The sequence below is a fragment of the Euprymna scolopes genome, chromosome 30 (genome assembly GCF_053919585.1).
Source record: "Euprymna scolopes isolate OS-2025 chromosome 30, ASM5391958v1, whole genome shotgun sequence".
In the NCBI taxonomy this organism is placed as follows: domain Eukaryota; kingdom Metazoa; phylum Mollusca; class Cephalopoda; order Sepiida; family Sepiolidae; genus Euprymna; species Euprymna scolopes.
In genome coordinates, this window is record NC_136511.1 from 85,633,767 (window position 1) to 85,776,265 (window position 142,499).

The 142,499-nt window shown below is 33.7% G+C and overlaps 1 protein-coding gene and 2 long non-coding RNA genes across 13 annotated transcripts in view; 2 read left to right on the top strand and 1 right to left on the bottom strand.

The window, feature by feature from the left end:
* Positions 1-340: 340 nt before the first annotated feature.
* On the bottom strand, positions 341-20,496 carry LOC145254877 (uncharacterized). The gene is made up of 2 exons (XR_013863822.1): positions 20,038-20,496; positions 341-1,127 (listed from the first exon to the last, which is right to left on the bottom strand). It is a non-coding gene; the product is annotated as an uncharacterized LOC145254877 (long non-coding RNA).
* Positions 20,497-29,054: 8,558 nt separating this feature from the next.
* Positions 29,055-90,873, top strand: LOC145254878 (uncharacterized). The gene is made up of 3 exons (XR_013863823.1): positions 29,055-29,264; positions 83,987-84,056; positions 89,114-90,873. It is a non-coding gene; the product is annotated as an uncharacterized LOC145254878 (long non-coding RNA).
* A 31,910-nt stretch (positions 90,874-122,783) lies between these two features.
* The window catches only part of LOC145254879 (uncharacterized), a 182,963-nt gene continuing 163,247 nt past the window's right edge, over positions 122,784-142,499 (top strand). For all 11 annotated transcript variants that reach the window (XM_080113754.1, XM_080113756.1, XM_080113758.1 and 8 more), the window contains exon 1: positions 122,784-124,097. The gene's annotated coding sequence lies outside the window, so the exon portion shown is untranslated. The remainder of the gene's footprint in view (positions 124,098-142,499) is intronic.

Sequence of the window (142,499 nt, forward strand, 5' to 3'; positions counted from 1 at the left end):
ACGAGAATTTGAAAGAAAACCGCAAACGAAAAGGAAGTTGTGACTACATGTTTTATTTAATGGGTTCATCAGTTGATTTTGTATAATTTGAATTTGGGAGAAATATTTTAATTATTTTTTATTTGTAGTTTTTCTAAGAATAGCATTTATTTAAAAAAAAAGAAACAAAAAAAATAGTAGTTGCAACTTCCTTTCCTTTTCTTTTATGGCCTCAAGGTTTTTATGAAAGAGGATGGGAGGTGGGAAAGGATACCATAGAGGCCACAACAAAGAATCTATGAAATGAATAACGTTGGAAGTGTGTAGATTCTGACTCCATATAATTAAAGACAGACGAATGTTGAAGGTTGAGAACCGACTTTATTTACTACCAACAATTTGTATTAGGAGAGGCAAAGTGTTCATAGGATGGAATGTGATTTAACAAAGGAGATGAATGTTCGTAAAATGTTTGTAGGTATGTATGAATTGACACGGAATGAATGTTCATAAACTGTTTGTAGGTATGTATAAATTGACAAGGAATGAATGTTCGTAAAATGTAACTTATCTTTTGGACGATGGTTAGGGTAGGCCAGTCATCCTGCTTTCGGTGATGCGTGTCCTGGCTTGTAACTGGAAAGCAAGTGATTTCTTTCATCAGCGCTAGCAGCCCGGCATCTTCGTCTTCTTTCTCCTCCTCTCTTCTTTGGTTTGTGTGAATTAGGCATTGTTTAGAATTGAGGGCGTTTGGCCCATAACATGAGAGCGTAGTCGGCTTCAGTTCACTGGTGCCTTATTTCTTTTTCTTCTTCATCTCTTTAGGTCGGATGGGAGAATCCGTCCGTGCGTTCACTGACGCAGCAGGGCGAATCTCCTCCTCCCTCTTTTTGGTCCCCTCATTTTATAGTGGCAAACCGGACGATTTTTCATTTTGTCTCTCATCGTGGATGCGTTAACATCCGGTTGGCTGACAATTCTCATCATGTTCCCACACTTTAACTGCAGAAATTAGATGATATAAAATGATATAACAAACGCAAGTATAATTATTTCAAAATAACTATTTTATTTACAATTCAGAATTACTGACGCAGCATAGCATTTCGACAAATTTATTAGTCCCGATTCTGTATCTCTCTCCACATCTGCAGATATAAGAAAAAAAGACTTAGACATACTAAAGTGGCGACACAATTTTCGTTTTGTCCTTGTGTTCGTTTTCGTATTTCACGATACATGAAATAAAGTATATGAAATGTAATTAAAAATGATTAAAATTTAAATAATATTTAAATGAATGGATCTATTTTGAAAGATTTAGTTAATAAATTGTCGGAAAAAGAAAAGATGCGAAAAAAAGATTTAGGTAATAAATTGGGTAATGTTGGTAAATAGGGTTTGCCGATGATACGAGAAAAATAAGGCATTAAAACTGTTTCTTATCTTAAACATTATTACATGAGGAGTCATTTTGTGTAAAAAGTTAATGTATTTTACCCATATAAACAAGAGAAATGCATGATTAAAATGTGTAAACATTCAATAAGCAAAAAATCAACATGTCTGTCAGTTGTCATTTTATTGATTAAAAAGCAACCTTGACCTTGCGATCAAAACCCAAGATCGAGTCAAAATGGAACGAATCAATGGGGCTTCGGTGAATCTGTTTAGCTCGTATCTTTATGAATTTATTATGGAGAGAGTGAGTGGCACAAATGAATTCAGCAAAGTCCTTTGCTGTGTGAACGGGCATTAAAAAGAGTCAAATTCACTTAAAACTGATTTTCTTTATGAAGATAAAACTACTTAATCAAATTATGTCATTTTTGGTGTACATTATTTTCTTTCTGTCACAGCTATACACATCATACATATTTTTCTAAAGTGTAGTTTGTTAGGGGAGCGAGTATTCTAGAACAGTGCCATCTTTTTTATGAACAACACTGAAAAAGTACTTATTAAAATTACTTATGCCATTTGGTTGGTGAATTTAGAAGTGTCTAAGTGGAGAAAAGAATTAAGTCAGAAAGTTTTTTTTTATTTGGTTGCTGAAAGCTTACAAGCAGTTTATATTTAAATGGAGATAGCCAGTAGATAAAGACAAGAGAAGAGAGGAGGAGGGCCTTTTCTCATTGCTTCTAGGAAACTCTGATAACTGCTACAATTCCCAAAGTTGTCCTCCATAGGATGGATGAAATTAATTTGTTCTAGAAGCCGATTAGTCAGTATATGAATAAATCACTGAGCAGGGACAGCTTTCTGTAATAAGTATTAAAATATTAATGTTTGTGACTTCTATATCATCATCTGTTTAGGTGGAAAGCCGTCAGAGAAAAAGGTCTTTGGTAACCATAGCAGTTAGACAGAAAGAAATGACAAAATGTGAATTTACTTTTTTGTTGTTTTTTCGTTCTTTCTAACTGCCACACTGACCAAAAGACTACATTTTTCTCTATCAGCTTCCCATTTAAGTAGGGAGTAATGTAGCAATTATAGATAATGACAATTGTGTGGTAATTGGGTCGCACACTGATCAGTCAGCTTCCAGAGTGTATCAATTTCATCTGTCCTCTGAAGGACTACTTCAGTCTCTTTGGAATTTGAAGATCAGTGAGCAGAGACAGGTCCAGAAGCTTATAAAAGATGGTGCTTACCACATTCTTTCTCTTTTAGTCACAAGACTTATTCAACCATGTTGCTCACATTAACCGCAAAATTTTCTCTGGGCTTACTAACTTCCTTCTGACCTTCAGCGTTGCAAGAAAGTTTTTAGCATTTAACATGGTGACACATCCTACAAATCACGGAGAGCTGTAGAAACAGCTTTAACAAATCAATATGAATTTGCTTATTTCAAATCTTAAAAATACCAAATAAGGCACCTCTAAATCTATACACAAAATCGGTGACATTATTGTGTGCATTCATTAAACATCAAAGAGTTATGAATAATGGAAGTAACATGTTTTTGCTATTATTTTGCTTCATTAGATTTTAATATTTATACAAATTTTTTTCAATAAGTATAAATCTATTACAAAATACAAATTTATTATTGTCAAATATGTATGTATTTTTTCTCCATTGGACTAATATTTTTCTTATACTATAAATATGGGAATATATGTGAACGGCTAACATATTAATAAGTTATCTGTTATGAGTTTCCATATTTTGGAGGTTAAAAAGCTGCTAAAAAACGTAGACACTAGTGGCAAATAAATCATATTTTTACAATAATATATTTTTAAATTGCTGTTGATTTTGATATTTTACAGATAGTAATAGTCATTTTTATATTATATTAAAATATTTTTAAACATTAGAACACCATTACTCCAAATTTTATGTTTAAAACTGAATATTATGGAAGAATAAAGTCACCACTTATCAAGGCCCGAAGTCTACTCGAGGATAAGAGTTAATGAATGTAAGGTGATAGTGCAATGGTGTAAATTGGGCAGAATTTGATTATTTATGGGGATGGCTCAACAAGAACTGGTTTACATTGGATTTTGCATGTCGCATTCAACCGGGAAGAGGCCAGCAGAACAGTGTTCCATAGGCAGGCAATTCTGGGAAAGAAGCTTTGTTCATGGAATCTGTGTTTAGATAGTTTTAATTTAATCTTTTAAAAATTTATTTTTGAAAATGTCGTTGTTCTCTGCAATTCGATTGATTATATATTAATGAAAAAAAAAACGTTATTTTTTTATAAAAAGCAATAATATTGAATTTATTTTCTTTTTTATTTACAAATTCAAAGAAGTGACAAAAAATAGGTTGATTAAATATAAAAAATATTTTTAACTCTTCAGCTTTATATAATATTGAAATTTTTATCAATTCTGATATACTTTGTTCAGATTTTGTAAAATCAAATATGGGAGGAGTTATCATGGATGTAATCTATAATATAAAGACAAACCTGTGTACGTATCTTGCTAAAACTTGAAAAATACTCACTAAACACTGATAAAGTTGTTGTTTTTTTTGTTTTAATTAAATCAGGATAACCTTAGAAATATAATGTCTAAAATTTAGAAAAAAAGATTAATTCTTTGAGGGTCAAATGGCCATCTATATCATTTATTGGTACTTGTGCATATTGTGAACCGATTTATCTAAGTGTCCGTTTGGGTTTGTCTGGAACCTGATATAAAACGTTAATCAGCCAATCAGAATGCAACAATAAGCAGATGACTTTTGGATAAATATTGGAAGAAAAAAAATTGTTACATGTAAATCATGAATCATAACAGTACAATCAATTTAGCAATGTTGGACAAACTATTGCAGATGCCAGAACAAGTAGTGGAATATTGTCAAAGAAAGAAATTAATTGCAATATAAAATGAATTGTTTGATCTGTGGCGTTAAATGCATCATTGGAAAGAGAGTCTCCATAAGTGATAGTTTTGGCTGGAGGTATACACACTCACTGAGTCAAAAGTGAAACTTGATATGAACTGGGACCTTTTTCCAACAAGCGCAAATGAAAATCACAACAATAATAAAGATTGTATACCTGTAGGCACATGAGATGGCCACGAAGAAAAACCTGATGTGAGAATATAGGGTGGGTTCTGGCATGGCTACAGAGAGAGGCGGCCAGTGAACATGACAGCGTAATGTAATTGCCAGATTAACATGTAGGTAAAGGGTGCCTTGCCTAACGAGAAAAGCTGTCTAAAGTTTTCCGTGTTTAACCATGTGGCCATGTTAATAGGTATAAAAAATATTTTTCATTGCATTAGAGAATGGCTGTGGTAATTTAATGAAGGTAGTCCAAATGTACATGTATTTTCTTCTCCTAAAGAGAAAGAACAATTCTCCATTTGTATAATTATATAATTGCAATTATTATAATTGCACATTGGGATAATTTTAATCCAACAAAATATAGCAGTAAGTGAACTTGTTTTTTAACTTTTCTTATATGTCTATCAAAGATAGTCGAATATTTCATTTTATTTATTTTTTGAAATTGCAAAACAAACAATTTTTATATAATATTTTTCAGTCCGTTCTTTTAATAATGAATAAAACTTTTAATTGAGTATTTTCAAATATTTTAAAGTTAGAAGCATTTTTCATGACAGTTTTTTTTTTTTTGTTAACTAAAACAATTGATGAATTCTATATTTTAGCACTGGGCATAATTTATTTCTTTGAAATATATTTAAAACTGCTAAAGTTTTTGTTTGTTTGTTTTATAACACTTTAACTGTAAATAATTTACATGACTGAAATGGGAAATGAAATAGCTATTCACTCCCGAAACATACGAACACAAATGCATCTTAAAAATTCAGTTATCAATTTTAATTAAAGTTTTATATGAACTAAAAATAAAGAGTACATTAAATTTTAATTAACATATTTTTTGTTTTATCTTATAAATAAATGTTGTTGGTACTTGTGCCATGTGCTGAAATAATAACATTATTTAGAAAGCTATTCTTATTCTATTCTGCACTTTCACCTAACAATTTAATGAAACAAAAAATCATACCATAAAAATTTAATTTAACTTGGGAATACTATCTAAAATATATCACGTCTTGTACACTGCACAAGCACCATTATTATTATTATTATTATTATTATTATAATAATAATAACAACAATAATAATAAAATCCTGGTGTAGATGACATCGACTGGTGCCACACCAACTAGTTGTGAAGGGTCAGGAAGATGGAAAGACTGAGGTGGGAGAGTACTAACCACTGGAAGTGTGCAGTTCAAATCTGGTACCTTGGGAAGGCATTTTTTCACCCAAACCCCAGGAAACACCAATGGCCGATGCCAACGAGAAATCAATGGAAAATGGCTGTTGCAATAACATGCAATCATCTGCACGAGTGGTCATGGAAATGTGGGGAAATTTGTTGTCACTCAATCTCCAGGAAACACCACAGGTTGCTACTAGTAAGCGATCGCTGATGATGGCCTATGAGACAACACCTAATGAGTGAAATAATAATAATAATAACGTCCCCTTCCAAATTCACCACCACCCTAATTTAATATTGTAGATGTTTACTATATTTTCTTAGTTTTTAACCAATGTTCACATCATGGTATGATTGTCTTTTAGATTATTTCTTAAGTTATGTGAACTTCATTTAATATTTTTTGTGTTCTGCACTGATAAGAAAATGTAGCGGAGTAAAGGATTCCTAACCATGTAACAGATGAAAATACGCTACACATTTTGATGAAAAACATGCGATAAAATGGACATAGAAGAATAGAAAAACAAAACTTTAAATGTGATTTCTGTATTTAAAGTAATAGTTATTTAAATATTTCAGCATATAATCTTGTGGGGAAAATCCAATAAGAGGCACTCTAGATAGGAACAAAAATAAAAATTGTCTCATTCATGAAGAATTTCTCCTCCATCGACCGAGGACAGAAAAGGTGAAGTGTAGCATCAGAACAGATACTACACTGTGATCTTGTCCGGAAGGCCAAGAATTCTTTGTGTTTAATGTTTCTTTAATTGTTTGTTTCCTAAATTCATAATTCAGTTTTATCAGTATTAGATTGTATATTGCTTTAAGATCATGTAATTTTACAGAGATAATATTTATATTTTATATTGAATAAAGTTCAGTTTTATTATTAATTGAATTTGTTTTATGTTTTTTTTTCTATCATTTTAACACTCTTTTTAAAAATGTCCTCATATAGTATCGACAGTGACAGTTTGACGAATCTTACCTACATTGCTTGCAGGCATTTTTCAGTTAACAGGCCTTCTATATCTTGGTGGCTATGGTTCTGGACACACTGTTGCATATTGGAGGAACTTTTTAGAGAAATTTACTGGGATTATTTCCTTAGGTATACCCAGCAGATAGGAGGCCCAGGGCATATGGTTGAGATAGATGAGTCTGTCAGATAGAAATATAATGTCGGCAGACTTCTAACATAGCTCTGGATTTTCGGTGGAGATGATCCTGTTAGGAAGGAGGGTTTCTTGGTCTGTATCTAATCGCAATGTCAAAACTCTTCTTCCTATAATAAAAAATATGTTCTGCCAGGGACCATGGTCATATCAGGTTATTTGAAAGTATACGACAGAGTTGAAGGAAAGGGGTTTCATCACCTAATGGTGAACCACAGCCTACATTTCGTAGATCCAGACACGAAGACTACTATTGATCACGTGGAACAGATGTAGAAGGAAGCTAAACAACACAACAAAAAAGAATGTGGAACCATCTTCTTGACAGCTACTTTTTTTTAGTGTATGTGGAGACAAAAATTTGGAAATAATCTATTTGTCTCCATATTAAATGACATCGCAGAAAGCTACCCAGTTGGGGAGCTTCCTTTTGTTTCTGCTACCTCTTTTACGCCACCTTTGCTATCATCTGCTACCCTACTAAAATCTACAGAAAATATTCCTCAGGCAGCAGTAACACTAACAGTTTCCTCCCCAATGCTTTTATCATCCCCCAAAAAACACAGCCCACTTGGGAATGCTGATCATGCAGTGATAATAGTTGAAATTGCCCTAAACTCTAGAGCCAAAATGGAAAAGTCATTGCTCAAAACAACGAGATATTATAAAAAGGCTGACTGGGAAGCCATCAGGGATCTCATCAGAGACGCCCATGGCGAAATATCTTTTCACTTCCTGCTGAACAGTGTGCAAATGAGACCACTGAATGGTTCAAAACAGCAATTGAAGCACATGTTCCACGCGGAAATTTTATAGCAAGCCGCACTCTCCCCAATGGTTTATTTCCACATGTGCAGCTGCCATCATGCAAAGGCAGCAGACGTACTGCAGATTTAACCAACATAAATCAAATCAAACAGACAGAAGTATATGGAAGCCAGAAGTAACTGTAAGAAAGAAATAGCAACAGCTAAGAGAGAATTTACTGAAACCACCAAAAACGCATCAAAGCACAGAAATTAGGAACCTGTGACTTCTGGAAAATCTACAACAGCATAGTAAATAATGGGCAATCAACAATTCCCCCACTATCCAACAATCATGAAGTTATTTGCTCAGCAATTGAGAAGGCTAACATGCTTGCCAGTCGGTTTGCCTCCAACTCCACACTGGACCCTGCTAACCACCCTTTCCCGGACTTCCCTTTGCAGACAGACACCATACTTGATGATCTGAAAATCACCCCTTCTCAGGTGCATGCTATCATAAAACATCTTGACACTTCAAAAGCATGTGGACCTGATCTCATCCCGGCTATGCTCTGCCAATCCTCTCCAAACTTTACAACAAATGCCTTAATGAATCTTGCTTTCCTGCCTGCTTGAAAACTGCTTCTGTGGTACCAGTTTTCAAGAATTATGGCGAAAGAACTGACTCAGTAAATTACCACCCCATTAGCCTCCTCCCACTTTTCACCAAAATATTTGAGTCCATAATTAACCAAGCTCTAGTCCATCACCTTACAGATGCTAAACTTCTCACCGACCAACAATATGGATTTAGGCAGCCAGTTCCTCAGCAGACATTCAAACTGTATCCTCCGAGCGTATATACCATTCACTTAACAAAGCAGGGGAGGGTAGAGGGGTAGCTCTAGATATATCTAAGGCTTTTGACAGGGTATGGCATGAAGGTCTTTTCAGGAAAATCAGATCATACGGTATCACTGGAAGAATACTTAACATAATTAAATCCTTCTTAGATAAGAGAAAAATCCAGGTTGTCCTTGATGGTCGTACATCTAAACAATATGATATAAATGCGGGAGTGCCTCAGGGATCTATCCTTGGACCTCTATTATTCCTAATATTCATAAATGACCTCCCTGACAAAATTGTCTGTGAGATGGGTATATATGCTGATGACACCACACTCTATAACAGACACGAAAGAAAAACAAATGAACACACATGGCAGAAACACTAGAGAATGACCTGTTGTGGAATGGGGACAAAAATGGATTGTCACATTCAATGCTGCCAAGACTAAACTTGTTTCCTTCAATAACTACAAGAAACCTTCTCTACCACCAATAGCAATGGCCAAAGACTCTTTATCTGAAAGCACATCTTTTAAACTCCTCGGCCTAACGTTCACAGGAAACACGAGTTGGAACAATTACATTGAGAGCATTGCCAGGACCGCTGCGAAAAAGGTAGGTTCTCTCTACCATGCTAGAAAGCTACTAATGCCCAAAAGTATTCTGTACCTCTATAAGGCCACCATTCGCCCATGTATGGAGTATTGTTGTCATATTTGGGCCAGTGCATCTGCTACTAGTATCTCACTCCTAGACAAGGTTCAAAAGAGAGTCGCCAGCCTAATAGGTCCTGAACTGTCATCCAAGCTTCAGCCTCTGTCCCATCGATGTAATGTAGCATCTCTCTGCCTGTTCTACAAGTACTTTAACGGTGAATTTTCCGACAAACTGCAAGCACTTGTACCCCTTCTACGTAAATACCCCCGACAAACTCAACACACAGTAAAATCCCACCCCTTCACAGTAGAGATCCCTAGATGTAAGAGAGCCTTCTATTCCAGTAGTTTCTTCCCCAGAACCACTAGATTTTGGAATTCCCATCCAGATTCCTGCTTCCCCAACTGTACTGACATGCAGAAGTTCAAGTGTAACGTGAACCAACATCTTACTGCCCAACTTCCCACCTAGTACCCCTGTAGCCTGTGTCCCTAATAGTAGCCCCCTACATTAAAGTGGCAATGTGCCTTGTTTGGGGTGAAAATGTAATAAAAAAATTTTTTTTTAATTCTTGAACAAAAAAAGATTATTATATATTATGCCCTCACTCCCCGCCAAAAAAAAAAAAAAATTTTACATTCCTCAAACTTGTTTGAGAATCCCCACACAGAAAAAAAAATACTTGAAAACAAGAATATTTTTTTGTTTTTTAACCTATTTTTAAAACGTTTTTGTTACGATTTTCTTTGAAAAAAAAAATTCTGCTATATTTTCCCTTTCAAAAAATGTTTTACATTCTTAAAACTTGTTATAAATTTCTGTTTCCTTTGTTACAATTTTCTTTGAAAACGAAAAAAAAAATTGTTTGCTAGACATTATTTTGAAAAATGGACAAAAAACACAAAAGAACAATGGCTATATTAAATTTGCACCTCCCTGCATAAAAAAGAAAATTTTGAAAGGTTTCCTTGCAAAAAAATTATCAAATAAAACAATATTACCGTAGATCATTTATTTTTTTTTATTTCTACATTTTCTACATTCATCTTTATTTATTTTTTATATTGTAATTTGTGTGTGATGAATTTTGCTATTTTCTGTTTTGTAACATTCGTAATCCAGCGGTTTACGTCAGATTCCAGGCAAACCTGAGCGGAAGCTTAGATACATCCTATTCACAATATGCACTAGCACCCATTTTATGTTATCAAGAAGTAAACACAATATTTAATGTTATCTTGTAATGGGAAATAACTGTTTTTTCCACAGAGTTATTTCCCTTGTGCTAACTTCAGTTTTATGTGTGTCTATATCCAGAGAGAGAGGAATGGGCAGGGCAAAAAAGAAATGGAGAGAACAGGGTAAGCAGAAAGAGGGAGGGATAGAAGTTATGCTACATTTTTGCCCTGGGTAATGCTGGGTAATTTTCTAACCTTACATAAAGAAGAAATATGTGAGCAATGTTTTATAAAAACAGCTGCAAAATAAAGTGTTATTTTAAAAAAATAAACTATTCAACTCTATCTTTCTTTCTCCTGAATCTGTAAATAAAGCCTCTTTTCTCATAGATTAATTCCTATCGCAAAAAATATAAAGAACAAGGAATATTTTTGTGTCTATTAAAAATGGAAGAAATTCTTTTATTTTTTGATTTAATATGAATTAAAACTTGCTGCTATAGTTTCAAATGATCTGAAATAACGGCAAAGGGAGAATTGATTCCAAATATTTCTCATATCTCCCCTTTTTTAGAAATAGGGCACGATTATGAATATCTCCAGTATCAAATAATCCTTATACACTGAAATTTATTTTATGTATAAAAACTAAAGAAGGGAGATATAACATATGAGAAATATTTGGAATCAAGTCTCCCTTGCTGTTATTTCAGATCATTTGAAACCATAGCAGCAAGTTTTAATCTCCCCTCGATCAAGGCCAGATGTTTTGGGGAAATATCAGATATTTTATAATTCATATACAAAACTAGGAAAACCAATGACTATGATTTAAATATTTTATGGCTGTAAAAAAGTACCAAAAACAGTTTCTGGATGATCCCCTTAATGTGCAACCTTAAGGCAAATGTTTGGAATCAAGTCTCCCTTTGCTGTTATAATATGGAATTATACACACATATTTAATTGAGTAGATCAGTGGTAACACTGTAGTGAACTACTACTATGATGCTGCTACGGTATGCTTCCCTTATTTCTCTCTTTCTCCCTAGTCTTCTACTTTTCCCTTCCTTTCTTCTCTCAACGTCACCAGAGGTTTCAGCCAATCAAAATAGAGGACTGTGTTGGAGGGAGATACAAAGAAGAATTCTACCTCAGACATGCGGGAATGATAGAAGTGTCAACATGCGACTGACCAGTTTCCCTGGGTAAAGACTTTTATCAAAGAAAATGTACCATCCTCTTTGTATCCCTATATCTTGGAAACCTTCATAAAACATCATCAATCCTAAAGTCTCGTTGCACTTAATTATAACCCGATATTTTTTTCCCCCAACCGTTCTTTTCAGCACTCTTGTTCTCTCTCTAATGTCAGAGGTGCCCCAAAAAGGGGACCGACCGAAATGGTGACCCTTTTTCAAACGTTAAAATTACACTATTTCTGAGGTATAAGGTTTAATCCTCAGTTCAAAAATACAATTATGAATTATTTAGGATTGCTACCTTGTCATAGCTGACAGAACCCTCGTAGATTAAATAAGGGGTTCTATTTGAATTTTTGTGTAATTCCGAGTCCAACAAAAAGATTCCTGAGTTCAACAAGATACACCTGAAAAAGGTTGGAAGTTACATCGACCAAAATATCGTAAAAATAACACTCAAGATGAAAATGGTATCTAATAATCTAAATAATCACATAAATGAGGTTTAAAGATAGGATTTATTGTCATAGATTATCATGCAGACATGAGGGATATGAGAAATATATGTCACAATACTTATATTTCTGGGAAATAATCAGGGACAAAAAACAATAATTAAATGGGAAAGCCAAAACCTGTGGATTCCTTAACTGATCTTGTTTTTTTTACATCTTGATGAGAAACTTGAGATTATAAAATTTAGAGACAAAGACAAAATCAAAATGACAACTACTTCAAATAATGTACACTGAGCAAATTTTGAGCAATTAGTATTGGTTGCACACAAACAGCTCTACATGCATGCATCCTTTCTCTCTATACTTATTTGATTTTATTACAGCGGCTGTGCTGCGTCGGCACACACAACACCGAGTGAAACACAAATACGAGTACACTCAACATCAAGTACACTCAACATCGTCTTACCATCAATACTTACCCTGTGAACTCAGAGTATGGGAAATTCCCATATTTTGGGCTTTTTGTGTGACTCGGCATTGTTCGTTACAAACCATATATAGATAAGGACAATCTAGGGACCCACACTTTTTAGAGAAAAAAATAATTTTTCAATTCGGTGCATCCGTTCGAAAATTTTATTGGTATATAGGCACACACACATAAATAAACATTTAGAATTTTATTAATAGTATAGATTTTTAAATTATTTTTTGATTATGATTAAATGTGCTCTGCTAAACTTACTGCATTTTTATCCACCTCAAAACCAACTATCAGCAAAATCCCACCTCTTCAGTGTAAAAGTCCTCAGATGCAGGAAAACTTTCTACTTCTTTTCTTGGACATCTTGCTATTGGAATTTCCTGTCTGCTCTCTATTTCTCCAACTGTACCAACATGCAAAAAATTTAAATGTAATGTGAACCTGTAAACTGCACAGCTTACTCATTCTACTTAGGATGCCTGCTATAAATCTGCTTTCAAATCACTGTAGTCCTTAACATTTCAGTGGCAAAATATTTCCTTGTTTTGGGTGCATAAAAGTAAAGAAAAACAAAATTTGGAACATCAATGGCATAACTTAACCTCTGCAATGAAGGTTAAGTTTATAATTGTCACCAAACTTGTTCAAAATATTGATCACTTAGAATAACTGATCAGATGAATAGTTTTTGAGTTATCAGCGTTTCCATAGCATTATCTCAGAAATACTTCATACAATAATGACAAGTAAATCCCAGATAAGACTTTGGTCCATGCTTACATTTTCAAACACTGGTTATGCAGTTTCACGACTCACTTATGCTGTTGTTGTAAATATTTCACACATGCAATATGTGTGAAAGTACACTGTTATTTCTATATAAGGTTCAAATAAATGATGACAGGATCACAGGAAAAATAAACCTCAGCCTGATATTGCCACATACACCTACAAAACCATACACAAAAACTGACACAAAACAAATATAAAAGCTGTGGGGACCAGAGGAAAAATCTGAGCATCATGATCGACAGGGGTTACTTTGATAGACGACATGAGTGCACTAAATGATCACCATAATATCTAACAATTAGTAGCTGAATCTATGTAATTCGTGCAGTGTAAATTGCACAGTGATGCATGTTTAGTGGAGTTACAAAGTCTGTCGATGACAAGTCATTAATGGAGAGTATATCTGGCTCAGGGTTTTGAACACCTAGAATTTGAGTTCTGCACTAGGAAAAATTGTTGTCTCTCTAAACAGGATTTTATGCTGAGAGATAGAACCAAAGTCCTTGAGAGATTGATGTCCAATCTAGATATGGGAGTCCCCGAGAAGTAAGTTCTTTCTGTTCATAAACTGTCTATGATTTTTTAGTAGTCTCATTGGGTTGTTTATCTCAAATGATATCAAATTATGTATATCTTCTAGCAGAGGGACAAGAGAGGTTGAGTTGGGACCTCTGTGATTGTGAGATATGTTTGCGTTGATTTGCAGGTTTGTTATTCAAAGGAAGAAAGCAGCATTGTAACATCTCTCAAAATAAAAGATGTTTTAAACTTGAGTTGTGGTCTTGTTTGGATGGAGGATGGGATCCTTTTGTCGCAGCACTGAGATCACATAATTGATACTGTGACCCATGTTGGAATCGAGCACCGTCTTTGGATGAAACCAATAAGTGGATGATCAGAGTTTGTGTAGTGAACACACACAGATGCATGTTCCCAGCGATATTATTAAGGATTTTTTTTATATATATACATGGGAGTCACCACTTATCAAGGCCTGAAAGCCATTTGAGGATAAGGGTGAATGAGTGCATGGTAGTCACTGAGACAACAGCATATTAATAGTTTGGGGTAGAAATAGATTATTTAGAGTGGTAACTGAACAACAACTTATTTACATTGGACTTGAAGATAATCATATTATAGTCAGCCATAAAGCAGGCCAACGGAACAGATTTCCACAGGCAGGCAATTCAAGGAAAGAAGCTTTGTTCATAGAATTTTCATTTAAATTTAGGCACAGATAGAGAGTGGGGGAAATTGTTAATGGTTTTTGTTGGTAGATGAGTTTCTTTTGTGAAAGTTTAGCAAAAGGAGGGACTATAGATTAAAGCTCAGACTAGCATTTGCCGTGAAAATAATCCATAGAGCAGACACAGGCTCACAATATTTCTTCTGTGGGAAAAACGCTACAGGGAAGAAAAAAAGGCATACTAGGTTTTGAAGCTGGTTTTGAACTGTTTATGTCTCTGCATTTTATCAATTGCATGAATGCATCATAAAAACCTCATTCAGTAGAATTAAATCAATTCTATGAAATAAATGTCATTTAGTGATTTTTCAAATAAATAAACAAATATTAACATTTTTATAGTTTTTGTGTTTCTTTGATTTTTATGTAGTGTAGTTCACTATATACAGTGTTTGAAAAATTGATGGCGTAACTTTGGGATTATGTTCTATATGTGGATATATATAAGGGATCTTTTTATGTGGGGGTTGATTTTGTAAAAGCACTCCATTACTAGTCTAATTTCTGTTGTGGTCCATTTCTCCTGTGTGGTCTTCAATTTGATTTATTTACCTGTATTTGGTTGTATTTTGTTATCTGAAATAAGAAATGTCAATATTCACAGGATATCGACAAGGGTCCTCCCCATCTTATACAGTTTCTATCACTTTCAACTCTCTCTCTCTCTCTCTCTATATATATATATATATATATATATATATATATATATATATATATATAAATGTTTAGAGGTACAAAATTTATATAAGGATTTAAATACAATGTACAGAAATTTCACGAGATATGTCAGCATTTGATTTCAACGCTTTGATAGTTTTGTCAAAACAGATTGTTAGAAGTGTTTATAAGTGCTTCTACTCTGTTTCCTTGTGTTTGGTATACACTACGAGACCTGCTTTTCCTTCTTTTCGCAAAGATAGTTTGCCTTACACCCAAATTAGTAATATTGTTTATCAATTTAAATGCCAGTGCGATGCTGGTTATGTTGAGTGAACATCTTTGCATTTGCTAACTCGTATAAACCAGCATGTTCCATCTAAAATCAGACAGGTGAGGGTAGGATCTGGTATTCTTCCTCCTTCCGTAGCCTTGGACTCTGCTATTGGCCAGCATTTGGTTGACAATCCATGCTGTGCTGAAAAATATAAAATAGAGTGGTTCGAGGTGCTACACAGAGCAGACTCCAAAAATCATTTAAAGATTTTGGAGTTTGTCTCTATTGCGGTTCAAAAACCTTTATACCGGAGACAATGAAAACGTTATTTCTCTTTGGGGAACTTTGACCCGTTTTTGCCCCATTTTTCTTTTGGTTTCGCTTTCCCCTCGTTGTGCCAAGGTTTAGTTTTAGTCGCTTTTGAAGGCAATTTCAGATTAAATCTTTCTTTTAATCGTTTTTTGTTTTATTTCTGGCACATTCAAATTCTCCCATAGTGCTTTTTAATTTCGCCAGTAATATTGTTTTTGTATGCTATCGATTTCTCCTGAGGAGATGATAGCTGAAAGAGCTCTCGAAAAATTTCCATACATTGTATTTACATCCTTTTATATATATATACATATATATATATATATATATATATATATATATATATATATATATATATATATATATATATATATGAGAGAGAATGTGTGCGTGTGTGAGGACACTTCTTAACCTATATACTCAACAAATTTTTGATGTACAGACTTGAAATTTGATATATTAATTTGATATATATTCAGACATGTGGAGGACTTTTTAATATTTTTTCATCCGGAAAAAAGGGGTAAAAATTAAAAAAATTGGTATGTGGGAGTCTTCAGATTTTTATTTGTTTGCTGTTTCACGAATGCACATGCGTGAATCGTTCACATTACAGATTGCTTATGTTAAAAGTAAGTAGTTTGAAAACACTGTTTAAAGATCACGTCATGCTGGTCTAATGGTTATTGTACTTGACTCACTGTCTTTAGGTTTTAGTTTCGATCTCAGCTCGAGTATTTTTATTCTATTCACTTGCAAGACGTGAACGGTTTAGAAAAAACATAATACTTGCATGCACATCTCAGTTTTTGTATTAATTAAAATATAATATTTATGCACATTTTACGACCGGGCAATGTTAGTATATGTGTGTGTGTGTGTGTGTGTGTGTGTTTATTAACAGTGAAAGGTAATACAACAAACAATAAAACAGAAGATTGAAATTGACTATTATAAACAATAGAGAATGACACCACAAATATTGATACTATTTAACCCATAATTAGTGTGGTGTGTGTGTGTGTGTGTGTGTGTGAGAGAGAGAGAGGAGGGTGGCAAACGGAAATACTACTTTCTTGTAATTAAAAAAAAATTTGCATGGCTTTACAAACTAACTTCTTCCTGATTCAGTCTTATCTGAGCTCATTAAGATTAAAGGAAAATATTAGTCCCCTAAATGGCTTCCTGTGTATGACAAACAAATATGTAACATTGTTTTATCCGAGTAACTTTATTTTTGTGTTCTGCTGTTTTTTTTTATACAATTCTACAAATTTTGATTAATAACTTTTTAAATTAAAACTATCATCAAATGAAGTTGAAAAAATTAGTTATCGTCTGCTTTTTTATATATATATATAAAGTTGTTGTAATACTACTACTTGGAAACGATGGGTGGAAAGGGCAGGATTTAGTTACTTAAGAGGACTGTTTGATAAGTTCCTGTCGACATTAGATTCGAATATGACCATGTTGTAGTCAGCAAGGAAGCAGTCCCATGGTAACGAAGAGGCTTTTAAAAGAAACTGTTCATGGAAATTATGCTTGAACTTAGTCTCACAAGGGAAGGAAAGAAAGTTTTTTTTTACTTGTGGTAGAAGCGAGGTCTTGCTGTGAATGTCTTAAAAGGACGAACCAGAGATCAGTCGAGCATTTTCTATGGAAATATTGATAGAATAACAAAAAACTAATAACATTTCTTCTGTGAGAAAAAAGCTGTAGAGAAAGTCGATTTTGTAATCTGTCAAGGTGAGAAAGATTGTTCTTAATGACACCTCTCTAAATGTGAACCCATCTTAAAATGTATCTGACTCTTACATAGTGTTGTGGCCCTGAAAGGGTCACTAAGGAAAACATGGGCATGGAGATGAGTTGGAAAAGGTAAAATATATTGAAACAAAAAACAGCACATACAAAGAGCAACCATTGTAGTAAGTACGGCCAAGATCGCGACTACAGAAGTACACTGACCGCACCAAGAGTCGTACCTCTCTGTCGATTTCTGCAGTTTGGAAGAGTTTATTTTATTGTATGGATGAATCCCCACAACACATAGGTAGAGGATTGCATCAAAAATTGAGTATTATTTAGAACGATAGAATGATCCAAGCAATTTTTCCAGCAACCTTAGCAACAAATTGGATATAATTCTTCCATTTTACTTTACATTTTGTTCGGCTGTTGAGTTATTAAATCCATAAACTGTTAAGTTAGTGTTAAGTTAAGTTAGTGTTAAGTAAAGTTAGTGAGGTTGTGTCAATAATCTGCTGATCCATTCTTCACAGAATGATATGGTGGGAAATGAAATACAAGTTTGAAATTAGGTGAAGTAAACAGTGTGAAACTTTCAGATTTTTTTTATTTAGCAAATATATATATATTTGTGTAAAGGCAGTAACAACAAGCTCAGTATATAGCTGCTGCTATTTTTTTCTTGCTCGTAATAAACAACAGCTCACACACATTTATATGTACATACACACATCAATATATGTTAACACCGTCTTTCAGCCTAGGATTAAGTTGTAGAAGTTAGAAGAGGTGAAATTATGGTGCTTTTTCAACATTAGAATGAAAATCGAAAATCAAAATATCAAATTTCAATTAAAACCAATGGTATCTATTTAATTGTAATGTCGAAAGTAGTAACATATCCAAAAATGACGAAAAGAATAAAGTAGAAAATTAATTTTTAATGAAAATAGATGTCCAAACTATGAATTATATCAGGCTTGCCAGAGTGGCCATTTTAAAGCTAAATTTCACGAATTTAGCATTTTTTTCTTCCGTTTAGCCTTTAAAAATTATATTTAATCTTTTTTCTTTTTAAATTTGGCTTTATGTTAAATTTATTGTTTGGAAGGAGTGTAATTTAGTTGAGGGTACTCGTCTTCAAGTTTATCAACAATATTCTTTAAAGTTCTCTGGTATGCTTTAAAAAGCTATGAAACCGGTAGAATGTATTATTAATATTTCTTAACACAGGTATTTGTATCTAAAAAAATTTAATTTCCTCCAAAAACATAAAAAGCCTATGATTTAAACTTTATAGAAAACGATTTTATTTCATTACTGTGAAGAAAACAATACGAAACTAAAAAAGAAATGACACCAATGCTTGGGAGCTAACATCTATAGCCATTTTTTTTTTTTTTATAGCATTAATAAAATGTCAGAAATTGCATGACTTGAATCGTGTCACTTTATTGGTTGATTGTTTTAATTACAGCCTTCCTCATTGGTTGATTTGAATTTCTAACTCATATGCGCAGGCATGTTTAAACTGAAAACGTCAGTCCGACCAAATCTTTCATGCATAATGGACTCAGTTTTAATATTCTTATTAATTTAAGGGTTTTGGCACCCTTTATTCTCATGATGCATTTAAGACAATTTAACCTACTAAGTTAAGTGTTCTTTTCTTGACGTAATATCGTCTTTATGATCAGCAAAGAATGATGAGTTTGGTTTTACCTCTTCGATGGAATTATCCGCCTTTTTCCATTGGAACATTGTTTAAATGGACCTAAAGCCATGAACTAATAAAAATCTTCTCAGAATATTTTTTTCCTTACTACTTCTTACAAAGTCTTAACTACCAGGCTCGGCTGAGCAGTAAAATGACGCAACATACTTTTGCAAGCGAGAAGATGAGACGATTTGTCTTAATCAACCAGTTAAGTGCACTTTTCGCTGTCATGTCTATTTTTTGCTCTGCCAGAGTTCTAAACTATGTGAGAATTTTATTCTTACAATAAAGAACATTTTCTATTTGGCCTTTCTTGGCCCCATTTTCCTGCAAAAATTTAGCTTTAAATATTTTTATAATCTGGCAACCCTGAGTTACTTCCCTTGTGTTTACGTGTCCAAAACAAATACTGCCTACTCAGTTGTCGCGTATCATGAAATTACATGTTTTATGTAATGCAGTAATATTTAGCTAATAGCAACGTGACAATTAAGAAGACAACATTGCTTTTAGTTGAAATTGATATAAAAATCAAGTAGATAATATTGATTTTTAATCCAAATTCTTTTTTTCGATTTTCGCTCTAATAACGAAAAAGCACTGAAATCTTTCTAGACCAAGCCAATTAATTTTTCCTTTCTAATCCAGAATGACTCTTTCAGAGGAAGCTGGATTTTCTCTATGTTAAAAGCCGAACTTATTGTTTAACTTTGCACTCGTGTGGGAGGGGCAAGTAAATACGGACAGACGGACGTCTCTCTTATTACCAGGAATGCAAAAACGGGTATTAACTACTTACCTGTTACTAAATTTAATAGCAAGAAGAAATAGATGACTTAAATTCATAGCAGGTGCGGATTAGAAACAACGATAATTGAGAGAGAGAGAGAGAGAGAGAGAGAGAGAGAGAGAGAGAGAGAGAGAGAGAGAGAGAGAGAGAGAGAGATTGCATATTTATAATTGAACTTCCCTCTCCTAGTCGTTGATATCTTTGCAGTATTTTTCTTTCCGCAGGGTGTGTATGGTGGGGGAGGGTGATCTGACGTTTTGCTTTGTCTACTGCTGACTTTAGGCTTTGTTTGTACATCTGCTGAAAGAACAGCCGTACCTAGTCCAGCCAGCAAATAACACGTTCCCCTTCGCACTATCATTTTCCCACCTTTTTATTCACTTGCCCATTCTCTTCTCTGTCTTTCTACTTCTTCTCATACTCTCTCTGTCTCTGTCTGTCTGTCTGTCTATCTGTCTGTCTGTCTCTCTGTCTGTCTGTCTGTCTGTCTGTCTGTCTCTCTCTCTCTCTCTCTCTCTCTCTCTCTCTCTCTCTCTCTCTCTCTCTCTCTCTCTCTCCTTCCACTCTGTGTCCAGGGTTGCCAGATTGACCTTTTTAAGGCCAAATTTTGCTAATTTGGCGTTTTTTTGTTTTGTTTTTTTCAAAGTAGTTTTGCTTTCAATAATTGTATATGGCCTTTTTAAAAATGTGTTTTCAATTTTGGCTCTTTTTCTGATTATTTTTCAGAAGTATTTATTTTATAGTAATTATTAAAAAAAAAACAAAAAAAAAAAACGTTATAAACTAAAAATCACATTTTTATTTAATACTAGATTACCCGTAACCCGTTGGGTCAGTATATGTTATGGCTAGTTATAGAATAGTGAGTATATTAAATTTGTGGAAAATCTAAATGCGCTAGTCGTTTTCAGCATACCCGAAAATCTTTAAAATTCGTCATTTTAAAGGAAAATATAAAGGTAGAAACCAAGTAAAAATTTACCAAAGCTTCTATTTTTATATTTGCTTAAAAAAGAAAAAAAAAAAAAAAAAAAAAAACTGCATGATATGCAGTGTTGGTCATCCGAACCATAAAATTTGTCTAACGTCACTTCCGCCAAATGGCTTTGTAAACAAAGAAGTGCGACGCTTAACGAAAGCACTTATCACAAGTCAACAACTATAACTTTTGGCGGCGCTGTTGGATATATAGTCACTGATCTCAGGAAGATAACTCTATTTTACTAAGACATTAGTGAGCACCCACTTTTTGGCCACTTTAGCTTCCTATTTCGTATGTTTTTTAATTAGTTCTTGTGAAAAAAAATATTTTAATTAATTTTTTTACAAGAAATTGCAGATTTGTAATATTTAGTTCGACGAAAGTTTTCAACACGATTCTTAAAAAAAAAAAAAATCTCTTACTTATGTTTTTTCATTGAATTATTTAGTTTTTCTTTCATTTTCATTTTTTAGGACAGTTTTAAACTTTGTCATTTATTTATATTTATAATCATTTTAATTTTTATTTAAAAGAAACAAAAACAAAGAAGCTGATATATTAACGGTTTTCCATGTAAACAGTTTAATTTATTTGTTCACAAATATCAGTTTCTTTTTTGTTATTAATGTTTTTGTAATGTTAAATGCTTTGCGTTTGTTTTAGCGTTTCAAATCGTAGTATGAAAACATGAATTAAATAAGTATTATGAAAATGAAAGATTTTTTTTTTTTTAATTAAAGAATCGTACTAAAACTTTTGTGGCATTTCCTGAAGAATCTTGGATTGGATTCGAATTATTGTTTCTTTTAAATAAAAAGTAATTGTTTGAAAATGATTCCAACTTGCAATGAAAGTTTAGGTAGAAGTCAAGTTTTAAAACACAAGTCTTTAGTTGGTCCTCTGGAACAATTTTACTTAATGTAAACTTTGTTGTTTTGTTTTTTTTCTTTTAAAAATTAATTGTTTGAAAACGATTTCAACTTGCAATGAAAAGTACAAATAAAATTCGTAAAGTGCCGATGAAAAAAAAAAGCAAAGGGGATTTAGTTTTGTTTTATTTGCATATTTTTAATGTGAAAAAATTCTTGATTAAAAAAAACTTTCATCACTTTATTTTTATGTAATTATGCATTAAGAGTGTCAGAAATCGCCATTTAAAATTGCGTGATAAAAACTTGAATAATTAGACTTACTATCTTTCGAAGCTTATAACTACTTGAAAAAATGTAATTTAGACCCTGCCTTTTTTCAATAAAAGGAGCAAAGACCAAATTTTAAAATAATAACACGTTTAATAGCAAAATATGCAATATATCGGGTTTCTTTAAAAAAGATTTAAAGAAAATCAACGAATTTTAACTTACTTCGAATATAATAAATATATATAAATTCCAAAAAATCACTTACCTATAAAAAATACTAATCAATGGGTACTTCCATTCTTCATTGTTAAGAATTTATCCATATTTATATTTTATATTCCATGTACTTTTTAAATAAAATCATTTTTTAAGCAAGGATTCAAAAATACAGCGATATCAGATGGTCACAACTGGAAGAAAGGGAGACAAACGTCTCCCTTTCTTCCAGTTGAGAACTTCAGTTACCTAAAAGCGCCAGAATTAATCTCCCCTTTCTATTTCTGACATGTGTTGGCTGTAAACAAAATTAGTTAAATATGGGTCACCGTACTTGGAAAATTATCACGTTCACTCATAAGTAAGTTTACTTTTATAAACAACCCCTTTGACAAATTTTCCATTTTTTTTTTATTCTCTTAAAGAAATACATGAGTTTTTGATTTAAAATATTTTATTTTTTCTTTATCGAATGAATTTTTTTTCAATATCTAAAATAAAACAACATTGAATGAAATAGAAAAAATTATAGTAAGTCCTTAATATTTACTTGACAATATTTAAAAAATGTGAGGTTCCACTTAAAAAAAAATCAACGTGGTTTTTAAAAATAAAGGTTGTAAGCTTTTGACTTTACAGGTAAATTTACACAAAACTCTTCTTTTTTTGTTGTTTTAAATTAGATTATTTTATTTATTGATCTTTTATCTTCAATTTGTGATATATAAATCTGAGGTGAAAGAATTAATTATTTTTCATTTTAATAGACATTTCAAAATGGGGGGGATTAAAAAAAACGTTTGTCTAGTATATATTATATTCAGTTTATTGGAAAGAGCATAAAATTTAACATTAAACCTGAAAATATCTTAAAAATTGAACCAATAGAAAAATTTTGATAGATTTTTAAATTGAAAAAAATGAAAAAATTTAACTCGTAAAATTCAATTCGTTTCATTACGTAGAAAAAATAGCTGCATGAGTGTGCGCAGGCACTTTGTAAACACTGTTTTTTAAAAAAATAAAAAATAATATTTCTATTATTTTTCAAAAAAACTTTCAGAGTTTATTTTGGAAGTATATTCCATAAAGAAATTAAACAAACCACTTTAAAAGGAGAAATTACGAGTTTTGTATATTTTATTCGAAGTTTTGTGTTAAGAGTGTCAAAAATTCCCCCAAAATTCTGACACACCTAATTATGCATGCACAGAATTTTTCAAACCAGAAGCTGTAAACCGGAAACAAAGTTTCAATGCCCAAGCAAGACGATTTGACTTTTATAATATAATAGATTAACAGATTGTAAAACATGCCGTGCACAAAGAATTGAAACAAGTAATGCTATGATTTTTTTCAGCAAAGTGGGAACAGAGAAAAATTTATCCACGTTCGATTTTTTAATATATTTTTTAATTATTCACTATTCAAAAATAGTATCGATTAAAGAAAATTTTTTTAATTTAATAAGATAGTTTATTTATAAGTTTAAGAGTAAATCTTTAACATTAATTTTTTTTCAATCACTAATAAAATAAGAAATAATTTTGGAAATCTTTCGAATTACGCAGGTAAAAACTTAAATAATTTTAATATATTTCCCAACTTTTTTAATGAAAAATCGATAAAAATCGTATAATTCGGCAATGTTTATGATTCAAAATTAAATATATTTTATTTCATCATTTCAGTATATTTTTAACGAAAACGAAGATGTAGCCCCCCCCCCTAAAAAAAAAAAAAAATTCTGATAAGATCTCGTTTGGGGAGGGAGACAAAATATGAATTTTTTTTTGTATATTAATTTATTTCAGTTTATACATATTTTATTTTAAATAAGTATCTAAAAAAAAAAAAGTTAACAAAATTGATCAATTATTTGTTTTTTGAGAGAATTTTAAAAAGCGCACCGTTTTCATTGTTTACATCAAAATATGTAGAAATAACATTCGGTTCCATTTTTCACATTTTTAGTTTTTTCCGGAATTTAAAAAAAATTCACTTAAACTAAAACGGAGAATAAAAAAAAATATTAGATATTTTTAGAATCTTTCTTCTTCAGAATACTGAAAAATTACAATGAATCGGATTTATTTTACGAGTTTTTACTGTTATTATTTGTTATGAGGGTCGAAAATTCCGTGATTTTTTTATATATAGTATGATATCACATTCTACTTATTCTAATTTTATTTACACAACTTAATTTAGGGTATGTTTTTCATAAGGTCTAATTTTAATTATGAAAAATGGTGTTACTCAAATGTCCACGATTTTCATTTTCACACTCTTGTGCTCTCTGCAGGGCATTGTCCAGCACATGTTTCAGGGCTTATAGCCCTAATTTCTTTATTGTTTTTAAGGGCATTTATTGTGGCTGGTTTGTTTATGTATACCCGCTCTTTGATGTAATCCTCAAAGGAAGAAATCTGCACATGTAAGATCTGGCAAGCGGGGTGGCCAATTTATCTCACAGCCATGAGAAATTATTCAGTTGCCGAATATGTCCTGGAGAAGAGTTAATGTTTCTCGTGCTGTATGCGCTGTTTCACTGTCCTGCTGGAACCACATTGATCGGAGACCCCAAATTTGACTTGATCTCCTTCTTACCGATGTGGATAGATCCTCGGCCACACTCTCTGCTAATCTCTGACGATTCTCATCACTTCTTGCCGTACGGGGTCTACCAGATTTAGGGAGGTCACATACAGACCCTTGCTCATGAAATCGAGCCACCATAGTTTTTATTGCATTAGGAGTAGGGGAATTTCTTGTGTTGAAGTTTCGTCAAAATTCTCTTTGAGTTTCTGATATTGACTCATTAACCGAAAATACGACTCTACAATAAATATCCCTCCTCAGCAGTATAACAACTCATGATGACTTTGGAAGGGTTACTCTAGATGATCTGAAAAAATACAAGAAAAATATAAAAAATTAAGAAAATTATGAATTTTTTTTTAACCATCAGCTTCTTTTGGGACACCCTGTATTATTAACTCATAAAGATATGACGTAAAAGATATTATTGTCAAAGGAGTTTGATTTTTTTTTTTTTTAAATAACAAATAATTGGGAATTAACTGTAAATTACACATTTATAGAGTAATTATTTCAAAGTTAATTCCTAATTAAATGTTACTAACTTTTCAGTCGAGATTGTCTCAGTTTGATTTCAATTTCCATATATTTCAAATGGTCTCATAAATTTAATTCAAATAGTGTGTACTTAAAATGTCAACAAAATTTGACAATAATAACAAGGTCAAAATTGTTTGATGGATTGAGGGAGGGGTCGATAATGATATCAAATTTTGTCTTACAATTTTTCTAAGCTTACTATAAACTAATTAATCAATTGAATACCGCATTCACTTTCAGTGCCTAATCCTACTTAAAATATGTTAAATGATTTAAAATTAATTTTATATTAAAAATAACATGTAAGACAAATTACGAACCACTAAAAAGAGAGAAACAAATAAAATGAGAGAAGAGGCAAGTTAGTAAAGACCTTTCAGCCTGCTCACTGCTTTCAGGATTGTTTTAAAACCTGAAAATAAACAGGTTAATCTCTAAGTGGGAGTGGAAACTAGTGGAAGATAAAAGAAAAATAAGGATGGAGAATGAGCAACGATTGTGATCTCAAAATTAAAGTTTTTTTCTTAGTAAAGTACTGTAACTTACATATTATCCAGTTTTTGTACTTAAGTGCTGTGATTACACTAGTATTGTGTGGAGTGGTGTTAGGCACTAAAATGAAAATACTAAGTGTTTTTCTTTCACTGAAGATGAAAAAAATCGGCCAGGACAGTTTAGGAGATAAATTAGTTCCTTGCATCAGACATTAATCATAACGCATCCAGCAACTCCTACATCACCATTTACTCTTTAAGTTGTTAAATAAATCTTATATTTTTGTAAACATACAAAATGCACTCATATATTACATGCGTAAATTATTCTAAATATTTTTTCTCAAATATTTTCCTCATAATTTATTGAAAATTGTGAAATAACTAGAGATTTTTTTTTTTTAAAAACAAAGTTGATTTATATTAACATGAAAAAAAAACGTGATGTCTTTGCTGTTGTGCCCATCACCAAACCGGAAGTGGCGAAGGTTTAAATTAAGGCTAGTCAATCGAAAAGAAGAGATGACTTTCAAAAATATCGGCGAAAAAAAAAAAGCGACCCTTCTCTGTAGAAAAGTGCCCAGCTGAGAGTGAAGAATTAATGTTTTTAGTTAATTTTTTGATATTTGTTGTTCGAAGAGCTGAGCTTCAAAATGATACCGATCTCATGAAAATCTGTCGCCCCTGTCGAAACTTTCAGGCAGACAGACATACATACACACACACATACATACATACATACATACATACATACATACATTTAAACAGACAGATGAGATTTATATCATAGACTAGTGGGGGTGCCCGGTGTTGCCCGGGTGTTTGTAGGTATAAAAGGGAAAAAAAAAGTTTTGGTAGGGAGGTGGGCTCGAACCCGAAGCTTTGAGGTGAATAGCCTGATAACTTACCATGGTGCTACAAGGGCAGAGAAGTGATAATGGTTGAAATTAAACGTTTAAAACAGCAGGTGGTTAAACGAACGTCAACGTGTGGTTTTCTAGGTCAAACATCACGCCATAATAGTAGAGAAATGAAATCACAGTGCAAATTTTCTAACATAACAGTCGCTGAAATAAAAGATAGATACGACCTTGTTTTGTAAATCTAAGATATTATAATCTAGGAAGTATATAAAAAGTTCTAAGAAACAATGACCCCCCCCCTCGAGCCCCCCCTCATCCAAAAGCCTTTGGCAGATATTAAAAAAAATGCACACACACACACACACAAACACACACACAGTCTTGCTTTTATATTATAGACTAGCATGGGTGCCTGGCGTTGCCCAGGTGTTTGGAAGGATAAAAGAAAAAAAAAAGTTTTGGTAGGCAGGTAGGCTCAAACCCAAAGGAAAAAGAAGTGGTAGCCTAATAACTTACTGCGACACTACGGGGGCAGCAGAAACGAGAATGGTTGAAATTAAACGATTAAAAAGTAAAGTGACATGTGTGTAAATTTAATGAGGTCAAACATCATGCGATAGGGGAATGAAATCAACTTAACTTTGGTTGCAAGCTAGTTTCTGCATATTTATTTGTTTTCCCCCAAGATGTTGGGGAAAACCTGCTCCCTATAAAAAGAGGAGTGTCCAACTGAATAGCAATTGTCTAATATGATGGGTTTTGCCTGCATTGATCAAAACTTATTTCTTTTCTGGACGTCTCTGGCACGAGTACCAGAGAGAGACATTTACCCCGGATTCAGTTTTGCTTTTTTATACGGAAAGGCCAAACAAACATACGGAGACCAGGAAATACAACAAAAATAGCATGTAAAAGTCACTCAAATAAAAAACAGATGTGACCTCCTTTCGTAAATCGTAGATATAATCTAGCGAGCATATAAAAGTTCTAAGAAACAGTAACTGCCCTGAGTGCCCCCCCCCCCCCAAAGCCTTTGCCGAACATACAAAAATGCGCACACACTAACACACATTTTGCCTTTTATATATATAGATTAGACTAGTGGGGGGGGGTACAGTAGCGGGGGGGGGGTAGGTGGTGTAGTAAGGAACCCTGGAAGGTGTAAAAAAAATGTTGTAGTAGCGGGGGTGGAGGGAATCAAAACAACAGTAGGCAGAGATGTTGAAAAAAAAGTGGTAGCAAGTAGGAAGGCTCGAACCCGCAACGCGAAGAAGAAAAGAAATGGTTAAAAAAAAAACGTCTTAGCTGATGTCTCTATCCCCAACCAGATGTTCGGAACGCTGAAATTAAGCCTAGACAATCCAACCGATATGATAACTTGCGAAAATGGTGACGCAAAAACCAATCCCCTCCTTGTAAAAAACTCCCCAGTTAAGAGTGAAGAAATTAATGTTTTTGGCCAATTTACGATATTTGTCATTTGAGATGTCGAGCTTCAAAATGATACTGATATCATCAGAATTCGTTGTGTCTATCGAAAGATTTTGGCAAACATACATACATACATACATACATATCCATACATTCACACAAACCGACAATTGTGATTAATATTCTAGATTAAGATTATTAATGTTCCTTAGCACAAATGTGTCTGTTTAAAAAAAAAAATTAATTTCCCCAACAGCATATGTAAAAATCCCATGATTTCAATTTCATAGGGAACGTCTTTACTTCACTATGCAAATAATACAAAATTAATTAAAAGAACCCCACAAATATTTGAAAGCTAAAATCTTCTAGATAATCGCTTTTTTGTTTATCTAGCATTTATAAAGAAATTTCTCCATTTCGCATTTTTTTTGGCTTTTTTTTTAAAAAGTGTGGCTCCAGGTTTCAATTTAGCCTTTTTTTGATCTTTTTCCCTGAAAAAATTGACTTTAAACATTTATTATAGTCTGGCATCCCTGTTTGCGTCCATTTACACACACGTGTAAATGCATTTTAATAATACAAATATTAAGATGTTCTCTGTGAACACAGTAGGAGAAACATATGAATGTAAATAAGGACATAAGTATATTAAAAAAAAAACTTTGTAACAAGAAGAAAATTGGGGGAAAATATATATTTTTTTAATTAATTTCAATTTCAATAATCAGTTGTTAGAACATTACAAAGTGATGTTGCCATAGTAACAGCAATAAGCTAGGTTTTCCACCAGACTAAAATGATGACCAAGAGATCACAAAAAAGATATGACATAGTTAATTGGTCAATTGGGGAGAGGACAATTAATGCTCTCCACTTATTTATTAACTCAACATTTGAGAAGGTTAAAAAAATATTCGCTCAAGACAAGACATGAAGACACTTCACGTAAGGAGCTAACAAGAAGGTAAGATGATTATCACAAATATTGACCTTAGTCTTGAAAAGACCAAGGCTCTAGGTTGAAGGAAAACAGGTAAAAGAGAATTTAATGGAACACTCGGATATTTAGGTATCTATTATATAAAGGAGAGTTGTCTGTGTGTTAGTGTGTGTGTTTGTGTGTGTATGTGTGTGTGTTTGTATAGCTGCTAAAAACTTTTGTCATCCTCATCCATCAGGTCGAAACCGGTACCATCTGAAAGGACAATGCCCCAGATGCATGATATGTGAAAATTATAAAAAAAAAAATTTGTTCTTTCTATATCAACTGGACCACTTCTTGAAGGGGGGTCCTTTTTCGCGTTGCTTTTTTCGTAAGTCACGCATTCATATCAAACTAAAACTATATTTAAAACGCTTGTTTTGCAACGTCATGACATCATAAACACTCCTGGCTGTGTGGCCAAAAGTGTTTCCCCATAAGCTCTCTTCCCCTCTTTCACATTTCACATTCGAGCCTGGACACTGCGACTTTTTTTTTTTTTTTTTTTGTGGTTGCACTCTCTGCTATTTTGATTGAAAGAAAAGTTGTTTTTATTTATCTTTTTTATTTTATTTTTTTTGAGAGGGGGAGTTTTTTTCGAGTGCACGGGCAATAAAAATTGTTTAATATTCAGAGAATAGCTTCTTCTCTTCATATCCCTTTATCTTGAAATATCTGGTGGAGAGGTTGTCACATACTTCTTCCTTTTTGGGGCGATTACATTTTTGTTTTTATCTGTTCTTTTATTTTTGAAATTGTTGTGGGGGTAATTATGGATTTGATATATAATACTGAAAACTGCTCAATATCCTTAGTATAGCAGGTATGTCTAAATGGAACTTCATGCGCACCTGGGCAACGTCTTGTATCCATGCTAGTCTATTATATAAAGGGCAAATGTTTGTGAGTTAGTGTGTGTGTGTGTGTGTGTGTGTGTGTGTGTGTGTGTGTGTGTGTGTGTGTGTGTGTGTCTTCTAAAAACTTTTTTCATGCACATCATGCATGCACAAACACGACATTGTTAGAAAGAAAGATCTCTCGGACAAATAATATCAAACAATTGGAAAAAAATAGTCTGTTATTTTGTGTAGAAATATCATTTTCTTTGGAAAGAAGGGTCAGATAAAAACCTTGCTTTTGACATGATGCATACGTGAATTTCATTACTTTTTTTGTTTAAGTAGCTAACGTTGAGATGTTATCACATCTGTGTCCTCGTTAGCCCATCACTAAGGCATCTGGTTACTAAGTTATGCGTTTTTTTTTTTTGCTTACAAAATTTTGCTTTCGGTTGATGTCACCCAAGTCCCGTTTTTTTTTATGACGTGCAACGCCGGGCGCCCCCACCCTCCTGCTAGTCTCATATAAGGATCAAATTTTAGCCTCAGCAGCCCCAGAAGTCCCTCTTCCCAAATATTTCTGAGAACTTACACAGAAGTAAAATAAAAAAAAAGGGGAAAAAAAGAAAAAAGTTAAATATTTTAAATATGATTTTAAAAACTTCCCCTACTCATGAAACTTAACCTTTTTTTAGGCAAATACTTGTGAACATCCTGAAAAACTTAATAGAAAGGAGAAAAAAAATCGCGATTATTTTAGACTATTAGTGGGAAAAGGCTCTGCTCGGTCATAAAATATGCTTAAATATGATATTTTAATCTGTCCAGATTTCGTATATATGATTATAGAGTCGTGATTTCAAAAGGTAAAAAAGGAAGTATTTGGGTGCAATCAGGTCAAATCAAAACCAAAAACAAAACTGTAGCATTCAAGACTGGTGACATTACCACTGTACCAACGTGATACGCATATGAACTGTTTAAAAAATAAATTAAGATGAATGTACAAAATGTATAACGATTTTTTTTCAATTTTAACCCCCTTTTGAGCCCCTTAAAAAATATTTTAACCGGTTAAAGAACTATAAAAGAATGGTCCATAAAAAGTCCAATCATTTGAGGCCCCTAGCACCGCTCTACGACTTTAAGTTTTGGAAGAGATAGAGTTTGAAAATATGGAGACAGACATACAGATAGACATAATGAGTTTTATAAATTAGATTTTAGAATGGGAGGCCAGGTTCGTATACAAATTTAATATAAAATGAGCTCTCACCATTTCCCAATTCTAACTTTTTAGGATATTTAATCAAATTTAACCTCTCTCCCTCTTCTCCTTTCTCCTCCACTCCCAAAAATGTACAGGATTTCACATAGAAATAAAATTATAATAAAATAAAATTGGTTAACTGGCCTAAAACGCTAGATTGTCTCGGAAATACAACTATTATGAAGCATATTGAATAAGATTCTAGTAGAGAAACTCAACTATTGGTGCATTCGTTTAAAAGCTTAGACCTATTAATTAAATTAATCATGTCTATCATTAGGAAAAGCTTGCCAAGTACAACTTTAAGGGCAGAAGCCATTAATTATAATCTCGTCATAAAAAGAGTCCATTTTTGTTCATAGAGAAAGGACTGTCTGTCTCCCACCCACGGTTGGTAGGTGGACAATTGTGATAAGTGGACGTTTTGACCAACAGACAAAATGATCAAATTCACAATTAAAATTACAATATTTGATATTTTAGTTTATGTTTTTGTAGCAGTCACGTGTTTGGGTTTCTTTCTAAGACGTACAGGCGCCATTTTGTGTGCTATGTTTTCTTGAGTAACCATAAAGATTATAATAAAGAAAGGGATTGGAAACAGCAATAGCAGTAAATGATGTTTTTACACATCAACTCCCAATTGGACAAAAGCTCAAATCAACATTTTTTTTCAACCAATCACAGTTCAAAACATATTAATGCCTGTAAATTTATGCATACTACAAAAACCCAAACACATCGTTTTTTTTTTAGTTTTTTCCTGTTTTCTTTAAAATCCAACATGTATGCATAACAATATAATGCTTAGACCTTTTGGGGCCCAAATCCCTCAACACGTGCAATGAGGCATATATGAATGACTAAACATAGCAACAGCATATATATATATATATATATAGATATATATACACTGTTAACAAAATTTATGTATATAGTTCATACACACACTATCTTACTAATAAAAAAGGCATGCTAATATACATATACATCTACCATATCTGTCCCATTTATACATATATACATATACCCATGTGGTATCAGCCAAAACAAACATTGTGACTTGATTTTTTTCTAAAATGCAAAACAGCTTTTATTGCCTTTATTTTTGATTGCCTTAACAAGTTGTCAATAAAATTTAATTATCTTGTATAGATAAACTTTGTATATTCTTTCATTTGAATCTTGTATAGATAAACTTTGTATATTCATTCATTTTGATATAACAAAAGAAAATACAAGAGGTACATAATAAACATGATATATAAAATGGGGTCAAAATCACAGACATAATTACTAACAAAAGCGTCTATCCTAGTAGTCCTTTAAACACAATTAAAATATGCATGAATTGCCGGGGCAAACAAATTATAGAGAATGCATTGATGATAAATCACTTATTTTGATATTACTTCGGAAATACTCTTGGGCAAATCCTGTGATCAGTAGATAAGAGTCATGCTGAGATGGCTAAAAGAACCATGGCTGAATATCTGTGATGATAGTTGTAATTCATAAATAAGATATCTAACGTGTAAACTATGTAAAATGCACAACTATGTGGAAACATGTCCAGCCTGGATCCGATTGGTAGAAAGAGGACAGGCCTTGTCTTACACATTTGAGGTGCAAATCTTTTTGTACTCATTTTCACTAAAGTATCACCACTTATCAAGGCCCAAAGGTCACTCGAAGATTAAGGTCAATTGAGTGTTAGGTGGATGTTGAGACAACATCATGATGATTGGCAATGATGGTGGTAATTGGGCAGAATTTGAATATTTAAGATGGTGGCTCAATAAGTATTTATTTAAATTGCACTTGAAAACGATCATGTTGTAGTTAGCTGGGAAGCAGTTCTACAGTATTGTGTTTTACAGATGTGCAATTCTAGGAAAGAAACTTTGCTTGTGAAAATTTTGTTTAGTTTTAGGGAGAGAGAGATAGGAGTAAACTATTGACAGTGGCTGTAGCTAGACGAGTCTTTGTCATGAATGCTTTACAGGGGGAACCATAGATTGAAACTCGGCTGAGCACCTGTCATGAAAATATCCATACACTAGAGAAAGACTAGCAATGTTTCTTTTGTGAGAAAGAGGTAGTAGACAAAAGAAAACGGCATTGCCCACTAGATTTTAAAGTCAGTTTTGTACCTTATTGAGGCAGAAAAGGGTGCTCTAAGCAGCACCACTCCATATGTGGCAACGATGCTCCATCTTAGGATGTATTTGGCTTTTTATAAAGGTAGAGGATTGCATCAAGAGTGAGATACCTTCTAAAGTGGTCAAGTGATCTTAACATTTTTTTTTTGTGATCTTGGCAACAGATTTAATGTCTTCCATTTCAGCTCTGGAGTGAAGGGTAGTTTCAGAAGCTTGCCAAAGTAGGGGGCTTCATCAAGACGTGAGCTATTCATTTCAATTGGTGGGGATCAGATTGTTGGGGATCAGTGTTGATGGTGAAAAGAAAGGTTTTGGAAGCATTAAAAGTAACCAGCCACATTTTTCCCCATTGTACCACGTGCTTAAGGTTGGGAGAGAAGAGTTAATTATCTTGTTGGCCAGTATAACACAGAAGAGATAAGGACTTTACAAAAAGATTGTAATCTTGGTTGATAATAACTAGGGCTAGGACAGCAGCATATTCTTTTCATTCTTTTGACTCTTTAGTGTGCATCCGTTGATATCTTATATGCTTTTATATAGAGTGATGTGGTTCTCGATTGATTAACTGTGTCTAGCTGTGTCGGACATATGCTCGAGTCAAAACAATGAAAAGAATATGCTGTTGTCATAGCCCTAATAAAAACTTTAACAGAATACTACAAAAAATACCACTCAACGCCATTTCAAAATAACTTAAAATCGCATAAAACTACTATATTTAATATTTTTTAAATTTAATTTAAAAAAATGTACTGTGACTGTTTCTCTATTCTAACTTGATGGGAACTCCAAAATAAGTTTATTAGTTTACATTGGTTTATACGCTGTTGTAAATATTTCCTAGATGTATGTTATATGCTGAGTGATACATTATGGTTGTGAAGAAATTTTTCAAAAATTTTATAAACTTTTTACTCTTCCAAAATTGGTAATGTTAATCTTTCATAAATTTATTTATTCCCAACCTCCAAAAAAATAATTAAAAAGAAATTCTTTTTAACCAAATTACACCACTCAGCATAGAATAACCAAGACAGATGATCAGGGTAGGTTCTGTTATGATTTCTCCATTGCTTATGAACTAACTCAGATTGTTCACGAATCCACCTGTGTGTCCAACGCTGATGGCCAGTATGCAAGTCTCCTAGACCTTTTTCTCACAACTTGCCCTGAGCTATGTTCATCCTCCATTTTGTCTCCATTGGGATTTTTCGACCACTCGGTTGTCTCAATTAAGATTAAAAAAAATGTAATGTCCACTGACGTACCTCTCCATCATACAGTATATCAATACTTTATGGCTGACTGGGATAGCTTCCATACATTTATATCAGATCCACCTTTGTGTTCCATGTTTAAAAAGGTGTCCACTATAGTATCAGACTTGACAAAATGGTTAATTGTAGGTTTTGACTGCTTCATATCTGACTAAAATTTCCAGCAAAAATCTAACAGCCAACTGTGGTTCTCTTCAGAATGAGCTGCTGCAATTGCGCACAGAAATCACTATTTCCATTACTTCTAATGCAATAGATGTACTAAGACTAAAGCCACCTTCAGGACTGCCAGCAAGGAGAGAGTTGTATACTCAGTCCATCAAATCCAAAGAAGCTGAGCAGCAGCTTGGTTCCCACCAGTTTTGGCTAATAACAGACAGGGTCCTGAATAGAAGCATGCACTCTATTCCAACCATCATTAATAGACCTGAGGTAATCTCATCAGCATCAGACAAAGCCAAACTCTTTGCCAAGAACTGTGCAGTTAATTCTACCTTATGCGATCAGGGCTGCCAATTCCCCATATTTCCTCCTGTGTCTGAAAACCTGCTATGGTACATACAAATATCTGTGCGTCATGTTACCAAGCTAATCAAAAACATTGATTCCAGTAAAGCAACTGGCCCTGACGGCATTCAAAGTATAGTGCAGAAAAGCTTCAACTAGAACTAGCACCCATACTTACAAAACTGTTTAAGCGTTGTCTTAAAGAGAAGTGCTTTCCAACATCCTGGAAAATCTCATCAGAATGTCCCGTATTTAAAAATTCAGGTGATCGGTCATCTCCTTCTCAATCAGTCTCCTATGCATCATGAGTAAGTTGCTAGAATCTGTGTTAAATAGAGAAGTAGTCAATAGCCTCCTCAGTGATATGCAATATGGTTTCCGTTCTGCTAGATCTACAGCAAAGTGCTAACAGTTATATCCTGTAGGATTAGTGAATCTCTAGATGAAGGCTGCCTTTCTAGGACAATTGCTCTTGACATATCAAAAGCTTTTGATAGGGTATGGCACAAAGGTCTACTCTACAAAACATTTCCAGCTATGGTATAGCTGGAAATGTTTTTTCAATTATTAAATCATTTCTCTCTGATAGGTTTATAAGAGGAGCGGTTGATGGGCAGAAATCAGAAGCTCACAGTATTAATGCTGGGATCTATCTGGGCCCAACTCTCTTCCTGATCTACATCAATGATCTCCCAAATCACTAAGATCATTCATAGACATTTATGCTAACAACACTACCATCTATGGCAACACTTTAATGACCATAAACAACCAAGATCTCTCTAATTCTCTCTCCTCTGATCTTGAGCACGTGGTGCAATGGCGAAAGAGGTGGCTGGTTAACTTTAATGCATCTAAAACCAAGCTTCTATCTTTACATCATCAACACTCTGATCCCTGTCTGGCATCAATGAATGGAAATGAATGGCTCTCGCCGTGGTGAGGTTCCATATTTTGATAAGCTTCTCAGTCTGACCTTTACTGCTGATCTGAAATGGAGCATGTACATCAAATCCGTAACCAAGGCTGTTGGAAAAATGGTTGGATCATTCTACTACTCCAGTAGATATCTCACTGGTGATGCAATTCTCTACCTGTATGAGAGCCAAGTACATCCAAGGATAGAGTACTGTTGCCACATCTGGGCAGGAACTGCTAGAAGCATTTTATCTTGCCTTGACAGAGTTCAAAATAGACTTTGTAGCTTAGTGGAGGATGTCCTCTTCTTTTCCCTACAACCTCTTTCCTACAGAAGAGACGTCATTAGCCTGTCTCTGCTTTATTGTAATTTCCATGGCAAGTGTTTGTCTGAACTCCAATCTAGTGTCCCCCTTGCCTGACTTTCATGAAAATCACTTGTCTAGCTGAAACCACTATCAATAATTTTCCCCACCCTTTATCTGTGCCTCAACCTAAATATAGATTCCATGAACAAAGCTACTTTTTTAGAACTCCACGCCTGTAGAACTCTATTCTGTTTTCCTGGTTTCCAACTGACTACAATATGTCTTCAAGTCCAACGTAAACAAGTTCTTGATAAGCCGTGCCCTATTGTAATCCAATTTACCAAATTTCCACTATTAATACTTTTTACTATTGTCCCATTGACTATCATACACTCATTAACCCCTATCATCGAGTGGCCTCCAGGCCTTCTAAGTGGTGACTCCTTTGTAGAAAAAGAATATATATATATAGCAGACTTGTTTAACAGGTCAATATAACATTTAACAGCAAGGCAAAAATCAGAACGTACGATTTGGAATGTTATATATCTAACATAAAATTATCTTGTTGGATTTTCAAAAGTAGACCCAAATAGCATTTGGTCCCCATTTCCCCTTCACTCCTCACTTTAAAAATCGGCCTTGTGCCTAATTTGCTCGGTGGGGGGAGCAAATAAATACCCTAAACCTTTACATCTACATGCAGTCTGAATGTTGGTCCATTGGATCTAGAGATGTTAAGCAGTGTCATAAATTCTCTAACAGGCTGTTCCATAAAGCTGAAACATAGGCACCATAAATTCATTTTAGTAATGTTAATTTTGTAACAAAATCATTTTATAAAAATTAGTGATGGGACGATTCCAAAATTTTTCCCGATTCCGATCCAATTACAGATTCCGTTCTAAATTTCTGATTCCGATTCTTTTAATATTTATAAATATTTAATTAGAGATTTGTTGTTGTTTATTTTTTGTAAATTTTCAAACTATTACATAAATCCCCAGGTAATTTCCAGGTATATTTTTTCTTAAATGTTTTCCTTGTAATGAATTGTAAATTAAAAGACAAAAAAAGGTTTATTTTGATTTTAAACAAAGCCAAATTGTATCAGTTCGTCGTTAGTGTACAACATACTACTTGAAAGTTTTCATAAACAGTTGAAAATAGTCGACAATTTGTATGTAAAATGATAAAACGAGGTAAGAACAAAATATTAACAATGCCCTTCTGCTATTGTTATGAACGAATTTCTAAATAATAATGTTACTATTTAGAAAATCATTTTTAACTTGGAAAGGGTGTTGGGATTCATTAACTATTATGTGTCTTCCTTCTATTAATGTTTACATTTTATTTTAATTATATAAATTTGGTGGGTTATTAAATTGATTTGCTTTGCAAAAAAAAAAAAAATACAAAAACGAGATGCAAATAATAATAAAACTAGCAGGACCTGTGGAAATTCTACAGGGAACTCATTCATATGTAATATACTGATATTGGTACTCATCGTGTAAATAGAGATATTATTGTAACTCTTGTTAAAACTGCAAAAGTATTTATCTAAGCTAGCAGGGATGCTCGGCATAGCCAGGTCGTAAAGTATGCTTAAATATGATATTTCAATTCTTGCAGATTTCATATATATTATTATATTATATATTATTATAGAGTTAATGTGCTTAAAAAGTTATAATGTACCGAAATGGGATCAGTTTACATCATATTTATGTGCACAAATGAACCCCCATTCTAAATTCTAAAATAACGTTTCAGTATGCTCACACATAATCGCCTAAAACAGTAGAGTCTCATATGTTTTGGCTATTTTAAATGTAAATGAAAGTTTTTTTTTTTTAAGTTAACAAACTTCTCAATGCTTGCTCTCTGATAAACTTGTGAGATTTTCATTTATATTTTCACTTGTGCCAAAACCAAGCAAAATATAAGGAAACATGAAATATTTCAAAGGATGTGGTGATTAGACAAAACCAGCACCAGAAAAAAAAAATTCCAAGCATGTTAAATCTTTCATATTAAAGTGTGAAGTCTTTAATAGACACCATGTGTTTATTCATCAAATAGGTGCAAAAAGCTTTTTAAAATCTGTGATATTGAATAGACAAGTAAACTACAAGTAAATTACTTTGCTTACAATTAAAACTAATAAAAACAAATTAAATTAGGTTTGGAGAATCTACATCTGGGAATGGGTTTTCAAATATGCCTGGATTAACAACTGCCACAGCCCAAGGATTTCCTTGTGTCCAAAGAGGTGCCATAAAACTTTAATTATGTCAGAAGAAGCCGATGTCAGACACCAGAATGTACAGCTGGCGCCAACGAAATTACCCCCCCCCCCACACGCCCAAAGCATTTAAAACTTTTTAATAATCATATGAACTCTCTGGATGAGGGCACATAGGTAGAGTCTCATATGTTTTGGCTTCTTGTGAGATTTTCATCTATATATATAGGCAATAGGCAAGTTATCTCTCAATAAATGACTAATAAATAAAATAAATTAAACTCTTCTAACCAATGTTGAATCTGTAAATAAAATTTATAATCCATTCTCATTCTTATGTTGTAAAGGAACAACTTCTACTAATAAAAAAAAACAATTTGTGCTGGTTTCATTTTTTATTTAAAAATTTTAAAGAATCGACTGGAATAAGAAATTAGACTATAATTTTTCCAATTCCGATACCGATTCTGATATCCCAAAAAAGTTCCAATCTTTCTGATTCTCGATTCCGATTCAAATTAATCATCTCAATACTAAAAAAGTAGGTATTTTTAAAATGTTTATTTTAGTGTCAACATCTCACGACTGACATCTTATTTTTAATTAATAAATACATTATGAGAATGGTGGGAGATATTGCTAATTTTGTTGAGTTATAAGATTCTGCACAAGGGACTTCCCTTGAATCAAGTTCTCCCAGGTTGTATCGTTATACAGGACGCTCATGCGGGACATACCCTAATATATGGAACTCTTGTTTGGCTTGTATCGTTACACTAGTCTAAATGGAATATTGCTATATCAGATAGAATATAGTTAAATTTATTTAGCACTGCTACATAGGATAAAAACTATTTGTGATTCAAATGTAATGCGGTTTTATTAACAGTTTATGATTATAGGATTAACCATACCAATAATTTCCACTAAAGACTTAGTGAGTAAGGATGTAATAATTTAAGGTTCTCAACAGAAATTACCTCAACTTCTGTGGGAATGATCGAGCCAGAAGCAACTTCTAGTTAAAGCAGATATCCAAAGTAATATTTTAAGATAAAATAGTTGTTTTTAAATCCATGAGTTCTGACTACCTGCCTGAAAGAAAAATCCAAAGAGTATTATCAATCCTAACTCCCAAGAGACGAACATCTGTAACCCTACTTAATTGATGATTAAAGGGCTATGCAATGCTAGCTCTGTTGTTTTCATCAATTTCACTAACAAATTTCCCAATATAGAACAGCATATCAGATTATGGATCAATTGATAATTGATCGATCCTTCGATCAGATATTGCTTGGCAACAGGATTGGATTAACCATTAAGCAAAATAAGCATGAGCAAGGGCCATCAAGAAAACATCACTGAGATTATTGATTGTCGGATTTACCACAAGCATATAGTACACTTGAACCAAGGACTACAAAAGGCCAAAGCCGGCTGCATTATCTCTATCGTTATAAAGTTAGGTATGTTTATATACTTGTATGTTTTTATGAACAGGATTCACTCCTAATCTCTTGGTTGGAGACATTTTCTAGAATAAAAATCCTGAAATGGATTTGGATCAAAATTCAAATAATGTTTCTAGATATAAGGTTTAGTGTCATTATATGTTGAATTTAATCTTCATAAAAAGTGGTGCAATCCTGTTCTCTTCAGGGAATTAATTTTATTTTTCCATGGATGGGTATTATTCTAGTTTTGTATAAAGTTATTTTTGAATCCATAGGTATATTATGACTTTTAAAACACAAAAAAGGGATCCAAATATGGCTGTATTTAGTTTAATTTAGTTTTAATGCAAGGGGACAAAAAGCCCTCCATGAAAATTCAGATACCTCCATTTTTTTTGTGAATTTTTAACAATAGATATTAGATATCAATTAATAATTATTTCTCAAATTTCAGTTTCTTTAGAGTATTTTAAAGTGTTTTTAAAGAGTATAATATGGGAACAACCTTCCATTTGAATATTCAAATAATTCAGATGTGCATTGAATTTGATCCATAGTCATTAGACACCAATTAAGTAAGATTCTCTGAATTTTAATTTCTTCCAAATTTAGAATCAAAATCACGGAATGGGTTTTGATCAAAATTAGAATAATGCTTTCAACATAATATTGATTATCATTATATTTTGATTTTAATCTTCATAAAGAGTGGTGTGCACCTAATTTTATCTCCCTTGGGATGGGTATTCTAGTTTGGTCTAAAAACAGATGTGTTAGTTGGAAGATTAGTAATCGGGTTTGACGGCATGTCAACTCTTGTTCAAGCATTTTATGCTGGAATTGCACATAGTTTTGCATAGCAATGTTTTTTATGCACATACTTCATAAACAAATTATCAGGGTTACTCCACATCGCCCAGGTTCAGCAAGAGACAATGGCTTATAACACCATAGGAAACAGTATAGTAAAAACCAAGAAGTACCGTTTATGAGTACGTTTACTTTTTAAAAGGCAGGGTTTGCCTTATTTGCTCCTTTCAAAAATAAATCAAACATAGCTCATTACATTCCCTAGAACTAAATTAAAATATACATGTCATTACATTCCCTAGAACTAAATGAAAATTTATGTAGTAATTTTTGAATCCTATACATTTATAAGTAAGAGATTGATTTTTAATTTATGACTATTTAGGGAAGATTTGTTAGGATCGACAGAAGCAAAATATTAAATAGAAGGTTAACGATTCAGTATTTTTTCTTTATTGTTACATTTACTTTGGGTTTTGGAGAATTTTTTTCCTTTCAGCATTCCTTACAATCCACTGCCTCTTTATATATCATTCTAATGTATGTAAGTTGAAAGTGTTTGTTTCTTTTTAGATCATACTAGGTGGACGACCATCATGCATTCCACGGTCCTTTAGAAGGTCTATAAGTGTGATATTTGCCCCAGGCAGTATCTAGCTTCCACAAAATGAGTAAGTTTCTAGGGAATTTTAGGGAATATCAATATGTTGCAGTCAAAGGAGATAACATAAAACACCTAGTAATATTAAATGATTACCCATCTGGTACCAACCAGGCTCAACATTGCTTAACTTTGGTGTGTTAATATGATTATGCTCTATATCTATAATATTACCAATTCTTATTGTTTTAAAAGTAAACTTTTTGGTTAGTTTTCTTCTTTGAAGATATGGGAGTACATCTGTTTTTTTATTTGTTTGTTTTTTTAACGGCATATCAACCACTTTGATTTTATTTAATGCTTAAAGGTTTTGTATTATTTGGGTTATTGAACTACTGTTCTCATCTTAAATGTTATTCATGCAACATTTTAGTCAATGTAACCCCCAACCTTCCTTGGCATATCTTATCAAACTCAAGAATCTTTCTGTCAAACTCAGGAATCTACACAGAATTTCGAATGGAACTCTTTGTTTAATCCATGGGAGTAACATACTCTTGTTCCACCAGCCATGATTGGATAGAAGTACTAAGTAATTCTGCAATTGTATTCTTAGTATCGCCCACACTCAGGATTAAACCTTCAATCCCCCAGAAGAGTGTCGACAAGATACACCTGATGAGGGTTGGCGGTTACATTGACCAAAATGTTTGAAAAATAATACTCTTTACAATTCAAGTGCTTCACATCTTTAAATTCAAGTTCAAATTCATGGTGGTTGTTATTCATGATACCAATGCATGCATATACAAAATACAGTTTAATGAATTAAAGAATATTAAACAAGTCTCCATTAATAACAAACCTCTAACTATATTGTTAACACACAAATTAGATAAATAGTTTGGAACTTGCACAATATCAACTTCATTAACTCATTTTATTGTAATCAAATGCAACCAAATTTTTAATTAAATGAAAAAGCCCTAAAAAGTATATTACACCAATGCATGTGTCTTACGAACAACAATAATAAAGTAAATTTGTAAAATAAGAATGGTGTTTAGGATGAAATGAATGCATGAAATAAACCAGATTTTGATTAATACGATCAACTTTGATACTAAGAGTATCCTGCCAGTGAAATTAAGTAAAATAAATATTGTTTTTGTTTGCGCCTTCATTCTATTCTGATCCACAGGAGAAGAAATACTGCTTGAATTTTATGTGATGTGGCATCTTGACAAGTTACAAGCGAGTCCCCTCAACAACGATATTGGCTTCATAACAGATAAAAATAAGAGGAAACATCATGCATAAAATTTTGAACAATATCACAGACTTTCATATTTGGAGCATTTAAAGTCGATAGGGGCCTACAACATACACTGAGTTTGTATTTTTGCCAAGAAAAAAAGAAAAGTGAATAATGAATCTATAGAATAGGAAGACAAAGTTTCATTGAAACTTTTAAAACAATTTTATTAAGTCATCTTTGTAAATCTCTATATATAAAGTAGTGACATTCGTGTGTGTACAACTCTCCTACAGCCCACACCAGTAGACCGATCATGACCAAACCTAGTATGATGATTGTCCCTTACCTAGGGGTGGTACACACTATTTTTACAGGGTTAAGGTCATAACCTATGTATATATATTCTCATATAGCCCACACTACTGGACTGATCATGACCAAACCTAACATGGTGATGGTGCACGCTATTTTTCAAGATTCAGGTCAAAGGTTAAGGTCGAGACTTAGCCAGTGTGAAAATAAAAGAGGAGTGAAATATGGACAAAAAGTTAGTCTTGTTTGGAAAGAAGAGAAAAGAGTTTATATATGAAGAATGTATACTGTACATAAGTATTGAAGTTAGGCTCGTGTGTGTGTGTGTGTGTGTGTGTGTGTGTGTGTGTGTGTGTGTGCGTGTGTGTGCGTGTGATAGTAAGTTCATGTGAGTGCTGCTGTAGTAACCATGTTGAGTCTATGGAGCATCTTGTTGAACCTGAGGACTAGATGACATACCTTAAATGAATTTGAATCATGTTTCAGAATTTTTGAGATGAGGATTGATAATTTGGATTATTTAAACTACTGTTCTCATCTTGGATATTACTTTCATGTTTCGGTTGATATAATCTCCTTCTTCAGGTGCATCATCTTGAACTTGGGAATCTTTATGTCGAGCTCGAGAATACCTTTCATTAATGAATGAACCTGTGAAACGGATGAAAGTACTGAGTAACAAGCAGTTCTAAATGACAATTCTGAACACTAAACGTTCACATGAAATATAATAACAGATAAAAAAGAAAGAAAACAGAAATTCCAAGAATTGGAGATTTTTCAAAAAAGACTTTGCTTAGTGCCAGTTTCTTTTCAAGTAAAAAAAAGTGGATAAATAATTTTGTCCTTATTTGGTCTACCATTATTTTATGCCAAACACATGTGTTCAGTTGCATAAATTACAAAAGAAAACAATGTTTCACAACTCGTTGGCACCAGATTTACCAAAATGTCTAAAAAAATCCATTGGAAGTCTGTCAAATTGTTTTGTGCTTTGTGACTCTGGGATTCTTCTTGGTTTTGTCCAAGTCATTCCTGGATGCAGAGTTCACACATGCTCAGGAACCCACACACATATATGCATATGCACACATACAGACACATAAAAATGTAAACATTATGGTCTCTGTTCAGTCTTCAGAGACAATAGTTATCTCTTATAAGGGTAGTTGTGCACGTAATTATGAAGCAAGGGTTGCACAATATCTAACAACACCTTTTCTAAATCGGCACTGTTTGATTCCAATAGCAAGGAGAAGTCCAAAACAACTCGAAACAATGCTAAGATAAGCAGAGAGGACATATTCCCAAAATGGTCACTTCATTTAACATCAATCATTTAATGGGAATTGGTATGCCAGCGTGATTATGCCATACAGATACATATATATGTATGCATCACATACATACAGAAACACATACACGTAGACACACATGCACAGCATAATTATACTGGCACACTCATTCTCATTTGTTCACCAAAGTTAAGCAATGTTCAGTCTGATCAGTACCAGAAAAGTGACCATTTAGGAATACTAGGTGCTGTATGTGGGAGGACGATAACACCTGCTTACAAATATGTTGCAAAAACAAACATTGTAACAATTATCTCGTCTGGGGATCACTTATGAATTTGATATTCCCTAGAAATTTCCTCTTTCGGAGAAAGTTAGCTGGACTAACACAAGGTATGTGCTGTATCAGAACAGGAGAACATAACTGTGACTGATATTTGGTTCAGGAGATAATGAATATTCTCTAGAAAAGTGTCAGCACAATCAAAAATTTATAGTGAATGTGACATAATCCTTGGATTATGTGTTTTAATAAAATTTCATAATTTAGTATTAAGCCGACAAAAAATGTATCGTTTGTTTTGTTGTTTTTTTTGTTTTTGTTTTTGTTTTTGTTTTTGTTTTTGTCGCTGAGGCAAAATGAACAAAGGAGAGAAAGAGAGAGAGAGTGTAGGAAAATATAGAGAGGAGGAAAGAGTTCAATGAAACGTTCAACAGATATTAGCACCTTAACACCAAACAAAGAGAGAAACAGACAAAATATCAAGGTCTCATATATGATATGAAAAGAAACTGGAATCTTAGTGAGATATCAATCATACCAGTGTTACAGGGCTTATGAAAAAGAACCTGAAGTCTTACTTAACTAATACTTCTGGTGAACCAAGTGCAAAAGAGATTCGAACAATTGCACTTAAGAGGACAGTGAGGATACTAAAAAGAGCTCTCGGCTAGTTTCAATAAAAAGCAGAGTAATGTTGGCAGCTGGTTTGGCTGCCCCATACCCAGCATTACAATCTTCAAAGGAAGAAAATTTAAAAAAAAAAATAGATAAAGTGGAGCAAGCTGATATATCCAAAGCCTTTGACAAAGTGTGGCACAAAGATCTCATAATGAAAATTAAATCATATGGTATTACATGATGAATACTAAGTATAATTAGGTCCTTCTTAGATAAGAGAACAATCCAGGTTATCTTTGATGGACCTATATCCAGACATTATTTTAATGCGGGAATGCACCAGAAGTTGATCTTTAGACCTTCATAAACGACCTCCCTAATTACATTGTGTCTGAGATGGGTATATTTGCTGAATGATACAACACTCTATAGTAGGCACAAAGGAAAAGCGGATGTAAACATATCTAAGGCCATGGCAGAATCCTTAGAAAATGACCTCTAGTCTGTAGTGGACAGGACCATAAATGGATGGTAACATTTAATGCTACTAAGACTGTTTTCCTTTAACAATTACAAGAAGTCTTTTCAACCACCAATAGCCATAATTAATAACACCCTACCTACTTTCTTCAAACTCTTCAGCTTAACATTTACAAGCAACATGAGCTGGAACAAATATATTGAGGACATTGCAAAAGCTGCTGCAAGAAAGTTCCTTCTATTGTGCTAGAAGATTACTCACACCTGAGAGTATCCTGTACCTCTACAAAGCCATCATTCGCCCATGCATGGAATATTATTGCCATATCTACATACAACTAGTCTCTCCCTCTTGAATAGGGTTCAAAGAAGAGTCTCAAAGGTCTTGCACTGTCAACTAAGCTCCAACCTCTGTCCCATCGCCGCAATGTTGCGTCCCTGTACCTGTATTGGAACATGCTCTGATGAACTCATTGTACTTGTGCCACATCAATGTACATACCTTTGACAAATCCGTTTAGCAACAAAATCACACCACTTCACTGTAAAGGTCCCTAGATGTCAAAAAACCTTTTACACTAATAGTTTCTTCCCTCGGACTGCTAGACTTTGGAATTTCCTTCCTGTTATCTGCTTCCCGTACTGCACTGACATGCAGAAGTTTAAATGTAATATAAACTCACATTTTGCTCAACTCCGCTAAACTCCATGTAATCAGCAGGCTAGTAGGTTTGTTTCTTCAAGTGATTCATCAGCTTACACGCTCCAAATGGGGTAGACTAAATTTCACCATATTTTACTGGAAAATGTATCTTTTGATAAAGCAAAAAGACATATTCGAATACACACACTGGATTTTTTGGTCCCAAATATTCCTAGCAAGTAAGGAGAGAAAGAAAGAGGAAAGTTTATTTTTAAATATCTTTTTTTTTCTTTATCTATTTACTAGTTTTTCTGTTTGTCTTATCTTTCAAATGTTTAATTAAAAAAAGTCCAAAACGCTAACTTGCATGCTCATGTTATCAGTTTATTTATTAATTCTATTTATCCTGCTGTAAAATAAGATTACTATTAAATTTGGAAAAATCCTATCGAAATTTTTAGCACTTAAATGTAGCCCTCTCCCTCTTCAGTGAATCTGGTAAATGTGTCCACCTGCGACATACTCTCAGTAGAAATCTCTTACTCGGCAGGCTAGTAGGTCTGTTTTCTCGATTGATTGATTTTGTCCATTTTTGTAAATATACATATTTATGGTAAACAAAATTTACCAGACATTCACAAAAAAGCTTCATCAATGCATGACACGCCATAATGGTTTGATGAAACTTTTTTGTGAATGTAAATATAAATAACTATAATATCTAATTATTATAAGCCCCTTTAATAATTGATTGGAAGAAAACAATTGTATCACCCTGCAGCTCTCTCCCCTGGTTGGTTGAACACTGTACATGTACAGTACAAGTTTGTATTAAAACCATATTTACATATCTCTATGACGCAGCTGATACCCAGGCCAAGGGTTAAATTATGTTTGTTTATAAGATCCAAACTTGTAAGTTCGAAATCATCAATAAGTAGACCAGTTGTATCATCCATACTGATGAGTCTTCAAAAGATGTAACAAGCTGGTCTATAGATGAAAATAATATTTACAAGAAATGAGATGAGGATTGATAATGCATATTATTTGGATTGTTCAAACTAATGTTCTCGTCTTGAAGGTTATCTGCACAATATTTCGCTTATATAATCTCCACCCTTCTCCAAGTGTATTTTGGTCCTGAATATGACCTTAAACTATATCCGACGGTGAGGTCCTAGCTTGCGGGCTTTGGGGAGTGTGGAGCCACCCTTTAATTGCTATTGCTCCCAGATCCACTCTGACCCAGAGTGGTAGTACCTGTAAGGGTCCCTACTATGGGTTAAATAGAAACCGACATAAAAAAAAACAAAACAAACAAAACAAAACAAACATATTCTATTAAAAACTTTTTATTCAAAATCACTGGATTCGGCATTAAATAACCTGAAAAGGGTTGATATGCCGTAAAACAAAAACAACCAACCAAGTGTATTTTGTCAATTTCGGGAATCTTTCTGTGGAAATCGGGAATGTACACAGATTTTCAAACACAAATAACTTGTAGCATAACATTAAAACATTTGGTAAAATTCAGTTTTAAGTGACATTTTTAAATCGCTTATAAAAGTTCTTCTCTTTCTTCTTCTTATTATTAAGAAAAAATCCAAACGATTTAGTTGTATATATTAGATAAAAATGTTAATTTCTTCAATAAATTTTATCGGCAGTGAATAATGATTTAAGAACTGGATAATTTGTTGTTTTTTGATTTCGGCGTAAATTTCATTTTGAATGAGTATTTGGTAATTAAATCGCTTCAGTTAATAATACTGATGCTACTAGATCAGACTGTCTGAAAATATTGGCTTCCTGACTTAAATGCCCCAAACACTAATGTTGTTTTTCCTTCCCCTTTGCAAAACTCAATCATGTTCTGCAAAGCCAAAAACAAACCAACATTTTCTCTACAAAACAAACTAAACATCATGAATCTGAAGATATAAAGAACTTGAAGCATAAAAACTTTTGATGAAATGATTGAACTTGAAAAAGGGTTGATGTGCCATAAAACAAAACAATTAAACTAAATACTATAAATAAATATTTGAAGATATAAAGAACTTGAAGCATAAAACATTTTCCCAAAATTATTGGATTTGGCATGAAATAGTTCCAAAGGGTTGATATGCCGTGAAACAAAACAACCAATCAAACACCGTAAATCAACTTTGTAGGGTATGGGGAGAATAAAATGAGAGATGGGATCAGTAGGTCACACTGATCTCTTCGTGGCGGTTACCATGACTCAGCTTCATTTGGGAAGAGGTGATTACTAAACTGTGCAGGGTGAGAGATACTCAGTTCTGCTCAAACCTAAAAGACAATCAACTATCAGGCAGTCACGCAGCAGGAATTTCTGTTTTATTATTGAGTATCAGATGAGTAACGGCTTGTGAATTTTGGTTTCAGAAAATCTGAATTTTGTAGGAATTTAACATTTTTTTTTTGTTTATCAGTGTGTTAAAATTATCAAATAAAGAAAAACAAAACAAAATACATGTTTCAATGAAATATTTAAAAAAATATATCGATTTTTATAACAAAAATATCAATGAATGTTAAAAACAATCATCATCATCATCATTTGCTTAACTTCTGTTTTACATGTTGGCATGTATTGAATGGCTTTTAGAAAATGATTTCCAAACTAACCTATCTCTGGCTAGCTCTTTATTTATCCCTCTTTCTTTAAAATCCTTCCTTATCAATTTTTTCCATGCTTTCTTTGACCTGATCCTACCAACAAACCCTGCTACCTCAACTATTCTGTGACAAAACAAACAAAGTCTCCTGTTCTACACACATCTCCATATACTTTCTGGGTTGATTCTTCTGCTAAGGTAATCAGATCTAAGCCTGTCTTTAAGACTCACATTATACATTCCACATATCATTCTCATTTCTCTCCATGCAACACACGTCCTCAATCCTCACTAGTCAGATTTCACTTCCATACATCATTGCACTATACACAGATACTTAATAGACAGTGGTAATATTCTGTAGTTAATAATGGAAAACTTTACCTGAACTTACTCCAACCACTCCTACTTCTTTTTATCACACAAGCACTAGCTTCTTCCGAGACTCCAATGATATCAACAATATCAAAACTCCTGAACAGCCTCAATAGCCTTCCCATCCAAATTTATTTTCTGTACATTGGAGTTCTCATCAGTATTCTTTGTAGTTACCCTCTCTCAATTTACCTCTATTTGCACTGTATTTCTTGAAGTAGTTAAATTTTATTCTATTGTAAATACAAGGGGCGTTTAACAATAAAGCAGTAGACCAATTGAACTTGGTACAGCTATTTGTCTTTTTTTTTACATAGGAACCACTCAGAATTACGCATTTCTCCCATTGTTTAATGCAGCTTTGGAAACCGTTTTTGTAGAATACTCCAGGTTGGTACTCCAATCACAATGTGGTTTTGGAAATTAAAGCTGCATCATCTGGGAAACGTTTTCCTTTCAAAACCAACTTTATGGATAGGAAGAGGTGAAAATCAGAAAATGCAAGGTCAGGAGACTAGGGGGAATGGAGAAGGATTTCATAGCCAAACGCCCATGCTTCTGATCTAACGACATGTGTGTTGTGGGACAGTGTGTTGTTTTGCAAGAGAAGGATACCTTTGCTGATCTTGCCTCGCCTCTTGGTCTTGAAAGCTTTTCTTAATTTTCTCAAAGGTGAAGCATAATAAGCTCCCGTAATTATGGTACCTTTTGTCAGGAAATCTGTCATCACTTCTCCGTCCTGTTCCCAGAACACTGTGAGCATGACTTTCCCAACAGAGAACTGCACCCTTGTTTCCAATGTTATCAAAGCTTCCGAACAGCCTCAATAACCTTCCCATTGAAATATACTTTTTCCATATGTGAGTTCTCATCAATATCTATTGTGGTTACATTCTTTCAACCTACTTATACGTACACTGTACTTCTTTGTATTTCTGAAAGTAATTAAATTTTATTCTACTGTAAATAAATATCCATTTCTTTTTAGACGTTTCAGTCAAAAATAATCTTGAAGGAATATTTATTGAATGCTCAAAATATACAATTTTAATAATCAATTAATAAATAATTTTTTTCTATGTTTTTGGATTTTTTAGATTAGGATTGATAATAGTAGTGATAAACAGCTATAAATAGTAAGATTGTACATCTAAAAACAAAAACAGTTTCCAAAATTCATACTATAATCATCTGCAAGGACATGTGACATATTGAATAAAGTACTTGTAAGTTACACTCTTCTGGGGGATGAGTACAGCAGTCCAATTAATACAAATTAACTTTTTATTTTGTCACAAACTTTGTAGCCCGATGCTATGAGAATGGGTTATTCTGTCAATCATTTTATGCCCATATTATGTTTGAAAGATTCACAGAATTTTTGAGTGTTGATGCAACTTAATTGAGAACTTCAGTAAATGGTCGGTTTTAATAGACACCCTAAAACAAGAAAAGATTGCTGTGAACAATAACAAATATTTATTGACATGTACTTATATGATGATGATGATGGTGATGATGATGATGATGATGATGATGATGATGATGACGACAACAACAACAACAACAACAACAACACACAGGAGCAACAAGCGCGGGTCAGACAAACTGCTGCAAAGGCAAAACATGAAACACTACATGGAACCTAGATCACTGACGCCACGTATCTATAAGTTCTCTATACCCAACCGCCCCATTCCTCCCATTGCCACATCACTGCCTCTCCCTCCCCCCCAAAAAAAGAGTGAGACCAAATAACCAAGTAGAGTCAAGGAGGAAGGAAAGACCGATGAACTGACCAGACCTCAGCCTGATAAGTGTGAAGAGAACTACGATCTTGGGGAGGCTTAGTGGCACTCAAATTCCAGTGAAGACCAATAGTCACTGCCAACAAGAAATCAATGGAAAGTAGCTGTTATGATAATGCAAATTTATTTGCAAATGTTATCGACAAAGGTGGAGAGTACTGGAAACCTGGGGAGACTTGTCACTCAGCTTCCAGGGAACACCACAAGCTGTTTTCAGGGAGAGATCTTTGAAGACCTGTGTGAAAGCTCCTTGTGAGCCAATAATAATAAAAACGGAAAGTTATGTTGCTTTTGTTGTAGAAAAAAAAAGTTAAGAATTTGATTGATGCTAAGTCTTAGGTGATTTTAAAATTTATTATCTTTTTTGTCTCTTAGAGGAAGTTGAATTTAGAAATAATTTTTCTTAGTGTTTTTTATTCTTGGTTTCGATTGATTGCCAATTTCTGTCTCTCTTTCAGTTCGCCTCTCTGCCTTTTGTCCTGACCAACTATATTCTACTTAGTCCTCCAAGCATAGATTCTTTTATTGAAAAATTTGACTTGAACCAATTACAAACCATGTTGCATTTTTGCTCTCTTGTGATTGGTCAATCAATGAGAGCCTTTTTGTTTCACTCAAAATGTTAGATCCTAAAGCAAGCTATACAATATGTAAGCCTAGCTTTATTTCAAGAATAATATCTTACTATTTGTTGTCACGTAAGTATATTTATCAGATATGGTTAGTGCACCCTTTAACCTTTCAAATCATAAACACAATTTGATTGTCAGTTAAATACTTTTTTATCTTTTTAATTTGTGATGGAAATAAATAACAATTATTTTAAAAAGTACTTGAAAACCATTCTCATTAACAGAAAAGTAATTTCTATAAGAAATGTGAAGAAGGTCCAAAGGGCCATGCATAAATAGGTTAGTGATTAAAAAAATAAACAAATATGAAACTGTTTGATAATATCTTTTGAAATTTAAGTACTTATTTAATATCAATCATGTTGTTATTCCAATAAATAATGAGTGTATTAAGTTTGTTTTCAATTGTATTTATTAAAAAAAGGTTTTTGAAAATGATACAAATTAACAATTCTTTTTGCTTTTTTTATATTTGAACATTTTATTTTATTATTTCGAGCAATTATTTATTTAATATTTATTTTACTGTTGGATTGGATAGTGGTGAGATGATTTATGGGGCTACTTTGGTTTATATTAGTCATTCAAATTCAGCTTATATTTTCCACTAGAAACTGTGTCACACAATGACATCTCAACTAGTATGGACACGTCATCTGTCGTCAGTCGGTCCAAAGTATGTGTCAATTAGATGTAACCGAATCTTGGTGTATATAGACTTGCTATGTCTAACTAAATTGATTGATTGTAAACACCTAAATAGCTGTCTGTGGGTGACTATGTTTTACATGTATCTTATATATATATATATATATATATATATATATATATATATATATGCATCTATATATTGTCATATGACTATAAGATCACGTATGTAATAGCAGTAACGATTACAGACGGCCACAGCAGTAACAGCTTGCAGTTTACAATTTTGAATCAGTGTTTAGTTCTGATACACGTATATCTGCCAAGTGGAAAATCTTCAGGCAGCTGTTAATAGTTTTACAAAATGCAGGGAGCCATATAGGATATGTCAGTTCATGACCATCTGATGGGTGGCACAAGCGAAATGGCAACAGATAGAAGAAGCTAAAAGAGTTAGGGCTGGCCACTTAAGATGTGAATGAGATCAATTGCTAACGACCTTATCCTGGCAGTTAGCACAAGCTAAATTGCGACAGATTGGAAACGCTGAAAGTCATTCACGAAACGTTTAACTTGAGCATGAGACAAGAAGACGAAAAAATGAAAATAATAATTATAATAATTTTAGTAAAAAATAAAATATCAAAACACAAAGCATAATCTATTATTATACTAAATGTGAGTTATCAATGTTTTGTTTTTCGTATATATATATATATATATATATATATTCTATTTGGAAGGTCACCACTTATCAAGGCCTGGAGGTCACTCAAGGATAAGAGTTACGTGTTAGGTAGGTGGTGCGACAAAAGCAGATACAATGGAGCATGGATAGGGCTAGATTATCTAAATAGACAACTCAATAGAAATTTATTCACATTAGACTTGAAGACGATTATATTATAGTCACCCAGGAAGTATACAAACGCTATTGCATTCCACAGACGGGACAAAGAAACTGTTCATGGAATTTTCGTTTAGTTTTTGGTACAGATAGGGAGTGGGTAAAGTTGTTGTTTGCAGTTGTTGTAGCTAGGAGAGTGTTGTGAAGGAACATAACTGGCTATACACCGGTTACAAACTGTATATATATATTGGACTGTTTGGCAGACAGCGGCAGACAGCGGCAGACAGCGGCAGACAAGCAGTCGCAGTAAGACGGATAGTCTTACGTGTTGATTATCAGACTTTCTTCCCCATACTTGTTACTATGTACTTCTATTTACCTTAGGCGAGCAGCCTTACGTTTCTGTATTATAAATAAACCCCATTACACATACCACTCGGTGTAACTCACGTTTGTCTTTATTTCCTAAGTATTTAGGAATATAACAATGGCGACGAAAGGATGTTCTTTCTCTTAACAGAGATAAATTACCGTACCAAGGACTGTGTACAATGCAAGGATTTTTTGTTTTACGAAAAAAACAAACTACACAAGGATTTTTGACCACGTGCGTCAATGAATTTAAAAATTTTTCCTACCTAAAGTAGCGAAAAGTACGGATTTTTCTTCGTAAAGAACTCACAAGAAATTATAGAAACATGTTCAAGGTAAAGTGGAATTTATATTTATTTTGACAAGTAAAAAAAAAAAAAAAAAAAAAAAAAAATGGTCGCAAGTTGAATTCGAAACTACACTAAAGGATTACGAGTTTCGAAAGAAAAAATATAAATACAACGACTATTGTACCATTTTATGCCACGTGGGAACGGCAGCCATATATTTTTTTTTTTTTTGGAAAATTAATTGTTTGTTATTGCCTTTATATAAATAATTGGAACTATTTGTCGTGGGAAGTAAGAAATATTTTGTGTATGAACTTACGTTGTTGGAAAAAAAAAAAAAAAAAAAAAAAGAATTATTTTACAAAGCCTGTTGAATTACTATGGATGAACTTTGTTGAAACGTGTTGTGTCTGCATATTGCTACTAATTTACGATATACGTAAATTTACGATTTTTCTTTGGAATTATTGTGTAGAATTCGAAAAGACATTTTTGTACTAGAAGCTAACATGGAACAATTAGCAGAGTTAACTAAGGCTCTAGCCCTTAGCATCCAGGAACAGACAAAAATGACTCAACAATTTTTAGCGCAACAACAACAACAACAACAAATTCAACAACAACAGCTACAGCAACAGCTGCAACAACAACAAGAAAGAACACAAAAAACTTTAGAGGCACAACAAGAACAAACAAACATACTACAACGACAAATGTCGACACAGCAAAAGAATTTAGAAAAGCTAATTCTAACGTCGACCGGGAAGAAGACTAATTTTTCTGCCGAGGGTATTTCAAATTCACTAACGGAATTTCGTTACTCCCCGGATACTGGTGTTACTTTCCCTGCATACTACAGAAGATACGAAACAATTTTTACGAAAAGATGTTTAGACTGGACCGATGAGGAAAAAGTTACCCTGCTACTACAAAAACTGGGTACTGATGAAAACACCAAGTATGCAAATCTAATTCTACCAAAAAAAACGGAGGAGGTTTCGTTCGAGGAAACAATTAGTACCTTGTCGAAAATATTTGATAAAAGGGATAGCCTATTTCACTCTAGATACAAATGTTTGAACATTCAGAAGGCAGAAGCTGAAGACTATCTAGAATATGCTTGCACTGTGAACTGTTTATGCGAATCATTTAAATTGAATGAAATTTCCGCAGACCAATTTAAATGTTTAATCTTTGTACAAGGTCTCACAGCACCAAGGGACAAAGATATACGTTCACGGATCCTAACAATTATGGAAGCGGATCCTAACATAACATTGCAAAAAGTCACTGAAGAGTGTCAACGTCTGATTAACATAAAGAAAGACAACACTCGCATTGAAGAGAAAAATATTTTTAAGGTGCAGCAAGTAAAAAGGCAAGGGACCACAAGAAAGTCCAGGTTCCAAGAACACAGGATCCTTAAAGGATACAAAGACCCAAAGCTAAAGTGTAAATGTTGTGGTAGTTTAAGACACAACAATAAGACCTGCTGGTTTAGGAACAAAATATGTTATGAATGTGGTCTCAGAGGTCACAAGGGAACATACTGTGCCCAGAAGAAAAGACAAGGGACCGATAATGTAAATACGCTTCGCATGAATAAAGAAAAAAGCTGCGAAAGACGGAAATATGTTGATGTTCGGATAAATGGACATCTGGTTACATTGCTTCTGGATAGCGGTGCAGATATTAGTATTATAAATGAAGATATATGGAAAAGGATAGGTCGACCTGAATTAACGAAAACCAGAAAGACGGCGAGAAGTGTGTGCGGCAAAAGATTAGAGTTCAAGGGAGAATTAAAATGCAAAGTGACATTCGCTAACCAGACTCATAAATCCAAAGTGTACGTCGTACCAGGAAAGAATACATGCCTGTTTGGGGTAGATTGGATTGTCTTGTTTAATTTATGGGAGAAACCCATAAATTCGTTTTGTAATGTTTTAACTGCAGAAAAAGCAAACCAAAGGGAAGACTTCCTGAAGGATTTGAAAACTGAATTTCCCAATGTTTTTGCCGAAGGACTAGGATTCTGTATTAAGACAGAGGCAAAATTTGAATTAAAGAAAAATGCCACTCCAGTATTCAAACCTAAAAGGAATGTGCCTTTTTCAGCGATGGACGCAATCGAAAAAGAGTTGGATAGACTTCAACAACTGGAAGTCATTGAAAAAGTTAACCACACAGATTGGGCAAGTCCAACCGTGTATGTAAAGAAAAAAAATAACAGAATAAGGGTCTGTGGAGATTTTTCAACGGGTTTAAATGACTGTCTATTGGACCATAATTATCCCCTTCCGTCCGCAGAAGATCTGTTCTCTAAGCTTAACGGAGGAAAAATTTTTTCTAAGATAGACCTCTCAGATGCTTACTTGCAAATTAAGATCAGCGATGAATGCTCCAAATACTTAGGCATAAATACTCATAAGGGCATTTTTAAGCTAAAGAGGCTTCCTTTTGGATTAAAGGTTGCTCCTGCTATTTTCCAGCAAATTATGGACACGATGCTGGCAGGGTTGGAATTTTCAATGGCCTACCTTGACGATATCCTAATTAAAAGTGAAAATTTGCAAGATCATAAGAAGCATGTAAAAGAAGTATTCAAAAGAATACAGGAATTTGGTTTTAAATTGAGCCCAGAAAAATGCGATTTTTTTATGAAAAAAATTAAATATCTAGGTCAAATAATCGACAAAGAGGGTCGAAGACCGGATCCACAAAGGACTGAAGCAATTGAAAAGATGCCTGCTCCAGATTCAGTGACAAAATTAAAATCGTTTTTGGGATTAGTTCAATACTATGCAATTTACATCCCTAACATACATAATTTAAGAGCTCCTCTTAACGAGTTACTGAAAAAGGGTGTTAAATGGAACTGGAATAAGGAATGTGAATCTGCTTTCCAAAATATCAAAAGATGTCTACTGTCAGACTTAGCATTGGCACATTTCAATCCAGAAAAGGAACTAATACTAGCAACGGACGCCAGTGATTACGGTGTTGGCGCTGTATTACTTCACAAGTATGAGGATGGTAGGACAAAAGCTATCGCCCATGCTTCAAGAACGTTGGTTGCAGCGGAGAAAAATTACAGCCAAATTGAAAAAGAGGCGCTGTCGATAATATTTGGAATTACAAAGTACAATCGATTTCTCCATGGACGATCTTTTATTTTGCAAACCGACCATAAACCCCTACTTACCATATTTGGATCAAAGAAAGGCATTCCCACACATACTGCAAATCGATTACAGCGATGGGCTGTAACCCTCTTAAACTATCAGTTTAAGATGGAACATGTATCCTCAAAAAAAGTTAGGACACGCAGATGCATTATCACGGTTGATCCCTAAAAGAAGCGAAAGTTTCGAAGAAACGGTAATTGCTGCGCTTAAAGACGAAAGTGAATGTACAAGTTCAATGTGTAATATGATACGTGAACTTCCGGTAACTTTCGAAAAAATAAAAAAAGAGGCAGTAAATGACATTTTCATTAAGAAAATGAAAAATCAATTGGGATGGATAAAAAAAAATAAAAAGGTAGATCAAACAACGCCTTTTTCCATCTGTGAAGATGTGCTCATGTATGGTGAGAGGATCGTAATTCCACTAACGTTACAGAGGAAAATTCTGAAGGAATTTCATACAGGTCATCCGGGCATTTCGAGAATGAAATCCCTTATGAGAGGATATGTGTACTGGCCTGGTATGGACAAGGAAGTTGAAAAATGTGTCAAGACATGCAGAGGATGTCAATTAGCAGCTCGAGATCCTCCAGTAAAAACGACGCCATGGCCAAAGACGGACCTACCCTGGTCACGTCTGCATATTGATTATGCGGGACCTATAAATGGTTATTTTTACTTGATTATTGTAGATTCTTTTTCAAAATGGCCAGAAATATTTAAGTTTAGACATCCAACAGCAAAAAACACTGTGAGTGCGCTTAATGAAATTTTTAGCCGTTTTGGAGTGCCAAAAACCTTAGTGAGCGATAATGGAACAGCATTTACTGCTCATGAATTCAAAGAATTCTGTGACTCACTAAATATTCTACATATGACAACACCTGTGTACCATCCATGATCGAATGGGTTGGCCGAAAAATTTGTAGATACGTTTAAAAGGGCACTTAAGAAAAATCTTACTACGGACACAGACGAACAATGTATTCAAACATTTTTAGCAATTTACAGGGTGACACCAAATCCTAATAATAATGTCAATTCTTCCCCGGCTGAGCTAATGTTTGCAAGAAAGATAAGATCTGTCTTCGATAGGCTGCTACCAGAGAAAAAGAAAGTTTTCAAAAAAGAAAACCTTAATACCAAGTGCTTCTCCCCAGGTGAAAATGTATATTTCAAAAATTTTCAAAATGGACGAAATCAGTGGGTTGAAGGTATTATCAAAAAAAGGATTGGGAGCATGGTCTATACCATCCAAGGATTAAGTTTTGTCTGCAAAAGACACAGAAATCAAATACGTCCCAGACTGTCTCCAAATGTGGAAGAGACACCAATGGAAACATTGTGCGATATTTTTGATATACCAAAACCAGCGTGTGTACCGCAAACAATGAATATTTCGCCTGAACCGACCATACGGGCTGGACAGAAACCTTTACCCCGGGTAACGCTGACCAGAAGGAAAAGCGCAAGAAAGAGAAAAGTTACCAGGAGATTAAGCCCTGACCCTAAAAGGAAGAGGTATTTAAGCTAAAATCAGGAAGATTTCAGCTTCAGGGGGAGGTGTTGTGAAGGAACATAACTGGCTATACACCGGTTACAAACTGTATATATATATTGGACTGTTTGGCAGACAGCGGCAGACAGCGGCAGACAAGCAGTCGCAGTAAGACGGATAGTCTTACGTGTTGATTATCAGACTTTCTTCCCCATACTTGTTACTATGTACTTCTATTTACCTTAGGCGAGCAGCCTTACGTTTCTGTATTATAAATAAACCCCATTACACATACCACTCGGTGTAACTCACGTTTGTCTTTATTTCCTAAGTATTTAGGAATATAACAGAGAGTATTGTTGTGAACATTTTATGAGGAATGACCATATATTGGAGCTCAGTCGAGCACCTACAATAAAAGTATCAATAAAGCAGAGATAGACTTGTAATGTCTCTTCTGTGAGAAAGAGGAGTAGTGAGACGAAAAGGTCATCACCCACTAAATTTTCAAGTCGGGTTTATACTCAGTCAAGGCAGGAAAGAATACTTTTGTGAGCTCCATCCCAAATGTGGCAACAGGACTCGATTTTAGGCCGTATTTGACTCTTGTACAGGTATAGGATTGCGTTGGGTGTGATATACTTTCTGGAGAAGTAGAACAATCCCACCATTTCTCCAGTGAATTTTGATAACAGATGTAAATCTTCCATTTCAGGTCAGGAGTAAAGGTTAGTCTCAGAAATTTGTTGAAGCTGGGTGCTTCATCAAGGCAATAGCCATTCATTTCTACAGGAGCAAAATGGGCATCTGAGCGTTGGTGGTGAAAAGACAGAAGTTTGGTTTGGGATGTATTAAAGGTAACTAGCCATTTTTTACCAAATTGTATCCAAGTCAGAAGAGATTGAATCTGCAAGATCCTCATCTTTATCAGCCATTGAAGTGTTGTCATAGATGGTAATATCGTCTGCATAGATGTCAATGAATGAACGAAGATTGTGACTTAAGAGGTCATTGAGGAAGATCAGGAAGAAAGTTAAGCCCAGGATGGATCCCTGTGAGCTTCAGATTTTTGCCCATCAGCGACTACTTAAATAGACTTAGAGACTCATGACGCACAGGAGGCTATATATATATATATATATATAAAACATAAAGTATGTGCTAAAATATACTTTAGTTTTGGAATTGAGTTTTGTATGAAAAAATTGTTTTAATTAGCCATAAGTTATATTTAACTAAACAAGTCAGACATCTTTCTCCTGTAGCTATCTATGTATTTATCTCACCACTTACACTCTATGTTGATTCAACCACTAATTTTCTTAATGTATCTTTGAGTATTTAGAGAATTTTTCTTTCTCTAGCGTCACTATCTAGTTTGTATGTCTGTGTCTGATAATAAAACAATAAAATGAATTTGACCATATTTATTAAAAATGGAAATGTGGATGACCTAAAAACTTAATGTTTCGCCCACTGTTGCTCGGGCTTTATCAAGAAATAAACAATTAAAAATGACACACGACGTCATGTGCCTGTGCAACAGTGGTGAAACGTTGAATTTTCCACATTTCCATTTTTTATTCATACATGTGTCTGTACACACCACAAATGTGTATGTAAATTAGATAGAAAATAAATCTTTTTACTTCTATATAAGAATAATAAAGTGGATGACTAAAGAAAAAATCACATTAGTACAAAAAGCATGCAGTGAGCATGGGTTGACTCAAAAAATATATAGACCAATAACTTGCTTACCAAAGTAGAAAATTTTAACAGCATAACCAAGAAAACAGATGTATCACTTTTTTATGAAAATGCTAAAGCAATAGAAACATGGATACTGGAACTGTGAACTGACAGCTGGAGGACAACACCTGACTATACAAAGGCATTTTTCTGAGAGAGTCTCTATCACTATTACTGTTTATTACCAGTATCCTGTATCTATAAGGCCACCATTCGCCCATGTGTGGAGTATTGTTGTCACATCTGGGCTGGTGCGTCTACTACTAGTCTCTCGCTCCTAGACAAGGTTCAAAAAAGAGTTGCCAATCTGATAGGCCCTGAACTGGCATCTAAGCTTCAGCCTCTGTCCCATCGACGAAACGTTGCATCCCTCTGCTTGTTCTACAAGTATTTTAATGGTGAATGCTCTGACGAACTGCAGACACGTGTGCCCCCAGGACGCAGACACCCTCGACAAACCCGACAGGCAGCTAAATCCCACCCCAACACAGTAGAGATCCCTAGATGTAAAAGATCTTTCTACTCCAGTAGTTTCTTCCCCAGAACCGCTAGACTCTGGAATTCCATCCCAGGATCCTGCTTCCCTAACTGTACTGACATGCAGAAGTTCAAGTGCAACGTGAACCGACATCTTTGCTGCCCAAATCCCTACATAGTGCCCCAGTAGTTGCTGCCCCTGATAGTAGCCCCCTTACACCAAAGTGGCAATGTGCCTTGTTTTGGGGTGAAAATGTAATAAAAAAAATAAATGAATAACTATGATGTTATTCAACAGCAAGTAATGCAATGTTAAATACACGTTCACATACACAGAAGCAAAATAAACCACCTCACGTATATGAATTATTTGGAGCTATTTTTACAAAACAAAAAGGAACTGCAATAGCTGATAAATACAACCAGAATCATCAGCCATGACATTCAAATAGAATTCGAAATGGAAAAGTGTCTACTCTTATAGATGTATAGTGAAAAACTGAAGAAAATAGAGGACATGGAAAAACCCAACTAAGAGGAAATGAGGGTATTTAGTGAACATGATACCTTTAAATATCTGAGAGTTCTGAAAGCATATGCCAACAAATCAACAAAATGTAAGAAAAGATTGGAAAAGAATACTCGGAAAGAACAGGAAACTCTTAGAAAATAAATTATATAGGAGATACCTGATAAAAGTAATAAGCAGTATATTTAGCAAGATATTTTGAACTCTTTATAAGCTGAAAAAAAGAGAACTCAGATACCTAGACCAGAAGACAAGGAAACTAATGACTATGCACAATGCACTACACCTGAAAGGATGATACTGACTCACTCTATGTAAAAAGAAGAGTAGGTAAGAGAAGACCAGTAAGAATAAAAGACTGTGTGGATGTTACAAAACAAGAACTAAAAAATATGTAACTAAAAACACTGAAAAGCTGATCATTGATGCAGGAGGCACCATACAGGAAATAGTGTAACTGGACACAAAATAGTAAAAGAATAAAAATGGGAAGTGAAATAGCTACATGAACCATTGTCTGCCTAGAGAAAAGACACACAAAAACAGATGAACATGTCTATGAAAAGGACATTTGAATTGCAAAATAGAGTCACAAATGAGAGTCACACAGAACAATGCAATCGAAACAAATTAAAAAATAAACAAAACACAGGAAAGCAGTAAATGTAGACACTGTGAACAAAGAGCTGAAATGCTAAATCACATAATAAATGAATGCACCAAGCTAACCCAAAAAGAATACATGGCTGCAGTTTGCATATTGTCTGATGATGAATACTTATGTATAAAAATACAATGGTCTAGTTTTACTGTTCAGTTATGGTGAACAAGCTGAGGCAGTGGGAGGGTGAGGGTGCATAGAAGCTGACGAAAGTTTATCTCTTGAATTTGGTGAACCTGTAAATATAACATTTTTGAACAACTGTGACACCCATCTCAGGATTTCACCTATGCACTCAATATAGCCACACCCCCTATGGGTAGTGACTTCCATCCATTTCATTGTTTATTTAGCAACAGATGTATTTTAGTCTGTTGTCTTTGCATGTAACCTTTACACATGTTTCTGCATCAAATAACCGGATAGTGTCTGTGTCTATCAGTGAAGTTTTATTTCTTTTGGCCAAGTTTAATATCTGGTACCTCAGACACAATATTCAACAGTATTTCAAACAGGGTTATCTCCATTTAATTCCTTTGCTTTTATAAGGATATGTGCCTTTATTATTTTTTTGTGTTTGAAAGTGGTTAATATACAACTCATTCCTAATGTACACCTTACGTGCTATAAATTGTGGAACATGAATGTCTTGTTGGGTTCAATTGTCTTGCCTGGAATATGAAGATGAATACCTGTAGATACTATATTGTTATTTAGTGAAGGATTCTGCTTCAGACCTGTTTGTGTAGTAGTTGAGATGAATCATGAAGAAGTCTGTTCTCAATGGCACCAAGTTTGAAAATATATCCGAATATATTTTGAATATTTTCTGACTTAGCAATCTAGAGCACATTATCTTTCAATGATATAGTTTCAGTTCAAGTGTCCCTAAAAATATCTTATTGCCAACATTGCAACTGAGTTGAGGAAGAAACGGATGAGCACTTTTTCTTCAAGTGTAGCAAACTTCAGTTTTTAAAGAGATATCTCAATAAGATGATGGCTTCTATCAATCATGAACTGTTGGTACTGTTGGATATTGTGTATTTAATTAACACTGCAATTCGCTAGGGAGAACCAAATGATGTTTCTTGTGATCCTAACCATAGCTAAAATTGTGATCAGCTCAAGGTTAAAACTAGATGCAACAGGAAAAGATTATATTCCATAGAATTCAACAAAAGGTGGGTAAAAGTTGCAAACTTGTGTATAAAAAAGGAGTCAGGTATCAGTATGTGTCTCTGTTTGACTATAATACATGCGATTCTTGGTCCTTTTGAATTCTAATAAGTTAACCCCTTAGCTAGTGCAGTGAATGAGTCCTGTTCCCTTTTTTATCCTCTCATATGCTCATTTCTCACTTTCATTTTAACCATGATCACTCCAAATACTTTATATCTTGGAAGAACACCATCTGTTCAAAAGTTCCACCTCTATTTAATCTACTTACACTTACGTCTCACTCCCATATAGAGAGTAATCTGCATATTTTCAGTTCTAAACAAACCAGCAAACAATAGATGGTCTACATTAAAAAGGGTTTGAAGGACCTTATTAACCTACCACTGGTTTATTTGGTTTCTTTGTTTTGCTCTGTTCTGGATTTTAAAAAAGATTTTCATACTCTATCATTTTTCGATGAAATTGCACATGTACACATATATTAATTGCGCATATACACATATATTAATTGCACATGTACATATATATCAATTGCACATGTACACATATATTAATTGCGCATATACACATATATTAATTGTGCATGTACACATATATTAATTGCACATGTACATATATATCAATTGCACATGTACTCATATATTAATTGCACATGTACTCAAATATTAATTGCGCATGTACACATATATTAATTGCACATGTACATATATATCAATTGCACATGTACTCATATATTAATTGCACATGTACTCAAATATTAATTGCGCATATACACATATATTAATTGCACATGTACATATATATCAATTGCACATGTACTCATATATTAATTGCACATGTACTCAAATATTAATTGCGCATGTACACATATATTAATTGCGCAGGTACACATATATTAATTGTGCATGTACACATATATTAATTCCGCATGTACACATATATTAATTGCGCAGGTACACATATATTAATTGTGCATGTACACATATATTAATTGCGCAGGTACACATATATTAATTGCGCATGTACACATATATTAATTGCGCATATACACATATATTAATTGCACATGTACATATATATCAATTGCACATGTACTCATATATTAATTGCACATGTACTCAAATATTAATTGCGCATGTACACATATATTAATTGCACATGTACATATATATCAATTGCACATGTACTCATATATTAATTGCACATGTACTCAAATATTAATTGCGCATATACACATATATTAATTGCACATGTACATATATATCAATTGCACATGTACTCATATATTAATTGCACATGTACTCAAATATTAATTGCGCATGTACACATATATTAATTGCGCAGGTACACATATATTAATTGTGCATGTACACATATATTAATTGCGCATGTACACATATATTAATTGCGCAGGTACACATATATTAATTGTGTATGTACACATATATTAATTCAGCATGTACACATACATTAATTGTGCATGCACACATATATCAATTGTGCATGTACACATATATTAATTGCGCATGTACACATATATCAATTGTGCATGTACATATATATTAATTGTGCATGTACACATATATTAATTGCGCATGTACATATATATTAATTGTGCATGTACATATATATTAATTGCACATGTACACATATATTAATTGTACATGTACACATATATTAATTGCGCATGTACACATATATTAATTGTGCATGTACACATATATTAATTGTGCATGTACACATATATTAATTGCGCATGTACATATATATTAATTGTGCATGTACACATATATTAATTGCGCGTCTACATATATATTAATTGCACATGTACACATATATTAATTGCGCATGTACACATATATTAATTGTGCATGTATACATATATTAATTGTGCATGTACACATACATTAATTGCACATGTACACATATATTAATTGTGCATGAACATATATATTAATTGCACATGTACACATATATTAATTGCACATGTACACATATATTAATTGCGCATGTACACATATATTAATTGTGCATGTATACATATATTAATTGTGCATGTACACATACATTAATTGCACATGTACACATATATTAATTGTGCATGAACATATATATTAATTGCACATGTACACATATATTAATTGCGCATGTACACATATATTAATTGTGCATGTACACATATATTAATTGTGCATTTACACATATATTAATTGTGCATGTACACATATATTAATTGTGCATGTACACATATATTAATTCAGCATGTACACATATATTAATTGCACATGTGCACATATATAAATTGTGCATGTATACATACATTAATTGTGCATGTACACATATATTAATTGTGCATGTACACATATATTAATTGCACATGTACACATATATTAATTGCGCATGTACACATATATTAATTGTGTATGTACACATATATTAATTGTGTATGTACACATATATTAATTGTGCATGTATACATATATTAATTGTGCATGTACACATATAATAATTGTGCATGCATACATATATTAATTGTGCATGTACACATATATTAATTGCGCATGTACACATATATTAATTGTGCATGTATACATATATTAATTGTGCATGTACACATATATTAATTGTGTATGTACACATATATTAATTGTGCATGTACACATATATTAATTGCGCATGTACACATATATTAATTGTGCATGTACACATATATTAATTGTGCATGTACACATATATTAATTGCACATGTACACATATATTAATTGTGCATGTACATATATATTAATTGCGCATGTACACATATATAAATTGTGCATGTACACATATATTAATTGTGCATGTACATATATATTAATTGCACATGTACATATATGTTAATTGTGCATGTATACATATATTAATTGTGCATGTACACATATATTAATTGTGCATGTACACATATATTAATTGCACATGTACACATATATTAATTGCGCATGTACATATATATTAATTGCACATGTACATATATATTAATTGTGCATGTATACATATATAAATTGTGCATGTACACATATATTAATTGCGCATGTACATATATATTAATCGAGCATGTACTTATATATTAATTGTGTACGTACTCATATATTAATTTAATTTTATTTGCAAATAAATAATACAAAGGTATGACTTTATTTCATAAATCGCCAACACTGTTTTTAAAAAAATATTTACTTACGAGTCACAAGGAAAAACACTACTCGAGGATAAAGATTAAATGAGATGGATGGATTGTCAGTTGAATGATGAAAATATCATGAGAGGGTTGAAAATGATGAATAAAATTTGATTACTTATGAGAACGATTTATAACAAATATTTATTGATGTTGGATTTGAAGACGACCATGTTGTAGCCTGCAGAGAATTACTCTTGTAGTAATGTGTCCAAAGCTAAGAAGTTCTTGGAAAGAAACTTTGTCCATGGAAATTTTGTTTGATGGCAGGCATTATAGATCAGAGTCCAGTCGAGCATCTTCCATGGAAATAAAAATAAAGTAGAGAAAGATTAGCAATTTCTCTTCTGTGAGAAACAGGCTGTATACAATAGAAGAGATCATCTCTCACTAGATTGCTATGGCAATTTTTTACTCTGCCAAAACAAGAAACAATACTTTGAGTGGCACCTCCCCAAGTATGACAGCAGTATTGCATCTTAGGAATTATCTGGCTCTTATACAGGCAGAGGATTGCATGAGGAGTCAGGTGGAACGATAAAAGTGTTGGCCTAAAGAAAACAATACTACAGCTATATCTTAAAACTTTTATTGAAAAAATCAATTCAGGTAACTTGATTATGTAGTAGAGCTGACATCTATTCAATGGAGCCACTTTCAGCCTCAATCACTGACTCGATACTTGGCCTGGAACTGGGAACATGCCTTTTCCACAAGTGCCGGTAGGAGCTCGGCGAATACCCGGTGATGATGATCAGACTGGCTTTGGTGTTGTGGGAGGTCCTGTTGGTGATGTTCTCAACGCATGATGAAACAAAGTAGTCTAGAGGGTTCAGGTCAGGGAAGAAAGGTGGCCAGTGAGAGAAGGGTACAAAGTCGTAGCACTTTGAAGCCAAGCCTTGGTTTCTTTGGATTTGTGGGTTGAGTTTGCCAGCGGACCCTGATTGCACCAAGGGATCACCACACTCTTCAACACATCCAGGTACACTTTGGTATTGACTTTCAAACCGAATTTGAAGATGTGAGGTGGTATGATATGATCCTCACTTGAAACCACACCAAAGACCATAACCGTGGCTGGAATCTTTGTTGAGCTGTGCGCTCAAGCTTTGAACCATCTGGATTTGCATTTTGAGGGTGCTTGCAGCGGTCTGGTTGTTATAACTTGAATCCATAGAGAGCAACACATTTCGAATTTTGTTCATTGAACATTGTGTCACTTTTAGACATAGCAGGCTCCTATCACTTTTGAGATTTGTACACAACTGGCTAACTAGTAGATGGTCTACAACAAAAAAAAGAAAATCGGTTTCCATCCAACGGAAATGGAATCCTGTCATCTTTTCTATGGCGATAATTTTATCATTCAACCCTATACTTTCTGGAGTAGTAGAATGATTCAACTATTGTTCCAGCAACCTTGGCAATATGATTGCATTTAAGTAGTTGATGACCTATAAAACTTATAAAAGGATCCTTGAGGAAGCATGGGGCATCTAGTGAATTATTTTTTACCTCTTAATTAAATGAGACTGGAACTATAATAAACAAAAGAAACATTAATTCTGGAAAATTGGGTTCATTCGATGTCCCCTCTTTAGGTGCTTGTTAAGATAGAATCAACAGATCGATGCTTTTTTAAATTTGGTTTTAAGCAAAAAGTAAGTACTTACTTAATTTTCATGTCGAAAATAGTAATATATTCCAAAATTATGAAAGTTTATGTCAGCCATTAAATTTGCGAAAAGGGAGATAAGTCAATTTAGCAAAAGAAAAATATTAAAACAGCAAAACAGTAAGTTATTTAAATTAAATTAAATTTATTTTCTTAAATATTAAATGTTTTTTAACAACAGAAATAGTAATTTACGTTCTGTTTTCGTAAACGTATAGAAAAAAATAATTGTTTCTTTAAACTTATAGAAAAAAATAATTGTTTCTTAAAGGTGGTCACATCTAGGGAAAATGCAATTCCCCCCAATTTTCCATTAAAATTACTTTTAACTATAAATAATTTTCTTCTCAATGAATTTTCGTGATTTTGGGATATATTACTATTTTCGACATGACAATTAAGTAAGTTTATGCTCTAAACTACATATTTAAAAGAAATCGATTTGTTGTTGACTCTATTTTAACAAGCACCAAACTTAACTCCACAACTTTTATCGAAATCCATAACGTTAGTCATGTTATCTCTATTTTTGAACACATTTTTATGATATACATTACTATCTTTCAGCCACTGATTCTCTATTCACCCAAATCAGCATTCTTTCATGGGTTTAGAAGTATTGGCATCAAACCTTTATGTTCGCATACATTGTGAGACCTTTGCCTCAATCAAACAAGTCCTGATATGTTTGACAATCATTTATCAGGCTGTTGGCTTAATACGTTTTTGAATATTAACAGCCGGATTATCCTTTGTTCTTTTACATTAATACTAGCTGGACGCCTGGTGTTGCCCAGTCGTACAATATGCTTAAACATATTGTAATTTATGCAGATTGCATATGTATTATTATACAATCAATTCTCTATTGAATATTATATATTACGAGAAATAATTTGCTCGGTGAATTAATTCACAAAAAAATAAAAACATAATCATGATAATTTCGTTCATTAAATTCTGTCTGTGTTTGTTTACAATATCATGTCAGCTGATATTTAGGCTTGACGATGAATGCTCTGAAAAAGTAACTTCTGATTAATGTTTAGTTTTAAAATATTCAAAGGAAAAAATGATTTGCTGCTATTTTAAATGGTACCTCTTTTTTTTATTATTATTGTAAATTAAACTCATTAAGAAGAAAAAATGAAAATAATATGATGAGGTATATCCGGGCTCATTCGATCTATAATAGCCAAATGCTCTACCACTGAGCTATATCTCCAGATGTTTAATACTTCCGTTTTTTTGTTGTTTTTTTTTAAGAATAAATAATTTGCTAAGATTTTATTATCTCCCTTTTCTATAAGAAAAAATCTATTTTTAGGAGTAGACTTTTGTTTTGATTTTCAATACTTAGCGGATGGATTTCTGTATAAAACATATCTAAGAACACTACCAGACATATAAATTACCTTTGTGTGAAATTTACAAAATATAAACTCAGCTGTTTGGTGAACTATAAGGATCTCTCTCTCTCTCTCTCTCTCTCTCTCTCTCTCTCTCTCTCTCTCTCTCACACACACACACACACACACACACATATATATTTTTATATAATAGTAGAGATCTGTTGTTATCAACATGGCTGGATGCAAGATAATTTGCTATTTAAAATCTGGCTGCTTCGTTACAAAAAAAAGTACCTTTATTATTTTTACAAAAATAGTCTAATGTTTTGTATGGGTACTGCAATACTGCAATATTCATAAACCCTTAGAGTTTCTGTGCATTTCGATTGCATGCAGATAGTTTTCATTTGAGAAATGTGGAAACTTCGAATAGGATTTTATACCTTTGAAATATCAGTGAAACCTTAAACTGTTTAACACACTATTGATCGAAGATGCAACAGTAAAAAGGAAAAAGGAAATTGGTACTTGTACAGTTTAATGAAGACATTAAAAAATGAAAATATCGAGAAAAAAATGTTATATTATACATATTCGTTTTGGACTGAAGATCTTCGGAAAAAAATTTCATTTAATTTGATCGAGTATTTTTTTTTTTTTTTTTTTTTACAGCGGAAAAACACGTTCTTATGAGAGCGCGTTGAAGTCAGTCATTATGGAATTTGTTAAACACTCCACGGGGAGATAACTCCAGTTAAAGCGCCGACACTCCCTCCTTTAATACTAGCTTTTCTTGCTAAACATCAAACCTTTTGCTCAGTATCATAACAAATTGTTTGTTCGCTGTAAAAAAAAAAAAAAAACTACTTGATGAAATTAAGGGAATTTTTTTTTTCGGAGAACTTCGTTGCATAACGGATATGTGCAATATAACCTTTTTTTTTTTTTTTTTTCGATATTTTCATTTTTTAATGTCTTGATTGAACTGTACAAGTACCAGAAAATTAAATAGGAATTTGGTTACATTTTTTTTTTAATATTCCGTAAGGTTAATGTGAAAATGTTAGAAAACAAAAAAATGTTATTAAATATTTTATTAATTTTTTTTCTAAGACTTTTTATGGAATACCACAAAAAAAGCAAAACAACAACAACAACAAACAAAAAACAAACGAACAAAAAAAGAAAACAGTCGATTTTTTTTAAAGGTGTATTATATCGAAAGCTTCAGAAAACAATACCAAAAAAACAAAAAAAAAACAAATTATTTTAATCATTTAATAATCATTGGATCGACGTCCGTCAAGAAAAGCAGAAGCAAGTTTTAGTGACTCATACAAAAATATTTCTTTTAAATTAAAAATAAAAAATATTTAAATTATGATATTTCTAAAAAATATTTTTTGTAAAACATAATTTTTGTATTTTCGCAACATAAGTGTGTTCAAAAGGCAATGATTGAGCCAATGCATTAGGCACGGACAAAAAATGGGAGAAAAACCAAGTTGCTGTTTTATTTAAAACGAATTAAAATCCATTATTCTTAAGCAACTTTTTTTTTATTTCCAGAAAAATAAAAGCCTGAATTTTATCATATGAAAAGCAGAATGATATGAAACTTTTTCTATTGTTTTTAATAGAATTTAAAATTTTTAATTTTCCAAAAAAAAAAAAAAACATTTCACCGTCATTTTTGTCTGGATGGATAACACATTTATATATTTTTTAAAGGTTTTAGAATCAATTCATTTTTTAAAATTTTTTTTTAAATAAGATTTAGGATGATTTGCTATAAGAATATGTAAAAATATTATAACATAAGTACCCGAATTTCAAATAATTCTAGCTTTTATCGCAGTCTATAAAAAAATCCAAAGTTTAATGATAGTTTTGAAGAGACTACGGTAGCCATTTAGTAAATGACCCATTTACACGAATAAAGGAAGTCATTTAGTCTTGTAAATTTCCTTGTATTTTTAACGTTTGTTTTGATGATTAAATAAAGAATCAACTTTATAAATGTTTAATTCTTTTTTTCATAAACGATACATATTTGTTGCCTACATAACCTCCACCCCCGAAGTTAAGCAACGATGAGGCTGGCCAGTACCAAAAAATGGGTGACCAATTGCTAGACGTCATATGTGTTGGAGACAATTCTTGCATCTAATATCACACTTGGTCGTCTTGACCTTGTCTTGCCATCAGGACCAAGTGTTTCTGGACGAGAGAGTATGCTAGATGCAAAAGTCCCCCACACTTTAAACTAACTCAAGCCAAGTCACAGCAAAAAGGAAGGAGATAACAACTATTTGTAAATACGAATAACTGCTTGTAGACCTTTATGGTCTACCATATGTGAGGAAATATCACGTCACAACAAATTGCTGAAAGAAATTATTGTATTTTTAGCAAAATATGCATTTATTGATTTTTTTCTTTTTGATATCGATTCTTCAAAGCATTTCATATTTAATGGCATATTCGCAATATTGGGCTCACAATAAGAAAATTATTAATTTATTTTTCAAAGATTTAAAAGTAGTGAACATATTCAACGAATTTCAGACTTAAAATGAAAAATTAAAATTCAGATTTTCAAACTTAAAATCTGATATGTACGCAGTTGTTATTTTTTGTTTTGTCTACAATCCTCACCCTCCCACAATACAATATATTTTGTTCAGTTTCCACTGATTATTTCAAGCATATTTATAACCACAAATAAAGAAGCAAGGTTTTGTAGGCAAAATATATATATATATATATATATATATATATCGATTATGAAAAAATGTACACTGTTATATAGTTCATTCTTCAGTTAATAATTGGTGAAAATTTCGTATTCATTGAATAATTACTTGATTTTGGTAGATTTCCGCCCAAAAATACTTACTCCCTCCTTCTGTTTTGACTCTGCCTAATTGATATAATTTATCAGAATAACTGCTGTATTGACTTATGCAGAGAAACACTTAAATGAAAAATGTAGGTATTCTCTACGGGTTAGAAAACTTCTCTCATTTTGCCAGTAACCTATAACTTGTTGGGGACTAGGATATATAAATATCCCAATCCCGTTACAAAAGAATAATGAAACGAATGGAATTGAAGGAAACAAAGACTCAATTGATAGATAAGATAAACGTCGTTTATTTGCTGTTTAAAGAAGGAACGTCATGTGTTCATGTCCGCGCGTATGTAACCAATGTTTGTTGCACGACTGGTGTTGTAGCAAGAAAAGGAAATGTGGGCTCATCTCAAGTTCGGGTCACTATCGTTTGTTCACGCGTGGGAAGAGAAATAAGTGTTGTAGTGGAAATGAGAATACTAGTCCAGCGTGTAGACAAAGAAGAGGATATGAGAGTTGACATCAGTTAGTAGTCAGCTACGCGAAGGTGTTCTTAGGGACCAGTAGTAGATAGAGAGAGAAAGAGTGAGAATGTGTACATAAGGTCTGTTAGCTTGTGCCCCATACATAGTAGTAAGTGGGTGTGAGGTACGCGTGTGCGCGCGCCAAAACGGCGGCGGCTAGCGCGCCGACCAGCCACCTAGAAAAAGGAAGAAGCCGGTTGTTGCTCTTTGTTTCATACTTGTTTCCGTGTAGTGTTTGCGCATGTATATAATTCCTTAGAAAGCGGAAGTGACGTTGTCGATGTGTGCGTTCGTGTGCGCGTGTGTGAGTACATATGTGTGCGTTAGCGTGTGTGTCTATACACGTGAATGTGAGTGTATGTACGCGAACGTGAATAAATGTACATGCGTGTGGACATGGGCGTGTATGTTTGTGTGCGTGTATGTATATGACATAGCTTGAAATGTGAATGTGTGTTTTTGTGTGAGACTTGAAAAAGGCTCGTACAAACTCTAAAGAGTCACTTTGCACCCATGCATGGAGTATTGTACACTAACCACTAGTCTCCTCTTAGAAAAAAAGAATTTCTAAGAAAATAGGTCTTACACTGTCTACTTAAATTTTAAACTGTCGCATCATCACAGAGTTGAATCCTTATGTCTGTTTTACAAATATTTCCATGGAATGTGCTCTGATAAAATTACTGCACTTGTACCTCTTCAATGTAAATACCCCCAACCCACTCGACCAGTAGCAAAATCCAACTCCTGCACTGCAGAGTCCCAATATATTGAAAGAATTTTTACTCTAATAGTTTTTTTCTTGGACTATTTGCCTTTGGAATTTCCTCCTTGCTCCCTTTTTTCTCAATCGTGACAATATGAAAAAATTTAAATGTAGTATGAACAAGAACACTGCTGACTAACTCCCCGTTGAGATTGCCACCTGTAAATCTGGCCTCTATCAAAGTAGCTCTAACGTTTCCATGGCAATATGAGTTGTCTGGAGTGAATAAAATAAAAGTATGAAAAAAAAAGGAAAAAAGAAATGAATAGTTGACACCGTTGCAAAACTCTTACATAATTCAGTTTGGTAAACAACATTCCCAAATAGAATTTTACCAATTCTTCAGAAAAGTTGTGTTTGGATTTTATACAACCCTGCAAGACAGAGAAGCAAATAGCATCAAATTCCTTTGCGTCTCGAGTGAGGTTGCGTAATCTGGCCGCCTTTTGTAATTTGCTGCTCCACCCTGTATCAAGTTTGTTTACGCAGTGCATTGAAGTTTTTCAGAGCGGCAATGGTTGGTAGATACTTCAGCTCCGTTTCCCACGACAGGTTCGGGTGGGTAAGCATGATTAGCCAACTTTTCAGCCCAGCATCACACGGGCGGGGGTGGGGGTACAATGAAGCCATAGACTCCTATTTAAAACATGTACAATATATACAACAAATTGTGAATGAAATTGTAACTGCTTCATTCTTATAAACATATTTCTCTTCCTTTCTTTCTCCCCCCCCCTCTCTCTCTCTCTCTCTCTCTCTCTCTCTCTCTCTCTCTCTCTCAAGTTCTGCTAATACATCCAATATCTCTATTTATCTAAAGTTAGGTATGTTTACATGTTTACATATATTTGTATGTACAGAATTCACTCCTAAACTAATTAACCGACCATTATGAATTTTGAAATATATCTACTAGACGGGGGGGGGGTATTTTGAATTATATTTAATTTACTTTTATGCAAAAGGGATAAAAAGCGGTGAAAACTCTTCATTAAAATTCAAATACTTTAGCATTTTGTGAAATTTTAACAAAAGACAAAAAACTAGATATCAATTAATAAATATTCCTACAATTTCAATTTCTTTGAAATATTTTAAAGGGTTTAATGGGTCATAACTTTCCATTTGACAATTCAAATGTGTTAGATTTAAATATCAGGTTGGCATGAAATTTCTTGCAGTTTTAACTTTTAAATTCAGATGAACATATCTCAGCTCAAACAAAAATTTATTGATTGAAATAAGCACCATCAGAATCAACAAACTTTTGCCAAAGCAAAACAAGTGTATTTATGCAAGTAACATAAAAATCTTGCATTCTGGTAGCGATGAAGTAGGTAATGGTGTTTTTGATATCACTTAGGTTTTTGAAGCATTTCTCATGCAGAAAGTTGTCAAGATCCTTGAGAAAATTCCTAGTCTGTAGGTCAGAGGTCTGGAGAGTATTGCAGATGAGGTAAAGTTTTGTAGCCCAATTCATTCAACTTCTGCACGGTCGATTAAGCAATGTGTGGTTGGACATTGTTGTGGAGGAGAATTGAGCCTTTTCTGTGGACTAATGTTGGGTGTTGTTGCCAAAATTTTTGATGCATTTCATTTATTTGTTGACAGTACTTTTCCACCATAATGGTTTCGCTTGCATTCAAAAAACTGTAATGAATGAGAGCACGAAAAAGTTAGCATGACCTTCTTTTGTTGCAACTCTGGCTTTGGGAAGTGTCGTGGACTTCATTAGTGTTTAACCGCTGAGATGAGCATCATCAGTTGTTGTAAAGAACTCACTTTTCATCGCACGTCACAACCCGGTCAAGAAACAGGTCGTTCTTGTTGTGTAAAAAAGGGAAGATGGCACTTCATAAAAGTGTTTCTTTTGATTGTCGTTTAATTCGTGAGGCATCCATTTATAAAGTTTTTTGTCTTTCCAATCTCTCTCAAGTGGTTGGAAATTGTTGTATACGTTACGTCTAATTCAGAAGCAAGCTCTCGAGCAGTTGTGTGTGGATTGGCTACAACTAAGGCTCTTAATTGATCGTTGTTAACATCCAATGGCCGACCACTACGCTCATCATCTTCAAGGCTCTTGTCGCCGCCACAAAATTTCTTAAACCACCATTGTGCTGTGTGTTCAGTAGTGGTTCCTGGGCCAAACGTTTCATTGATATCACGAACTGATTCAGCAACTTTTCAGCCTAGCTTGAATTGAAATAATGAAAATTGTGCATATTTGCTTTTTTTCCATCTTATATTCAATGTTTTGAAAAGATTACATAATTGTTTTAAAACGATCATAATTTAAACGGTTAGATAGAGCGAAAAATGTTCTTTAAAATGATGTATAAAGTAAAGAATGATGTATTATAACGAAAACTTATTTGAAAATTCATCAAAATATGTTTTTTTTCTTCTTACACATCATGATTGCACTTTTAGATGGGACACGTACATTAGTTGTTCTTGTTGTTGTTCACATCACATGTGCCAAAGAAATAATTGGTTTGAAAAGTACCATCGTGAGGCATAAGTAAAAAAATATATATATCTTGACAATGGCAAGTTTCTTCGCCAAAATATATCGATAAATATTATTTTCAAATTGTTTAGCCTTACAGCAAACATGTCTCTATAGCTCAGTCATTAACGTCAAAGGAAAAAGTAAATTTTAAGCTAAACGTTTTGGTTTCAATTCTCAGTGGTGGCACATGGGTCATTATTGTTTTATTTTTTTAAATCATTACTATATATTGGGTCTTTATATATATATATATATATATATATATATATATATTTCTATATTAGTGACTAGCAAGGTTACCTGGCGTTGCCCAAGTGTGGTGAGGTGTGTGTGTGTGGGGGGTAAATCAAAACAAAATGGAAAATAAAGAATAAGCAAACGTAATAACCCTCTTTAAATATTATAACTTTTTTTAAGCAGAAAAACAAAAACAAACAAAACACAGCAAACATGATGCAAAATAAGAAATAATCGAATGAAAAAGAAATGGCATAAATAACCCTTTTTAAATGTTAAAACTTCTTAAAAAATCAGAAAAACAAAAAAAACAGTGAACATGATGGAAAAATAAATAAAAAAATGAACGTAAAAATGGCATAAATAACCCTATTTCAATATTAAAACTTTAAAAATCAAAAACAAATATATCTGATATCTAGGCTCGAACGTGCAATCTTAAGATAACGACGCTGCCACTATAACAACTGGTCTGTGATTGCGTGAGCGAAGTTAGGTGGTTTTTTTATATTTAATCAAAACATCGGGAAAAAAAACACAGAAAAAACTAACGTAAGGCAAACGAACGATGTTAAATGTAAAAATCGAAAAAACAAAAACAAAAAAAACAGAAAAACGAACGTTAAACTGCTTTAAAAAATCTGAAAAATAAAAAAAAATAAAAAACACGTGAAAAATGGCTTAAATAAGCCTGTTTCGATATTAAAATTTTAAAAATCGGTGGGCACCTAGGTGTTTGGAGATGTGTGTAGTCGGGCGGGGGGAGGGTTAATGAAAACCTAAGAATAAGCGAAGTAAAAAAAACCCAGAAAATCGACTGTTACGTGAAAAATGGCTTAAATAACCCTGCTTCAATATTAAAATTTAAAAAATCGAAAAAAAAAAAGAAGAAATCTCACACCACGATTCAAACCTAATAATGACCCAACGCTCTAATCAACTGAGCTAACACGACGTACATGAAATTGTGTCAGTTCTTCAAATATTTAAACTAAATCAGGCTATGACGTCGTCTGACGCATGCGTACAACCGATCTCGTCATGAGAGGACGGTTTTTGCTGCCCCCCCCCTGTAGAAAAGTGTTTATTTCAGGGTGAAAAAATTAACGTTTTTGGCCAATTTTTCGATATTTGTCGGGTGAAGGATAGGGCTTCCATATGAGACCAAGTTTGTGAATTTTTATTCAGTTTGTCGAAAGTTTTTAGCAGACACACAAACATACACACCTACATACATACATTTTCGCTTTTATATATATAGACTAGTAGGGGTGCCCGGCGTTGCCTGGGTGTTTAGAGGTGTAAGAGAAAAAAAACAGTAGTAGGCAAGTTCGGACCCATGACGTGAAGGCGAAAAAGAAAGTGAAAGAAAAGCTGAGATCTTACCGTTACACTACGATGTGAGAGAAAGTGAAAAACGTTAAAATTTTTCGATGTTAATCAAAACGTTGACTTGCTAAGTGAATGAGTTCACGCAGGTGCAGAAATGAAAGTTGGCTGAAAGCCAGTTCAGCTTTCCCCTGTTTAATTTATTTGTTTCCCCACGATGTTGGGGAAACCAAGCTCCCCCCAAAAAGGGGGAACTCTCAAATGAATAGCAATTGTCTGATATGAAGGGTTTTCCAACATTGATCAAAGCTAATTGTTTTTCTGGAGGTCCTGACTGAGAAGGCTGGTGAATCATGTACGCTTCGATGTTTTCATTTTTTTTTATACAAAAAAGACCAACAAACACGCGAATAGACGAAATAGAGGCAATTTTATAAAAGTCGATCAAAATAAATGTCCGTTCACAAATCGTACATATTATAATCTAGGTAGTATAATAAAAAGTTCTCCAAAATAGTAACCCTCTCAAGCCCATCCCTCCAAAAAAAGCCTTTCTTGGACATACAAAAACGCGTGCGGCCATTTTGCCTTTTATATATATATAGACTAGTCTGGGTGCCCAGTATTGCCCGGCATTGCCCGGCATTGCCCGGGTGTTTGTAGGTGTGTGTTGAACAAAAAAAAGTTGTAGTAGGCAGGTAGGCTCGAACCTGTGATGCGATAGCGGAAAAGAAAGTGGAGGTGTGTGTGTAAGGGTGTTGGTTGAGCAAAAAAAAAAGGAAAATTGCGAGTGCAAAAAAAAAAGTGGTAGTAGACAGGCAGGCTCGAACCCATACTGCGAAGGCGGAAAAGAAAGTGAAAAAAAAATGTGACGCGTTAGCTGTTACACCCATTGCCAAACTGGAAGTGATGTAGGTTTAAATTAAGGCTAGACAATCAAAAAGAGGCGATGGCTTTCGAAAATATCGGCGAAAAAGCGACCTCTCCCTGTAGAAAAGTGCCCAGTTGAGGGCGAAGGAATTAATGTTTTTGGCCAATTTTTCGATACTTAGCGTCTGAAGGGTCGAGCTTCAAACGTCGCTTCTGTCAAAAGTTTTTGTGAGATATAGAAACATACATACATACTTACATTTAAACAGACAGGTGAGATTTATATTATAGATGGGACATATAAACTGTGTCAACAGCTTTATTGCAGATTAATAAAATATAAATATTTCACTAAATATGTGACACTGAAATTAAAATTATGTTTGCTTTAAGGTTACTTGTAGTTATTTTCCAAAATTTTATTTAAATTTATGCGATATTTACGAAGTTATGATATTTTATTCTTTATCAAGGAATTTTCACTGTTCATCGCTTTATTGCAGGTCTCTTAAATGTTGTTTTAGGGTAAAAATACAATGTCTAATCATGAAAACTTTTTTTGATTATATTTTTCTGTCAAAGAATAATAAACAAAAGCACATTCTAAGTGTTAATAAATTATTTATCGACATATCCACCATTTTTTTGTAAATAACTTTAAACAACCTTTTGTCCACCGAGGAAGTCAATTGTTTGATATGAAAAGGAGTTTTTGCTCTGGCGATATCAACTATTTTCCTCCACAGATAATCCTTTGAAGTAAATTGCTCTCCTTCCTCATACACCCCTCTTCTCAATATTGACCAGAGATATTCAATGGGGTTAAGGTCTGGAGAACACGGTGGCCAGGTCATGAGGGTTTCTCCAATGAAGCTCATAGATTTAAGAAAACCTGCAGTCGCCCTAGCAGAATGGGATGGTGCATTGTCATGCATAAAAATCATCTCAAAGCAACATGACAATGGTAGGTCATCTAGCCATGGCAACTAATGATTATCCAAAAAGGCTGTGTATGCATTGCTGGTAAGCTTTACACCCTCTGGCTCTCGGAATAGTCCAACCAACTTATCCCTAATGATTCCTGCCAAAAACATGATGCCTCCACCTCCTTGTTTGCGATGAACTCTCTAAGGGGTTGGAGTTCTGTTTAGGTTCCGATCAATCCAGACCGTCAAAAGTAGCATAGGCCTCATCCATAAATAGGGCACATTGGAAATCCATTTTCATGTAATTCTGTGCCCAGGCTTTTTTCCTATGTTGTTTGGTCAGTGGAGGGATTGGAAGAGGTTTGATGTCCTTGCTATCTCATTCAACACATTGCATTGGGTCTGCCTGGTTCTAGGAGCAATTCCAGCTCTTGCAAAAATGGAAGCACTAGTACTGTTTGGATTTAGGTTGACTTCCCTATGAATTTTCCAAATACCATGATCTGAAAGGTTCTCCTGGTACCCTTATTCTTTCTAGATTTGGTGTTGGGGTTGTTCACGCATGAAGCCAAGGTTCTTGGATCCCTTTCCAGCTCTGTGGCTAAATCTTTGATGGACAATGCTTTGCTCTTCGATAACCTTTTTTGGCATTGTAAGAGAGATGCAATAAAGTGATGGACAGTATAAATTCCTTGATAATAAATAAAATTCCGTAACTTTGGGAATATCGCATGAATTTGATTAAAATTTTGGGAAATAACTAAACTTAGAGATATCCTTTGATAATACAATTTTAATTTTTTTGTGACATATATTTAGTGAAATATTGATATTTTACTAATCTGCAATAAAGCGATTGACACAGTTTATACATACATATATATATATATATATATATATATATATAATATATATATATATATAATATATATATATATTATATATATATAATATATATACATATATGACATATATATATATGACATATATATATAATATATATATATGACATATATATATATTATATATATATAATATATATATATATTATATATATATATATATATATATATATATGAATGAAACAATGAATGAATGAAACAATGATGAATATTGTTTCATATATATATATATATATATATATGTTTCATATATATATATATATATATATATATATATATATGTATATATATGAATGAAACAATGAATGAATGAAACAATGATGAATGAAACAAACATGTATTTATTTATTCAAAGCTTGTTTATAACATAAATAAAAGGACCATCGGACCGCAAGTTAGGTATCCTATTCCCAGATATAGCATTGACTCTCATAGTCTTATTTAATTTTTTTTTTATTGGTAAATTATGGTAAGTAAAGTAAATATTCTCGAGTTTATTTATCAAACCTTTTGAAATGTTCAAATTTGCTAAACATTTATATGGTGCCTCTCAGCACTTTATAGTTTAATATAAATAGATATTATATGCTTGAATAAATTTTTTTTTCATACAACTTTGACCTTGGTCGTTGTCTGCATGAACACATTGAAAAAATCCTCAACGCAATTATTTTATAAATTTTGCATGGACTGCTAATTGCACGTAATCTGTTAACTCAGCATAAAATGGTTCCCCATTTCCAAGTTATTCTAACATTTTAGGGTAGTTAACTAAATTTTTATCATTGAGTCCTACCACCAAGTCATAAACCCACATATAATCTCTTTATTTTTTGCATTACCACTCAGACTTAGTGTTAGTAGTAGGAAGAAAGCGTGTCTTTTATAGCTTTTAATAATTACATATTTATTACTGAAGTTTGATCGTTTATTTTATCGTTCCACTCTCACTCTCTCTCTCTCATATATATATATATATATATATATATATATATATATATATATATATATATATATATATATATAAACTTCAAACTGAATGTATTATTAGTTCATTTCTTTTTTTTTTTTGTGAAGAACTTATTTAACGAAAAAACTTGTTTTTAAATGCATTCTGTAATGTTGTTTTAGTACTTCTATAAAATATTAACTGTTTTCTTTTTATCCTAACCGTAACCTGATTCCGTTTAGTTGAGTTTCTATTGTCATAAATACAGCTATGACAACAGCATATTCTTTTCTTTGTTTTGATTCTCAGGTATATATCCATTGATATCCTAGATGCTATGTAGAGTGAAGTGATCCTTGGTTGATTGTGTCTGTGTCAGATATTTACTCGAGAGTAAAAACAATACAAAGAATATACTATTGTCATAGCCCTAGTCATAACTGCAAGTCTTTGGATACCTATTCTTAAAAAAACACCAGAGATTCTTTCTCTTTTATCACTAGTGCTACTTTTAAACAGACATATACCATTAGTCTCATCTTTTACACATTTTTTTGTCTGTCATGCACTTTTAATATTTTATGACCATACACATTTAACTTTTATTGGGACATTTGTATATTTCTCTTTTATCAACATCCATTACACTTAATTATTATTGTTCCAGAGTCTTTCTTTTTTTATTTCCTCTTTCTATACATTCCTTATTAGTATATCAAGAATACATTAATATTAATATTGTAGCATGTGAGGAATGAAAAATATTACCACTCACAACAATAACTAATAATGCTATGTTCTTCATATAGCTTTCTTTTTTAAGAAAGTGTTAGATATTAGTGTAGGTAAGTTAACTAGTAGATATGTTAGCTTGTACATATTAACGATTAAATCTAATTTGTAGACAAGAGGTTGAAAGAGATCAGGAGTTAACTCTGGGTGAGAACAGGACGTCGATGATATGTGGGTGGTTGTGAAATCATATATTCAAAGGTGATAGACTTCTGGGATGAGTTTGGCAGGCAGGTCTTGGAGAAGTGACAAAGAAAGCAGACAGGCTAAATATGGTCTATTGAAGTTATAATCTGAAAAGCGACGGGTTTCACAAATTGACTCTTTCCATCCATGAAGGTTACCATTATGTGATGGTTATAACTTATTGTAATTAGCCAATGATGATGTAATTAATTCTAACATGATTGGCAGGGTACAACTCAATAAACATTTTATTTTCTAATAAAGGTGTTGTTGAATTAATTACATTCTTTTTTATCAGAAAAATATGTCTGACAACGTTTATTTATTCTAACAATAAATTGTATGCATATGAATAGCGAAAAAAAAAACTTGCTGTGAGGAATATAATGAGTGTTTTTTGCTGCCATAATTTTAATATAGACACAAGCAACATGATGACACTAGTAATTCTATCGCTAGTGTTATATTATTAAGCCAGAATTTAAAGTAAAATAAAAGATTAAAAACTACTGGTTTACTATCAAAATGCACCAAGATTGTAAGTGTCTGTTGCTATTGGAATAATCAAGCCAATAGAATTGAACTATTTATTTTTAAAAAATATCAGAAGTTTTTGCATGGCCGGATTATTGTAAATCTAAAATACAAAGTTATATTGTTGGATTTTTACAGTCAGACACAAATAGTATTTAAGCTGAAAAAGTAAAGTTTGCTTCTAATTAACCAATTTTGATTGCTTATTATTGTACCATGTTATTGGCAATAGAATAATAATATATTTACCTACAATTTGTTTATTTGAATTATTTAGTTCCAGTCTAGATGGCTGGCAATAAGAAACATTTTTTAAATAATCACCTAAAAATAAATGAAAAATCTGCAAGGCATATTTTAAATTGAAAAATAAAGCAGAAGTTATCTACTGTAAATAAATAAAAAATGTGCAAACAAATAAAAATTTTAAACTAAAATGACTTCACTGCACCCCAGATAAAGTTGTGTAGATATAGCTAGTTTTGAGTATAAAAATAAGTTTATGCTGAAAATTCAATGCAAAGTATGCCATCTAATAAATCCATAAAAGATTTTGATTTTCAATCGAATAAACTAAAATAATAAAAGTCCACTCAAAAAATGTTACATGGAAAATAATTGTTTTGCTAACTTTGCTATTAAAAGTTTAATTCAGGGTTTGACCTTTAGATAGAAATCTAAACATTTTCCTTGCTTTCAAAATTGATAATTTATAAAAGGCACGTGACATTTATAATAAAGCAAACCCACAAAACATTTAAAGGAATTGAGGCACTCTATTGTTTCATAAATCATTCTCATTCGATTTTTTTTATTTCTTTGTTCATCTGTTTCAGATAGTTTCTCATTTAAATCAGTTATTAGTTTTTCTTTTTCACAGAAATTGAAAAATATGGATGCTTACCTCTACGCATTCTATATTCAAGGTCATAACTACAAAAATAATAATGGTAAGTTTATTAAATTCACATGTTATATTGTTATGATGTTATTGTCAGGGCCGGGTTTACTTACTGACATTAGGCTAAATCTTATATGTGAGCCTCTTTTCTGGACCACTTATATCATTTTTATTGAATTTCCTGCTTCTCTAACTGCTTAAATTTAGACATTTAAACATAATGTGAACAGATATCTCGCTGATTAACTCCCCTACATAATCCTCTGTAGACATGGTCCCAAATAGTAGCACCTTAAATCCAAGTGGCAATGTGTATTGCTTGGAGTGAATTAAAAAATGTATCAAATAAAAATCTCTAAGATTCCAAGAAAAATATGTAACTAAATTAAAATTAATTAATAATACAATTAGTATTTATCTATATTATATTTCTTTGTCTGTCTGTCTGTTTATTTACCAGTTCCATTTTTTCTTGGAAACTACTGGGTCGATCTGACTTAAATTTTGTATGGAGCTTTGTTATGAGGTGCAGTGAATTAAGTACCATGGTATCCGTTCAACACACAGGGATTAATAGGGATTAGTATTTAAGTTTTACTTTTTCATGGTAACTATTAGTTTAATTTGGCTTAAATTTGTATGGACTTTTGTTGTGATAAAGTGCAGCAAAATAAGTATTTGGTATTCGTTTAATCAAATCGTGAATGAATCCAGGAAATTAACCGATTTGCTCAAGAATTACATATATAAACCTGGTAACTGAATTTTAGTAAGAATAAAAAAATTAATTTAGAAAGTTTGTTTTTCTTCCAGTCATGTATTAATTTATTTACTCAATTGTATTTCTTTCTACATTTGCCCCCTCGACACCCTTCTCCCCAAATACTACTGTTAAAATTTATTATTGGAATTTATTGTTGTCAATTTGCGGCTTATGATTCGATTGGTATTTTTCCTCAAAATAAATGCATTTTCCAATTTTGAATCAACATCTGCCCACATTCTTTTGCAAAAAAACAAAACAAAACAAAAACTGCTGCGCCATTCCATTTTAGCATACTTTGAAAATAGTCATACTAATAAATGCGCTGCCTAGTGTTGAATGTTAGCAAAAGGGGTAGACGATTTCCATTCAAATCAAGTCGGGAATGAATCAAGGAAATTAACCGAGTTGCTCAAGAATTACATACGTTAACTTTGCCAACTGAACTCTTTCTTTATTTCAGTTAGTAAAGAGGGTAACCTATCACCATACTTTCCTCATAACAGATTGATTGAACTTATATTATGTAGAATACTTAATATCATTTTTTTAATGGAGAGTAAACAGTGCATTGTGGATGTGTTGTCGGCAGCTCCTGTAACTCTCACTTCTCCTAATTTGTCTTTCAGTCCTCATTCAGAATGAGTGATTTTTCTGACAAAAGTAGAAGAAAAAGCTGTATTCTAGTTTAGCCTAAGATGTCAGAAATTTTCTATTTCTATTTCTATCCTTGTAGCCATCTCATTAATAAGGGTGCTCAGGTAAACGTTTTACTGGGCTGACGTTATCCGCCTGATAGTCAGAGATCCGAACTTTGAACTAACCACTAAGAAGGCCGTCCTATGAGCAGGTGTAAAGTACTGGGGCTGCTGTATTGCCATTAAGTGAATGGATTCTGGACCATGCAGTAGCTTCTGGTGGGGCTTCTTGATGCCATATTAGTGGGTAATTGTTACGGCTTTACCTTATCATGGTCTACAAAAAAAAAATTTTTTTTCACTTCTTTTTCTCCCTTACTTTCCCTCTCTGCCCTGCTCTAACCAAGTCTGTTGACTTATTCCACAAATCCTAAACCTCCATCATTAAAAGTCTCCAGAAAAGAATACATGATTAAACCCAGTCTTCCAATGTCGACTCGCCAACTACCATGTCTCGTTCTCCAACATCAGGGGTCAATGTTCCAACCTTCCAGAGATTGAAATCCAATTACAGGAGACCAAACCAGGCCTATTCTTCCTAATCGAAACTGGCACTGGACTGACTATTTCGTAATGAGTTCGTAATTAAAGGATATTATAATTTAACATCCAAATCGCCATGGGCATGATATATGTGCATACATTAGAGATGACTAATGTGCTTCTGGGTTGCATTTGCTCACATCATTGCATTTATATTTGCCCTCTACTGCCCCCATAACAGTAGTGTTACTATCTTTTAAAAGCATATCTGAGAAAATCCTTTGGCTAACATTCATGTCTGTGGAGATTTCAATGTTCATAATGTGGAATGGTTAACCCACTTAAACAAGACAGATGATGAGGGAATGTTCTGTCACGATTTCTCCGTTGCTTATGATGCAAGTCAGAGTGTTCACAAACCCACCCGTGTACCCAACATTGATGGTCACCCAGACCTTTTTTTCACTTGCCCTGAGCTTTGTTCATCTTCCATTCTGTCTTCACTAGGATCTTCTGACCACTCAAAAAAATCAAAATATAATAAGTCCTCCAACATAACTCCATTGTACAGTATATCGATACTCTATGGCTGACTTGGATAGTTTCCGTACATTTATATCAGATCTACCTCAGTGTTTCATGTTTAAAAAGAATGTGTCCTCTATAGTATCAGACCTGACAGAATGGTTAATTGTAAGTATAGACCACTTCATACCTTCCAAAAATTTCCAGCAAAAACCTAACAGCCAACCGTGGTTCTCTTCAGAATGTGTTGCTGCCATTGTGCACAGAAATCACTATTTCCATTGCTTCCAATGTAATAGATCTAATGAGACTATAGCCGCGTTTAGGACTGTAAAGAGTAATAAAGAATGCGAGAGTGTTGTATGCTCAGTCCATCAAGTCCAAAGTAGCTGAGCAGCAGCTTGGTTCCCACCAGTTTTAGCAAATAACAAACAGTCCTGCTCTATCCCAACCATTATCGATGGACTTGAGGTAATCTCATCAACATCCGAAAAAGCCAAACTCTTTGTCAAGAACTTTGCAGCTAATTCTACCCTATGCGATCAGGGCTGCCAATGCCCTGTATTTCCTCCTGTGTCTGAAAACACGCTATGCGACATACAAATATTTGTGTGTCATGTTGCCAAGCTAATCAAAAACGTTGATTCCAGTTAAGTAAATTGCCTTGATCTTGATAGCATTTCTTTTATAGTGCTCAAAAAGCTTCAACCAGAATTAGCTCCCATACTTTCAAAGCTGTTTAAGCATTGTCTTAAGGAGAATTACTTCCCAACACCCTGGAAAATCTCATCAATATGTCCCGTATTTAAAAATTCAAGTGATCGGTCATCTCCTTCTGAATACAGGCCAATAAGTTTTCTTTGCGTCATGAGTAAGTTCTGGAATCTGTGTTAAATAGAGAAGTCATCAATCACCTTAGCAAAAATAACCTGACATGCAATATGGTTTCCGTTCTACTACAGCAGATGTGCTAACTGTTATATTTCATAGGATTAGCGAATCTCTTAATGGAGGCTTCCTTTTTAGGGTAATTGCTCTTGACATATCAAGAACCTTTGATAAGGTATGACATAAAGGTCTACTCCACAAAATCTCCAGTTACAGTATAGCTGGAAATATCTTTTCAGTAATGAAATCATTTCTTTCTGATAGGCTCATAAGAGTAATGGTTGATGGGCAGAAATCAGAAGCTCACAGTATTTATGCTGGAGTCCCTCAGAGGTCCATCCTGGACCCAACTCTCTTCTGTACCTACATCGATGATCTCCCAAATCACATCCTAAGATCATTTATAGATATTTATGCTGACAACACTACTATCTATGGCGACACTTCAATGGCTGTAAACGACCAAGTTCTCTCTGATTCTCTCTCCTCTGATCTTGATCACGTGGTGCAATGGGAAAAGAGGTGGCTGATTAACTTTAATACATTTAAAACCAAGTTTCTATCTTTACATCATCAATGCTCTGATCCCCATCAGGTATCAACTGAAATGAATGGCTCTCATCTTGAGGAGGATCCATGTTTTAACAAGCTTCTTAGTTTGACCTTTACTCCTGATTTGAGATGGAACACGTACCTCAAATTCATTGCCAAGGCTGTTGGAAAAATGATGCAATTCTCTACCTGTATAAGAGCCAAGTACGTCCAAGGATAGCCTAGTGGAGAATGCCCTTTTCTCTTCCCTGCAACCTCTTTCCCACAGAAGAGACGATGCGAAACTGTCTCTGCTTTATCATTATTTTCATGGTAAGTGCTTGTCTTAGCTCTAATCTAACTGGACTAACTTTCACGAAAAGCACTCATCTATCTGAAGCCACTATCAATAACTGGCATAAAATGTAACAATAATTTCCCCCACTCTTTATCTGTGCCTAAATCTAAACGTAGCTTCCATGAACAAAACTTCTTTCTTAGAACTGCACGCCTGTGCAAGTCTCTTCCGTTTTCCTTCTTTCCAACTTACTACAATATGGTCGTCTTCAAGTCCAATGTGAACAAGTAATCCAATTTACCAAATTTCCACTACTAACGATTACTACGATATTTTCCCATTGATTACTCATCAACACTTATCCTCAAGTGGCTTCCAGGCCTTGATAAGCGGTAACTGCTTTGCAAGAAAAGAAATTTTTAAATATACAGTTAGATATTAATAATGATTAGTATTTAATACAAAATTGAGCACAAATTTAATCATATTCAACTATCAATTTCGCATAAAGCACTCATTTTAAGTCAACGGGCTTTAAATTTTGCTCATTTTTATTGGGCTAAAAAATTTTTAGTTTTCTAATTATTAGATCACCATTTATCAAGACCAAAACCTACTCAAGGAGAAAGGAGATGGAAGGATTATCAACCAAAAGATTTGATTTGAAGGCAATCAATATATGTATGCCAAATTGATAGTTGAATATGATTAAAGGGGAGGCCAAAGAAAACATGGACGGGAGTGATAAGGATGAATTTAAGAAAAAGATGTACGGGGTAGGGCAGAGCAACTTGCTTATTTAAATTTGGTGCCCTAAAGCAATGGTTGTTCCAAGGATGGTAGAGATGGACTTATTTGAGAGGATGGTGTTTAAAGTTTGGTTCTTAATGTGCATTATTTATTTTTTGTTTATTTTTCAGGAACCCCAGTAAGATAATGGAGTGGACGAAGTTGGAATGCGCTTTTGCTGTTGAGGCATTTTTTCAAACTGTTGCTCAATCGTCGCAATGCAACGTGCATTCTGTAGACATTTCAATATTGCCCCCTGTAGTTTTGTTTCTGGCTGGCAGTTGATTACTTCAGGAAAACAGGTGATGTAAAGAAAAAGAAACCTGGCCTACCATGAACAGCAAGATCAGCCCAAAACATTGATGCAGTGAGATTTCCCCAACGGTCTGCCTGCAAACATGCATTTGCTCTGGAGTTGTCTGCTTGTTCTGTGAAATAGATCCTCCATGAAGAATTGAAATTTCATCCCTACAAATTGGTCTGATTTTATTGCTCATGAAAATGCATGTGAGGCGCTTTTGGGCTTGCCTGACAACATATTTGTTTTCTTCAGGGATGAGGCTCACTTCCATCTTTTGGGATCTGTAAATACAGAAAACATGTGCTATTGGAAAACCCCCGAGAACTTCATCAATGTCCTCTACATGCATTATGTGTAACTGTTTGGTGTGCACTATCGCGAGTTGGCATAATTGGCCCATGTCTTTTTTTGCAGAAAACAAACAGGCAGTATCAGTGACATCTGATCGTTATGTCAACATGATTAATGAGTGTTTCCTGTCACAACTGAACCAGATGGCTGTGGAAAATGTGTGGTTCCAGCAGAACGGTGCCACGGCCCACTCAATACTCACATCAATGACTGTTTTGCAGCAGAACTTCCCAGGACACCTCATCTCCTTTGGGGGCAATCTGCATTGGCCAGCACGGTCCCCTGATTTATCACCATGTGACTATTTTTTATGGGGATATCTGAAATCAATTGTTTGCAACGATTGTCCTAGACCTTGATTCACCTAAAAAACAACATTTGTTGAGCTGTTGCTAACATACCCATCGATATGCTGGAAAAAGTTGACCGAAACTTCAAAGTTCGATTAACTCAGTGTATAAACACCATCTTACTGATATCATCCACCCTGTTGGAATTTTTTTTGTACCAACAATTGTATATGCCCATGTTATATTTTTATTCAGGTTCATATATTTTTTTTGTACCAACAATTGTATATGCCCATGTTATATTTTTATTCAGGTTCATATATTTTTTTTGTACCAACAATTGTATATGCCCATGTTATATTTTTATTCAGGTTCGTTTTTTTTTCTGTATTTTGTATGTTTATTGAATACCTTTTGATATTTGTACGAAACTACTTTTAATTTTTAATAAAAAGCAATGCTAGCTCCTATGGACTGGCGTCACAGAATCCAGCATGAGAATCTTTCTTTTTGAATCTTGCAAACCAGGAGAGTGGACGTGTGCTTCATTACCTACTGTGAACAAGGATTCCTGAGCCTTTTCTTCTGGAAGAACCTGGCAAGAAGAAAACACAGGTCACAATGAGATGAACACTTCCTTACAACTTTTACATAAGCGGCGATGGTACACACGTTTTTTGAAGGAAAAACATTTAAAAGGTTTTAAAACTGACAGTGAAATAAAAAAAATAAATGACTGTAAGTCTATTTTCGAACTTGTGAGTCCGTTTCATAAAATTTATTGAATTTATTGTGTGCATTATTTTGCAAGTACTCGTTCTTAATTTTCATATTAATGGTAGTCGTTCATTGAAGTGATGCTTATAATTTATGTACCAATTTGTTTTTATAAAAGTGTGCTACTTTTTTTACTTAGCATTTTTTTTTGTTCTTGCCTGCAAAGGGAATAATTTGGAACCTATTTTGTAAATAAAATCGTTTCTACTTTATTATTTGCCCCCACCTTTTTATTTTATCCTATTATCTTTTTGCAGGCTCTTATTTCATGTCAAATTTATCTGAAAACGGATAAATTTCCAAAAACCCCTAATTCTGATAGACTTTGTAATTTTTTTTAATTTCCTCATTTTGTTGGTGTTTCTAAGTCTGGATATGGTGGTTCCGAGAAGAGAAAAAAAAAATCTATGTCTGATGTTGATGATTGCATCCAAATCGAATCCGATGTTTGTCAGAGAAATTGAATAAAAGGCATTAGTCATATCTTTTGGAAGCATTATTTCATCTGGTTAAATTTGAAAATTTTAATTTTTTTTTTTTCCGGTGAAAGGAAAAATGGTTTTTCATTTAATAAAAAATTATACAGCATATCTCAGTTTTGTAAAATTATGACAATTTAGCCTTATAAAATAATACTTTCAAAAAATGTGACTAATTCCTAAATGTTTATTTATTTAATTCCATTACTTTTTCACCATTGACACAGATCATATAGAAATATAATTAAATAATGAGTGATTGCTTAATGACATTAAAACGCTCTTTTCAGATTCATATGTTACGTTATGGGGTTCAAGAAACAGTCCACACAGGATCAAACCCACCATCCCTCCTGACCCGATATGACTCCATTTCCTCTCTCTCTCCTGACACCCTCTTTCTTCTTCAAGTAATGAGAGAGAAAGAGAAACTAATTCAAGGAATGTTTTAGCATGAAAACCAAGCATGTGGTGAAAAGAATATAAGAAAAATTCATTCGATACACAGATCACCTACAGTGAAGATTCAAAGAAGCTAGTCCCCCCCCCATCATGCTGTAATCTTATCTATGGTATAAAATGCCCATGTACCATGCGCCCAAACCAATCCATAGGACTGAAATGGACAGATGGGCGAATTGAATGCATACTTGAATGTCTTGCACAATGGTGCAAAGAACTGATATTGTATTGTAGAAGGATACTAAACGAGGTGTCACCCTGTTGCACTAAGACACAAAAGAAGAGATTATCTTCCAATATTCCATGGAGAACTATTCATCAAAGAAGAACTTCCGGAAATATTTACCGGAAAAGTAAACAAAGTTAATCCCCCTTAGAGAGACATGAAGTGGAGATACTGATCTCTTGATCTGCCATGGAATTACGTGTCAACAAGAGAGAGAGAGAGAGAGAGAGAGAGAGAGAGAGAGAGAGAGAGAGAGAGAGAGAGAGACAACGTGTATACTGCTAAAGTGGACACAAGCAAGAAATGCAGATTTATATTGTTACCTTCTGACTTTTCAAAAACCCTTCAAAATTGGATTGTTATTTTCTTTGGACAAACTATCTTTCTCTCTGGATATCACACATATTATCCAGCTAAGTATTTTACAATTTATATCCCCCCTTCTCTAAGCCCTCTCCCATCCCCATTGGGCAATTCAGTTGATTCATATAATCTTCTTGTTATTCTTATCCTTTTTTTGAACTGAATAATTCTTTCAATCAATCTATCTATCTGATCGGACTCGTTGCCCATACCAATGTGACTCTCTTTCCAGATTTCCCTGTCTTCCATCAACTGCCTCAGGTCTTCAGAATCACAGTTGGTGTCATGTGCAATTTGCTGGATGTATATAGATCTAGGTCGTCCTATGCTTGTGTGCCCGTGTCGTATAGTCCATAGCAATACATTTCTTACCAGCTCCTGCTTGCTCCTCTCGCAGTGACCAGCAAATTGTAGTACATGTTGCTCTCTAATGGTAGTAGATATGCCAGGTAGGTTGCCATAAAGTTGTTGCTTCGTGGGATGATCTTGCCAAGATATATTTAACAATGTTCATGGCATACAGGTGTAAATGCCATCTAATTTTTTTTCCAATCTTTTAGTGAGTGTCCAGGTTGTAGCACTGTAAAAAAGGACAGACTCCACCACTGCTCTAAAGTACTGCCTTTTCAGTTAGTCAGTTAGCCTTTATGTCTATACTGACCAAAGCTTATCCAATGCAGCCCATGCTTTTGAGACGCGAATTTCAATATTTCTCTCCGCGGAACCCATGTTGCTATCCAGGTGACTTCTTTCAGTGTTGTTCTATCTAGAGCTTTGATCTCCCCCTTTGCATTGAAAGTCATAAACTTTATCTTATTTGCATTAATGTAAAGACCAATGTCATTGCAGACTTTTCTAGCTCTCAGAACAGCGTTGGCACATCAGTAATATTATTCATGAACAGAGCAATATCGTCTGTGTAATCTGCATCAGTTATGTGTGCTGATGGATGGTGTCTGCTTCTGTATTCATTTAAGGTGAAACCCAGTGTTCTGTGTATATCAACACAGGTGCAAAATACACAGTCAAGACAAACAATGAAAAGAAAAGGGGCTAGAGTGTCTCCTTGAAGAACCCTGGTGCAAATGTCAAATTCAGTGCCACCATATGGCGATCTGACCATTGCTCGAGTACGTTTGTATAGCATCATGATAACGTTAATGACTTCATTTGGAATGCCATATGCCCTTAATATGCTGGTCATTTTCTTCTTTGTGCAGAGTCAAACGCTTTGGAGAAATCTACAAAGAACATGACTGCCTCAAGGTTTGTAGCTTTACCTCTTTTGATTAGTCTCCTGGTAGTAAGAATTTGACCAGTAGTAGAGCGACTCTTTCTGAATCCATTCTTGTTCTTCCTGAGCACTTTTTCGATCTTTGATTGGATACGGTTGAGAAGCATGGCATTGTATATTTTTGCTGCAATTTGAGTGAGTGTTATTCCTCTGTAAGTTGCTTGTTATGCTTAGGTTACCTTTCTTAAGGCAGGGAAGTGCACATCCTTCTCTCCACACATGAATAATCTCTTGATTATATACAGCATTGCATGAATCAAGAAGGATGTCATTGAAGCCACTTGTCTCCCAGACTTCTGAAGGAATCTCATCTAAACCTGCAGCTTTATGATTCTTGGTCTTCTTTAGTGCATCTAGAATTTCTTCCATTAGAAAATCTCCTTTAGTAATATCAAGTTCCTGTTCAACAATTGGCTGAAATGGTTGATCTGCAACAACTGGTTCATTTCCAAGTAGCTTTCCGAAGTGTCCTTTCCATTTTGAACATGCATTTTCCAGGGTAATTGCCTTTAACTTGAGTTTGGCAGAATATTTGCACCCAGATATCTCATTTACTGCTTGCCAAGCCAGAGATGGTTGTTTGTTATCTGCAGCATTTTGGGTTTCATCTATTTTTTCTTGAACATACTTTTATTGTTCTGATAAGTACATCATATTAACTTCTTGAAGGACATGCTTCCTAAGCTTTGTATTCTAACTTGTGATGCTTTCTGCTAATGCTTTTCAACTCTTCATGTTTTGATATTATCCCGTCATTTTCCCATGAAACTTTTTGTTTTATCTTGGGATTCAGAGTGTTACGTTCAAAGGTGTAACAATTAAAAATATGGACGATATGAAATATGGTTTTCGGAAAATGATATTTTCCTTTATTTTCAACAATAGCAAAACCAACAAAAAAAAAAGGTCGGTTAACAAAGATACAGTTATTTTGGATTACTACTATCAAATACAGAGGAAAAGAAGGCTTGTTGAAACTTGAGGTCGAAAACTAGGACGAGGAAGTGGAGGGTTACGAGGGTAAGGGAGGTAGTCAAAATTAAGAACTGCTAACAGGTCAGTCTTTGAGTGGCTATTCACTCTATTTACAACGAAATTCAATGACAATAAAATTTCTTTTTGATTTTTATTTTAAAAGTTTGGTCAATGAGAATATTTCAAAATTGTATTTACTACTAGTCCAGAGGGCATTTTCTGCAACTTTCCGTGGGTTGAAGGGATTTATTTTTCTTTTTTGTGTTTTGGATTCTTTCGGCTAGACTTATCCATGAATCATAGACCGGAGTTATCTTAACGGTCCAAGCTGATAACTGATCTGTTTCCCTCTCCACCTTTATTTATATGGCACTTAACCTATTCAAAATTATTGTAGAACCCTCTGGGGTTTTCTAGATACTTCTAAAACTTCTAATCCTTCTAAACTTTCTATTACTATACTCTGGTCTTTAAACCATCTCGTGAATTAAAAACTTTTGAGATTTTATCATAAGGCCTGCCTAGAATACGTTAGCACACATTTTAAACTGTTTAATTGATTTTTTTTATTATTACTTTGTAGAAATGCTTCCTCGTAACAAGAGGTATACACACCTTTGCTGTTTCTTGGTGCGATCGAACAAAGTTTTCATAGGTGGCATTATATAGTTCATTTCGGTTGCTGTGCTTGTTAAGCATCAAATCTGAATCCCTGTTTGATCTGATTGTCGTGTGACAGTGTTGACCAGTTGTAGGGTTGTCTATATGAACTTTTAGTTTTGCTTGCCCGTAGATTTAACTTCAACTTAGAGGTTACAATCACAAATACCAACCTCACGTCATAGTTCATGTGGAGGTGACAACAGTCCAGGATTCCTTTATTAAGCTATACCATTGTGTGAAACAGACTATCTCTCTTTTCTTTTCTCTCTCATAAATTCTGGCAGAATGAGAATATAGTCTCCGGGTATTTGGTAAGACCCATGGTAGGCAGGCTGATGTAGAATCTGAATTGGCTAATGGGGCTCTGGTGATATCATGGAGTGGCATGCCTTGTCGGGACAACTAAAGAACTAGTCAAAAAGAGCACAAAAGATGCTGAGTGGAAGAATCAATTATTGATCAATAGTCAGGATCAACCAGACTAATTGAAAGACTACTGCGTTTCACTTGTAGACATGACTCACACAGAGGATATTATTCGAGCTATGGAAAAATTCAATGTGATTTGAAATCAAACAAGAATTCCATACCGCATTGACCATCATGTGGATAACCAAGCATTGCAAACTGAGGTGCCGGTACTGGCCACAGTGATCAACAAATCTACTACAGCACCAAAACTACAGCTAGCTAAAAGTAATCATGCCATCAAAATATCTATCTTTAATGTATGGATGCTTCAACCCACCTCTCAAATATCAGAACTTGTTGCTTCATCCAATGACTACAATGTTAATTTTGTCTGTATTCAGGAGCACCATCTTTTCCATGACGATCCATAAATAAGGTACCATGAAATTGGTAATAGCTGGACACTTGTATCAGCATCAGCATGGAAGAATTTAACGAATAGAATAGTACCATCGGTGGAGTAGGACTTTTTACTTAGTTCTTGAACATTGAAATCATTGAACAGTGCAGAGAAAATAACACAAAGGATAATTATTGTTACTTTCAATGGTAATCCTGCTACTACTGTGATTTATTGCTATAGTCCTACTAACATTAGTGACGAGCAAGAAATCTTGAATTTCCATGATGATTTCTCAGCAATATTGTGTGCAGTCTCCAGACATAATTTATTGGTTATCGGGGGTGACATGAATGCACATACAGGATGCAACAACAACCAGCATAAGTTCTTCTTCCCTGACTTCACTAACCGAAATGGAGAACATCTTCAAACTTTTCTCTCCGAAAACAACCTACATTGCATGAATACCTGTTTTCAGAAAAGACCCGGTTAGCTCTGGACCCATCAATACTCAAATGGAGTCATGGCAAAGCTGGACTATCTTTTTATGAATAAGAAATGGATCAATAGCTGTCACAACAGCAATTTCTATGGTGTGTCCACTGATTATAAGATTTTAACCTTATAGACAAGAATAAAAGAAGAAAGATATCTTTTATTTTATTTACAAATTCTTTTTTGGTCACTTCACTCTCAGCCCATTGAGGATTACATGATGATTTTCAAACTTTATTGTGTAATAAAATTATTTTATATCTATAACCCACAGTTGTGTTCTTTCATTTTGCCATCTGTATGCATTTGCAGGAGGGGATGATCTATAGATTTTAGTTTTATTGGTAGTTTAAAATCAATAAATATTTATTGTTTTATTATTATTACCAACAGTGAAAGATTCTTTTTAAACAAAATTAAATAACAAAAAGATAATTAAAAGAATCGGTTTTGGCATCAGAAAATAGGCACAAATATTTCTGATTTTTCCAATACCGATTCTGATTTTTCCAATTCCTAATTCCGATTAATCGTCCCAACACATATATATAAATTAAAATTATTTGAAAACCAGAAAATGCCAAGAAAATTTTTTTCCTTAAATGATAAAATCATTTTTTTTTCTTAGACTTTCAGTGTTGACATACACCCTTATCAAAGAAAACTGTTGCTTTTAGTGTTTTTTTTTTTAGATGTTATAATCTTTGGGGATTAAATCAACATGGAGTGGAGAAAACCGTCTGTTCTTATTGACAACAGCAGTCAGTCTGAATCGATGTACACATTATGCTGATTGGCGCAAATTTTAAATAGGAGGCTTGTTGTCACATCTTAGAAAACATTTCTTAGGGAAATTAATTCATAGAAAAACTTAGTAAAAGAAAAAAAAAATCCCAAAAAAACAATTATTTTAGAATTTAGAGTAAGAGATCAATTTCATTTCCAGGCCATTCTAACTTTTTGGGGTGTTCACTGAATATTTTTACCACTAACTCTAAGTTTGACTGACAAGGTCATAAAAACATGCGTAATTGCTTAAAAAAAAGTAGAATTTCACTGGGGGAGATTTAGCAGTGACAGGACAAAAACCCATCAAAATAATTAAAATGTAAACCTTTATTAACAATTTATGGATTGAAGAAAGGTTTACCAACACATACAGTGAATAGATTACAGAAAAGCATCCTCCTAAATTTCAATTAGAATATGGAGCATCTTCCATTTTTGAAAACCAGTCATGCAGATGTACTGCCCAGATTGATATCGAAATCTGTTGAACTCCTTGAGGACTCAGTAATTTCCTCTTTTCAAATGGAAGATGAGGTGAAAATCATGTTGTGTACCATTATAAGAGAGCTTTTAATGATACTTGGAGGAATCAAAACAAAAGTAATTAACAATGATTTTCGAATGAACATAAAAAGACTGGAATAGAAAAGAACAATAAAATTTTTAAAAGTATATTCCTTCTGCGATGATGTAGTAATGTACAGTGATCGGATGGTCATTCCAGCAACATTGCAAAAACATATTCTAAGTAGGAAAAGAAGCATGTTCTCAACACCCGAAGAAGGTCGCAGGTTGCAGCGACTAAAACGTTGTGCTAATAACAGCCAACATGAGAATAATAGTCTGATTAATCAACATAACACAAGCATTCACATCTCATCTAAAAAAATTCAGAATTGCATATTCTAAAAGAGTTTCATGTCAATCACTCAGACGTTTCAAGAATGAAGAGTCTTATGCAAAAATACGTCTACTGGACAAGCATGAAGTGAGATATTAAGTAAACACTTAAATCATGTAAAGAGTGCACATTAGTCGAAAAGATGCTTCCCATAAAATTCAAACCCTGGCCAAAAATTGACCAACCATAGTCTAGAATCCATATCAACTTTGCTGGGCCATGCATGGGTTCTATTATCTGTTTCTAGTAGATAGCTTCACTAAATAGTCAGAGATATTTAAGTATAAAAAACAATGATAGAAACAACAATTAGGTTTTTGCATGAATTGTTCACATGTTTTAGAGTCGTGTATGGTGCAGTATTGGATAATCGTACTCAATTCATGTTCAATGAATTTAAAATGTCTAGTCAGTCGTTTTAGTGGAACACCTCACAAAAGTAGCATATCTTGCGAGAAGCAATGTTGAGGCTGAATGATTTCTTGATACTTTTAAAAAAGTGCTTAAAAAGTGAGGGATACTCTTATGGAGAATGCATGTAAGGATTTTTACAAGTGTATAGGATAGCTGAAAAATAATGCTCCATCTTGCATATATCCGGCGGAAGCTATGTTTGCAATTAATGCTGGAATGATTAATCGGAATCGGAATTGAGAATCAGAAACATTGGAACCTTTTGAGATATCAGAAAAATGTGTGCCTATTTTCTGATGCCAAAAAATTTTTTGTCTTTTTTTTTTACCTGATTTTGTTTAAAACAAAATCTTCCACTGCTGGTAGTAATAATAAAATAATATTTATTGATTTTAAGCTACTAGAAAAACAGAATCAGAATCGGTAATTGTATTGCAATCGAGAATTAAGTATGAAATCGGAAATTGTATGGGAAAAATATTGGAATCGCCCCATCACTATTCGCAATAAAAATCAAAACGATTTTCAACAGACAGCTACTGTTTCATAAGAAACTAGAATATAAAATCAATGTCATAAAATGATGTTTTAAACTCGGAGAAAAGTTTTTTTTTCTGAATGTCAGGAACAACAAATCACTTTGGGAAACCGGGATTGTGTATAAAAGAATTAGGAATATGCTTTTCATGGTGAAGGGGCCTAAATTTACCCCCAAGATATATTTGAATTAAATGAGAAAAAATATTTGCATGCTGTAAACGGCAATGTTACAGAAAAAGAATTGATGGACATCGTGTTTGATGTGTTCGAATTACTAATCACATGAATAGTTTCTGAAAAGTGAACATCTCTAGGAAACAAAATAATAGAAACTTCATGAACCCGAAGAGGAAAAAGTACGAACTCTATAGAGAGCAAGTTTAAAATGGTGGTGATGGGGGTTATAGTATGATGTTTATCTACTTTGTTTCAGGAATAGATGACCTCTTCCAAATACTATGAATAGAGACATGAATAATATGAATGACAACTAAGCGTTGTGGTAATCATAGCCACAGTATCAAAGGACGACTTTCTGTAACATACTGCTTCTATATTTCTGTAAATACACTACATTGTCTTGATTATTATCATCCCTTGAATGTCACAACATATTGTATCCAAGATTTTTACAAACTCATTGTGAGATTTTCATCTATATTTTTCACTTTTGATATTTTTTCCTATTTAGCCACTTGTGTCATTATTATTAATGCTATTTTTACCTACATTCAGTGAAATTAGCTATTTTAGAGATAGTTTAGCAGTCATATGTTTTCACATTCTCCATAATTTGAAAATTGATTAAATTTTTAAGAAAAATAAGCATTAAGTTTTTAAAATTTCAAAAAAAAAAAAAAAAAAATGCAATAAAATATTAATTATTTAAGAAGATATGGTAACCAGACCATAGTCAGGGTCAGGGCAGCACCAGCAAAATAATTAAAAAAAAAATTGTTATGCATTTTAATACTCAAATGCGAACTTAGAGGCATCATAAAGACGTTTAGCAATTAAATGCAGTAAGAAATTTGAAGTATTTCAAAAAGTTTGATAAGGGGATAGGCATAAATGAATTATTTAGTTGAGCATCAATTCTAGGGATAGAATTTCTAAGCTGCAGTTCAGTGGCCCTTATGTTGTGTGCTTACTTGTTTCATCATTGTTTCATTATTTTTGTCAAAAAAAAAAAAAAAAATAAGGAATAAAAGTAAAATTATTTATGGAATCAGAAATAAGGCTCAAATCTTTCCAATTTCAATATACCCAAAACATTGATTTTTTCTGATTCCGATTAATCATTGCAACATTACTTTTCATGTCCTGAGTTTACCTTGTTATGTACCTTGTTACATAATGTCATATCAATCCTGAAGGATATATCTTTTAAAACCATCTCTGACTGAGATAACTTGCTCTGTCCTGGCATCTCAACCCGATTCTTCTTTGCAAAAGAATTTTCTTCATGCATGCAATAATAGAAATGCAAAGTGTTCTCTGTTTCTTTGACACAGTTGATTTTATTGGTTGGGAAATGCATTGCTAAGTTCTCTTTGTTGGAGGTGGGGTGGGGGAGTAGTCTTGCAATTCAGTGGCTACATCTTAAAACATGTTGTCTTGCTTCTAAGAACCAAACTGACTTAACTTTCCAAAAATCGTTCCCAGTCAGCTGATCCCATGACATCAAAATCTGATGATAAATTATGCCATGTCAAATGAATGTAAAATACTCAACCTATCTGGTGTAGTACCTTATCAAATGTGTTCACTACGAGTTTGAACTCAATAACTTCATCAACTAAAATGGAGCCGGTTTCTAAACCTATATACTAGCTAATAGGGTTCCAATCTGTCATATTCTTAAAACAAACTTTTTTATTAAGATTTTCAAATAATAAAAACGTTATTGTTTTTAATATTATGCGCTTATGTATTTAAAAAATGAAAATATTCCTGTTTTTATGATTATCAATTTATCAGGAGTTTCAAAGAATAAAATAATACGATTTCAATATTGTCAACTTTTCACATGTTTAAAAGAATATTAGTACTCATCAACCTATCAAAACAGACTTACAGCTGTGTTTGCTGTGAATTTGACCTCAATAACTTCTTCAAAATGAAAATATTCATGTTTTTAATATTATCATTTTATCAGGAGTCTCAAAGAATAAAATGCTGTCAACTTCTCATGTGTTTAAAAGAATATTTTTTAAATAGCAACTTAGCAAGTGCTAAAAAAAGAAAAAAAGATTTTTATTTTTCAATTTTATATAAACATATCAAGAGTTTCAGATACTATGATTATGATTAATATTATCAACTTTTAAGGAGTTTCAAAAATGAAAATATTATCGTCTTCAATATTATCAAAACTTTAAACAAAAAATGATCTTCACTATTATAAGCATCTCACAAAAATGAAATTACTGCTTTCATCAATTTAGCAACCATCTTACAAAATAATATTACAATTAGTTTCAATAGTAGTAGGCCCCTATTGTAAAGGGCAATCATGGATGAAGCATCGTTCACCTAGTTGTCTCAGCTATCTACTTGGTTGAAGCAGAACTGCTTGTAACTAAAGAGGCCAATACATGAGCGGCAGACTGTCACAAAAATCACAAACATGTGTGGCCCCTAAGCTGTTGGCAATGATCTTCTACTTTCTGCATGTGCATACTTCTTTGCAACAATTTTCGTCAGCTTCTGGGGTGAAAATAGGAATGGCCTACCTTTCAAACACTCTTGTGTCTGTTTTTCCTGTGGGTTGGGATGAAAAGAGATCCAATATGGCATTTGTGAGGTTTTAACACACATGGTCTCGGACAATCTCGGACGATCTCACAAAGTCTCACTACACGCATGCAAATGAGGTGTGCCGGGCTCCATAAAGCAGGTTGCTTGGAGGAGTTGGGGGAATTTTATTTGACACATTGCTTTGCATTGTAGTGACGCGTTGCTTTGCAGCAGGCATTTTGAAACACGTTGACATGTTGAGGCGCATGGAAGAGAGAGAAAGAAACATATCACTTGGGATATGCCCCTTACAGCAAGCTATTCCGGCATGTCATCGGGATTTGACCCTAAGCTAATTCCACTGTTCGATGTCAGCAGTGCTAAGCAGTCAGTGCAGGAGTGGGTGGAAAAGGCAGAATCGATATGCCAGCTCAGTGGTGGAAAACATCTGGAATGCATGGTCCCAATGCACCTTGCATACGCTGTATACCAGCAGATAACTGACAAAAAGAAGACAGACTTCACCTAATCAAAAACGCCCTCTACACTAGATTCGGTTGCACTAGATCCGGTTGCTGCATTGAAGGAGTTCATGGCATGCAAGTTACATCCCAGGGAGACGGCTAATGTCATCTGGCAGAACTGAAGAAGCTCACGGCCCTGTTTGGAGGAATATCAGACAAAGGCCTGGTGTGTGCATTTGTTGCAGGATTGTGCAGTAGCATGGAAAATCTGCACCGAGCCTTGTCCCAGGTAGACGAGATGGACATCTCCGAGGTGTTGGTATGAATGTGGGTGCGGGTGATACTAAAAAAGAGCCCAGGCACTGTAGACCAAGCCGCAGCCATGCAGCCATAACAGGGTGGATTGCAGCACCTTGGCACAGTTACAACTGCCACAAGTGTGGAGGGCCCAATCATTTGGCCCGTAATTGTCTTTCGTTGTGTTTACTGATTCGGAAGCTGAATGTGCCTTAGTGCTATAAGTGTAAAAACCAAGGGCACCAGCCCATGCAAGGGGGAAGCTACAGCACCAGTCTTCTCCCTAGATCTTTGCCTGCAATGAGCATGCGCCAATGTCAAGAGAGCGGTCAAAAGTTGTGATGCATGCCAATCACTCAACAGCTCTGATACAGTGGAAGAGGGGGCAGTTTAGATGAGCAGCATGTGGCAGAGGGTGGGCATGGATATCACACATTACAGTGGTAATCACTTTCTCACCCTCGTCGATTGTGGACCTATGCGTTTCACAGTCTGGAGACCACTTGGATGCAAAACCTCCTACATTATTTAGCAGTTGTCATCTGTGTTCTTTGAAAGGAATGCACCCGGAGAGGTACGGACAGACAATTATTCAGCCTTCTGCAGCTGTCAGGTCAGGCAGTTCCTAGAAGAGTAAGAGGTGTAGCTGCGACTGTGGTGTGCTTATGTGCCATCTGGCAATGTTATTGCTGAGAGAAGCCATCGCAGCATCAAAAGAATTGCGGCCAAGAAGCAGTGCACCATCTCGGAAGGTGTGTACTGGTACAACATCATGCTGAAGGATGGCGTCTCTCCAGGAACAGTGCCTGCAAACGCAATCTACTAATACTGGGTCTGGGAAAAGGGAATCTACTTCAACAGAGCAGTCGCCAACAAAAAAGAGCGAGGGTTGTATGCCAGAATGGATCCTGTTTGAGTGAAGCCGCTGGGAAGCTGGTTCATCGACAGGTATAAGCGGGGCCAAGTGACCGACAAAGTGAGTCAGCAGGCCGTCCTGGTTGACAGTGTTCCCCGTCACATTAGAAACCTGTGGCTGGCAGCACAGTTGCAATCACCACTAGATGACAGAATCGACTCTGGATCTGAGGCTAGTGGGCCATCGCTCTGGTTCGTACTAACCCCATCAAGCAGTGACACAGATGTCATTAGCATCCCAGGAGATGTGGTGTTCCTCGACCATCAGACTGCGAAGAAGCACCCAGCGGAGGTGATTGTCACCTCCCTGCCATTTCTGTAATCATGAGATCAGGGGAAGAGTGTGGGGAAAATAAGAATGGCCGACCTTTCAAATGCCATTGTGTGTGTCTTTCCTGTGGGTTGGTATAAAAAGAGATCCAAGATGACATTAGGTATCCCAAACTAGCCTAGTTTAGGATGCGAAAACTGGTAAATAAAGTTAAATTTCCCTTAACTTCAACTTGCGATATCTCGTTTATTTTTGGGTTATTTTAATAAAGTTTTGATTTAAATAAAATTTTATCTTTTTGCTTTATAGATATGTAATTCTGCTTCTTGTGTCTTTAATAGTTTTTTTTTTCAGGTTACTTCAAGTTATGTCACTAATTTTGGTGAATGTGGCTTTATTTTTACACAAAAAAAATGTTGGTGTTTATCAAATTTGGTGCGCACTATATTGTGAGTCTCTAGGTATAAAAAAATAGTACCATTTTAAAGAAAAAAGGTCACTTATCAATATGGTGAGTTGTTTTTCACAAAAAAATCCAACTTGAAATCTTCAATGAAAGAAATATGAAAGAGATTGCAAAAATTCCGAAAATGTAGAGAAATATTTTCTCTTTAATAATCTGTTGGTGTCATATTACTATGCTCATAAATCAAGGAGCGCCACTAATAAAAGTGACTGTACCTACACATTGAGATTTACAACTTAATCCCAAGTGACCAAAGTACCAGTACAAGTATCATCACAAAAATCAACTGTCAGAATAAACAAGCCTCACGACTCAATGAAAACGTAAACAAACAACTTGTTTCACTCTCAAGTGAGTTTGTTTTCGTTTATTTAAAAGTTATAGAAAGTTATTATTGAAAATAATAATTTTAGTGCGATAAGCACGTCAATAAAAGAAATGAAAATTTACAATTTAAAAAATAATATCAGTTGTTTATTTTTTATATCTTCTTTCAAACTTTCATATGTTCTTTGCTTTATCTTCTTTTGGTTGGATAAACTTTAGCATTGTTAAATTATCTTTTACAAATCAAGCTAGGTACATTTTAAACCAAAAAAACATTTTTAGTTGCGTGTGACTGACGGAAAAAATTTTTTATGTTCTGTCGGGCGATTTTGATATATCTAACATTTTGTTAAATTATTTTTTTATAAGACTGTACAGTTAAATTACTTAAAAAAAAATTAAAATATAGCTAAGTTTTAAGTTACGTGCAACAAGTCATGTGTAAATAAAAAATTAATTTCACGTAAAAACGGGCATTTTTGAGGGTTTTGTTAAATTATTTTTTACTTAAAAAATGACTGAAAATATAATTAACTTATGCATATAGGTGTGTCAGAAATTTCGTGAAAAATAGTGAATAATTTCACCCCGTCTTTCCAAGCTTATAACTCCTCGAAAAATGTAATTCAAACCCTAATTTTTTTTTCAATTAAAGGAGCAAGGACCAAGGTTTCATTAAAAAAAAAAAAACCCAAAAAACAAACAACGTGTTTTTTTTTTAAAAGGTTTTAAACTTCGGACTTTACAGGTAAATTTCTAAAAAACACTACTTTTTTTTTGTTTTAAATTTGAATATATTATTTATTGACCTTTTCTCTTCAATTTGTGATATATTACACTTTGGTGAGTAAATTAATTATTTACTTTTTAATAGACATTTCAAAATGGGAGGCGTGAATTATTCGACCCCCTGTTTTCCAAGCTTATAACTACTCGAAAAATGTAATTCAAGCCCTAATTTTTTTTTCAATTAAAGGAGCAAGGACAAAGGTTTCATTAAAAAAAAACAAAAGAAAAAACAAACAACGTGGTTAAAAAAAAAAGGTTTTAAACTTTGAACTTTACAGGTAAATTTCTAAAAAAACACTACTTTTTTTTTTTTAATTTGACCTTTTTTCTTCAATTTGGTGAGTAAATTAATTATTTACTTTTTAATAGACACTTGAAAATGGAGGGGGTGGGAATTAAAAAAAAAACGTTTGTCTAAAATATTATATTCGGTTTATTGAAAAGAGCATAAAATTTCACATTTGACCCTGAAAATATCGTAAAAATAGAACCAATAAAAAAACTTTGATAGATTTTTAAAGTTTAAAAATTGAAAAATATTGAGTTCGTAAAATTCATTACTGTTTTTTAAAAAATAAAAAAAAATATTTCTATTACTTTTAAAACAACTTTAATAGTTTATTTTGGAAGTATAATCCATAAAGAAAATAAACAACCCACTTTTAAAAGAGAAATTACGAGTTTTTTTTATATTTATTCGCAGTTTCGTGTTAGGGGTGTCAAAAATTCCTACAAAATTCTGATACACCTAGTGCACATACGCCACATAAATGAAAAAAATTAATTTCGCTCTAAAAATAATTTTTTTTTTTGTTTATTTAATAATTCCCGAGACGGTACTTCTGTAGAAGTTTATCGCCAAAAATGGAGACGTCATTTTTTTTCACGCACCTGTCGTTAAAATCCGAGGGAGAAATCAGTATTTTAAATTATGACCGAAGTTAGAAATAAATAACAAAAAAATTAAACTAAATATTAATTACTTCCGGAAAGAACTATGAAAAAAAGTAAATAAAGAAAGTGAAAGAGAACATATATCCGTAATTGTTTAATTGAAAATGTTTCGATTTTATTAATGAAAACGGGAATGTTTTTCATGAAACGTATATATATTTTTATTATTAAAAACAGAAAATGAAAAGAATTATTAAAAACAGAAAATGAAAATGACATATTCATAATTGTCTAAACTGGGCGAGTGCCATTTGAAAACCAAAACATTTACTGTATAAAAATTTATCAAAATATAATTGTAAAAACATTTATTAAAAAGTTTGCTTAAGAAAATATAATTTTAATAAAACAATTTCATAATGAAAGCAACATTGTTGTTATGGTGTTAATGGTAATAAAACGAAAGGAACACATGAATTTTAGAAACAAACATGTATTCACATATATTACAGGTAAGGCAGGTTGAGCAATACCATTCCTCAACTGTTGGGTGTTAGCACACAACCTCATTGGCCACGTATCAATCTCTGACTGCTGGGCACCAGTACTCGTTACCGGAAGTGAGGTCACCAGAGGAAGTGACGTCATGAGATAGTCCATTAATCACTGGGAAGGGCGTCTCCAACACCCCCCTCTCAAGCTTTTTGTTCGTAAAAGCTGTCAGTACCTCTTCCTTTTAGGGTTTACCATCAATGGCTCGGTAAACTTTCTCTTACGGAACGACTGCCGTAGTTCAGGCGTTGATTGAGGAGGTTCAAGATCAAAAGTTTCGAAGACAGTGTCTATCGGCTCATCTTCCAATGGTGGACTGTCGTTAGTTTCAACTGATCGACATCTTTTTAGTTGGTTCTGGTGTCATTTGTGGGTATATGTTGGTCCTTAGACGATATATATTATGTCACAGACTCTCTTAGTAATTATACCCACCTCCCAGAATGATGTGTTGTTCTTATAACTTTTGGAAAACACTCTTTCACCTGACATGAAACATTTACTGGGTACACAAATGGTCACTAGTGGCCTTGGCTGTTTGGGTAAGAGCTTGTCAAAAACGGATCTCACTTTTTGCGCAAACATCATTTCTGCAGGTGAGACTGCTGTTGGTATGTTCAGGTTGGGTATAATCCTATACACGTGTTGAAATTGTCGAAGTGCTTCATCTGTTGAGCCTTCTTCAGTGCTCTTTAAGAGTGTCCACAAAGTGTTCCGCTTGCCCATTCAACCACGGATGGTATTGGGAAGTGGTGATATGATTAACTAGAACATATCACAAAACTTTTTAACTCAGCAGACGTAAACGTGGTTCCATTATCACTTATGATGCAATCTACTACACCAAAACGTGCGAACAGTTCATGTAAGAAATTTGTAGTCATTCTAGTTGTCAGTCTTCTGCACCTCAATACCTCAGGCCACTTGCTGTACCTAACGACTATGATTAAGTAATAACTGTCCTTAAGCAGACCCACAAAATCGATGTACACCCTAGACCATGGCTGGTCAGTCTTCGGCCAAGGTTTATCCTCTCATTGATGTCCTTGTCCATTTTAGGCCAGTAGACATAGCTCCTCATCAAACTCTTCATACGATTTTTCCCAGGATGTCCTGTGTGAAAATCCTGTAGAATTTGTTTTTGGAGACATTTGGGAATCACCATTCTTTCGTTATATAGTAAAACTTTATTGCAAAGTGAAAATATTTCCAGAACATCGCCCTTTATGGCGATCTTATTTTTTATGTTACAGATGAAGTCATGCTTGTCTGTTTTCCTTTTAATCTCTGGTAGAGACACCGGAAGTTCTCTGTGTTGCCCATCATCGTTGTTATTTTCCTGTCCGTCCAAAGAATGGCAATGATGGAATCTTCAAACAGATCCCTTTTCAATGGTATCAGCCTAGGTGAGCTATCCGCATGGCTAATTTGTTTCAAAGACAAGTACTCCAGGGTGACATCATAATTTAGTAATAATGTACCCCATCTCAACAGTCTATTAGCTGTATATGTCGGTAAGTCTTTGTTGAAACCAAAAATCGTCACCAACGGCTTATGATCTCTCTGCAATGTAAATTTTCTGACGTGTAAATATCTATGAAAATTTGTCACAGTGAATATAATATTCAAGGCTTCTTTTTCAATTTGAGAGTACTGTCTTTCAGCTATTGGTAGCATTCTTGATGCATGGGCAATCGGTTTCCTGGTGTTGGTACGGGTCTAGGTTTTTCCAAGTCCCAAAACTACCGACCAGCTTTAATAATTACTAAACGTACAACAAGTATAAATGACAAGAATTTATTAACAAACATGAAAACATGACAACACTGCAATTCAGAACATTAAGGTAAAAAGATTACTCACTTCAATAGTGAGGTTTACGGGAGGAGTGAGGACTGTATTCTAGAGTTGTACTCTGCCTGTCCAACATTGTCTTTTAGGAGAAGAACTTTTTGCATCCGTGCCTCATGTGCACGGACTCCCCTCTTCTTTTCTCAAGGGACCTCACTCCTTACCCTACACTGGTAATCCGGTGCTCTTATTTATTCCCCTACAGTACTCCCCCCCAAAATACGGAGTACCTGAAATAAATGGGCAACATTTTTAATTTTATTTAAACCGTCACAAATTTTTTAAATGTGCTGGCCATCTGACATGTCTACCTGACCGTGTCTTTTTCTTTTCTACTTTCTGAAGCGTCATATCTACCGGCATGGCGTTTGGGGGTGATACTTTCAGATATGTCTCTTCCAGTGCTGCAGGTTTTAACCTGTCTACCGAAATGTTTTGTTCCTCATTCTTGATAAGTACCTTGAAAAACTTATTTTGTCTCTCCACAACCTTAGAGGGGCCATGATACGGCGGTTGCAGGGAATGCCTCCTTTCCGTATCACGGATAAAGACGTGCGTGCAAGTCTCTAAACCCTTAGGTACATATGGGACCATGTTCCTATTCGAGCCTGAGGGAGAATATGCCATCTTCACCATTTTTGTTGTTAGCCAGTCAACAAACGCTGTCATGTCCATAACTTTTTTTGGTGCTTCAAAAAAATATTGTGCTGGCAACCGCAATGTGGTTCCATATAGAGCCTCCGCTGCTGAGCACTCCATATCTCTTTTCACCGTTGTCCGCAGTCCCAACAATATTAGTGGCAGATGTTCTAACCACCTTGTATTGTCCGTAAGCTGTGCCCGTAAGGAGGCTTTCAGACTGCGATGTAGTCGCTCGACCATGCCGTTTGCCTGGGGGTGATAAGCCGTGGTGTGTATACTCTTGGTGCCCAAACGTTTTGCAAGTTTATGAAAAAGGTCTGACTCAAACTGTCGACCTCTGTCTGATGTAACATTTTGTGGTACACCGAATCTGGCCACCCAGCCAGCAAGGAATGTCCTGGCAGTTGTGTATGCCGTCATGTCTGGCATCGGTAGAGCTTCAAACCATTGTGAGAATCTGTCGATACATGTCAGCAGATAGCACTGACCTTCACATGTCGGAAATGGTCCGGTGATGTCGATATGAATGTGCTGAAATCTCTCATCTGGAACTGGAAACGTGCCTAGAGGAGCCCGCGTGTGACGACCGACCTTGGCTTTTTGACACTCCACACACGTTTTCACCCACGCTCTTGTATCAGCTTTTATTCGCAGCCAGACATATCGGTCTGTTAGTAGCCTTACAGAGGCATTGGCCCCTGGATGCGATAGACCGTGTACTGCCTTAAATATGTCTTTGCGTAGCGATGCTGGAACGTATGGTCGCAGTTTGTTTGTGCTTGTGTCACACACAACTTTTGTGTGGCTGGTAGGGTTGGTAATTGTCACTAGGTTCAATGAAGTTGGATTATTCTGCAGGAGATTTTGTAAATGTTCATCCTTCTGTTGTTCTTTAGACAAGGTGTCGACGTCAATTGCCGGCTGCAATAGGAAGGAATTAATTCCCCACGATAAGGTGTCTGCTGGGATGTTGTCTGCTCCCTTGATGTGCCGGATATCCGATGTCAATTGAAGGATATAATCCATCTGGCGAATCTCTCTGGGAGAATATTTGTCCGAGGAAGACTGTAAAGCGCCTAACAGGGGTTTGTGATCCGTGAGGATATGGAACTGCTGATCTTCCAAGAGCTGCCGGAAATGGCGTATCGCGGAGAATGCAGCTAATAGCTCTCTGGAAAATGTACTATAGCGTTTCTCAGTCTCTGTTAATTTTTTGAGAAAAAGGAAATGGGTTTCCAGTCCGCATCACATTTTTGTTGTAGGACCGCTCCAATTCCAATTGCGGATGCATCCACTGCTAGGCACAGCTCCTGGTTGGGTTGGATGTGAGACAATTTTGCAGTCTCCTGCAACATAGCCTTGATCTTATTGAATGCTTTTACTGCGTGCTCTGAAAATACAATGTCACACTTCCTCACATTTGTCAACAAACTTGTCAATGGTAAAAGTACTTGTGCACAGTGAGGTAAGAACCTACGATAAAAGTTTATCAGCCCCAAGAATTGACGCAGCTGCCTCATTGTGGCAGGGATAGGGAAATTTTGAATGGACTTGACCATCTCTGGTGATGGGGATATTCCCCCCTCTGAAATATAGTGTCCTAAAAAAATGTTCCTTTCTAGTTTGGCTAGCAATAAGTACATCGTCAATATATGCACAGACGAATGGCAAATCTGACAACACCTGGTCTATGAACCGTTGGAATGTTTGTGCTGCATTCCGCAACCCAAAAGGAACTCGCATGAACTCAAACATCCCGAATGGGGTGATGATAGCCGTTTTAGGAATGTGTTCGGGCTCCACCGGTATTTGGTGATATGCTCGAATTAAATCCAATTTTGTAAAAAAACGGTTATTTTGAGCCACTGCTGTCACGTCCTGAACATGTGGTACTGGGTATCTATCTGGTTTAGTGACTGCATTCAGTGGTCTGTAGTCCCCACATGCCCGCCATGTGTTAACACCTTTGTTGACAAGATGAAGAGGTGAAGCCCATTCGCTCTTTGAAGGGCGAACTATGCCTAACTTCATCATTTGCTGAAATTCAGCCTTGGCCGCTGTTACCTTTTCTGGTGCTAAGCGCCTAGCTTTGCTATGAACGGGCGGACCCTTTGTTTCGATATAGTGTGTGGTGGAGTGTGGCAAAACGTCCCTATGGAAAGAAGGCACTGAAATTGAAGGGTATTCCTTCAAGAGACTCAGAAAATCGTTATCCTGGTTTGCATGTCCCACTGCTGGACACCACATACAATAGGCGGCCTGAACGAGATGCACCGGCAGTTGATGCCGCATTCTTCTGTCGGTTTAAGCTTTTCCCGAACTCTTATAACTACACGGTGGGATACAGGAGTTTGCCTTCTCCTCAAATCTCTTGTGCTTCCAGCAAATGGTCCTATTCTGCCTCCGTTCTCTGGAGTGGCTGCGCCCCCCCCACCTTTCCTTATTCTCGAGGGTAAGTCTCGCGATGTCCTCCGCCATTTTGTTCATGCGAGCTTCCAATCTCGTCTGTCCCTCCATTAGTTTGGAGAGTAGCTCGTCTTTCTCCGATGTCTGAATGATAGCCACCGTTGACGACCGTGTCGACATTATATCGGCAATATGGTCGGCTATCTCAGCCACTCGTTCCACTGGCATAGATTCATCTTGTGCAGCTATTACCACCTTATACTCGGTTGGTATGCACTGTAGGAAGATGTGTTTGACAATATTATTGTCCATTGTCCCTTCAGCCAACTTCTGCAGGCGCTTTAGAAACTGTGACGGCGTGCTATCCCCCATCGTTTCCTGTTCTAATAATTGTGAGATTCGTCTGTGTGCTGAAACTGACACAGCAGTTGTCACTCTTTCTCGCAGGGTGTCATATGGTTTCTCCGTGGGAGGAGATATAATTAGGTCTCTCACCTCGACGATAACATCCTGAGGTAATATAGTCGCCACATGGCAAAACTTTTCAGTCTGTCCTAGTATCGTTTTCTGCCGAAAATATAAATCTAGCTGTGCGAAAAACAACGCAGGGTCATTCCGTACATCCGTTGGAATCAGACTGAATGTGGGCGACGCCATTTCACATTTATTTATGATTTTTATTATTATTATTATTATTATTTATTTTTATCTTATTTATTTATTTATATATATATCCTTCAATTGACATCGGATATCCGGCACATCAAGGGAGCAGACAACATCCCAGCAGACACCTTATCGTGGGGAATTAATTCCTTCCTATTGCAGCCGGCAATTGACGTCGACACCTTGTCTAAAGAACAACAGAAGGATGAACATTTACAAAATCTCCTGCAGAATAATCCAACTTCATTGAACCTAGTGACAATTACCAACCCTACCAGCCACACAAAAGTTGTGTGTGACACAAGCACAAACAAACTGCGACCATACGTTCCAGCATCGCTACGCAAAGACATATTTAAGGCAGTACACGGTCTATCGCATCCAGGGGCCAATGCCTCTGTAAGGCTACTAACAGACCGATATGTCTGGCTGCGAATAAAAGCTGATACAAGAGCGTGGGTGAAAACGTGTGTGGAGTGTCAAAAAGCCAAGGTCGGTCGTCACACGCGGGCTCCTCTAGGCACGTTTCCAGTTCCAGATGAGAGATTTCAGCACATTCATATCGACATCACCGGACCATTTCCGACATGTGAAGGTCAGTGCTATCTGCTGACATGTATCGACAGATTCTCACAATGGTTTGAAGCTCTACCGATGCCAGACATGACGGCATACACAACTGCCAGGACATTCCTTGCTGGCTGGGTGGCCAGATTCGGTGTACCACAAAATGTTACATCAGACAGAGGTCGACAGTTTGAGTCAGACCTTTTTCATAAACTTGCAAAACGTTTGGGCACCAAGAGTATACACACCACGGCTTATCACCCCCAGGCAAACGGCATGGTCGAGCGACTACATCGCAGTCTGAAAGCCTCCTTACGGGCACAGCTTACGGACAATACAAGGTGGTTAGAACATCTGCCACTAATATTGTTGGGACTGCGGACAACGATGAAAAGAGATATGGAGTGCTCAGCAGCGGAGGCTCTATATGGAACCACATTGCGGTTGCCAGCACAATACTTTTTTGAAGCACCAAAAAAAGTTATGGACATGACAGCGTTTGTTGACTGGCTAACAACAAAAATGGCGAAGATGGCATATTCTCCCTCAGGCTCGAATAGGAACATGGTCCCATATGTACCTAAGGGTTTAGAGACTTGCACGCACGTCTTTATCCGTGATACGGAAAGGAGGCATTCCTTGCAACCGCCGTATCGTGGCCCCTTTAAGGTTGTAGAGAGACAAAATAAGTTTTTCAAGGTGCTTATCAAGAATGAGGAACAAAACATTTCGGTAGACAGGTTAAAACCTGCAGCACTGGAAGAGACATATCTGAAAGTATCACCCCCAAACGCCATGCCGGTAGATATGACGCTTCAGAAAGTAGAAAAGAAAAAGACACGGTCAGGTAGACATGTCAGATGGCCAGCACATTTAAAAAATTTTGTGACGGTTTAAATAAAATTAAAAATGTTGCCCATTTATTTCAGGTACTCCGTATTTTGGGGGGGAATACTGTAGGGGAATAAATAAGAGCACCGGATTACCGGTGTAGGGTAAGGAGTGAGGTCCCTTGAGAAAAGAAGAGGAGAGTCCGTACACATGAGGCACGGATGCAAAAAGTTCTTCTCCTAAAAGACAATGTTGGACAGGCAGAGTACAACTCTAGAATACAGTCCTCACTCCTCCCGTAAACCCCACTATTGAAGTGAGTAATCTTTTTACCTTAATGTTCTGAATTGCAGTGTTGTCATGTTTTCATGTTTGTTAATAAATTCTTGTCATTTATACTTGTTGTACGTTTAGTAATTATTAAAGCTGGTCGGTAGTTTTGGGACTTGGAAGAACCTTAACCCGTACCAACAATGTTATGGATTATTTTTATTTAAAAATAAACTTTAATTTTACGCATTTTCCTTTTGTTATTAAAACATAAAAAAAACGTTGCTTTGCGTATTCTGTGTTGCTAGTTGGGGTCACCACTGTTGGTACGGGTTTAGGTTCTTCCAAGTCCCAAAACTACCGACCAGCTTTAATAATTACTAAACGTACAACAAGTATAAACGACAAGAATTTATTAACAAACATGAAAACATGACAACACTGCAATTCAGAACATTAAGGTAAAAAGATTACTCACTTCAATAGTGGGGTTTACGGGAGGAGTGAGGACTGTATTCTAGAGTTGTACTCTGCCTGTCCAACATTGTCTTTTAGGAGAAGAACTTTTTGCGTCTGTGCCTCATGTGTACGGACTCTCCTCTTCTTTTCTCAAGGGACCTCACTCCTTACCCTACACCGGTAATCCGGTGCTCTTATTTATTCCCCTACGCTGGTACCGTCAGGCATTAATGCAAGCTCCCACACCAAATGAGCTTGCATCACACGATACTATTATTCTCAACCTTGGATCATAGTGTGTCAAAAAAAGATCTGAAGTTAATATATCTTTGATCTTCTCAAACGCCTTCCGGCATTCTGGTGTCCAGTCCCAGGCTTTCTCTTTCTTCAGCAGTTCATTTAGTGCAAATCATGCATATCTTGATGAAGACTTGGTAGAAATTAACCAGGCCCAGAAAGCTTTGTAGTGCTTGCACGTCATTGGGAGCAAGCATGTTTTTTATGGCTTCCGCCCTCTCAGGATCAGGGTGTCTACCATCTTCATCAATAATTTGACCTAAGTAACATATTTCCTTCATCAGGAAGTCACGCTTTGCTTCTTTTATTTTCAAACCGAAACTTTGACTTTTTTCAAAAACTTCATGTTTTCGGTGCTCATCTTTGGATTTACTGGCTATGACAATATCATCCAAGTAGGCGCAAGTGAAATTGAGACCACCCAGCATGGTGTCCATGACCTGCTGGAAAATCGCAGGTGCGACCTTGACTCCGAAAGCTAACCTTTCAAACTTGTAGAGTCCCCTGTGTGTCTTTATGCAGAGGAGTTTTGAATATTTTGCCTCAACGGGGATCTGCAAATATGCGTTGCTCACATCCACCTTAGAAAATACTTTACCACCGTTTAATTTGTTGAATATCTTCTCTGGTGTGGGGAGTGGATAGTGGTAATCTTTGAGGCCTGCGTTCAGACCCGTGGAGAAATTCGCACATGCACGAATCTGGTTTGTTTTCTTGGTCACATATACGGTAGGGGCAGCCCAATCACTGCTGCTTACTTTCGATAGTATCCCGGCTTCTTCTAGCTGATCCAATTCCATGTCGATTTTCTCTGTTGCTGCAAATCGGACATTTTGTTTCTTCTTGAAAATGGGCAGAGTGTTTTCTTTTAGTTCGAATCTTGCTATAGCCTTTGTACATTTTCCTAGTCCTGGTGAGAATACTTCTGGAAATTCCTCTTTTAACTCGTCCTTCAGTTGGTCCCACAATTCAAATCACTCCATCCAGTCAGTACCGAAGAGGTTTTCGGATGTCCTATGTACATACACTTTCACTCTTTTAGTAACACCATTTAAGGTCACCGGGAGTGTGAGCTCTCCCTCAAATTCCACTTTATTGCCTGTCGCAGCTCAAGCTGATTTGTTCATCTTCCGCATGGTTGGTTTCCTTCGCCTTTTCCATGTCTTAAGGTTAATGATGGACAGGTCTGATCCGGAATCCAATTGCAGATGCACAGTTTTATTTGTGAGGTTAGCTGTGACATATTTGCGCCGGTTCTTATCCGAATCCAAATCAGATCTTGTGAAATGTTTTTGACTCCTGATGGAGGGTATGAGACTAATGATTTCGACAATTGTTTTTATAACCACAAGTCATCGTGAGCAACCAATGAAAAGCTTCTAAAGTTACTATAAAAATTGTTGAATTTTGGATTCAATCAGTTCGCCCCCATCTTTGTTACTGGCAATTACACTCAGGATCGTACTACATTGCTTCTTCACCGCCATCTCTATTCAACATAATGTCTCAACACTTAACAGATTATGCGCCCAGCCATTGTCTTTTCTTTGATGGTTCAGAATCTAAATTCGAATTGTGGCAGGTAAAATTTCTGGGGTATCTAAGGATTCAGAAACTACACAAAGTTATACAATCTCCAACAGAGAATCTTAACGACCCCGAATTTTGCGAAAAGAACGCAACAGTTTTTGCAGCACTGATTCAATGCTTAGACGATAGAAGTCTGTCTCTGATTATAAGAGATGCCTTGGATGATGGACGGAAAGCATTGAACATATTAAGAGAGCATTATTTATCAAAAAGGAAACCGAAAATTATATCACTATATACAGAACTAATGTCTCTGAAACATAATGAGGATGAAACTATTATCGACTACGTTATAAGGGCAGAAACAACCACCAATGCCTTAAAACTCTCAGGTGAAATAATAAGTGATAGCTTGTTGATATCAATGACCCTCAAGGGACTTCCAGCCGATTTTAAACCATTTACAACTGTTATAATGCAAAAAGACAAACCCATAAATTTCAGTGAATTTAAAGTGGCATTGCACAGTTACAAAGAGACTAATCGTATGCTCGTCGGCAATAATAACTCCAGCAATATTATGAAGTTCAAAAATGCTTCTCGAAAGCAGACACCACCAAATTATGCACCTCACCGCAACATTTTCCCCAAAAGTAATTTTCCCAAGAAAAAGAATAAAATTATCTGCTATAATTGTGAACGACCCAACCACAAAAGTTTTCAATGTCGATATAAATGCTCTAAAATGGACTCCGTAAAAAACGTTGAGAACTTTGAGGAAAAACATACATTTCTATTCACATGTAACTTTGACAATACCACAAACGGTAAAAATCTCCTTATAGACTGTGGTGCTACAGCACATGTTATCACCAAGGAATCTGATTTTATTAATTTTGATTAAAACTTTAATCCACAAAGTCATTTTGTCGAACTTGTTGACGGTAGTCAAATAAACGATATAGTCTTGAAAAGAGGCAATGCAATAATATCCCTAAAAAATAATAAAGGCGAAATCTGTAACTGTATTCTCAAAAATGCTCTGTTCATACCTACATTTAAGCAAGACATATTTTCCGTGCAGGCTGCCATTAAACAAGGCGCGAATATAAAGTTTGACCAAAACAAGTCAAAATTGATATACCCCAATGGAACTGTATTTGACATTAAAGAAAATGGCCGACTATATTATTTAAAAAGTATGGTTCCCTCAAAAACTGCCTATCACGACTTGGAAACCTGACATAAAATTCTAGGACACTGCAATACAGCTGATATTAAAAAATTACCAAATGTAGTCGAAGGCATGAAAATAATACCTTCAGACAATCTCCCAAATTGTGATGTGTGTGCACAGGGGAAATTGACAAAATATATAAGCAAAACGCCAGACAAAAAGGCTACAAAAATTCTCTCACTTGTGCACTGTGACTTGGCAGGTCCAATCAGCCCAATAGGGAGAAATAATCTAAGGTACGTTTTGAACTTTATTGATGATTTTTCCGGTTTAATTATAGTTTATTTTCTAAAAAACAAATCCCACACTACCCTCGCCACTAAAAAATATTTAGCTGATATTGCCCCGTACAGCTCGGTAAAATGTATTTGCTCAGACAATGGGACTGAATTTACTAGTAAAGACTTTGAACTTCTATTAATTAACCACCGTATTAAACACAAGAAATCTATGCCGTATTCCCCCTTCCAAAATGGCACCGCTGAAAGGGCATGGCGAACCCTTTTTGAGATGACAAGATGCCTACTGATCAAATCAAAATTAATGCATAGTTTATGGACTACGCTTTAATAGCAGCAGCATATATCAGAAATAGATCGTTCAATAGAATATTAGGCAAAACACCGTATGAAGCGTTTTGCAGTGTAAAACCCAAAATGAACCGAATGCATATATTTGGCTTAGATTGTTTTGCATTTATAGACAATACCAGTAAACTAAATGCTAAAAGCCTATTTAATCCACTTTCCAGCCCAAAATGCCATAAAAAGAGTTAGATGTGTAAAATTCAATGATACATTAAATTTAAAAAATGGCAATCGAGTGGATGAAAAACGTAAAGAAATATTACCTAGCATCTTAATCGATCACAATGAAAATATTAAGAATGACGACAATTACAGTAGAACTACTGACGAAAATATTAACCAGACACGTTGATACCCGATAAGGGAGCAAAAAAGGCCAGACTTCTTAAAAATTGAAAAGATACAAGATAAGGATATCTTCAATTATGAGCATCAAGGACAATTCTCATGGTAGTCTACGATGACCCCCAACTTTTACATTGGCTAAGTCAGTATATACTGCATCCAGTGCTGTAATAAAATTTTTATCGCAAACCAAAGGTAGAAAAGATTTTTTTCAATGGCTTTGTCAGATGACATTGCACAGGTAGAGTCAGCATTTGTTTACAGATGGGGTTTTGAGGTAATGCCAGTTTCAAGTGACGGTATGATTTGGAGTGTTCTTGATATATCTACCATAGCAGGAGCTTATGAAAGAATTCTGAGAGAAAATCAACAAAGAAAGGAATTGTAGTAAGACCTCTGCCTATAAAATATCTTACTTGTTTACTTGTCTTTTAAGTTGAAAGTTTTTCAATGCTTGAAAAACATGGCTTGTAACTTTTTGTATAACAAATTTCTAAATCTTATTGTTGTTGGCCCTTTTTTGGTAAGTTTAAATTCCCTAAAGTAAAAATATTTCTGCGGCAAAAAGTTTTGCTATTAGAAACAAGGCAAACATTTTTTTAAATTCCTCACCCAAAAATGAGTAAAGTTGCAAAGTTTTAAGCTTCTATCTCCAATCGTTATATTTTTACAACAATTTCAATCATGTATATTTTTAACTCATTTTTTAAACCCTTTTTTGCCCTTTTTATCAAATTGTCTGTTCGACTGCTTTTACATGGTCCACAACTGAGTAGTTTTATCAATTTATAATTAAAAGAAAAAAATTATCTTGATCTCTAATATGTTATGAATCATACTAAGAAGATTCAATGCATTAGCTATTGAAATGAAATTGATATGAACAGTCAAAGTTGCATTTCCATGTCATATTTGCATTTTTTTCCCCGTTGGTAGTGGAATTTTGCCTAGTGTTTAGGTTGGTTTCATCTAATAATTATTGCTTTCATTAGCATTAATTCTCATTTACCACAAGATGACATTACATTTATAAGGATTTTTCACTTGTTAGTAGCTTACATTTTTAATTATATACTATGAAATTTGGCTTCTGGACCATGATGGCAAGTTTTCAACTTTCTGACAAACTTTGAATGATCATAACTTGATGGCTAATTGAGCTACCAAAATAAATTTGGTACTTTTGTTTATGGTTTACAAAAATCTATATGACCACATTCATTTTTTTTAGATATAATGAAAATAAAATTTTGGTTTGGGATAATGACATCCGTAAGGTTTTAACACACATGGTCTCGAACAATCTCACAAAGTCGTGCTACACACATGCAAATGAGGTGTGCTGGGCTCCATAAAGCAGGTCGCTTGGAGGAGTTTGGAAAATTGTCTTTGACACATTGCTTTACGTTGTGGTGATGTGTTGACATTTTGAAACATGTTGGCATGTAGAGAGATAGAAATAGAGGAGAGAGATAGAAATGTATCACTTTGGATACGCTCCTTACAACAGCTTTTCCTCCCTTGCTTCCAGATGTTGCTGCTGCAAGGTTTCTTTCCATCTTGTGCAATCATTTCGAATTCTCTCCCAAGACCCAATACTAATGTCTATCACTTTCATGCCTTGTCCCATAGGATCTTTGTATCAGAGTTGGAGATGACTAGTAGACCTTCTTTTGAATGCTAGCTCTCCATATAATATCATCAATTTATTAAGTGTTTTACAAAAAAGTAAACTGTTATTAAGCCTTTATGACTTGGTTAAACTAATTTGTTCAATCATAAATAAATGAATACAACAGTATAAATAAAGTGGGAATTGATTTAAACATGCCTTGTACATATTAGTTCAGTACCTGGGTAGATGCCAGATACCTCCAGACTGCAACTGCTGATTGCTTACATTCAGTATGCCACCATTTGTTTCAGAGAGTGGAGGATTTCGTTTGTTGTCATATACACACTTTTTTTTCAAGCACTATGGATAATAATCAAGGTAAGTTTATGAAATGTAAAAATTCTCACTGGTAGTTTAACTTCATAATTTGAAGACAATCATAGTATCATTACCCTTTAAACTAACTAAAATCAACAATATATAATTTTAATCATCTACATCATAATTCAGGTCATGAACAGTTAAAAAGATGATGTAAATGTGCCAAATATAGTTTATTAGAAAGCTAAAACAATGCGGAAAATATTGGATTGTAAGAAAGGAAAACTAAATATTGAATAATAAAGTGATTTAAAGAAAATTTACTTGCTTCCAATTTGACTGTGGCAGTGAGACACCTGAGGCCAACAAAGAAAAATAGATTATAAAGGGGTTATATCCTCGAAATTACGTGACATTCCAGCACCACATAAGACTCTAGTAGCCGAGAAGCAAAGCTGGAAACAAGTAAGATTTGATAATGAAAGAGTATCACTTTGTTATTCAATATTCAGTTTTCATTTGAATTTTTGAGATGAGGATTGATTTATTTGTATTAGGTTCCGCAAGGACCCATAGCACAATGGATAGAGTACTTGTTAAAATTCAGTTGTAAAGTTACATTGTTCTGGAGGTTGAAGGTTCAATCTTCAGTGTGGGCGACACCCAAAATACAATTTCGAATTACTTAGGACTTCTACCTAGTCATGGCTGACGAAAGGAGAACATGCTATTCCTGTGGATTAAATAAAAGGGTTCCATTCAAAATTCCATGCAGATTCCAGAGTTTGTCAGATAGATACCAGAGTTTGACAAGATATATCTGAAAAAGGGCAGAGGTTACATCGACCAAAATGTTGTGCAAATGCTACTCAAAATGAGAACACAACGGTAGTTCTGTTGAAAAAATAAGGGAAGCACCAATGCCAAGAGGGGTATGGAGATCCGAGAGGGTCAGTTCTACCCTAAGGCGTCTTCGACTCTGCCATTTTACATCTATGAGGAGTGATTAGTGTATATGTACTAGGAGGAGTGATGGGAACTGCTGGCCGTTGGATATATATTGACCGTGCCTTGGGCCAGTTGTGAGGTTAGTAGGTTAGTTGGTGTAGACCACTTCATTCCATAGAGTTCTGAGGGGTGCCGATGTCATCTGTGTTCTGCTGTCAGTCCTATAGCTTCTTACATTGCGCCTATTCATGTTATGTGATGTAGTAGGGTGCTAGCAGTACCTATATGAGCATTTCATTTGTTACCAGTTGGTTGCTGACATACATGCGCCATACCGAGTCTGGGTGTGATAATGAGGTATGTTGCGGACGGGGGCCTCTGTGGGATGCGGGTGTTGTTGGTTCCTTTCTGAGCTTGTCCAGCAACTCACGACAGAGTCGACGTGTCATCATTCATCATCTAGGTGTTAACTGACTCCCGAGTTGGGGTCGCGAAATAATGATCATTTCGCAATCTTTTATACTGGCCCCATCTCGGAGCATCCAGTCTAACTTAAGGCAGAATTAAATTTTCGGCAGTTCGAAGAACCCAAATAATACAAATTCAGTTTTCTTTCTAATAAACCTGCATATCCTATCATTGTTAAAAATTGTTAAATTTCCTTAAAAAATAAAATATATCGCTTTTGATATTATCAACTTATAAAGTCTCTCCAACCATTAAAATATTATTGCTTTCAATAAGCATCAACTTTTCAATATTATCAAATTACTCAAAGTATCAATATATTAGGTTTTTAAGTATCTCTAAATATGAAAAAAAAAAAAAGAAAAAAAAAAGAAGTTTTTAATATGATCAACTACGGATAATAATCAAGGTAAGTTTATAAAATGCAAAAATTCTCAGTGGTAGTTTGTTTCAGAAAATGAAATTATCTTTACGATTACTGTTTCCACTTCACATCCGGTTACCCCTCCCCATGTTCTAGAATTTAAAAGAATATTAGATTTAGAAAAAAAAAAACAAAAAAAAAAAATTGACCATAGAGAAGGGGGTTTCTTTTACATTTTGTACCGTACTTTCACCTAACAATTTAATAAATAATAGATACAGTAAAAAACAATCAATTAAAATGAAAGCAACCGGAAGTGAAGTAGAAACAGAATCAAATATACAAGTCAATAAACACAATAAGTAATTAAGCCATGTATCTGTTAGTTATAAGATTGATGTCTTATTTTATTTTTACATGCACAACTCGACATTTTCACTGTAGACATTTGCATAGCACGTGATTTTGTCGATGATACGTCTACATTTCCTCTCTTATGTCAGTTGTTTTTTTTTTTGGGGGGGGGGGGGGGAGGATTTATTTACCGGAAACTGCTACACAGAATAAGGACATATCACGAGTGCTTTACTTTCCTCAACGTAATTTTTTCACAAAATCGTTGAATTTTAGGTTTTTTTTTTTAATCATCATGTTTAAAAATAATAAATGTTATATTTTGAGTAGTAGTAATAAAAGTAAAAAGAAAAAAAAAGAAGCTAAACTGATATTGGCATTTTAATTCATAAGCAACAAATTGGTTTAAATAAGTTTTTATGAGTCATTTTTTAACTACAATTTTATACAAGTACCTAGTCTATCTATCGATTTTTTATAAATACTTATATTCGTTTTTCTGAAAAGAGTAAACGCAGAAAAATAACAGAAAAAGATTAAAAAGTTATGGTTGATTTTTTCAAAACTGATAATTTAATTAAAACAACGTAAAATTGTTTACAGGCGGCTGGTTTATTTGAAACAAATAAAATGAAAGCCCTGCATCTGGATTGAATTTTTCAAGTGACACCATCGAATTATTAATGTTTTTTTCTAACCTTTGTTTTTTTTTTACTGTATGTATTACAAACTAAATGAACTAATAATCAAAACTAAACCGTTTTAATCTCATTTAAGAAAATATTCATTTTTAAAAACTATTTCTTGTTTAGTAGTTACTTACTGGGTTTTCTACTACTAACTTGTAGTCAGCATATACGAGAGACCGGCATGGTTCGTTTACGACTACTATGAGTGTCCAGGAGGATAACACAAGTTGACACAAAGTAATTTTTAATTAAGTAAATAAAAGAAAGCAAACAGAAAGAAAAAAGCTGTCGTTTTAATAACGAGGAAAATTAGCAATAAGAGGTGTGAAAGTGACTAAGTTGGCGAAAGAAAATTTTAGTTAAAAAAAAAAAAAAAAAATCTCAAGGCGGAAGTGAGTGGATTGTCCACTTCCGGTTACACAACGACCGTCCCTACCCGGATTCGGAATATCAGGGTAGAAGCGACGTGCGCTTTCTATCCCTACTAACACTTCCATTTTCTACCCAAATCAAGGGATTCTTTTTTTTACCGGACCAACATTAAACGGTGTTGGTAGACTCCAAAGGACGTTAAATTCTATCAGAGAACATTGTCGCTTCTTGCAAGTTTCGAACTTTGGGTTGCATTCTGGGATAGCAGTGACATCATCATCGTCATTTGCATACCAAGCTGAAACTAGAACGCCATTTTGATAAGACAACTTTTACGTTGCAGACTATATAGAGAAATCGGAAATCTATCCTATATCATCCGTCCCGATAAACTTGTTTTAATCGACTGTTTATCGTCTTAAATTATCACCCAGCAGAACGGACCGGTGTAAGTTTGTTTATTATTTTATTTCTGTGTTAATTTCTCCATTAATTCTCGATCCAAATGGTGAATGCGTTCTTAATTCTCCTCGAGTATACTCATGAGATTCTTCTAAATCTCCTTAATATAACTGATTTTTATTTATTTTAATCTAGATTTATATTCCTTTGACAATTGTAAGGTATTATTTTTCTCTAGTAGCAATCATTGTTATTTTTTGATTGTCAATCCCGGCGATTTTCGTTTCATTTCCGAGACAAAAAAAGATTTTAAGGTATGCGTTTTTATAACCCTCGCCATTTCTAGCTTTTTTTTTCACCGAGCAAGAACGTTTACTACTAATTTCATTCGAGTTATTTACTCCAAATTATTTATATATAAATAAATGTAATAAACAAAATAAAAATGAAAGAATTAGCTATTTAAACCTCTTGTTTAATAATTTTATACCTTCCCATTAACAATTTCTTCCTAGAAATTTCTAAGAATCCAGGCCAGTCTTTTCAATTTGGCCTAATTTTTCTTTCACATTAAAGACTTAACCGTTTTATTGTCCATTTAAATGTTTTCCTTTTTAGCCTCCCTTGTTAATTTAAGATAACAACTTTAACTTAGTTAAATTATATAAATTCTGTTTATACGATATATTTTATCGCGATCGCATTGATTTAAATAAAAAACATTTTAATGCTTGATTTCATTATTTTCTATATATTTTTATATATTTAAATTTGCCATGAAACCAAGTTTTTTTTTTTTCTATAAAAATTCACATTTCTCTTAAATCTATTTTTAAAAATGGTTATTCCTTTGTCATCATTAGACATTTGAATTATTTTAGCATTAAAAGTAATCGAACAATTAGGGTGTTAAAGGGCTTAATATTTTAAATGTTTAAGGAAATATTTATTTAAAAACTGATCGGAATTCTACACAATTTTCCAGGTAAATTGTTTATACATAGATAACTACTTAAATCAGATTTCAAATAAAATACATATGAATTTTTCTTAGCAGTCTTAAGTTAAAGTCTTAATCGCGTTTACTTTCATTTTAAATCTTTTATCATGGCATTCATTTTTAAAGTGTTTGTGTGTGTATATTTTACTTTAAACTGTTTTTTTTTTTTTTTTATTCGTTAAATTCTGATTTTCCGGAAACAAAAAAATAAAAAACAAAAACCCAAAAAAAAAAAAAAAAACCGTTCAACTCCTCTTCCTCCCTCTCAGTATTGTCTTACCTTCTCCCTCTGTTCCCTTTCAACGGCGAAGAAGAAAAAAAAAATGAATCCTCAAACTTTCGCTTTTATTTCCATCCTATTTTTTTTTTTTTTTTTATTATTAAAATTATAAAGAAATCAATAATGTTGCATATTTTAAAGACAAATCCCTAATAGATACTCCAGTTAACCAGAACGTCAAAACTGAAATCTCTTTCTGTTCAATTCAAATGCGGAATGCAAAATGGCGTCCGATAATTAATATTAAAATTCTAACAAGGACATTTGTACGAAAAACGCTTGACAATCTTCTAAAATATTTCTTTAACAAGTCTTTTTTCTTTTTTTTTCCGACTAGTTTTATTTCTCCCATTTTATATATATATATATATATATATATATATATATATATATATATATATATATATATATATGTATAAAAAGGTTTTTTTTTTTTTTTTTAATGATTGGATTAAAAAAAAAAAAATCAACATTTTATCTGATGGGCGTTTTTGTTCCCTGTAGAAAATACTTGCTATTTTTCTTAAAAATTGTTCTTTTTCTCCTGTACAACAAATATCTGGAAAGGATAAAAGTAAACTATTCAAAAGATTATCGCTAATCTGAAAACATTGGTTTTATTCGCATTGATAGTAGAAATTGCATAAAATACAAGTTTCAGATTTAAGAAATCTCGTTAGGATTTATGTAATCTTTCCGTGAAAGATATTACAAAATTCACTGCAATTATATTAAGTTGTTTACTAACATTTTGTTTTACTTACAATTTAGTAACTAATTTTACACCTCCACCGCCTATGGCATTCTATTTTTGGTATTTATGCAGAATATTAGACCATCCTATTTTTATTTATTTTTTTGATAAGGATTTTCAATTTTTAGATTAGTTACAAAACATTCTCATGTTTTGTAACTTCTTCCCATATTAAGAATGGCTTTCTAAATGGTATTTAAGCACGATCCGTATTTGGCATTTCGTATGCGAAACCGATCTAGTCTAAATTCTAAAATTTTACAGCGATTTTAGCACATGGTTTTCATTTACTATCGGAATATTATTCACTAATTATTTTTAGTTGATTAATATTTAAAAATAATTTTTAAAATATTTTTTTCTTGTAATTTTTGCTTTGCAGATTTCTCCATAAAAAAAACAAAAAACAAAGTAATTTCGGAATCTATTAGTTTGAAGCTTTTGTGGTGTTACCGTAATATTTTAGTATTTTCAAGTTAAATTTTACGATATTTTCTATTAAATTAAAGTACAAAATAATTACAAAACACCCTCCCCATGTTAAGAATGGTATTCTGAATGTTATTTTAGCGCGATAACATAGATGCACAAGTATCGCTTACGATTGTGAAATTCAACTGATAGTAAAATTCATAATTTTTACTTATTTGCACCCGTTATAAAAGGGGAATCACTCGAACGTGACTAATTTAACTCCAAAATCTTCAATTTTAAAAAATTTTTTTATTTATTATTAGTGATGATGAGTATTATAAGAAAATTACCCATTCCAAAATAAATTCTCCTTTTTATGACATATATATAATTTTTTTTTTTTTTTTTTTTTTTTTTTTTTTACGAATTTAAATGAAATCTTAGCGACACTGTCTAATTTCTGGCGTGCATGCGAAAAATGATGTTTTTCTTTGATATTAAGAGCACAACACAACTAGATGAAATTAAGTGAATTTTTTTTCTCTCTGAGAACTTCATTCCATAACGGATATGTATAATATAAACTTTTTTCATTTTTTTTAATGTCTTGATTAAACTGTACAAGTACTTAACGTTTTGTAATTTATTTAGCCAAAAGTCTGACATTTCTCCTGTATTTTAAACAAGCATCATAAAAAAAACAAAAAAAAACGTATCCAATACATTAATGACAGTGACGAATGAAAAAAAAAACTTTTTTTTACATAATTAAATCTCATTTCCCAAAAAAGTCCATTGGAAAAATCTTTTCCAAAAAAAAGATACGATTTTTCAGCATAAAAAAAAAAATTTTGCAGCATACAAAAATAATGAAAATGCCAGACAAAAATCGTGTTCACATTATCGACGCTTTAGAACAACGTTCCTATGTAGTGAGTAACGTTTTTAATGCCCAGGTTTTAAAAATCTAGCTAAAATCGAATAATCGTCATATTTTCCCGAAATTTGATATTCATTATTAAATAAACGTTCATAATAAAAATAGGTTTCGTTAAATATATTGCAGGATATATATATACTAGCAAAAGTACCAAAACAGCCTACAGAAAATGGACTCTGATTTATGAAAGTATGATAGGTTATGAAAAGGGAGGGTTGTAAAAAGATAGCTTCGAATTTGGGTGTATCAAAACCAAAGCAAAATATGATGAAAGTAAAAATAAAATAGATAAACCCCATAATTTATTATACCATACCTGTTCACACTGAAACACTTATCACACTATTTTGTGGATCTATATTAAAAAACCTTGTTAAACTGTGTAACATATTTCCATTGTATGGAGGTCAGGCGCGAACGAACACCCCATAATTTTATTCCATATTTCTTCAAACTGAAACATAATTATCAAATTATACTTACGCAGATAGATATGAAAAGTCTTTATTAACGTTTGTGCCTATTTCCATTCTATGGAGGCCAGCAGGCGCGAACGTAGACCCCCACAATTTTATTATACCATCCTGTTTAAGTTAAAACATACTTATCAAAGTATTTTTATGTGCATCTATTTCAAAAACACTTGTAAACGTTTTTTTTTTTTTTTTTAATTTCCATACTTTGTAGACCAGGCACGAACGCAGACCCCACAATTTTTAATAACCACCGTTCTGCCAAATCAAACATACCCATTCCTGTGTCTCGATACATCTATCATTATATGTAATCAGTTTTCTATAATAGTCAAAACCATATAGGAGCCTATTCGTGACTACACACACACACACACACACACACACACAAACACACAGCGCTATAATATAGATTATATTTTAGTTCTTCTTCCCCCTCCCGCCCATTTCAGTTTACGAAAACTAAACAATATAAATATAGGTCGATAAAAATTTCAACATTTTCTAAAGCTGAAAAAAATAAAATAATTAAAAAATAGTTATTTTTATATTTATAAAATCCCGCTATTTATTTCACTTGCCTTAAAGCTGTAAATAAAATTTCGCATAAAATAAATATTGTTAAAAAACACTTTTTCTTGATAATTTTGTTTTTCTCAGTAATATAATTATTTGAATTTAAATAGGCACCGCCAAAAATAGCCGAAAAATCAAGTTTTTTAAAACGAAATTACATTTATTAAAATCCATTATTTTTGAGTAACTTTTTTTTTCCAGAAAGATAAAACCCTGAATTTTATCATATAGAAAACAGAATAATGTAAAACTTTTTCTATTTTTAATTAAATTTTAAATGTTAAATTTTCCCAAAAAGTTAACAATTGACACTTTTTGTCTTGCACAAAAAACGTACATAAATAATTTTTAAAAAAGGTTTTTGAAATAATTTATTTATTTGTTGTCTAACTAAGATTTAGGATGATTTTCTATGAGAATATGCAAAAATATTATAAGTACCTGGATTTCAAATAATTCCACTTATTCATATAGGCAACCAGTTACTTCGCGTCGATCTAGAGTCTAGATTGACACTGTTTACGTTTGTATTCGATAAAAAGCACACTATGGAAGACCAAACAGGCCAAAAAAATTTATTTTTCAGTAACGAAAATTTCAATGTATTATTAACGCTGAGGCTGGCCAGTACCAGATGGGTGACCATTTGTATGAGTTTGGTTTTTAATGTGTATGTGTGTGGCTCCCCAAAATGGGGGGAGGGGCAATTTAAAGCAGAATAAAAAAAAAAAGTATTTCAGCGCGTTTGGTCCACCGTAGTCGAAAGGCGGCAAACGTTTTCAAATGGGATCGAAAAAATGATGCTATTTTTAACACAAAGGGCACAATATTTATCGAATTTTTTTTTTGTATTGATTCTTCAAAGCATGCCCTGTTTTAATAATGGTCATGCATTATTCGGCTCGCTAAAAAAAAAATTGTTAATTTATTTATCAAAGATTTTAAAATGGCTTTTTTTCGTATAAATATTAAAAATTTTTTTTTTGTTTTGCTTAAATTAATTATTTTACTTAACATATTCACCGAATTTCACACTTCAAAACTCAAAAGCGGGATAATTAAACACAATCGAAGTTCTGATATTCAGACGTCAAAATAAGGTATGCAAACAATTTTTTTTTTTTTTTAATCTATATTTCTGTCCCTTACAACAACACAATATGTTGTGTTCAGTTTCAGATGATTATTTTAAGCATATTTGTACCACCTCAAAACAAGGGAGGGTTTTGTAAGTAAAAAAAAAATATATATCGTTTATGAAAAATAAGTACACTGTTATAAAGTTCATTCTTCTCTTAATAATCGCTGAAAATTTCGTATTGATCGGATAATTACCTGATTTTTGGTAGATTTTTAAAGACGGTCCGTCAAAAAGTACTTACCTGCCTCCCCCCGGTGCCTAAATTACAACAAAACATGATTCTGAAAATAATTTTTAAAAAGCTTTAAATGATATTAAATTCAAATATGCGATATGAAGTTTAAACAAAGATTTTTTTTTTATAACAGGTTTCCAATATTACAAAAATATTCATATAATAGTATATATGACTCTTGAGATAATAAAATTGCAAATACAAAATCCTAAAAAAAAATCATTCTTATTTAAGATGATGGGCGATCCTTATTTATTGTATTTATTTATTTATTTATTTATTTTTTTTTTGGGGCGCTTTTTTTTCCAAAAAAGTACGGAGGCCTGTAAGCAACACTTTTATGCATAAATGTCAACAGAAGACGTTATAATTAATTTTATTTTATTAACTCTCGTCTGTGTAGTTCATTAAAAAATGTATTCGTTTTACAATGTAAATATGAAAATCCGATTGCAAAAAAAAAAAAGAAAAAAGTTACTTCCATTAACATTTATAGTGCCAATGTTCATCCATAGAAATTGACTCAGAAAATAGTAAACACACGAAATGATGACGTTGCTATTATTGTGTACAATGATGACGTTTTACACAGCTTTAATGGTGCCTAAAGATGTATAAAGTCCTTTTTTTATGTGTAAAAGTTTTAAAAGTTCAAATAAAGTTTGTAATGTAAGTGGGGGGAAAAAAACCAAAACTTCTCTTTTTTGTTGTTGTTTATTAAAAACTAACATGTGTGCCCGGGTGTTTGGAGGTGTATGCTGAGCAAAAACCCCAAAAAACAAAAAACGGTCAATTTTTTTTAACTTTGACTCCTATTATGACCCCTTAAAATTTATTGGTTTGGGCTCAAATCAAGTTATTAAGTTAGATCCATGTCCAAGGAACCTATATCTAAAATTTCAAGTGTTTAGACCCAAAATTGCCGGAGTTTGGTAGAGTTCTCAAAGGTTAAATCGTTGAACTTTTGACTCCTTAACAGCCAAATTTCTGGCTGAAAACCGATCACACATTTTCCCAAATCTCAGTATCCTGTATATGAAATTCGAGTCTGTAGACTAAAAATTGACATTGCTTAGGGAAATGTACACACACACACACACACACAGACAAATACACTTTTATAGATATATCGATAAAACAAAAATCCATGTTCAGTAGTGACCACCAAACGAATGTAAAGAATTGTGAAAAAAAAGAAAGCATTATTCTGTGACGTCAGACTTGTTAAGTATACGAACTATGCAAAAGCAAAAGCGACTTAATGATTTTTTTTTTAAAACCTTGGTTTATTTTCTTCAAACTGCAATTAATAATTAATCTTTGGGTCAATATCAAGTTTCTTTCCAACTCCCCCAAAAACTTTAAAATGATGACTTTTATAGGTTTTCGGTGGTGCTGAAAACGAATATCACACTTAAATTTCGGGCAGATAAGTAGTTTTCATGATATGAAGAAATAATGGTACTCATGCACTAGCAGTGTCAGAAACCGATCTTTAGAATGCGTGAAAAAAAATTATATGATTCGACCTCCTATCTTTACAAGCTTATAAAACTACTTGAAAAATGTAATTCAAACCAGATTTTTTTTTTTTTTTTTTTTTCAATTAAAGGAGCAAAGACCAAATTTGAAAAAAAAAAAAAAAATAACAGGTTTAATAGCAAATTATGCAATTTTTTTTTTTTTTTTTAAATCTGTTTTCTTTAAAAAAAGATTTGAAGAAAATCAACAAAATTTTACTTACTTCGCTTATAAAAAAAATCGATATAAATTCGAAAAAATCCTTACCTATAAAAAATACTATTGAATGTTTATTTCCATTCTTCATTGTTCACAATTTATCGATATTTATATTTTAAATTTGATTTATCTTCTATATAAATAAAATGAACTCATTTTTTCCCGTCTGATTTTGACATTAATAGGATTAAAAATCAAGATATTTCATGCAAATATAATATGCACAAACGGCAGAACAATATCTGAGGTGTGTTATAGGCTTATTATTTCTCAAATTCCTCGATAATCTTAGATTTCTATACTTTTTCTGCTGAGAAGTCACGGTCAAAATCGGTTAAGATCAATGGAAGTGATAAAATATTTTCTCTCTAATAAATTCCTCCTCCCCCTGCCACCACTTAACACCGTTTGGGGATCGTTCACAAGGAACAGTTGAGAAGAGAACACCGGTTTGGCTTCGTAGTTCTTTCATGTGAAGTTATTTAAAATCACTAAACTAAGCTGCAGTGCTCTGTGGCGTAGTGGTTAGCGTGCTGGACAATTCACATATTTTCACGTTCGCGCCGACCTACCGTAGTCGTTTTTTTTTTTTTTTTTTTTTTTTTTTTCCTAAACAACTGGAATGGACTTTTCTTGGTGGCCGAACTGTTAACGTTGCAGATGTTTTTTTTTTTTTTTGTTTTTTTTTCACATTTTATTTTCCTACTTTTACTCATGACTCCGGGTTTGATCCTTCCTACTTACCTACCATAACATTTTTTAAAACTCCCCCCCCCCCCCCCCCCCCGTCCGGAAACAAACACTCGGGCAAGCCGGGTACCCCCGCTAGTTTTTTAAATAAAAGAAGTTTTTAAATACCTTTTTGAAAAAAGCGCGATCACGCAAGCATTTTTACGTCTTTATCGAAAAAAAAACGGATGTAGCCGTTTGTCCTTGTTTAGAACTACTGATGGACAAAAGGCAGTAAAAACAACACGTTCATGTTAGCCGTCTAGCCTTATGCCTGAAGAAATGTGTTCCCATGGTTTAAAAATAATCAAATTTTACTTAGAAGTTTTTGCCTTAAAAAAAAACTTGAATTTTTTTCTTTTTCTCAAAGAAATGCATAAATTTTTGATTTATTATATTTTCATTCCTTTTAATTGAGTTAAAAAATTTTTTTTTAAATATCTAAAAAAGAAAACATTGAATGAAATAGAAATATGTCCTCAGCATCCAATATTGACTGGAAAATTCTAAACATAAAATAAGCTTCCACTTAAAAAAAATCAATGTAGTTTTAGAAAAAAAAAAGAAAAGGATTTACACTTTGGACTTTACAGGTAAATTTGCAAAAACTTTTGTTTTTAAATGTGAATATTTTATTTATTCATCTTTTATCTTCAATTTGTGATATATAAAACTTTGGTACGTAAATTATTTAAATTTTAATAGACATTTCAAAATGGGGAGGGGGTCTGAATTTAACAAAAAACGTTTGTCTAAAATGTTAAATTTCATAAAATTTCACATTGACTCTGAAAATATTGTAAAAATTGAACCAATAGAAAAATTTTTATAAATTTTTTAAAGTTAAAAAATTGAAAAATATTTAACTCGTAAAATTCAATTGATTTCGTTACATAAAAAAAAATGGCTGCCTGAACGCACGCAGGCACTATGTAAACACTTTTTAAAAAAATGAAAAATAATATTTCTATTTTTTAAACAACTTTAATAGTTTATTTTGGGAGTATATTCCATAAAGAATGTAAACAACCCACTTTAAAAATAAAAATTACGAGTTTTTTATATTTTATTCGCAATTTTCTGTTAGGAGTGTCAGAAATTCTCCCAAAATTCTGATACACCTACTCATGCACTTATCGATCCGTGCTGAAATAATATTATTTAAAAAGCCATTCTTAACATGGGGAGGGTGTCTTGTACCTATTCTGTACTTTAACCTTACAATTGAATAAAAAAAAAAAATCAAAAAACGGATGCGTTCATTTTTTTCATCTTATAATTTAGAACGCTAATTATGCTCTCAGTAAATTTACAAAAACATACGTTTTTTTTTTTTCATTATAGAACTTACATAGTTAACAGGTGCTTCTGCAGTTTAATATTTCACAAAAATTCTGTGTACATTAGTGGGTGGTGTTGTGGCGGCCTCCACCGCCCCCTAATGTAAACAGAATTTTTGTGAAATATTGAAACGATTCTTCTGCTCGGTTAATGTCGGCATGTTATTTACCGAAAAGTGGTTGATTAAACTACACAAGCATCTGTTAAAAACTATACAAGTTCTATGATTGAATGCCAACCTCAAAGAAACGTATATTTTTGTAAACCGCTTGTGTTAGCTTACAGACAGCATAGTGTCCTAAATTATGAAAAAATGAACGAATCTCTTAATAAAAAAACATAAGAATAAGCGAAGTAAATATATTTAAATATTAAAATGTTAAAACTTAAAAAAATTAAAAAAAAAAAAAACACCCCAAAAAATCTAACGTAAGGCAAATGAACAATGTTAAATGTAAAAATCGGAAAAACAAAAAAAGGAAACGCGTATGTGATGGAAAAATAAAACAGAAAAACAAACGTTAAAACTTCTTTAAAAAATCTGAAAAATAAAAACAAAAAAAAACACTAGCTTAAATAACCCTGTTTCAATATTTCGATTTAAAAAATCAAAAAAAAAAAAAAAGACACCTCACACCACGATTTGAACCCAAAACCTTTAGATAATGAAGCCGCGCTCTAAACAACTGAGCTAAGACGACGTCCACGAAATTAGATCGTTTTTTTTTTAAAATTTAAGCTAAATCATGTTCCGACGTCATTTGCGTATGCGTAGAAGCGAACTCTTCATGAGAGGACGGTTTTTGCTCCCCTATAGAAAACTGCTGATTTCAGGGTGAAGAAATTAACGTTTTTGGCCAATTTTTCGATATTTGTCGGGCGAAGGTTGGAAGGTTAAAATGATACCGATCTGGCAAAAATCCATGACCCATGTGGAAAGTTTTTGCGAGACACACAAACACACATACATACACACATTTTCGCTTTTATGTATATAGACTAGCGGTGGTACCTGGCGATGCCCGGGTGTTTTGAGGTGTGTGTGGTTTTGGGTAAATCGAACTAAACTAAACTAAAATAAAAAAAAATAAAGTTTTGGTAGGTGAGTATGAGGATCGAACCCGAACCCTTGAGGCAAAGTTGGAAATTAAAGTTTGGAAAAAAAAAAGAAAAAAAGTGTAACGTTAACCATTGGGCCACCGCGACATACAACGCAGATACGTTTGAATTTATTTATTTAACTATTAAAAACAGGTGTCCGCAATAAAAGTTCACTCTGCTGCTTCGATTTGACCTAATTAAGAAGGTCAAATAGAAGTCACGCAGTTAACTTTTGCTGCGTTTGTTTACCCAAATTTGACTTTTTTTTTTTCCTCAACAGCTCCCAATTGTCCAGATTGTATAGCAATTGTCTGATATACAACATTGATCAATATCAAAGCTGATTGCTTCTGGACGTTTCCCGGTACGATGCTGAGAACACCTCCGTTTGAATTAGTTTCGCTTTTTATACGAAAACGCCCAATCAACACGTGATAAGCTAAAATAGCAATAATTTTGTAAAAGTCGATGTAAATAAATCTATACGCGACGCGCTTTCTCAAATCCCAGATATTATTATCTAGTACCTATATAAACAGTTGTAACCGATAGTAACGAACCCGGAACTGTGTGCGAGAAAAGCCTTTGCGAGACATACATGAAATGGTCACACATTTTGCCTTTTATATATATACTAGCGAGGGGTAGCTGGCGTTGCCCGGGTGTTTGTAGGTGTGTGTGAAAAAAACCCGAAAAAAGAAACAGGTGCCCGTGAAAAAAAACAAAAAAAAAACGAAGCCTTGACTACGCGCAGTTGGAAAATAGTAAAGTGTGAAAAAAAACAAAACAGGTGCGCGTTTTTGATTGACGTGACTGCGATAGGTATTCAGCAGTTAGCATTTTGTGCGGGATTGTTTTTAATAAGGTCAATTGTTTGTTTTTAAAAACCCGCTCCCTCGTCTCGAAATGAAAGCTACCGTCTGATATGACGAAGTCGACATTGAACGGAGACCACTGGCTCTGAGCCTGATTTTAGAGTCGAGTTTCGCTTTTTGTTTATACCGAAAACCGAATGTAACGCGTGCCGATGCGGGGAAATGTGGAATAATTAACGTTTGAAAGTCAATAAAATTAAATAGACAGGCGAACTCCGTGGATAACTGAGATATTACAATTTATAGATGATATAAAAAGTTTTAAGAAGTTGTGAAGCGAGCAAGCGCTTCTTTGAAAGAAGCCTTTCGTGAACATCGAGGAAAAGCGAACAGACATTTTCGCTTTTATATATATAGACAGATAGATTTAATTCTAAAATAAATAAGTATCGAAAATTTCACAAAAATCTGACCATTAGTTGATTTTTGCTAGATTTATTAAATATGGGTATGTCTTCATGTTCTGAAATTTTACTACAGGGGGATGATATTTTAAAGCGTCAATTATGTAAACAAGATTTTTGTCTCGCAATTTCATTATTTTTCTACAATGAAAAAATTTTAAAAAGTTATGAGTTTATTTTGCCCTTTTAAATGGTACAAAAGTTATGTTAATATTAACTCATAATAAAGTTACATCATGGGGAGGTGAATTTTGGAGATGCCTAATGTTCAGTCTCGCAAAACAAGGATGCCAAAATAAAACAAAGCCAAATCTTTTATTCAAGACCAAACTTCTTATTCGCCATAAAAACTCTAAAATAATCTACGAATTTCGAAGAACAATATCTACAATCGGACATTTTAATCCATTATTTAAACAAAAAAAAGTGGTTACACACATCGTGGCACGTTGAAATTGAGTAAATTTGTGACTAGGAAGTAAATTGGTTTTAAATTAAAGTTTAAAAACGAGCATTATGGTTGTTTTGTGTTCGTGACCAAAGGAAAAAGTAATGTTCGCACATACCCGTCTTGTACATAAGAATCCACGCGTTTATTTAACTATTTGATCTTGATTGACTACTTGAAGTTCTGGATCTTGTTTTTCACAGTGTGCATTCTTAAAATTATATATATATATATATAAAAAAGATGTCAAAGAATAAATGTTAGTTGCCCAAACCTTTTATGACATCGCTTAGTGTACACGGTGACAAGCCAACAAGCTTTTTTCTTATATATTTATGTATTATATAACACTTGATTTATTGACTATTCCCAAAGATTTTCCAGAATATTTAATATCTGGCTCTGCCAACTTGCTATCACTTCCACTAAAAATACTTAATACATTCATTTAAAATAATGTGAACATACGCATCAACAATCGCGTATGTAAATTGAGTTTTATAAGCAAAGAAAAAGCTTAATTTTTATAACTGTTAATAAACGAAAGAGTACCTTTTCACCCCTTTCCTGACTTAAAAAGAAAAAAAAAGCAATGTATCTTAGCTTTATTTACAGATTTGAGAGAGAGGGAGATTAGTTTGTTTTTACGTATTTGTTTAAAACATATTCCGGGTATAGCCTTAAACACAAAATTTTGTTATTTGGAAACATTTTTTAAATGTACATAAAATGAGGAAAATTTAAAAGGCATTAATTTGACTTTTAAACGCACTTTGAATTCAAAAAACAAATATTACTAATTTTAATTCTTTCGATATCAATATACAAATTAATTAACTTTGTGGTGAAATTCAGGCTACATCTCCCAATATGTACAAACGATTCTGAAAGGCTTTCTGTGGGTTTGTCGTCCGGTGAAGACTGAATAATCTCCTGTTTTTATTAAGCTTTTATATCACAAAATCTATTTAGACAGGGGGTGTAAATTATTTGACGGACAAAAATTTATAAAAATTATTTTTATATAAAACATTATTAGGCAGATTTGCCGTTTAGTTGTACAAATAGCCTCGAAACCTAGTATCACAAAAAAGGGACACGTTGGGTCGGCACCGGTATATAACGATTAATGTAAACAAACGTGTGTTTATATTTACGTGATTATTGAAAATGTAATCCTATGATTAAAATTTAATTTAAATTAATCACATTGTTTAACAAATAAAAAAGAAAGAATGAAAGATGAAGTTTTAAACTTAATCTTTTTTTGTTTATTTGTTAATCAACATATTTGAATTGTTCAATATTTTAAATTATAAAATAAAACACATTTAATAATTTTAAAACTTAATCTTTCATTATTTCTTTTTTTTTTATTTGTTAAAAAAAGTGGTTCACATTAATGTCTATATACTGGTGTCGACCCAACGTGTCCCTTTTTGTCATAATAGGCTTCGAGCCTATTTGTACAAACAGACCCTAAGGCTTAAATAAAACCCCCCAAAATTTAATTTTCATTATTTTTTTTTTTCAACATTTTTTTTATTACACTAAATGTATGAAAATCGAGGCTGCCATCTTGTTTTGAAAATTTGGCCTTTCTAAAGCTTGTCAGATGACTTTTTGAGTCCAAATTTTGCCTTTTTTATGCTCTTGCATGAAACCATGATTTTGGCGGCCGTTTTTTTTTTTTGGGGGGGGTCTTTTTCTAAATGTGCACTTCAAGTGCATAAATTATTCTTAAGACATTGGTGGCCATTTTTTTTTTTTTTTTTTTTCCGGGTTTTATTTCGGCTTTAGGGTTTAATGTTTTATATAAAAATAAATAATTTTTATGAATTTTTGTCTGTCAAATAATTTACGCCGTGGTGCTCAAGGTGTTTTTTTTTTAATTTGATTCAATATCTTAGGACTTTAATTATCTTTTGAAATAGAACAAGAAAATTAATATTTATCTTTTTTTTTTTTTTTTTTTTTTTCTTTGTACAATGAATTTATTCAACTTTTAAATTCAACTGAATTTGTCAGTTTCCAAACTTCTGATATTTTTTTCTCTCACGTGTACAAATATTGTTTCTTTTTGGAAATTAACTTTAGGCTTTAATCATTCAAATATTATCACAAAGTATTTGGAAGTCTATAAAAAAAAATAATGATCAACCGGCTTTCAAAACTGTACCACCATCCCCTCATCATTTTTCAGCATTTTCCAATCGTTTGGAACTATCAGGGGTGGGGTGGAGATTGATATTGTCGCAATTAGGACCTATGGGCTACTAGGTATATCAGAAAGTGGCCATTAAAAATGATCAGAACTTTAATAATTCAACTTACTATTTTTCGAAGCTTATAACTACTTGAAAAATGTAATTTAAACCCTAAAATTTTATTTATTTATTTTTTTCAATTAAAAGAGCAAAGACCAAATTAAAAAAAAAAAATAACATATGCAATATTTATCCATATTTATATTTTAATAACATATGCAATATTTATCCATATTTATATTTTAAATTCCATGTATCTTTTAAATAAAAGGATTTTTTAATGCGAGGGTCGTAGAAAATCGTGTTTTCGTAATGTGGTTAGCATCAAGGTTAAAAGAGCTCCTTCTGCTCATATGACTTTATCAAATATGTATTTGTCAAAGGGACATAATGTCTTTTTTTTATTGCGCGTGTTAACCAAAATGAGTATTTTTCGTCTTCCCTAGTGAAAAAGAAATGCACATTCACTTATAAGTTTTTCCCCTAAAACAAGAAATCCAGTTCAGTTTTTTTTTTTTTTTTTTTTTATTAATTAATGAAATACAGGAGTTTTTGATTGATATATTTTAATACTTTATCGACTGAATTTTTTTTTTTTTTTATATATCTAAAAAAAAGAACATTGAAAGAAATAGAAAAATTTGTCGTCGGCGTTTAGTATTTACTTGACTATACAAGCATATGAGCTTTCATTAAAAAAAAAAAAAAGTTTTACACTTTGAACTTTACAGATGAATTTCCAAAAAACTTTTTTTTTTTTTTTTTTTTAAATTAGAATATTTTCTTTATTGATCTTTTATTTTCAATTTGTGGTGTATAAAACTTTGGTGCATAAATTATTAAAATTTTAGACATTTCAAAATGGGAGGGAGGGGTAAATTTGAAAAACGTTTGTCCAAAATATATTTAGTTTATTGGAAAGAGCATACAATTTCACATTGACCCTGAAAATATTGTAAAAATTGAACCAAAAGAAAAATTTTGATAGATTTTTAAAGTTTAAAAATTGAAAAATATTTAACTTGTAAAATTCAATTGATTTCATTACATAAAAAAAAAAATGGCTGCCTGAATGCACGCATATTGTAAACACTGTTTTTTAAAAAAAAATATTTCTATTTTTTTTTTTGAACAAGTTTAGTTTGGAAGTATATTTCATACAGAAAATAAACAACCCACTTTAAAAAGAGAAATTACGAGTTTTTTTTTATTTTATTTGCGGTTTTCTGTTGGGGGTGTCAAAAATTCCTCCAAATTTCTGATACACCTAGGGCTACCCAGACCGGTGTCAGTTGAAAATCCCTTACTGATGTATAATTGTTCTGCTTACAAAACCGGACTTCCTGTTTTAGTTTGAATTCGCTGGCAGCCATGTTTAAATGATTTTTATTTATTTACACCGAAAGTATTCTTGCTTTAAAATATTTCAATAAAAAAATGAAATGTTCACACACACACACGCACACACAATAATCGGATTACTCTTCATTCAAATCCTCCATCCAAAAAAAATAAAAAAAAATAAAAAAAAAAAAGCAAATTCTACATTATGCTGATTTACAAAGGAATAACGCAACAAATTTGGTAAAATTTTAGAGTGGAGAATCTTTTTTGAATTAAAATTTAATGTAAAATCATTCCCTTGTGTCAGTCATTCTAGCATTTTAGGGCCGTTAATCCATGTTTTTTGCAATACTTCATGGCATCGTTGGAATTAAAAAAAAAAAATTGATTAAGTAATATTTTTCTAATACTAAAACAGATTCAAACATTGAAAAGTATTTTTGTACAGTATACTTTACAAAAAAATAAAATTGTGTGCAAAAGTTACATTTTATTTCATGCCAATTTGTTTCTTTGTTTTACAATAACATCGGAAGTTCTGTTTTGTAACCGGACCATTCTTTTTTTAAGTCAAGGTTTTCACCTGACACCGATATGGCCGGATTTAGGGTCGCCTATATCGTATATATATTTATGCTGCTTTGTGCAAGAAATGGGTCTAACTGGTATTTATTTAAATACTGACACAAATGAGTCACAGTGATTTTGTATTAACTTGTTACAAGTAGAAGTCATTTGTGAAAATCTGAAATCGGTGGTAGCATCTAGTGTATATGCAATATAAAGTTTAAATCAACAGCTGATTGTTACAATTTTTGTATGCTAACCCCCCCCCCCCCCCCAATGACAACTGAAAATACAACACTGCCCCCATCAAATAAGATTTATCTGGGAAGATGGTCTCGTGAAAAAGGATCCCCCGCTCCCCCATCGTCTCAATTTAACATTAAACATAGAATAAATAATAGAATTTCTGCTTCAGCCAGAGATGAAACCTTCATTATAAAAAGATTTTAATTTTTCAAATTAACACGAAATCCTATTTATTGATTTGGAAAATAATTGAATGAAATGAATTAAATATTTGGAATTTTGATTTTTTTTTTTTTTTTTTTTTTTTTATAGGTGTTGACAAGGAATTTCTTGCAGAATTTTAAATTTTGATTTCAAATGATGTATTTTCCAATAAGTTTTCGTTATGATACCTTTACTTTTATCATTTTAAAGAGCATTTTTCGCTCTATCTAATCAATTGTCGTCTTTTCAGAATGTTAAATACAAGATGGAAAAAACAAATTTGCACAATTTTCTTATTTCAATTCAAACTAGGCCGAAAAGCTGCTGAAACAGCTCACAATATCAATGAAGCATTTGGCCTAGGACTCCCTGCTGAATGCATAGCACAATGGTGGTTTAAGAAATTTTGTGGCAGTGACTAGTCTTGAAGATGAGCGTACTGATCTGTCCTCAGATGTTGACAACAATCAATTAGTCAAAGCCAATCCACACAACTGTTTGAGAATTTGCTTCTGAATTAGATGTAACGTATACAATTTCCAACCACTTAAGAGATTGGAAAGACAAAATTTGATAAATAAGTGCATTATGAACTGACCGACAAGCAAAAGAAACGCTTTTATGAAATGTCATCTTTCGTTCTTCAACAAGAATGGATCCTGGATATGACCTAAAACTATATCCGATGGTGAGGGCCCATCTTGCGGGCCTTAGGGAGTGTGGAGCCACCCTTTAATTGCTGTTGCTCCCAGGTCCACTCTGACTCGGAGTGGTAGTACCTGTTAGGATCCCAACTATGGGTTAAATAGAATCTGACTTAAAAAAAAAAATATACTCCATTAAAAATCGTTCCACAAAATAACTAGATTCAGCATTAAATAACCTGAAAAAGGTTGATATGCCATAAAACAAAAACAACCAATCAATAAGAATGACCTGTTTCTCGACTGGGTTGTGACTTGTGATGAAGTGGGTTCTTTACAACGGCCAGCAACACTCGGCACAGACAAAGCTCCACAACACTTCCCGAAGCCAAAGTTGCACCAAAAGTAGGTTGTGCTGACTGGTGATTTGCGACCAGGCTCCTCAATTAGTTTTTTGAATGCAGGCGAAACCATTAAAGCGGAAAAGTATTGTTGACAAATAGATGAAATGCGTCAGAAATTTCGACAACACCTAGTTAACAGAATAGACCCAATTCTCCTCCATGACAATACCTGATTGCACGTTAAACTTACCCTGCAAAAGTTGAACGAATTGGGCTATAAAACTTGGCATCATTCACTATATTCTCCAGGTCTAGCAAGATTTTTACGTTACACTTTTGTTTTGCATTGGCAAAAGTGTTGATTCTGATAGTGCATATTTT